At 43.3% G+C, this 140,609-nt stretch overlaps 2 protein-coding genes and 1 non-coding gene across 19 annotated transcripts; 1 reads left to right on the top strand and 2 right to left on the bottom strand.

The window, feature by feature from the left end:
* Positions 1-53,232: 53,232 nt before the first annotated feature.
* On the bottom strand, positions 53,233-96,112 carry LOC149974467 (myocardin-related transcription factor A-like). Of its 11 annotated transcripts, none has more exons than XM_090212681.1 (18): positions 95,984-96,112; positions 94,128-94,194; positions 87,980-88,267; positions 67,074-67,139; positions 65,204-65,259; positions 64,968-65,043; positions 64,586-64,753; positions 62,802-62,959; positions 62,539-62,667; positions 62,126-62,376; positions 61,802-61,970; positions 59,894-61,174; positions 59,413-59,625; positions 56,185-56,301; positions 55,910-56,065; positions 55,652-55,741; positions 55,365-55,425; positions 53,233-54,682 (listed from the first exon to the last, which is right to left on the bottom strand). In XM_090212681.1, the coding sequence occupies exons 3-18, from the start codon at positions 88,203-88,205 to the stop codon at positions 54,165-54,167; spliced, it is 3,735 nt and encodes a 1,244-aa protein (XP_090068807.1). In that variant the 5' UTR covers positions 88,206-88,267; positions 94,128-94,194; positions 95,984-96,112; the 3' UTR covers positions 53,233-54,164. The 11 variants fall into 11 exon arrangements, with proteins under 11 accessions (XP_090068807.1, XP_090068811.1, XP_090068812.1 ...); XM_090212685.1 differs by having other exon boundaries at positions 88,082-88,267; XM_090212686.1 differs by lacking the exon at positions 95,984-96,112 and adding an exon at positions 95,483-95,871 and having other exon boundaries at positions 88,082-88,267.
* Positions 96,113-101,900: 5,788 nt separating this feature from the next.
* trnal-uag (transfer RNA leucine (anticodon UAG)) lies at positions 101,901-101,982 on the bottom strand. The gene has a single exon. It is a non-coding gene; the product is annotated as a tRNA-Leu (tRNA).
* Positions 101,983-112,800: 10,818 nt separating this feature from the next.
* On the top strand, positions 112,801-135,131 carry LOC149974465 (eukaryotic elongation factor 2 kinase-like). Of its 7 annotated transcripts, none has more exons than XM_090212675.1 (19): positions 112,809-113,263; positions 116,042-116,320; positions 117,005-117,070; positions 118,627-118,727; positions 121,393-121,453; positions 123,090-123,127; positions 124,136-124,307; positions 124,434-124,583; positions 126,351-126,483; positions 126,608-126,735; positions 127,984-128,215; positions 128,531-128,598; positions 128,708-128,785; positions 129,053-129,112; positions 129,825-129,959; positions 130,051-130,239; positions 132,130-132,254; positions 132,438-132,616; positions 132,768-135,131. In XM_090212675.1, exons 2-19 carry the CDS (start codon positions 116,072-116,074, stop codon positions 132,881-132,883), a joined length of 2,280 nt encoding a protein of 759 aa, XP_090068801.1. In that variant the 5' UTR covers positions 112,809-113,263; positions 116,042-116,071; the 3' UTR covers positions 132,884-135,131. The 7 variants fall into 7 exon arrangements, with proteins under 7 accessions (XP_090068802.1, XP_090068804.1, XP_090068805.1 ...); XM_090212674.1 differs by lacking the exon at positions 129,053-129,112 and adding an exon at positions 129,313-129,387 and having other exon boundaries at positions 112,813-113,263; XM_090212680.1 differs by lacking the exon at positions 112,809-113,263 and adding an exon at positions 129,313-129,387.
* Positions 135,132-140,609: the final 5,478 nt, after the last annotated feature.

Raw genomic sequence — 140,609 nt, 5'->3', positions numbered from 1 at the left:
ATACAAACACATAGAAAAAGAACATGAATGCCCACCCAAATCACACCCTGACCAACCCAAAATTAGAGACATAAAAAGCTCTCTACGGTCAAGGCGTGACAAATATAAAGAGTGGTACTCATTTATATTTTGTGTTGGATTTGCCCCAAATACAATATTTTGTATTCAGGACATAAAGTACATTTCTTCGCCACATTTTTTTGGTGTTTTACTTTAATGCCTTTTTGCAAACAGGATGCATGTTTTGGAATATTTTTATTTTGTACAGACTTCTGTCTTTTCACTCTGTCAATTAGGTTAGTATTGTGGAGTAACTACAATGTTGTTGATCCATCCCCAGCCTTCACCTATCAAAGCCATTCAACTCTGTAACTAAATCCCTTGGCGTTTACTTTCCTCTTCGGAAACTGAGTTAGGAAGGATGCCTGTATCTTTGCAGTGACTGGGTGTATTGATACACTGTCCAAAGTGTAATTGATAACTTCATCATGCTCAAAGGGATATTAATAACTGCCTGCTTTTTATTTGTTTTACCCATCTACTAATAGGTGCCATTCTTTGCTAGGCATTGGAAAACCTCCCTGGTCTTTGTGGTTGAATCTGGGTTGGAGATGCACTGCTCGACTGAGGGACGTTACAGATCATTTTATGTGGGGTACAGAGATGAGATAAAATAATGTTAAACACTATTATAGCACAGAGTGAGTCCATGCCATGCATTATGTGACTTGTTAAGCACATTTTTTCTCCTGAACTTATTTCGGCTTGCCAATACAAAGGGGTGGAATACTTATTGACTCAAAAAAATTTAGAAAACATAATTCCTCTTTGACATTATGTGGGGTATTGTGTGTAGGCCAGTGAAACAACATCTCAATTGAATCCATTTTAAATTAAGGCTGCAACACAACAAAATGTGTAAAAAGTCAAGGAGTGGGAATACTTTCTGAAGGCATTGTAGGCGACAAATATGCATAGCCGCGTGAAGTAGGGATCCTGAGGGTGCTGCAGAACCCCCTGATAAATCACACACAAAACAAGTAAAAAAGTTTAAAAGTAATATATATATATATATATATATACACACACACACAGTGGAGAACAAGTATTTGATACACTGCTGATTTTGCAGGTTTTCATACTTACAAAGCATGTAGCGGTCTGTAATTTTTATCATAGGTACACTTCAACTGTGAGAGACGGAATCTAAAACAAAAATCTAGAAAATCACATTGTATGATTTTTAAGTAATTAATTTGCAAACTCAGTGCCTCTTTGCTTAACATCATGTGAAAATCAAAAGAAATCAGCCAAGACCTCAGAAAAAAAGATTGTAGACCTCTACAAGTCTGGTTCATCCTTGGGAGCAATTTCCAAACGCCTGAAGGTACCACGTTCATCTGTACAAACAATAGTATGCAAGTATAAACACCATGGGACCACGCAGCCATCATACTGGTCAGGAAGGAGACACGTTCTGTCTCCATACTTTGGTGCGAAAAGTGCGAAACGATCCCAGAACAACAGCAAAGGACCTTGTGAAGATGCTGGAGGAAACAGGTACAAAAGTATCTATAGCCACAGTAAAACGAGTTCTATATCGAAATAACCTGAAAGGCCGCTCAGCATGGAAGAAGCCACTGCTCCAAAACCGCCATAAATAGCCAGACTACGGTTTGCAACTGCACATGGGGACAAATATCGTACTTTTTGGAGAAATGTCCTCTGGCCTGATGAAACAAAAATAGAACTGTTTGACCATAATGACCATCGTTATGTTTGGACGAAAAAGCAGATGAATACCATCCCAACCATGAAGCACGGGGATATATATATATATATGTATATCAGTTCTATATTTACCAAATCAGTGCCCTAGGCCATTGTTACTCCTGTATGACTGGATAAAAAGACCACCCACCTGTCCACTGAACAATTTCCTCAGCATGTCCATCATCTTCCAGCAGCCATGCAAGCAGAGGATGGCTGACAGACAGGTTTGGAGAGTGAGAGAGAGCAAGGATGGAGGGATAGACAGAAACAACAAAGTAGTGATCTTGGGAAGAAAGGATAAAGCAAACATCTGGAGGGTGAAATCCTTAGAAAAGAGCAGAGAGACAAAGTGTGTGTGTGTATGAGTGAGTGCATGATTGTGTTCGCTTGCGTGTGTGTGATTAAATCCAGAGGTCGAACTCTGAAATCAGTGTTGCCATGTTCGTGTTTATTCTACTAATTGGGCTACTTCGCAAACGATGTAACGGGTGAAAATGCATTGATCGGGGGTGTCGGGTTTTTTGAGCTACTTCTAAATTGCACCGCGGCCGCAATGGCATTTATCTTAAATATATATATTTCACTGTGACCTGGTGCTGCTGACTATCAGGCAGTGAGTGAGCAGGCTGTTGTTGGGATTGAATGAGGGGGGGGGGGGGGGGCCGGAGGGGTGTGCGCGCGTTGAGAGCACTGGTTGATAGAGTGCTGCACCAAGGGCAGTTGAGTCACGGTGACAGAGCAGCACATACGCACATCGTGACAACTTTTTACCAGTTGTTGGTAGGCTGTTTAGATTGTTCATTATGGAGACACCCTTTCCCATAAAACATATTAACGCGCTTGAACTGGAATAACGTCAACAAAGCATTGGAAAAATAATTTAGGCGCATTAGAGCTCTTTAGTAAAATTCGCGCAGAGGTGATTTAAAGTAAACTGCATTCTAATGTCTAATTATTTTCTTATGGATAACAGCATCGCGCTAAGCGGTTTGACTCGTGCTCAGTTCTAGGGTCTGGAGCACTGCGCGAGTGGACATTTGAAATTGAAGTTATGGAACTCCTTTAAGTGCTTGTGTCATGGGGAAAAGTCCACAATGAAGATGACATTAAATGTGGAGAATAATAGGCTACATTGGCATCTGTTGGCCATCAAGTAGGCCATCAAGTGTAGTGAACCATTTGATACAATCCATATATTGAAATTATAATACCACTGGAGACATTGCAAATCAATTTGTGCTGCTGGAGCTGGCAAACGAATTTAACAAAAAGCCTGTAACTGTTGTTGTAGACTTGTGTTATTATTAAAGTATTAAAGGCCATGTTTAGTTCATTAAATTGGAAGTTATCAATTGTGAACATGGTCATCTCTCTATCGCAAATTAATCATTCTCCAAAGTCAATGTCAGTTTCCTTGTGGACCTTTCCTTGAAATTAGATGTTGACATGTTGGCATATCAGGGCCTATAAGCTACCTGCATCTAGCTCGGCAAACCATGACAAAGTTGAATTGCAATTATAAACCCAGATTTTAGTCAGTATCCTATGCCTATTGAATTAACAAGTACATCTCGCAAATAGGCCATTTATAACGGTTTGTAGCCTCAACATCTGGCACATAATAACAGCACATTCGTTTTTGGAAGTTCTTGCACAGAGATTTCGAGATCCTCTGTCCAACTTTCATCACTCAAACTCTCCTGTCGGATTTATCTATAGTTATGCACTTGCGCAAACACAACTTATTTAAAATGATAAACTGGGTGGTTCAAGCCCATAATGCTGATTATGAGACCATATAGCACGGGAATACACTCCGCATTGTTGTGCCTAAGAACAGCCCTTCGCCGTGGTATATTGGCCATATACCCCATCCTTTGGGCCTTAATTCTTAAATACAAACGGGGTGGTTTGAGCCCTGAATGCTGATTTGTTGAAAGTCATGGTATATCAGACATGTACCACAGGAAGGACAAATTGTTTTTAATGTTCTAATTATGTTGGTAACGAGTTTATAATCGCAATAAGGCACCTCAGGGGTGTGTGGTATATGGACAATTCCCCACGGCTAAGGGCTGTTATTTGTGGTATATCAAATCAAATCAAATTTTATTGGTCACATATACTTGTTTAGCAGATGTTATTGCGGGTGAATTGAAATGCTTGTGTTTCCAGCTCTGACAGTGCCGTAATATCTAACACAGGCCTGGGCAACTCCAGTCCTCGGGGGGCCTGATTGGTGTCAGACTTTTGTCCCAGACCCAGCTAACACACCTGGCTCCAATAATCAACTAATCATGATCTTCAGTCAAAAATGCAATTAGTTTAAATCAGGTGTGTTTGCTGGGGATGGGGAAAAGGGTGACACCAATCAGGCTCCCGAGGACTGGAGTTGCCCAGACCTGATCTAACAAGTAATATCTAACAATTTCACAACATATACCCAATACACACAAATCTAAGTAAAGGAATGGAAGTAAGAATATAGAAATATATGGACGAGCAATGTCCGAGCGACATAGACTGATATACAGTAGAATAGAATACAGTATGTACAGTTGAAGTTGGAAGTTTACATACACCTTAGCCAAATACATTTCAACTCAGTTTTTCACAATTCCTGACATTTAATCCTAGTAAAAATTCCCTGTCTTAGGTCAGTTAGGATCACCACTTTATTTTAAGAATGTGAAATGTCAGAATAATCGTAGAGATAATTATTTATTTAACATTTTATGTCTTTCATCACATCCCCAGTGGGTCAGAAGTTTACATACACTCAATTAGAATTTGGTAACATTACCTTTAAATTGTTTAACGTGGGTCAAATGTTTCGGGTAGCCTTCCACAAGCTTCCCACAATAAGTTAGATTAATTTTGGCCCATTCCTCCTGACGGAGCTGGTGTAACTGAGTCAGGTTTGAAGGCCTCCTTGCTCGCACACACTTTTTCAGTTCTGCCCACAAATGTTCTATAGGATTGAGGTCAGGGCTTTGTGATGGCCACTCCAATACCTTCACTTTGTTGTCCTTAAGCCATTTTGCCACAACTTTGGAAGTATGCTTGGGGTCATTGTCCATTTGGAAGACCCATCTGCGACCAAGCTTTAACTTCCTGACTGATGTCTTGAGATGTTGCCTCAATATATCCACATAATTTTCCTACCTCATGATGTCATCTATTTTGTGAAGTGCACCAGTCCCTCCTGCAGCAAAGCACCCCCACAATATGATGCTGCCACCCCCATGCTTCACGGTTGGGAGGGTGTTCTTAGGCTTGCAAGCATCCCCCTTTTTCCTCCAAACATAACGATGGTCATTATGGTCAAACAGTTCTATTTTTGTTTTGTCAGACGAGAGGACATTTCTCCAAAAAGTACAATCTTTGTCCCCATGTGCAGTTGCAAACCATAGTCTGGCTTTTTTATGGTGGTTTTGGAGCAGTGGCTTCTTCCTTGCTGAGCGGCCTTTCAGGTTATGTTGATATAGGACTCATTCTACTGTGGCTATAGATACTTTTGTACCTGTTTCCTCCAGCATCTTCACAAGGTCCTTTGCTGTTGTTCTGGGATTGATTCGCACTTTTTGCACCAAAGTACGTTCGTCTCTAGGAGACAGAATGCGTCTCCTTCCTGAGCAGTATGAGGGCTGCGTGGTCCCATGGTGTTTATACTTACGTACTATTGTTTGTACAGATGAACATGATACTTTTAGGCATTTGGAAATTGCTCCCAAGGATGAACCAGACTTGTGGAGGTTAACAAATGTTTATGAGATCTTGGCTGATTTCTTTAGATTTTCACACGATGTCAAGCAAAGAGGCACTGAGTTTGAAGGTAGGCCTTGATTCAGGAACACCTCCAATTGACTCAAAATGATGTCAATTACCTATCAGAAGCTTCTAAAGCATGACATCCTTTCTGGAATTTTCCAAGCTGTTTAAATGCACAGTCATCTTAGTGTATGTACACTTCTGACCCACTGGAATTGTGATACAGTGAATTATAAGTGAAATCATCTGTCTGTAAACAATTGTTTGAAAAATGACTTGTGTCATACACAAAGTAGAGGTCCTAACCGTCTTGCCAAAACTATAGTTTGTTAACAAGACATTTATGGAGTGTATGTGAACTTGTGACTTCAACTGTTCATATGAGAAGAGTAATGCAAAATATGTAAACATTATTAAAGTGGCCAGTGATTTCAATATAGGCAGCAGCCTCTAATGTGCTAGTGATGGCTGTTTAACAGTCTGATGGCCTTGAGATAGAAGCTGTTTTTTAGTCTCTTGTTCCATGCTTTGATGCACCTGTACTGACCTCGCCTTCTTGATGATAATGTGGTGAACAGGCAGTGGCTCGGGTGGTGGTTGTCCTTGATTATCTTTTTGGCCTCTGACATCGGGTGGTGTAGATGTCCTGGAGGGCAGGTAGTTTGCCCCCAGTGATGTGTTGGGCAGACCGCACCACCCTCTGGAGAGCCCTGCGGTTGTGGGCGGTGCAGTTGCCGTACCAGGCGGTGATACAACCTGATAGGATGCACTCAATTGTGCATCTGTAAAAGTTTGTGCCAAGCCAAATTTCTTCCGCCTCCTGAGCGTGAAGAGGCACTGTTGCGCCTTCGTCACTACACTGTCTGTGTGGGTGGACCATTTCAGTTTGTCAGTGATGTGAACGCCAAGGACCTTACAGCTTCCCACCTTCTCCACAGTGGTACCGTCGATTTTGGATAGGGAGGTGCTCCCTCTGCTGTTTCCTGAAGTCCACGATCATCTCCTTGGTTTTGTTGACATTGAGTGAGAGGTTATATTCCCAGAGCCCTCACCTCCTCCCTGTAGGCTGTCTCGTCATTGTTGGTAATCAAGCCTAATACTGTTGTGTCGTCTGCAAACTTGATGATTGAGTTGAAGGTGTGCGTGGCCACGCAGTCATGGATGAACAGGGAGTACAGGAGGGGCTGAGCACGCACCCTTGTGGATCCCCAGTGTTGAGAATCATCGAGGTGGAGGTGTTGTTTTCTATCTTCACTACCTGGGGGCGGCCCGTCAGGAAGTCCAGGCCCCAGTTGCACAAGGCAGGGTTCAGACCCAGGCCTTTGAAGGTACTATGGTGTTGAATGCTGAGCTATAATCAATGAACAGCATTCTTACATAGGGATTCCTCTTGTCCAGATGGGATAGGGCAGTGTGCAGTGCGATGGCAATTGCATTGTCTGTGGATCGATTGGGGCGGTAAGCAAATTGAAGTGGGTCTAGGGTGACAGGTAAGGTAGAGGTGATACGATCCTTGACTAGTCTCTCAAAGTACTTCATGATGACAGAAGTGAGTGCTATGGGGCGAGAGTCATTTAGTTCAGTTACCTTTGCTTTCCTGGGTACAGGAACAATGGTGGCCAACTTGAAGCATGTGGAGACAGCAGACTGGAATAGGGAGATATTGAATATGTCTGTAAACACACTAGCCAGCTGGTCTGTGGATGCTCTGAGGATGCGGCTAGGGATGCTGTTTGGGCTGGCAGCCTTGTGAGGGTTAACACACTTAAATGTCTTACTCACGTCGGCCACGGAGAAGGAGAGCCCACAGTCCTTGGTAGTGGGCCGTGTTGGTGGCACTGTGTTATCCTCAAAGTGGGCAAAGAAGGTGTTTAGCTTGTCCGGAAGCAAGACATCGGTGTCTGTGACTGGTTTCCCTTTTGTAGTCCGTGATTGTCTGTAGACCCTGCCACATACGTCTCGTGTCTGAGCCGTTGAATTTCGACTCCACTTTGTCTCTGTACTGACGTTTTGCCTGTTTGATTGCCTTACGGAGTGAATAACTACACTGTTTGTATTCTGCCATATTCCCAGTCACCTTGCCATGGTTAAATGCGGTGTTTCACGCTTTTCAGTTTTGCGCGAATACTGCCATTTATCCACGGTTTCTGGGTAGGTTTTAATAGGTTTTAATAGTCACAGTGGGGTCCAAGAAATGGTCTGGAGAGTTTAATAGGAGTGATTTATCTTTTATCTTGCGACAATCTTAAACTCGCAATAATTATTATTTTGATGGAAAACAGAATTTTGCTTCTTAGCCTACCTTGTTAAGAATGACGTCGATATTCATTCTTAATTTTCTCAATAAAGTTATGGAAAAAGGGTTTTTGGATAAATGTGGCAACTCTTCTCTTGCTGTAAAACATTTTCTGGGATAGTTTTCAGCCCTTGTGGGCGGGTTTTCAGAGGTCATTGAGCTAAACATTTTCGCTAGACCTGGCAAACCTGTCTGAAATCCTCCTTGTGTTTGGTTTGTTTCCAATTCTAACCTGTGCTGAGACCACAGCGATACCCTCCGCCTGTCAGTCAAAACCACAGCAGCTGGAATCCAACGACAAGAGCCTGGACACCAGCTGATGCACTGGTGTTCCTCTCCGCATATCTGCACACACACTGACGCCAGCTCAGATTAGAACAATTTCTCCCCCTGTGGATTATAGAAAACCTAAATGGTTTGAAATTATGAAACAGGTACAAAAACAAGGGTTTTTGCTCACCCTCAACTGTTGCTCTACTCTTCTTTACTCTCCTTTACTTTCCCTTTCACCATCCTCCCTTTCCTCTCCTTTCTCAACACTTTCACTTCCACCAAAGCAGTTCAGTGACTGTGTGTGTATGTTTACCTCTTCCTTTGTATGGTCTTTCTTGGTCAGAGAGAGAGATAAAGAGAGAGAGAGAGAGAGAGAGAGAGAGAGAGAGAGAGAGAGAGAGGGGAGGGAATAGGGGACAACAGGGGTTGTATAGTAAGTACAACATGAGAGTGGGGGAGAAAAAGCAGGAGAAAATAGGACTGGAGACTTGAAAGTGAAAGAGAGAGAGATACTGGGCCAATGGGGAAAGCGAGAGAGAGAGGCAGCGGAATGACAGGGTTATGGAAGCAAGGGATTATGAACAAGGGAGACCAGAGGAATGAAGTTGTGGGAAAGACAGATAGGTGACAAGGGGGATGGAGTCACAGACAGGTTTGGAGGGAGAGAGAGAGAGAGAGGTAGACGGCAGGGTAAGGATGGACGGATAGACAGATAGATTACAGCAGGGGTTCCCAAACTTTTTTACTCTGGGCCCAATTTCCAGCATTGGAGAATGTCCCTCCCCACACCACGTCTATTTATATGGGCACAAGCACTGTTCATGACAAACTGTTCACACCCCTCTTGTTGGTGGAGAGAATTTTGCAGGTTTAAATCTTATTTCCTGCAATTCTACTCATTTGTGACCCATTTTTAAAAACTATGCATATGTCGCCCGTAGGACTGTGGTGATCATGATATTTTTTGTCAGCCCGTGATTGTCAAGCAAATAACGTCCGGTCTCATGGTAATTGACCGTTAATTAACATAAACACATTTAGCATCTTCTGGCTTCTACGCATAGCCTAATGCCTCACTGATGCAGACCTTTGGAACATCTACATTTGAAAAAGGATAATAAATCCATGTAATATAGCCTACACCATCACAATAAGTCCATGATTTATTTTAGACCGGTCTAAAGAAACATGATATGAAGAAAATGTAGTGTATTTCAGAAGAACAGATACTCTGAATTGTCCTCATGTTAGACCCTGATCTGGCTATGCCATATGGCTGTGGGATACACTAGTTAATTTAGCAGACAAGATTTGCTTAGAATTCCTTGGCATTATTTTATAGTATGAAGAATACAATTGAACATAGCTGAATAAAATAGAAAGGATATTTTCTGTGTTATGCGGTTAACAATGAAACAGGTACTCCTATTTTCTTAATTTAGAGTTATTTATGTAACTTTAGTTGTAGTACACATTTTAGGCTATATGTTGTGATTTTTAATACATTCTAAGGCTGCATGATGTGACTCTAATGATTTTTTTTCAAAGTTGCACGATAGAAATTAGCTCTGCTTTGTTTTTTGCGCAGGCTGTTCACACTTCATCAGTCACTCATTCACAATTTGACTAGCATTTCATAATGCCTCAAATTTCCCAGCTGCATCCCCTTTGTCTGGCCATAATGTCCCCTGAAAAAAGCCATGTATTTTGCGTGGAAAGCTCCTTCTGGCCTCCTACAACCACTTCCTGTCCCATATTTCTCTGGATTTTGTCACTGGGCTTCGTCAGATGGCAACACCACCATCTCCAAGGCCGCCCATTTCATCCCTCTTCCTAAGTTACTTTCAGCCAAGGAGACGGCCCAGCTTATGCAAGCACGTCTTCCATATCCATAGTCAGGTTTGTAGGCCTCCTTGCTCGCACACGCCTTTTCAGTTAGGATTGAGGCCAGGGCTTTGTGATGGCCACTCCAATACCTTGACTTTGTTGTCCTTAAGCCATTTTGCCACAACTTTGGAAGTATGCTTGTGGTCATAGTCCATTTGGAAGACCCATTTGCGACCAAGCTTTAACTTCCTGACTGATGTCTTGAGATGTTGCTTCAATATATCCACATAATTTTCTTCCCTCATGATGCCATGTATTTTGTGAAGTGCACCAGTCCCTCCTGCAGCAAAGCACCCCCACAACATGATGCTGCCAACCCCATGTTTCACGGTTGGGATGTTGTTCTTTGTCTTGCAAGGCTCCCCCTTTTTCCTCCAAACATAACAATGGTCATTATGGCCAAACAGTTGTATTTTTGTTTTGTCTGACCAGAGGACATTTCTCCAAAAAGTGTCTGTCTGTTAACAATTTTCTGTCTGTAAACAATTGTTGGAAAAATTACTTGTGTCATGCACTGACTTGCCAAAACTATAGATTGTTAACAAGACATTTGTGGAGTGGTTGAAAAACAACCAACCTAAGTAACTTCCAACTCAACTGTATATATTTATTACCATGGCTTCCCCCCACCGACCCCTCGCACCCTCTACAGTTTGGGAACCACTGGATGACAGGAATAGGATTGAAGAAACATCAAAGTGACAGGAGGAAGCAAGAAAGAAGCAAACATCTGGAGGGTGAAACACTTAGAGAAGAGCAGAGAGACAAGGTGTGTGAGTGTGTGTCAGAGAGAGACAGAGATAATGAGCGCGTCTGTATGTGTGTGCGTACGTATGTGTGTGTGTATGAGTGTGTGTCTGTGTGTGAAAGGAGGGGAGGGGGCTCTTGTAGTTGTTGTGAATTCTGAATAGTCCCATAGAATTAATGTTATGCTTGAACTAGATTCAGTAACAGAAATGCCAATGGGTTTCCACGCACAAGCTGAATGCGCTCTCATCAGAATACATGGCAAGGCTGTAAAGTGATGCTCCTGAATATTCTATCCTGTTTCTTATTCATAGCCTAATGTCAATCTTTGAATATTCATTTTTTTCTTCTTAAGCATTTTGAAACAAAGATTGCATCCATTTTTTCCCTTTGTGTCTACCTCTGTCTGTCTTCTGTCTATCCTTTTATTTGTTCTATTTCCCCTTATATCCCTCGTTCCTTTCTGTCATGATCCTTCTTCAGAACCCCCTCGTCCGTCTTCTCATTCATGCTTAAAAGAGAACCTAGATACAAATAGTAGGAAAACGTGTCATCAGTTGCTAGGTCTCCTACAAAGTTGGCGTAGTGTGAAATATTGTGTGTTCAGTAGGGTTGGAGAGGTATAATATAATCCACAAACCCAGATTAGGTTTAATATGAGAAAGGGAGTGAGGTCACCGTTTGATGAAAGAAGACAGGGCTATCGGAATGAGGTGGAAGAGGTGGAGAAGAACACAGCAATTCTCTCTATTATAATAGACATTCTGATGAGAGTTGGGGTGATACTGTCATATCATTATGAATAGGATCTATATGAATCAATATTTGATTAAACATAAATTACACCATAATATTCAAACAGTACTTTTCAGATCTCCTAAATTACAGTACCTCCACCACTAGATTGTACTAATCACATTGCAACTTACAACTTTTGCAAAGAGCTTAACCGTTCCTCTCTAGTACAGTATAGTAATACTCTGGGCAGGCTGGGGCAGGGTGGTTCAGTGTGGTGGGCTGTGATCATAGGATCACTCTTAATGCGTAGATTCAGGCTCTGCTTTGCACTGATGCTGCAGGGGGTTCTGGGAGACAATACATTACCCCTCTGATATGGAGGTAAAGCCCAGTTTTCAAGTGCTACTTTTGGTCCCTTGTACTGCTGGCAGTAAACTGGTCCAGAGGTTCATTGACAGTGGAGGACAGATAAGAGCAAACTCAGTAGTTTCCAGTCATGGGATTGTGTGTATGTGGCTGTAAGAAGCATAGATCGACTTTATTACAGTCATTTCTTGATTAATTTCTAGAATAACCACACAGACTTTCCTCAGAGGCGGCATCATAGTTCCTTATTTCAACAAGCAGCCATAGGCCATTCTCAGACGTATGTGACTAGATGGCCATAGACATCACTGCTGCTGGCATGTCCTTAATGCTGTGAGTGTGTTTATTTTCCTGTAAACCTGAAGGGATGGTAATTTCATGTACAGTCGTGGCCAAAAGTGTTGAGAATGACACAAATATTAAGTTTCACAAAGTTTGCTGCTTCAGTGTCTTTAGATATTTTTGTCAGATGTTACTATAGAATACTGAAGTATAATTACAAGAATTTCAAGTGTCAAAGGCTTTTATTGACAATTACATGAAGTTGATGCAAAGAGTCAATATTTGCAGTTTTGACCCTTCTTTTTCAAGACCCCTGCAATTCGCTCTGGCATGCTGTCAATTAACTTCTGGGCCACATCCTGACTGATGGCAGCACATTCTTGCATAATCAATGCTTGGAGTTTGTCAGAATTTGTGGGTTTTTGTTTGTCCACCTGCCTCTTGAGGATTGACCACAAGTTCTCAATAGGATTAAGGTCTGGGGAGTTTCCTGGTCATGGACCCAAAATATCTATGTTTTGTTCCCCAAGCCACTTAGTTTTCACTTTTGCCTTATGGCAAGGTGCTCCATCATGCTGGAAAAGGAATTGTTTGTCACCAAACTGTTCCTGGATGGTTGGAAGAAGTTGCTCTCGGAGGATGTGTTCATGGCTGTGTTTTTAGGCATAATTATGAGTGAGCCCACTCCCTTGGCTGAGAAGCAACCCCACACATGAATGGCCTCAGGATGCTTTACTGTTGGCATGACAGGACTGATGGTAGCGCTCACCTTGTCTTCTCCGGACAATCTTTTTTCCGGATGCCCCAAACAATCGGAAAGGGGATTCATCAGAGACGATGACTTTACCCCAGTCCTCAGCAGTCCAATCCCTGCTCTTTTGCAGAATATCAGTCTGTCCCTGATGTTTTTCCTGGAGAGAAGTGGCTTCTTTGCTGCCCTTCTTGACACCAGGCCATCCTCCAAAAGTTTTCGCCTCACTGTGCGTGCAGATGCACTCACACCTGCCAGCTGCCATTCCTGAGCAAGCTCTGTACTGGTGGTGCCTCGATCCCGCAGCTGACTCAACTTTAGGAGATGGTCCTGGCGCTTGCTGGACTTTCTCGGGCGCCCTGAAACCTTCTTCACAACAATTGAACCACTCTCCTCGAAGTTCTTGATGATCCAATAAATGGTTGATTCAGGTTCAATCTTACTGGCAGCAATATCCTTGCCTGTGAAGCCCTTTTTGTGCAAAGCAATGATGACGGCACGTGTTTCCTTGCAGGTAACCATGGCTGACAGAGAAAAAACAATGATTCCAAGCACCACCCTCCTTTTGAAGCTTCCAGTCTGTTATTCGAACTCAATCAGCATGACAGAGTGATCTCCAGCCTTGTCCTCGTCAACACTCACACCTGTGTTAACGAGAGAATCCCTGACATGATGTCCGCTGGTCCTTTTGTGGCAGGGCTGAAATGCAGTGGACATATTTTGGGGGGATTCAGTTCATTTGCATGGCAAAGAGGGACTTTGCAATTAATTGCAATTAATCTGATCACTCTTCATAACATTCTGGAGTATATGCAAATTGCCATCATACAAACTGAGGCAGTAGACTGTGAAAATTCATATTTGTGTCTCAAAACTTTTGGCCATGACTGTATATGTAATAATATAGGTATGGTTCCCAGAACGTACACAGCTAAAAGGTTATCTTGAGAGTTGGTCAATAAGGTGCCATGCCGTCTCGTAGTGATCACACACCACTGTTTGAAGCTTCAGGTCACAGGGTTATGAGGTCAAGTTCTTTGGGATCTACTCTCTCCCAGGAGAATCATGAGATCAAACCAAATCTAAGTGATCACATTGATCTCATCTAAGAGGGTGTGATGTCAACACAAATTTAGACCAAATACGAGATAATGGACCAATTAGGAGAGATTCCTGAAATGTGAAGGTCCAAGAATGAGAAATGGTTTCACTTCATTGCACTTAGATCTAAATGACTCACCAGCACTCACATTACATCCCTCCAAAAATGTGTCATTCATTTCAGTTCACAAATAAAAATTGTTCCAAGCCAGATGTAGGATCTTCATTTGAGCCAGTTTTCTAAAGCAGAAAAATTATCCTCCAACAACAGGAAATGTGAATTATTATGTGGGTTATAATTAGGCTTGGGTGGTATACTGTATACCGGGTATTTGGGAAAAGCCAGGGGATGGTTTTTCAATAGTGTCAAAACTATTTATTTTGCATTTTTCAATAAATTGAATATTGGTAGCTACTTTTTAAGTTAGTACCCACAGTCAAATGAGATATTTCTGTATTTAATTTTCTATAAATTTGCAAAAATGTCTAAACATGTTTTCACTTTCCCTTATGGAGTATTGTGTATGGATGGGTGAAAGAGAATGTCTAGTTTAATCCATTTTGAATTCAGGCTGTAACACAACAAAATGTGGAATACCTCAATACTTTCTGAAGGCACAGTAAACTAGTGTACTTTGAGTCTTTAAACCTGTGAGGATAATCTCTGACAGTGACAGACAAACACTACTGACACATCTGTTTGACTAACTGTAGTAAATAATGCAGCTGTTTTGACTGAGACATCAACAGAGATTTCACAGCACAGTTCTAGTATACACAGAATTACGCAGAATTGATAGCAGATATATTACTCTGTTCTGTCTAACTTTCTTCTTCTCTGAATGTTTCTTCTAAAGAGCTCTCAAGGTAGAATTTCACTGTACTGGTTTACACAAGCTTTGAAACTTGAACTGTTTATTTAATTTAACACTTGAATCCTTCTCTCTCATTCTCCCTCTCCGCCATCTCTGTCCTCTGGCCTTGCTTTCCCGAACAGGAAACAAGTGCTAATGCACACATTGCAGTATTGATACAGGCAGTCATTCGTAATGTTTAAACCGGTGAAGCTTCTCTTCATCTCTATAGCCCTGTGTGTTAATGTGTGTTAATGTCAACCTATATAGTACAGTCAGGATGTCCCAATATACTGATGGTGATGACCCAGCCTGTCACTCTGTCATCGATTATTGTTACCATAGAGATCCTATAGTTCAGTGAATCTCTATGGTTGTCACAGAGTAGTTGAGTGCCGTAGCGTCATAGGTGTATGGACTCAGAGGTCATATTCAGCACATGTATGGAGGGGAGGGAGAAGTAAGAGGAACGAGGGGAGGTAAGGACACAGAGAGGAAGAGAAAAAGGATGAGAGAGAGAGAGTCAAAGAGACAAAGAGAAGAACAGGGAGAAAGAAGGAGAGTGAGCAATCCTGATGGTGCGCAGTAAAGAGGTAGAGTGGAATGATTATGTGAAGGATTATTACCCAGCTCTGCCCAATGTGATTAAAAGACAAAAGTAGGATGATACACCGAATGAACACACCACCAAAACTCCTGCCCGCCATTAATTCACTGTGAATAGTAATCTTAAAGAGATTAAATAACGTCGCTAATATAATTATTTAATCTCTTTTTCTAATGCAAATAAAGATCATGTGATAGAGGGAGGCAGATTTGTTTTAAAGGTGGAGGGTAGTACACAGTACATTAGGCCTAAAGGTGTTGTTGTTAATGTGGATATTACTTTGTCTTTTAAGTCTTTTTAATGAGGGTCATTCCAATTCATGACATGGTAATTGGTTTGTGTTGGGGGAAACAATTAAAGCCTTTCAGAGCCTCATTCGAGGATCAGAAGATACAATTCTAAAAGTGAAACGGAGATGAAACACTGACTTCCAAATGACACTCTATTTCATATAGTGCACTTCTGACCCCAGCCCGTACGTAAGGAACAGGGATAAATATCATCCCAGCTCCTGTATGGACCAGATCTTGGTTTGATTCTTGCAGTGTGTTTCAGTCCATTTTGTTGAGCTTGATGTCTCTTCTCTCTCACACAATGGGTTTACTCACTTCCTGGAGGATAATCCTGCTTCTCAGGACAGAACAACACACACCTGCTGACTGGCGGCAGAGAGAGAGAAAGAGAGAGAGAGAGAGGGAGGAGAGAGAGACAATGAGAGAGCGAGAAAGAGAGAGAAAATGGAAGAGAGAGATGCACACACACACACAGAACCTGGCAGGTGGACGCACGGAGGGAGAGAGAGATTAGGGGAGACGAACATGCAATATGGAGGAACAAAATTGTGATGCGATACAGCGAGAGAGGAGGAGAGGAACAAGACGAGATACAAACGGAGGAAAGGAGGACTCATTTAAAAAAACAGTGTGACTGAAATATGTACAGACTAGTGGGAATAAAAGAAAGAGGGAGAGAAAACAGAATGCAAATATAGGAATAAAAACTACAAAGAAAGAAGAGAATGAGTCTGACAAAATAAGGAGCTGATTATCAAAGCAGTCAGTTTCTCCCCTGAAGAAAGACCCAAGATAGGCCTTCAGTGTGGCTAACCCATACCACTAGGACTTACCACTAGGACTTACCACTAGGACTTACCACTAGGACTTACCACTAGGACTTACCACTAGGATTTACCACTAGGACTTACCACTAGGACTTACCACTAGGACTTACCACTAGGATTTACCACTAGGACTTACCACTAAGACTTACCACTAGGACTTACCACTAAGACTTACCACTAGGACTTACCACTAGGACTTACCACTAGGACTTACCACTAGGATTTACCACTAGGATTTACCACTAGGATTTACCTCTAGGACTTACCAATAGGACTTACCACTAGGATTTACCACTAGGACTTACCACTAGGCAGAACAGGCAATTAGATCAGGCCTTACATAATCAAAGGGCTTCATGAGCTGGGCATAAAAAAAATATTGTAAAAAAAATATTCCGCTTGAGCCTCTTCAGTCTACACACAATAACCCATAATGACCAAGCAAAAAAGGTTTTTAGAAATTTTTGCAAATGTATTAAAAATACAAAACTGAAATAACACATTTACATAAGTATTCAGACCCTTTACTCAGTACTTTGCTGAAGCACCTTTTGGCTGCGATTACAGCCTAGAATCTTCTTGGGTATGACGCTACAAGCTTGAAACACCTGTATTTGTGGAGTTTCTCCCATTCTTCTTTACATATCCTCTCAAACTCTGTCAGGTTGGATGGGGAGCGTCGCTGCACAGCTATTTTCAGATCTCTAAAGATATGTTAGATCGGGTTCGGGCTCTGACTGGGCCACTCAAGAACATTCAGAGACTTGTCCCGGAGCCACTCCTGTGTTGTCCTGGCTGTGTGTTTAGGGTCATGGTCCTATTGGAAGGTGAACCTTTGCCCCAGTCAGAGGTCCTGAGCGCTCTGGAGTAGGTTTTCATCAAGGATCTCTCTATACTTTGCTCCGTTCATCTTTCCTTCGATCCTGACTAGTCTCCCAGTCCCTGCTGCTGAAAAACATCCCCACAGCATGATGCTGCCACCACCATGCTTCAGCGTAGGGATGGTACCAGGTTTCCTCCAGACATGAAGCTTGGCATTCAGATCAAAGAGCTCAATCTTGGTTTCATCTAACCAGAGAATCTTGTTTCTCATGGTCTGAGGGTCCTTTGGGTGCCTTTTGGCAAACTTCAAGCGGGCTGTCATGTGCCTTTTACTGAGGAGTGGCTTCGAGTCAATTTCGAGTCTCAAAGCAAAGGGTCTGAAAAATAAACTAGCGTTCAAAAGTTTGGGGTCACTTAGAAATGTCCTTGTTTTTGAAAGAAAATTATTTTTTTGTACATTAAAATAACATCAAATTGATCAGAAACGCTGTGTACTACTACCTTCACAGAACAGCGCAAACTGGCTCTAACCAGTTTGAAAGAGTGGGAGGCCCCGGTGCACAACTGAGTAAGAGGACAAGTACATTAGTGTCTAGTTTGAGAAACAGACGCCTCACAAGTCCTCAACTGGCAACTTCATTAAATAGTACCCGCAAAACACCAGTCTCAACGTCGACAGTGAAGAGGCGATTCCGAGATGCTGGCCTTCTAGGCAGAGTTCCCCTGTACAGTGTCTGTTTTTCTTTTGCCCCTCTTAATCTTCTCTTTTTATTGGACAGTCTGAGATATGGCCTTTTCTTTGCAACTCAGCCTTTTTGGGGTCAAGTTTAAGGAGCTCCTTTAGCACCTCTTACTCAGTGACTGCCTGCAGGGAGAAACTTTGTAGTGGGGCAAGGGAAAAAGTGATAAGCATCGAGGATAGTCACATTAGACGGGGTGGAGATGCGGAAATGTTGAACGGGCAAGGAGGCATGGCTGAGTCTAATAGGAATCCTGACTTAATGAAGTTGTGATTGAAGAGCTCAGCCATGAGCTTCTTGTCAGTAACAACCACATCATCAACATTAAGGGACATGGGCAGCTGTGAAGAGGAGGGTTTATTCTCCAGTTCTTTAACCGTTTTCCAGAACTTCTTGGGGTTAGACTCACAGAGAGAGAACTGCTCCTTAATTAACCTCTGGGATATGTGGGACGGTAGCGTCCCACCTCGCCAACAGCCAGTGAAATTGCAGGGAGCCCAAATTCAAAACAACAAATCCCATAATTAAAATTCCTCAAACATACAAGTATTTTACACCATTTTAAAGGTAAACTTGTCGTAAATCCAGCCACAGTGTCGGATTTCAAAAAGGCTTTACGAAGAAAGTACACCAAACGATTATGTTAGGTCTGCACCTAGTCACAGAAAAACGCAGACATTTTTCCAGGCAAAGAGAGGAGTCACATAAAGCAGAAATAGAGATAAGATTAATCACTAACCTTTGATGATCTTCATCAGATGACACTCATAGGACTTCATGTTACACAATACATGTATGTTTTTTCGATAAAGTAGAAATTTATATCCAAAAATCTGAGTTTACATTGGCGCGTTATGTTCAGTAGTTCCAAAACCTCCGGTGGTTTTGCAGAGAGCCACATCAATTTACAGAAATACTCATAAGATACAAGATACAAGTGTTATGCATGGAATTATAGGTCCACTTCTCCTTAATGCAACCGCTGTGTCAGATTTCAAAAACACTTTACGGAAAAAGCAAACCATGCAATAATCTGAGTATGGCGCTCAGACATAAAAACTAGCCATGTAGATACCCGCCATGTTGTGGAGTCAACAGAAGTCAGAAATAACATTATAAATATTCACTTACCTTTGATGATATTCATCAGAATGCACTCCCAGGAGTCCCAGTTCCAAAATAAATGTTTGTTTTGTTCGATAATGTCCATAATTTATGTCCAAATACTTCATTTTTGTTTGCGCGTTTAGTACACAAATCCAAACTCACGAGGCACGGGCAAGTCCAGGGGAAGGTTCAGACGAAAAGTCATAGAAACATAGAATCAATCTTTAGGATGGTTTTTTCATAAATCTTCAATAATGTTTCAACCGGAGAATTCCTTTGTCTGTAGAAATGCAATGGAACGCAGCTAACTCTCACGGGAGCGTGCGAGACTGAGCTCATGGCACTCTGCCAGACACCTGACTCAATCAGCTCTCATTACCCCCTCCTTCACAGTAGAAGCCTCAAACAGGGTTCTACAGACTGTTGACATCTAGTGGAAGCATTAGGAAGTGCAATATGTCCCCATAGACACTGTATGTTCGATAGGCATTGACTTGAAAAACTACAAACCTCAGATTTCCCACTTCCTGGTTGGATTTTTTCTCAGGCTTTTACCTGCCATATGAGTTCTGTTATACCCACAGACATCATTCAAACAGTTTTAGAAACTTCAGAGAAAACACTCTGAAGTTTCTAAAACTGTTTGAATCATGTCTGTGAGTATAACGGAACTTATGTAGCAGGACTAACCGTTCAGAATTTTTTGTTTTTGAGGTCTCAGTCTGTTCAGTCTTTGGAATTTGGTTGAGGTTATTCATTTGTTCAATGAAGAAGTAGGGCTATCCTGGAAAATGGTAACGCTGTTGAGAGTTGGCCAAGACTTGAAAAGTAGCATTAGTTTTCTCTCGTCCTCTATTGAAAACAGATAGACCCGTCTTCAATTTGATCGATTATTAACGTTTAAAAATACCTAAAGTTGTATTACAGAAGTAGTTTGAAATATTTTGGCAAAGTTTATAGGCAACTTTTGAAATATTTTGAAGTGACGTTGCACATTTTGGAAGCTGTTTTTTTCTGGATCAAACGCGCCAAATAAATGGACATTTTGGATATATATGGACGTAATTAATCGAATAAAAGGACCAATTGTGATGTTTATGGGACATATTGAAGTGCCAACAAAAGAAGCTCGTCAAAGGTAAGGCATGTTTTTATATTTTATTTCTGCGTTTTGTGTAGCGCCTGCAGGGTTGAAATATGCTACCCTCTTTGTTTACTGTTGTGCTATCATCCGATAATAGCTTCTTGTGCTTTCGCCGAAAAGCCTTTTAAAAATCTGACATGTTGGCTGGATTCACAACGAGTGTAGCTTTAATTGAGTATCTTACATGTGTGATTTAATGAAAGTTAGATTTTTGTATAAATTTATTTGAATTTGCCGTGCTGCATTTTCCCTGGTTTTTGGCCAAGTGGGACGCAAGCGTCCCCTATACCATAAGAAGTTAATGGGCACACAAATGACATTTTCTGAAGTATCTATTGTCCGAATGTTGGTTGCACCCATGTAAATTCTCCTGATAAGAAAGATTCTGAAAAACCCAATGTAAACCGGGTACGCAGAATAATGGAAATGTTTGACATTTTCTTAAATAAGTAGTCTGAAGTACAGGGAAAGAAAATACTTAATGGTGTTGAATGACCTTTGTCCTGACTTTATGGTGAGGCCTGATCAACCTTACTAGAAAGGATAGAGGCATTGGGTGAGATTTCAAAATCAAATCAATATAATATGAAGAAGTGTATAGCTGTTATTGTTTTTCTTCTTGTTTTTGTTTTGATGCAAATCTCACCAGATTGGGTCTGCTCAATGGTCGGGATTTCTCCCTAAGGGTTAACTCTCTAACTCCCTGACCCTATAACTCTGCGATGAGGTCGATAGTATGATAAGGGAGTATAAGCCAATATGCAAAATGGTTTCAACATTGTGTTGTTATGCTCTGCGACATTTGTCTTAGAAATGTTAGGGTTAAGACAATTTGGGAATGTAATAATTTGTCATATGGTGAATAGTTTGTCTGGATTTCCAGAATCAGAAATGTCTTAAACTGTTGTTTTGGCCTGTCCTCTCTTGAAGTTATGGCGATAGTGGCAACAGATGGTATTTAGATGCACGGAAGAAACAATTCGACCGAGAAAAGTGTGAGCTTCAGCCCCTCTAACCGGCTGAAGTAATGGCGACAAAGGCGTTCACTACAACTTTGTCTTTCACCACTTCTACTGAGACCTGAGTCCAAGACAGCAACCTGTGAACGAGAGACAGGAGTGTGGCATGGGTCCTGAGACTGTGCATGTGGAGTGAGCATGGAGAGGGATCACGTTCAGACTCCTCTCATGCTGCTGGTGCACTGGTGGGAAAATAGACAAGACAGAATGGATCATACAGAATGGTGGTGGAGGCTCAGTTGAGAGATTTGTTGCTTTATTGAAATCGGGACATTATCAAGGGCCATCCATGCCATCCACTCAGGCATGAGTTACATATGTGCCATTGTGAGGATGAACTGTAACGCTATCTGAAGAAGAAAATGCAGAGACGGCAGAAGTAGAGTGCCGGGGTGGAGGTGGGTGGTCAACTGTGCCCGCAAATTGATTTAGGGTTGCCCTAAACTGTTTATTTGGGGTATCAGGTTGATTTTGGAAGTCTGCACACTGGGAAGTTTATTGTAATTTAGATTGAAATGCATTGAGATAGCGATCTATCATTAATATGCCACTCGCAACAGTGTAAGACAGGGATAAACGAAGGCTATGAAGAGAACAGTTAATACTGGTAATAGAAGTATTATTATTATTATACATTCAAACAGTGTTGGTGTGTGCTAAGTTGAGGGTCTTGAATTTGAGTGATCGACTCAATGTTATGCACTAAGGACTGTTATTCTAAATGTGGGTTGTTTAAGTTATCAATAGTTCTAATGATGATTTGTAAAGAGGAGAGAGCGAGCACAAAGAGAGGGGATGGTGCACTGCTTCAATCTATTGAGTCTAGGGAGGATTTCCTCCCAGGAAACCTTATCTTTTCGTGTGCTCCGGGAGGGAAGTTATTAAAGAACCCACTAGATGGTAGCTTGGGCTAACCATGATGGGGACATTGACATTGCATAACTTCACACATTATTAATACTTGTTATATTCTGTGTTTCTTTTTGCTTTTCAAGTCTTGTGCTAGCACCCTCTTAGGAACCCGAAGGAGGAAATGGAGAATGGAAAAAGCTCCAGCTGAAATGGAGGAAGTCAAAAGTTCCAGCTAAAATGTAATTATCAGTTGTATGAGTGTGCATAGTGTGTTTATAGATCAGCATCGGAGGTGTAAATATACAAATCAACTGTGAATGTTAATCATGTTTTATTTTTTGTTCATGTATAAGTAATTTCCAAGTTGATGTTTATTTGGAACTAAATGAGGGATTGTTCCGATGGCATTGAGGAGTACACCACATCAGTCACTGGCTTTATCAATAAGTGCATCGAGGACGTCGTCCCCACAGTGACTGTACGTACATACCCTAATCAGAAGCCATGAATTACAGGAAACATTCGCACTGAGCTAAAGGGCAGAACTGCCGCTTTCAAGATGCGGGACTCTAACCCGGAAGCTTACAAGAAATCCTGCTACACCTTCCGACGAACCATGAAACAGGCAAAGCGTCAATACAGGACTAAGATTGAATCATACTACACCGGCTCCGACGCTCGTCTTATGTGTCAGGGCTTGCAAACTATTACAGACTACAAAGGGAAGCACAGCTGCGAGCTGCCCAGTGACACGAGCCTACCAGACGAGCTAAATCACTTCTATGCTCGCTTCGAGGCAAGCAACACTGAGGCATGCATGAGAGCATCAGCTGTTCCGGACGACTGTGTGATCACGCTCTCTGTAGCCGACGTGAGTAAGACCTTTAAACAAGTCAACATACACAAGGCTGCGGGGCCAGACGGATTACCAGGACATGTGCTCCGGGCATGTGCTGACCAACTGGCAGGTGTCTTCACTGATATTTTCAACATGTCCCTGATTGAGTCTGTAATACCAACATGTTTCAAGCAGAACACAAAGTCAACCTGCCTAAATGACTACAGGCCCGTAGCACTCACGTCCATAGCCATGAAGTGCTTTGAAAGGCTGGTAATGGCTCACATCAACACCATTATCCCAGAAACCCTAGACACACTCCAATTTGCATATCACCCAAACAGATCCACAGATGATTCAATCTCTAATGCACTCCACACTGCCCTTTCCCACCTGGACAAAAGGAACACTTATGTGAGAACACTATTCATTGACTACAGCTCAGCGTTCAACACCATAGTACCCTCAAAGCTCATCACTAAGCTAAGGATCCTGGGACTAAACACCTCCCTCTGCAACTGGATCCTGGACTTCCTGATGGGCCGCCCCCAGGTGGTGAGGGTAGGTAGCAACACATCTGCCACGCTGATCCTCAACACTGGAGCCCCCAAGGGGTGAGTTCTCACTCCCCTCCTGTACTCCCTGTTCACCCACGACTGCATGGCCAGGCACGACTCCAACACCGTCATTAAGTTTGCAGATGACACAACAGTCCTAGGCCTGATCACCGACAACGACGAGACAGCCTATAGGGAGGAGGTCAGAGACCTGGCCGGGTGGTGCCAGAATAACAACCTATCCCTCAACGTAACCAAGACTAAGGAGATTATTGTGGACTACAGGAAAAGGAGGACCGACTACGCCCACATTCTCATCGACACGGCAGTAATCGAGCAGGTTGAGAGCTTCAAGTTCCTTGGTGTCCACATCACCAACAAACTATCATGGTCCAAATACACCAAGACAGTCGTGAAGAGGGCATGACAAAGCCTATTCCCCCTCAAGAAACTAAAAAGATTTGTCCTGAGATCCTCAAAAGGTTCTACAGCTGCAACATCGAGAGCATCCTGGCAGGTTGCATCACTGCCTGGTACGGCAATTGCTCGGCCTCCGACCGCAAGGCACTACAGAGGGTTATGTGTACGGCCCAGTACATCACTGGGGCTAAGCTGCCTGCCATCCAGTACCTCAACACCAGCTGGTGTCAGAGGAAGGCCCTAAAAATTGTCAAAGACCCCAGCCACCCCAGTCATAGACTGTTCTCTCTACTACCGCATGGCAAGTGGTACCGGAGTGCCAAGTCTAGGACAAAAAGGCTTCTCAACAGTTTTTACCCCCAAGCCATAAGACTCTAAAGACTATTTGCATTGTGTGCCTCCCCCATCCCTCTTTTACACTGCTGCTACTCTCTGTTTATCATATATGCACATTCACTTTAACTATACATTCATGTAGATATGTACATACTAACTCAATTGGCCCAACCAACCAGTGCTCCCAGTGGCTCACCGGGCTATCTGCATTGTGTCCCGCCACCATCCGCCAACCCCTCTTTACGTTACTGCTACTCTCTGTTCATCATATATTCATAGTCACTTTAACCATACCTACATGTACATACTACCTCAATCAGCCTGACTAACCGGTGTCTGTATGTAGCCTCACTACATTTATAGCCTCGCTACTGTATATAGCCTCGCTACTGTTTTTTACTGTTGTTTTTATTTCTTTACATACCTATTGTTCACCTAATACCTTTTTGCACTATTGGTTAGAGCCTATAAGTAAGCATTTCACTGTAAGGTCTACAGCTGTTGTATTCAGCGCACATGACAAATAAACTTTGATTTGATATATAATTTTCAACAGTATGGAGTTACTGTTCGAAGGGGGGGGGGGACTGTTGGGTTCTAACATGTTGGGTTCTAACATGTTGGGTTCTAACATTAAATAACTTGAAATATCCTTATTCATGTTAACATATTAGAACTGGGTGTATGGAAATACTGAGTGAGAAAGTGGAAAGCAGAACGTTTACATTCTGTCAGAACATGTTATTGTTACATCTCATGTATCCTATGGAGAGGAGAAGGGCAACAGTCTGGTTTCAGTCACTGATAAAGTTTGGATAGCCGTGAGTTGGGGAGGAGTGAGGAATGCGGGCCGAGGTCAGGTCAGGAACAGTTGCCACGTGAGTTCCTGCCTCACTACAGAGATGTATTGGCTGTCCAGATGTGCAAGGAGGACCATCCGCCTAGAAAGAGGGTATAAATATATGTTTTTGTGTAAACATGCCTTTGTCTTATGCAGCTGTTTGACCCAGTGGGTGAATAACCTTGGTCTGAGCTTTTTCGTAGTTGTCCGTTTGAGTTTTTAGAACACTGTTTAATTAGCTTCTTGATATGCCACACCTGTCATGTGGAAGGATTATCTTGGCAAAGGAGAAATGCTCACTAACAGGGATGTCAACTAATTTGTGCACAAAATTTGAGAAAAATAAGCTTTTTGTGCGTATGGAACATTTCTGGGTTCTTTTCTTTCAGCTCATGAAACATGGGACCAACACTTAACATTTATATTTTTATTCAGTATGCATGGTCTATATATAGTAAGATTGAAGGGTGCTGTTTCTCTCAATCAAATGTTTTCTCCGGTGAGATAGTTTCAGCCTCTTGCGAATTGAAGGAAAGTTAGCAGGTGCACAGTGCACTGTTTGGATGCTGGAATTATTTTGGATGAACGTGCGGAGGTAACCTAATTTTAGAAGTGATTTGTTTGACAGTCAGATGAAAACATCATGACTGGTTGTGTTCATGGCACATTAAAATGTAATAATTAGGGCGGTGGCTGTCATGAAATTTTGTCAGCTGGTGATTGTCAAGCAAATAACTGCCTGGCTCACAGTAATTGACCATAACTTAACATAAACACATTTAGCGACTCCTGGCTTCCAAACATAGCTTACAAGCCACTGATGCAGACCTTTTGAACATCTACAATGTATAAAGTCTAATAAATCCATGTAATATAGCCCACACTATCACAATAAATCCATTATTTATTTTAGACAGTTCTAAATATGAAGAAAAATATGAAGAAAATGTAGCCTAGAAGAAGAACAGAATAGAATACTCTGAATTGTCCTTATGTTAGGCCCTGATCTGGTTATGCCATATGGCTGTGGGATACACTAGTTCATTAAGCAGACAAGGTTTCAAATCAAATCAAATTTATTTGTCACATACACATGGTTAGCAGATGTTAATGCAAGTGTAGCGAAATGCTTGTGCTTCTAGTTCCGACAATGCAGTAATAACCAACAAGTAATCTAACCTTGTTAGAACAATTTCACAACAGCTACCTTATACACACAAGTGTAAAGGAATGAATACGAATATGTACATTAAAGTTACTAAATGAGTGATGGCTGAACGGCATAGGCAAGATGCAGTAGATGGTATCGAGTACAGTATATACATATGAGATGAGTAATGTAGGGTATGAAAACATTATATGAAGTGGCATTGTTTAAAGTGGCTAGTGATACATTACATCAAGATGGCAAGATGCAGTAGATTTGCTTATAATTCTGTGGCATTATTTTATATTATTTTATAGTATGAAGAATACAATTGAACATAGCTGAATAAAAGAGAAAATATGTTTTCCCCAATGGATTTGAGGGAGTGTTGAGCGGTTAACAAAGAAACAGGTATTCCTGTTTGCTTAATTTAGAGTTATTAATGTAGTGTGATACAAATGTTGGGCCATATGTTTTCATGTTTAATGATGATTTGAAAAAAGTTTCATGAAAGGCATGAGCACTGCTTAGTTTTTTGGGCAGTACTGTCACGCCCTGGTCTTAGTATTTTGTGTTTTCTTTATTAATTTGGTCAGGCCAGGGTGTGACATGGGTTTTGTATGTGGTGTGTTTTGTCTTGGGGTTTTAGTTAGGTTTGTATTATAGTAGGGGTTTCTAGCATAGTCTATGGCTGTCTGGAGTGGTTCTCAATCAGAGGCAGGTGTTTATCGTTGTCTCTGATTGGGAACCATATTTAGGCAGCCATATTCTTTGAATGTTTCGTGGGTGATTGTTCCTGTCTCTGTGTTTGCACCAGATAGGACTGTTTTAGGTTTTCTCACGTTTATTGTTTTCTTAGATTATTCATGTATAGTGTCTTTATAAATTAAAACATGAATAACCACCACGCTGCATTTTGGTCCGCCTCTACTTCACCTAAAGAGAACCGTTACAAGTACACACTTCATCAGTCTCTCATTCACAATTTTACAAGCACTTGATAATGCCTCAAATTTCCCAGCTGCATCCCTTTCTGAAGCCGTAATCCATGCCTTTTGCAGCCAGTGGCCATTGTGCCCTTGGGCTGAATATAATAATTATAATTCCCTTCTCCCAGCTGCATGCTGATGCACCTCTCACACATGGCTTTCTGTCATGTGAGCGGGTCTTTCTCACAGGCTACAAGTGAAGACAGACACATTGGGGATGCAACTGTGCACCTCCTTATCCAATTCCGAGGCGCATATTGACGATATTGGAATAACTGTCCACATTTATTTTTCATCAGTCAACAAGATGAGTAGGCTTAACAAACAGCAAAAGCACTAGCCCCATAGTACAAAAGTTGACATATTCTGTGCGAGAAATAAATATTCCAAACATAGTCTGGGACAGTTGTGGGATGCGATAGATCCTAAATTAGCACAACCACTAGCATCAAAACAGTTTTTAGCAATGAGCCTGAAGCAACTGATAAACATTTAGCTTAAAATATTGATAAAGGATAAGGCTATTTCTTCACATTATGAGCGCAGCAATGCACACCAGGCAGTAGGCTATATGCACAAATGTTCCATTAACAGGAAAACGCCATTCTCAAAAGTGACCACAAATGCGATTATGCATGTAATGCTTTTATTATAAAGGTTCATTTTTACAGTGACAATGATCTTCCCCAATCTCTCGTGCTGCATATGTATGCCATTTAGGCTCAACGCTGTTGTAAACCAGATGAATTAATGTGCTTCATTTTAAGATGTTATATGGCCACTTTAGTTGTGATACAAACCATATCAAAACATATAGGCCTTTGGGCTAGCTTACATAAGGTTTGCAACTATGATTTGGAAAAAGTGGCAAAAAAAAGCATGTGCACCAGCTGGGCATCATTCACAAGTGATAATATATCATTCACAAGTGATAGGCTAATATTGTCACCCATCACACTATTCTTGTCTTTAATCTTGTCTTCACATATACTAAATAATATATGTGTGAAATTTGTTTTGATTTAGAATGGAATATTATCATGCACCTGTCACGAAAAAGGGGCAGCGGAAAAAAACACATATCAATACACGTAAATAACGAATGGAAGACGCTTTTACGATGGTTTATTTTCATGCCAGCCAGGTAGGCTTTACTCCTGTTGTGAAGAGAAGCACTGTGCTTAATATTAGGAAAGTTGATAAATAAAAATAGTAGGTCTAGTCTATAGAAAGCTGATGGGATCCTCCTCTTTTTAATAGAGGCCATCATTCTGTTTTCTCACACAATTGCATAGCCGATAGAAATGTTGCTCAACATGAGCTCATGAGCTCTGATGAAGTGTTTGATTACATTTTCGATTACATTTCCATTGCCGTCAGGGTTATTAGAGGGACAATAGAGTGCTGAGTACCAGGAAGTTAGCAGGTTTGGTAGGATACTAATGACCATCAGCAGCATCAGAGCTTGGAGAAGCCTAATTACCGAGACTCAACGGTCACGTGGAATTTGACTGCTATCATGACTCGTGACCGCCAGTGTGGAGGTAATATGGTCACCGTAACAGCCCTAGCAATAATACATTTTTACAGTTGAATTACATGTATACACACACACACATACACACACGTTACACTGCATGTCTGGTTACTCTGTGGACCTCTTGTCAGACCTGACCTTTTGTAAATGAAAGATGCAAATAACCAGCTCATATTCTTCCATTTAACTGGACAGAATGATTTATAGAAGTGAATAAGCTTCACCAGGCTCCATTGAGAATACCTGTCACTCTCCTTAGCTGGGTTTGATTAGCAATTTATACAGCTGCCTTCCCCAATGCCTGAATCAACGGAACAGATACAAATCAACCATGACACTGTTGTTTTTTTTTTTTACTATTCAAATTTGGAAGAGATCCTGATGATAGATATGATGATTCTCCCTCCTCAATATCCCTTCCACCTATCTCTCTCTCTCCCTCTTTCTCTCTCTCTCTCTCCCTCTCCCCCCTCTATCCTGTTTGTTAGGTGTGAAAACTGATGGCGGTTGGCTGGCCTCCAGCTAGGTAATGTTGTTTTAGGGATTGATCTGTAGCCTGGAGATTACATGGTGGTATAAAGGGACTGTGACCTACACTGTAGAACCTACAGCAGCCACAGTCACCATGGGATGGTTCAGACCAACAGGAGAGGGAAATGCATGCTGGGTCAAGGAATGATGCCTGACCTGAGCTAGGCTGGGCAGGACCCAACATAAACAAACATCAGATACATGTTGGAGCTGTTAATGCTGACCTTTATGTGATGATTATGATGTTACGATATCAGGACAGAGTCACAGACAGACTTACTAAATCACATGTTGAATAGTTGCATAGGACAAGTCAAATCACATTGTTAAATGCTTTGTAAACAACAGGTGTAGACTAACAGTGAAATGCGTACTTATGGGTCTCCTTTTCCGACAATACAAAGTTAAAGATACAAAATGAAAAGTAGAAATGGTGACACGAGAAATAAATACACAGTGAATAACACAAGTAAAAAATATGTATATACAGCTAGTACCAGTGTCGAGGTGCAGGGTTACGAGGTAATTGAGGTAGCTACAGTGCCTTATGAAAGTATTCACACCCCTTGACCTTTTCCACATTTTGTTGTGTTACAGCCTATGATCTACACATATGTCCCCCCATGTCAAAGTGGTCGTTTTTTTTAAATCAACACCTTTGTTATGTCAAGCCTCTATATGTACATGAGTTAAAATGTGCTTAACGAGTCACATAATATGTTGCATGGACTCACTCTGTTTGCAATAATAGTGATTAACATGATTTTTGACTACCCCATCTCTGTACCACACACATACAATGATCTGTAAGCAGTGGCGTGTATTCATGCACGCCAAGCCAGGCTTCTCCAAAAAATTGTTCTCATCATTTTCCTTCATTTCGCATGAGGCTGAATGTATCTTACAGGAGAAAGCATCCGAGATAGTGAAACAGTGCCCCTCTGTCTCTCTACGTGTAGTCCATCTATCTGATGCTGTCTGTATGACATTGTTGCCGCCTGTAACATTGAAGTTAAGGGAAGCCAGCAAGCATCTGACATCCCTTGACAAAAAAAGTGTAAACATTTTGCCAATCAGCGTTGAGCTAAACTGAGCGAGCTCAACTGTAAATGGTCCTGGCACATCCAAAATAAGTGTCCAGCTTGGATTTGGAATCACTCCTATCAAATCCCATTGAGAGAATACATCATTGACAGAACAAATTGAATTGTTGCATCTTGTTGCGTTGTTTTCCTCCAGTGGCTAGCTAGCCAGCTAAAATGATCTCTTTCCCAAATTAAACATAGATGGAGATGGTTTTACTTCATTCTCCGTACTGGCCATAACGATTATAACGCCGATTTGGATCCAAACATTAACTCATACATTGTTGTGCCCCTGGCCAGAGAGGATGGAAGTTCAATATGTAGCTAGATGTAAAGGCTAATGTTAACTAGCTAACGTTGCCCATGAATAGAAGTTAGGCTAGCGAAGAAGCATTTTAGCCAGGTAGTCTAGGACAACAAAAAATGTAAGCATGTACTGCATTACAGAGTGATTGACCGTTTCGTCAACATAAAAGAGAGGAGGATGGCATTGGCATTTCTCTTCAAGTAGGCTAACATATTTTTCTACTTGCACGAACGCGCACGCACGCACACACACACACAGAAATCAGAACCATGGAGAGCCATATCATATTTAGCTTATGTTGATTGGACTAAAATGTTTTTGGTATCTTTTAGTTGTCACTATATTAGACTAAGCAGAGGGGATTTTATGATGTTAAACATTTGAAGTTGAAATGGTGCTGGAATAGTAGAGGCCGTTTCTGTTTTCTTTGCGACTTGAGGTAACTCTGTAACTCTCAGTTATTTAGTGGTCCAAAAATGAGGGCTTGTAAACATTGAAATATTTAATGGCTATGATTTGGCTCCTGAGTGGCGCAGCGGTCTAAAGCGCTGCATCTCAGTGCTTGAGACGACACTCTGGTTAGATTCCAGGCTGTATCACAACCGGCTGTGATTGGGAGTCCCATAGGACGGCGCACAATTGACCCAGCGTCGTCTGGGTTTGGCCGGTGTAGGCCATAATTGTAAATAAGAATTTGTTCTTAACTGACTTGCCTAATTAAATATAGGTTAAATTTAAAAACAAATAAAAAATTAAAGGAGAAAACTGAGGATGGATCAACAACATTGTAGTTACTCCACAATACTAAAGTAAATGACAGAGTGAAATGAAGGCCTTGTACAGAATAAAAATATTCCAAAACATGCATCCTGTTTGCAATAAGGCACTAAAGTAAAACTGTAAAAAATGTAGTGAAGAAATGTACTTTGTGTCCTGAATACAAAGCATTATGTTTGGGGAAAATCCAACACAACACATCACTGAGTACCACTCTTCATATTTTCAAGCATGGTGGTGGCTGCATCATGTTATGGGTATGCTTGTCATCGGCAAGAATTAGGGAGTTATTTATGATAAAATTAAACATAATAGAGAAGCACAGGCAAAATCCTAAATGAAAAGCCTTATACCTTATTTACATGAGTATTCAGACCCTTTGCTATGAGACTCTAAATTGATCTCAGGTGCATCCTGTTTCCATTGATCATCCTTGAAATGTTTCTACAACTTGATTGGAGTATACCTGTGGTAAATTCAACTGATTGGACATGATTTGCAAAGGCACACACCTGTCTACATAACAGTCCCACAGTTGACAGTGCATGTCAGAGCAAAAACCAAGCCATGAGGTCGAAGGAATACCCATAGAGCTCCGAGACACAGATCTGGGGAAGGGTACCAAAACATTTCTGCAGTGTTGAAGGTCCCCAAGAACAAGGTGGCCTCAATCATTCTTAAATGGAAGAAGTTTGGAACCACCAAGACTCTTCCTAAAGCTGGCCGCCCGGCCAATCTGAGCAATCGGGGGAGAAGGGCTTTGGTCAGGGATGTGACCAAGAACCCGATAGTCACTCGGACAGAGCTCTAGAGTTCTTCTGTGTAGATGGGAGAACCTTCCAGAAGGACAACAATCTCTACAGCACTCCAACAATCAGTGGCATTATTTTATAGTATGAATACTACAAGTGAACATAGCTGAATAAAATAGAAAATATAATGGATTTGAGGGAGCACGCACATGCAGCTATTTTGTGTTGAGCAATTAACAAAGAAACAGGTACGCTTATATATTTAATTTAGAGTTATTAATGTAACTTTAGTTGTGATACAAATGTTGGGCTATATGTATTGATCTTTAATAATCTCAGCAATAAAAGAAACGTCCTCTTACTGTCAACTGCGTTTATTTTCAGCAAACTTAAAATGTGTAAATATTTGTATGAACATAACAAGATTCAACAACTGAGACATAAACTGAACAAGTTCCACAGACATGTGACTAACAGAATTTGGAATAATGTGTCCCTGAACAAAGGGGGGGGGGGGGGGGGGGGTCAAAATCAAAAGTAACATTCAGTATTTGGTGTGGCCACCATCTGCATTTAGATCTGCAGTGGATCTCCTTCTCATGGACTGCACCAGATTTGCCAGTTCTTGCTGTGAGATGTTACCCCACTCTTCCACCAAGGCACCTGCTAGTTCCCTGACCTTTCTGGGGGGAATGGCCCTAGCCCTCACCCTCCGATCCAACAGGTCCCAGAAGTGCTCAATGGGATTGAGATCCGGGCTCTTCGCTGGCCATGGCAGAACAATGACATTCTTGTCTTGCAGGAAATCACGCACAGAATGAGCAGTATGGCTGGTGGCATTGTCATGCTGGAGGGTCATGTCAGGATGAGCCTGCAGGAAGGGTACGACATGAGGGAGGAGGATGTCTTTCCTGTAACGCACAGCGTGGAGATTGCCTGCAATGACAACAAGCTCAGTCCGATGATGCTGTGACACACCGCCCCAGACCATGATGGACCCTCCACCTCCAAATAGATCACGCTCCAGAGTACAGGCCTCGGTGTAACGCTCATTCCTTTGACGATAAAAGCGAATCCGACCATCACCCCTGGTGAGACAAAACCGCGACTCGTCAGTGAAGAGCACTTTTTGCCAGTCCTGTCTGGTCCAGCAACAGTGGGTTTGTGCCCATAGGCAACGTTGTTGCCACTGATGTCTGATGAGGACCTGCCTTACAACAGGCCTACAAGCCCTCAGTCCAGCCTCTCAGCCTATTGCGGACAGTCTGAGCACTGCTGGAGGGATTGTGCGTTCCTGGTGTAACTCGGGCAGTTGTTGTTGCCATCCTGTACCTGTCCTGCAGGTGTGATGTTCGGCTGTACCGATCCTGTGCAGGTGTTGTTACATGTGGTCTGCCACTGCGAGGACAATCAGCTGTCCGTCCTGTCTCCCTGTAGCATTGTTTTAGGCGTCTCACAGTACGGACATTGCAATTTATTGCCTGTTTATAAGCGCCGAAATCGACCCTGCCACAGCGAGCATGCTTTTGCGGCACAGTCAATAGCGCGCCGGACCTCGGGCTCGCAGGTTGAGGGTTCGAGACCTGCTCCCTGCTGTTTCATTACACATGTTCATTAATTGTTCATGGTTCATTGAACAAGCATGGGAGACAGAGTTCAGCAGAGTTCAAGTTAAGGTCAAGCAAATCATAGAGAAAGCAGACTGTATTGCAATGGGTGGATGGGTGGATGAATGTTCATGGGCAAGGAATAATGAACTACATAATCTCCACCCCTCAACCAGTATTCTACAAGAGCACCGACACAAGGGACAACAGACACACCGGTCTCCACATTGCAGATAAGCTGAAGGCAGTCATCAATGGCCTTGGACCACAGAAGGTATTTGCACTGGTGACAGACAATGCTGCGAACATGAAGGCTGCTTGGTCTAAAGTGGAGGAGTCCAACCCTCACATCACACCCATTGGTTGTGCTGCTCATGCATTGAATCTGCTCCTCAAGGACATCATGGCACTGAAAATGGATACACTCTACAAGAGAGCCAAGGAAACGGTTAGGTAGCTGAAGAGTCGTCAAGTAATAGCAGCAATCTACCTCACCAAGCAGTGAGAAGAATAAGAGCACCACATTGAAGCTACCCAGCAACACCTGTTGGGGTGGTGTTGTCATCATCTTTGACAGTTTCCTGAAGGGGAAGGAGTCTCCAAGAAATGGCCATATCACAGTCTGCCGATATGGATAGCCCCACCGAGAGGATCCTCCTGGATGACGTATTTTGGGAAAAAGTGGTAAGCAGCCTGAAACTCCTGAAACCTATAGCAGTAGCCATTGCACTGATTGAGGGAGACAATGCCACCCTGTCTGATGTTCAGACTGCTTGCAGATGTAAGAGAAGAAATCCGTACTGCCGTGCCCACTTCACTGTTGCTCCAAGCAGAGGAAACTGCATTTCTGAAATACATCAAAAAGCGTGAAGACTTCTGCCTGAAGCCCATACATGCCACAGCGTACATGTTGGACACCAAGTATGATGGCAAGAGCATGGTGCAGAGATCAACAAGGCCTATGGTGTCATCACTACCGTGTCTCGCCACCTTGGCCTGTATGAGGGCAAGGTTGTTGGCAGTCTGGTGAAGTACACATCCAGCAAGGGCTTTGGAATGGAGATGCAATATGGCAGTCGTGCAAACATATCTCATCAGCCACCTGGTGGAAGGGACTTTGTGGATCTGAGGCTCTTTCCCCTGTTGCCTCCATCATCCTCCAAAACCCAACATCAGCCAACTCAGAGCGCAACTGGTCCTTGTTTGGGAACAGACACACCAAAGCACGCAACAGGCTGACCAATACAAGGATTGAACAATTTGTGGCCATCCGGGCAAATTTTAGGCTTTTTGAGCATGACAACGAGCCATCCTCAACAAGGTTGGAAAGTGACAGTGAAGATGAGGCCTCATAGTCTGATGTTCGAGAGGTGGACATTGAGGAGATCCAGGGAGAAGACATGGAAGCCTGAGAGGAAGACAACCAAAGCTTTGGTTTCTAGACTATCATTTTACAGATGTATGTTGAAAACATTTTTGGGAGATGCGATGGATCATTGGGAATCATTCAATATTCCCTTTATTTTCTTGTTCAGTGAAATCATCCCATGTGTCAACTCATTTAATTAAATTTAAATTCGTAACTAAAAATCTTATTTTTTTCTATTGAGAAAATTGAAGCATTTGTTATTATGTCTACTTATGGTAAGTTAAAAGGTTTATTTTTCTGTCTCCATATGATATGGTAAATATATCCAATGCAAAAAAAACATCTACATTTAAATGGTATTAATATTAATTTGCATATATTTCCGTTAATTCCCATATATTCCTGTTAATTCCCACGGAAAGTTTCCACCTCTAAATATTCCCTATTCCCCAAAATGTGCACCCATCACACTATTCTTGATTTAATCTTGTCTTTACATATACTAAATAATATATGTGTGAAATTTGTTTTGATTTAGAATGGAATATTATCATGCACCTGTAACGAAAAAGGTGCAGCGGAAAAAAATAAATGTGCTTAATATTAGGAAAGTTGATAAATAAAAATAGTAGGTCTAGTCTATAGAAAGCTGATGGGATCCTCCTCTTTTTAATAGAGGCCATCACTCTGTTTTCTCACACAATTGCATAGCCGATAGAAATGTTGCTCAACATGAGCTCATGAGCTCTGATGAAGTGTCTGATTTGATTTTCGATGACATTTACAATGTCAGAGTGATTAGAGGAACAATAGAGTGCTGAGTACCAGGCAGTTAGCACGTATGGTAGGCTACTAATGACCATCAACAGCATCAGAGCTTGGAGAAGCCTAATTACCGTGACTCAACGGTCGCGTGAAATTTGACTGCAATCATGACTCGTGACCGCCAGTGTGGAGGTAATATGGTCACCATAACAGCCCTAGTAATAATACATTTTTACAGTTGAATTACATGTACACACACATACACACACACATACACACACATTACATTGCATGTCTGGTTACTCTGTGGACCTCTTGTCAGACCTGACCTTTTGTAAATGAAAGAAGATGCAAATAACCAGCTCATATTCCTCCATTTAACTGGACAGAATGATTTATAGAAGTGAATAAGCTTCACCAGGCTCCATTGAGAATACCTGTCACTCTCCTTAGCCGGGTTTGATTAGCAATTTATACAGCTGCCTTCCCCAATGCCTGAATCAACGGAACAGATACAAATCAACCATGACACTGTTGGGTTTTTTTTTTACTATTCAAATTTGGAAGAGATCCTGATGATAGATATTATGACTCTCCCTCCTCAATATCCCTTCTACCTCTCTCTCTCGCTCTCTCGCTCTCTCTCACGCTCTCTCCCTCTCCCCCCCCCCCCCTCTATCCTGTCCGTTAGGTGTGAAAACCGATTTAGGGATTGTTTTAGGGATTGATCTGTAGCCTGGAGATGATATGGTGGTATAAAGGGACTGTGACCTACACTGTAGAACCTACAGCAGCCACAGTCACCATGGGATGGTTCAGACCAACAGGAGAGGGAAATGCATGCTGGGTCAAGGAATGATGCCTGACCTGAGCTAGGCTGGGCAGGACCCAACATAAACAAACATCAGATAAATGTTGGAGCTGAACAAATCAAATCACATTGTTAAATGCTTTGTAAACAACAGGTGTAGACTAACAGTGAAATGCGTACTTATGGGTCTCCTTTTCCAACAATGCAAAGTTAAAGATACAAAATTTAAATTAAAAGTATAAATGATGACACAATGAATAAATACACAGTGAATAATAAATAACAATAACGAGTAAAAAATATATACAGCTAGTACCAGTATCGAGGTGCAGGGTTACGAGGTAATTGAGGTAGCTACAGTGCCAACATTTTGTTGTGTTACAGCCTGAATATAAAATTGATGAAATTTAGGTTTTTTGTCACAATACCCCATAATGGCAAAGTGGGGGACGACAAATTACTTCAAAATAAGTATTCAACACCTTTGTTGTGTCAAGCCTAAATAAGTTCAGGAGTAATGAGTTGCATGGACTCACTCTGTGTGCAGTAATCGCGATTATGACATGATTTTTGAGTACACCATCTCTGTACCAATCACATACAATTATCTGTAAGCAGTGTTGTGTATTCATGGATAACAAGTCCGGATTCCCCAAAAATGTTTTTATAATTTTCCTTCAATTCACAAGTCTGACTGTATCTAACAGGGGAAAGGGAAAGGGGGGTACCTAGTCAGTGTCTTCCGCATTTCACCCACCTCTGAATCAGAGAGGTGCGGGGGGCTGCCATAATCGACATCCACGTCTTCGGCACCAACATATTTTTACCTTGTCAGCTTGAGGATTCGATCCAGCAACCTTTCGGTTACTGGCCCAAAGCTCTAATCCGAGATAGTGAAACAGCGCCCCTCTGTCTCTCTACGTGATGGCCATCTATCTGATTCTGTCTGGTCCAAACGAGTATGACATTGTTGCCGCTCGTTGCATTGAAGTTAAGGGAAGCCAGAGAGCATCTGGCATCCCTTGACAAAAAAGTATAAAAAATGTGCCAATCAGCATTGAGCTAAACTGACCGAGCTCAACTGTGAATGGACCTGGCGCACCAAAGAAAAGTGTCAAGGGAAGCCAGCTTCGATTTGACGTCACTCCTATCAAATCCCATTGAGAGAATACATAATTGACAGAAATGTTTGATTTAATTCATCTTGTTGTGTTGTTTTCCTCCAGTGGCTAGCTAGCCAGCTAAAATGATCTCTTTCCCAAATTAGCCATGGATGGAGATGGTTTTACTTAATTCTCCGTACCGGCCATTGATTATAGCGGTGATTCTGATCCACCGATTAATTCATACATTGTTGTGCCCCTCGCCTGAGAGGATGGAAGTTCAATATGTAGCTAGATGTAAAGGCTAATGTTAACTAGCTAACGTTGCCCATGAATAGAAGTTAGGCTAGCGAGCAAGCTTTTTTGCCAGGTAGCCTGGGACAACAAAAAATGTAAGCGTGTACTGCATGACAGAGGGATAGACTGTTTTGTCAACATGAAAGGGAGGAGGATGGCATTGGCATTTCTCTACAAGGCTAACATATTTTTCTACTTGCACGCACGCACACACACACACACACACACAGAAATCAGAACCACGGAGAGCCATATCATATTTAGCGTACGTTGATTGGACTAAAATGTTTTCGGTATCTTTTAGTTGTCACTATATTAGACTAAGCAGAGGGGATTTTATGATGTTAAACATTTGAAGTTGAAATGGTGCTGGAATAGTAGAGGCAGCTCCTGTTTTCTTTGCGACTTGTGGTAACTCTCTGTAACTCTCAGCTGTTTAGTGGTCATGTCTGTTACTGTACTTCACTGGACAGAGGTTGCTGTCCGGTTTGGTGATAAAACAAAGGTGTGGTTGAATTTATTCTGCCACCGTGTCTTCTTATTGTCTCTGCCTTTAATCCTATATATCACAGTCGCAAGGCAAATTAATTAACATGTTAAAAAGTGTTGATGATTAACTTACAGGAGAACGAGACCAAATCATGGACGCTGGACAGAGTGGATTTCAGTTGTAGCAAAATGGCAGTTTATTGAGTCAAAAGATATCTTGTCCTGCAGTTTTAACGTGCACGGACCTGATTCATATAGCTCAAATGGAGTTAGCTGAAAAAGGGACCTAAACAAAGGTTACAACAGTTTTTATACATAGAATAATGTAGGTGGAGTCTTGTCGTGGTGGTCTTCTGACTGGTCCCGAAGAGTTGGAGGCGGACCTGCTCTAGCCAGAGCAGGAGCCCCATTGGTGCGCAGCAGTCTTCTGCTCTGGGCACCCGACCAGTAGAGGGGGGGATGAAGTGTGTGTGTTTATGCAAGAAGGTATTTGTGTGTCAGGGGATCGTGTCTGTGTGTGTCCTGGGGTTGTAAGATAAGAGAACTGAGAGGGGCAGTTTATGGCTGGGGGTAGGGTACTTCCTGTTTGGACAGGGGTGCGTGCAATGACTTGAGTCAGGCGGCTTAATATATGTGCTTGATATATGAGCTATATATATGAATATGTGTATATATGACAAATGCCAACAATGAAATTATCACAACACAAAGGTTGTAATGTGGCTTTTTGGGGGGGGGGCTTCTCCAGTGATTTTACCAACGCACAGCTACTGTGCGTTGGTAACTACTGTGCGTTGGTAAAACTGTCTCAGTCGAGAAGTGAATTTCAAGCACAGATTCAACAACAAAGACTAGGGAGGTTTTCCAGTGCCTAGCAAAAAAGGGTACCTATTGGTAGATATCTCTTTAAGCATGTTGTAGTTAGCGATTACGCTTTGGATGGTGTATCAATACACACAGTCACTACAAAGATACATGCGTCCTTCCTAACTCAGTTTCCAGAGAGGAAGGAAATCGCTCCGGGATTTCACCATGAGGCCAATAGTTACTTTAAAACAGTTGCAATGGCTGTGATAAGAGGAAACTGAGGACGGAGCAACAACATTGCATTTAGTCCACAATACTAACCTAAATGACAGAGTGAAGTGAAGGAAACCTAGAGTAAAACTGCAAAAATGTGGCAAAGAAATGTACTTTGATTAAGGTGCGGGTGCTTCCTTAATCAACATCCACATTTTCGGCTCCCAGGGAACAGTGGGTTAACTGCCTTGCTCAGGGGCAGAACTACCGATTTTTACCTTGTCAGCACGGTATTCGATCCAGCAACCTTGATGAGGGAGGACGATTTATTTTGTCATGAGCATCTTTACTTCTATTACAGCATATTGGATGACTCTCATTCATATTCCATTCACCCAGTTCAATGTAACATCGATAGGTTTAGGCTATTACATTATACTCAAATTTTCCCTATAACCATTATGTGGTTGCTACAACCTAGCCTATGAATTAAAGTTTACAACGTAGGTTCAGACAGTGACATTCAATACCGCTTGCCTGCATCTAGCTGATATAGGGTGTAATCATTAGTCCAATAGTTGCAAACGAGAGTTTCATTGGCCAAATTCAGGTATGTTTATCCCCGTTTTGTTCCATTTGCTTCCGTTTAAGGACGTTTTTCAACAGAATCGGCTGAATGAAAATACCCCTGATCACGCGTAAACAGAGTTCACTCTCATAACGGCCACGTTGTATTCCTTCCTTCGCTTGTGGACTTCAATGCACAGCACATTAGCTGTATGTGACCTTGCCAAGCCAAACCGCTACATACAGCCCACATTATTGTCACCATATTAGCTAAATTAACGTCATAGTCAGCATAACTAATAGAACTAATGCGTTGGTAAACCAACCACAATCATGCAGTAACGTTAGTGTACAGTCAGTAAGCAGTTACCCCAGTGGCAATAAATTAGTAATACCAAAAGCTTACCTTGTTCCAGTGTTGTGTTGGATAGTCATAGCCAGCTTGCTAACATAGCATCCCTCTGTTTGAGCAGGGTGTTTAAATGGGCTAAACTAGATAGATGCATTTGATAGGTAAGTACTGTAAGTGAAAAATAATCTCTATTTCTCTCTGGCTTCTCCTTCATTTTGTAAGAAATTAATTTGTTCAAAACTGTTCAACTATTGTCTTTCTCTCTCTTTGAGTCAACTACTCAACACATTGTATACACTGCAGTGCTAGCTAGCAGTAGCTTGTGCTTTCAGTATTCAATTAATTCTCTGATCCTTTGATTTGGTGGACAACATGTCAGTTCACGCAGTAAGAGCTCTGATAAGCTGGAGGAAGTCCTCCGGAAGTTGTCATAATTACTGTATAAGTCTATGGAAAGAGGTGAGAACCATGAGCCTCCTTGGTTTTGTATTGAAGTCAATGTACCCAGAGGAGGACAGAAGCTAGCTGTCCTCCGACTACAACATGGTGCTACAACATTGTGCTGTTGAGGCTACTGTAGACCTTTGTAAAATAGTGTTTTAATCAGTTATTTGGTGACATGTGGTTATATTTAGTATAGTTTTATCTAAAAAGTATAACTTTTTAAATGTTTTACGAAATTCACTAAGGAGGATGGTCCTCCCCTTACTCCTTTGACGAGCCTCCACTGTCATACCCAATGAAACTCAAGGCTGTAATCGCTGCCGAAGGTGCTTCAACAAAGTAGTGAGTAAAGGGTCTGAATACTTATATATGTGATATTTCCCCCCCACAAAAATTACACATTTGCTAAAATTTCTAAAACCTGTTTTTGCTTTGTCATTATGGGGCATTGTGTGTAGATTGATGAGGGAAAAAAAACAATTTAATCGTTTTTAGAATAAGGCTGTACCATGACAAAATGGGGATAAAGTCAAGGAGTCTGAATACTTTCCGAATGCACTCCGTGTCCTCGTTCAGCCATGACTCTGAGGATACTACAGTTTTTCAGGTCCCGTTGATAGGATAGTCTTGAACTGAGCTCTTCCAGTTTGTTCTCCAGTGATGACACGTTCGCCAATAGAACAGAGGGCAATGGCGGTCTATTTGCTCGTGTCACGTCTGCTCCCGCTCTTCCCTTCCCCTGGCGCTTGAGGGTGCCAGATTACCCTGCATCAAGCACTCCTGCCATCCGTCACGCACACCTGCCTTCCCCCCATCACTCGCATCAGCGTTATTGGACTCACCTGGACTCACTTATCACATGTTATTTTCCTCCCCTATATTTGTCTGTTCCCTTGCTCTGTTCCCTGCTGCTGCACTGATTGTTTTTTGTCTTAGTTTCTGTTTGCTGACGCTGTACTTGTCTCGTCTATGTCAGTTGTTTATTAAATGTTTACTCCCCGTACCTGCTTCGTCCCTCCAGCATCATTCCGCGTGACAGCTCGCCGACGTAGTCTTGTGAGGCTGCTGGCTCGCATGCCTATTTTTCACAGTGGCTTCCTCTTTCAAATCCCAGGGATTAGGGCCTGGTCCGGAGTAAGCAGAATCATGTGCTGGCAACTCGTTGAAGTAGACATTTTTGTCCAAATTCGGGATTAGTGATCGCTGTTCTGATGTTCAGAGGCTGTTTTCTGTCATAGGAAATGATGGAGGAGACATTATACACAAAAAAAGTTAAGATAAGCTTAAAAAAAATAGCAGAATTGGTCAGGAGCCCAGAAGACGTCTGCTATCCACTGCAGTGGAGTTTTATGGGTTCAAATAGCACTTTGAATAATGCGAATTATTTTTATTTTTATTTGCATTACTTATCTGAATTGAGAAAGACTTTAAAATGGAAAATAATAATAAAATAAACATTGCAAGGCATAAAATCTATTTTAAAGTTCAATATGTCCGTGTCCAGGACTTCTTTAAACCAACCAATCATATCTCTTCCTGGCTCCGGTACCAACACATCATACAGTATAACTGTGTGTATCACCTCTCTGCACCAAGGGACATCGAGCCATGTGAAACCAGACTGTTGGGGGAATGGTGAGGTGGACAGTGAGGCTCATTTTCCCTGAATTTAAAACTATGTTTTTGTCTGTTTCTAAATGAAGAGTGTATTTTCACGATATATTTCTTATTTTTTTCTTTCCGCTGCTCTTTGGCTTACTCTCCTTAACGTCTTTTCTACTTTCCTTTCCCCCTCCTCCCTTTTCTCTTTCACACCAGTGTTTGGAATGAAGTGTGACATTATTTTGTTGTTTGCGTCTAACTTTGTAACGATGAGAACTTATTGGTAGTCTTTTTGACATTTGCCTAATGTGTGTGTGTGTCTGTCGCAGTCTCTCTGGTTCAAACGACTTCACACTACCACAGTTTGTGTGTGTGTGTGTGTGTGTGTGTGTGTGTGTGTGTGTGTGTGTGTGTGTGTGTGTGTGTGTGTGTGTGTGTGTGTGTGTGTGTGTGTAGCCTACTTATGTGTCTGTTTACTTGTCAGGTTCTTCCATCCTCTTCTCAGTTTCCTCACCGCTACTTAACCCATCTCTAAATAACCGGAATAAGCCTAAATCAAATCTTCCGTCCCTCTTCCTCCCCATTACATCCCTTCCCCCAAAATGAAATCCCTCCTTCCCCATCTAAAAATAATAAAGCCAGGCTTTTGTCTCAGTTGGTTTGATGTCCTAAGAATAATCAGAATAACAAGCATGAGATAGATAACTCAGCATGCAATACCACTTCAAATGTGGGCTGGGAGTAGATAGGAAATGGGAGTCATACTGCAATGAGAACACACAGAAAATCAGTGGTTACAACTCCACTGGCGAACACACACGCTCACTCTCACTCTCACTCTCTCTCTCTCTCTCTCTCTCTCTCTCTCTCTCTCTCTCGCTCTCTCTCTCTGTCTCTCTCTCTCTCCTCATTCCTCTTTTCTGCATCTGTTGCTTTAATACGCTTAGGTATAAAATTACACATCTACCACAACATGACATGCATAAGGTACCATTTCTATGAACTTCTCGAACTGTACCTCTAACTCACAAAATCAGTGTAGAAGATTTATACAGTTAAGTCATTGATGTCAAGCTTAACACTAATATGCACGCATACACACGCACGCACCGCACCACACACGCATATACACACACACACACACACACACACACACACACACACACACACACACACACACACACACACACACACACACACACACACACACACACACACACACACACACACACACACACACACACACACACACACACACACACACACACACACACACGCCTGCTGTGACAATCACAAGTAGAGATTTGGAGTGCCTCCCAGCAACATCAACTCTTGTGAACAGGAAGTTGAACGAGAACTAGTGAACAAGATAAAAATGGGGTAGAGAGAAGAAGGATGGGGAGTGGAGGGGGGGGGGGGGGGTGATAACACAGCAAATGGGTAAAAAAAGTGAATGGGAGGCAGAACAACAAGTTAGATGTTGAAAGGAGGAGATAATTCAGATACAGTATGAAGTCATTGACCACTAATGATTTGTGTGGGGTATTGACTCCTGCCTAAGCTGTACTGTTTAAGAGCTGTGGCATCATCAGAGAGGCTTTGTGTATTCAGGAGGTTTTACTCTAGAGGTAGAGAGAGGCTTTGTGTATTCAGGAGGTTTTACTCTAGAGGTAGAGAGAGGCTTTGTTTATTCAGGAGGTTTTACTCTAGAGGTAGAGAGAGGCTTTGTGTATTCAGGAGGTTTTACTCTAGAGGTAGAGAGAGGCTTTGTTTATTCAGGAGGTTTTACTCTAGAGATAGAGAGAGGCTTTGTGTATTCAGGAGGTTTTACTCTAGAGGTAGAGAGAGGCTTTGTTTATTCAGGAGGTTTTACTCTAGAGGTAGAGAGAGGCTTTGTGTATTCAGGAGGTTTTACTCTAGAGATAGAGAGAGGCTTTGTGTATTCAGGAGGTTTTACTCTAGAGGTAGACAGAAGCAAGAGCAGGGCACTGAGAGTGGTGATTGTGTTTGGTAGGAGGCATTGTAGAAGACTGGATGTCATAGTGAATTAGGAAGCTCTGTCTCTAGCTCTCTATGTCTTTAAAACACACAAACAAATATGTTTAGTGTGTGTGTGTGTGTGTGCGCGTGTAAAGGTCAGTTGGTCTCTGGCCGTGTGCAGGCTTAATGTGATATGTTTGGGTTGCTGTTTATCTTAGTTTGTGGCAAAAGTCACAGAGCAAATTATCAACACTGTGACTCTGCTGTTCTGTACAGTGTACACTATAGTTTCGTTTATAAAGGGTTGAAAGTTGTTTAAGAATGGTTAAATATTAGTTTAGGGCACTACTTTTGACCAAAGATACATTGTCTCCTGAATCTGCAATGGTAATCAGAAGTAGTAGACTGACAGCTGGACTGGTTGTTATTACTAGGGAGCATCTCTTTCTGTCAGTCCTGAAGCAATCCTGTTTCCACAGATATAATCACTGTAAAGAGTAGATTCCCACTGTCCTCTACTCAGACTTCTCTAGGACCCCTTCTTCCTTTTCTTCATTTTCGCTCATCTTCTATTTCCTTCTCTTTCTCCTGTCAATGATCTTCCATCTCTGAGGAACGCTGTTTGAATGTCATTAGCTGCTATTTTATGGTAATGCCCAATATCCATATCCCAAACCTCTCTCTCTAAAATGCTTACACGGTTACCATCTCTTTGTCTCTCTCAGGCTTTTGACGAGTGATGGTTAATGCGCAGTCTATAAAACACACATGCAGGCACAGAGACCTACACACACATACACACACCAGTCTATAAAACACGCATGCAGGCACGGAGACCTACACACACATACACACACCAGTCTATAAAACACACATGCAGGCACGGAGACCTACACACACATACACACACCGGGGTGACCGAGAGGCAAGGGATGGTAGTCTGTGTCAGCAGGATGCCCTGTCAGCACACACACACACACGCATGCACACACTCCTCTCTCCTCCCTCCCAGTTTAACATTGCGCTGGAGTACGTGTGCCAGAATGAGCACTGAGCATTAGAACCCTTTTGAGAGGAGTAGGAGGAGAAGAGGAGTAGGAGGGGAAGAGGAGAAGGGGAAGTGGAGTAGGAAGGGAAGAGGAGAAGGAGGGGAAGATGAGTAGGAGGGGAAGAGGAGTAGGAGGAGAAGAGGAGTAGGACGGGAAGAGAAGGAGGGGAAAAGGAAGTGGAGTAGGAAGGGGAGGGAAGAGGAGTAGGAGGGGAAAGGAGAAGGAGGGGAAGAGGAGTAGGAAGTGAAGAGTAGGAGGGGAAGAGGAGTAGGAGGAGAAGAAGAGTAGGAGAGGAAGAGGAGTAGGAGGTGGAGAGTAGGATGGGGAGGGGAGGAGCATTAGAACCCTTTTGACTCTCTCTCTCTCTCTCTCTCTCTCTCTCTCTATCTCTCTCTCTCTCTCTCTCTCTCTCTCTCTCTCTCTCTCTCTCACACACACACACACACACACACACACACACACACACACACGGGGAAAGTTAGTTTAATACCAGACAGCCACAGTGAGAGAGAAGGCATACTCCGCTGAGATGGGGATGAAGGGGCAGAGTGAGAGAGAGACAGACAGAAATAGAGAAGAGGAGAGGTTGAACCCCTGCAGGAACAGTAAGGACAGATGAAACCAGCAGGAGGACCTGGAGAGGAACACATCTATACTCATCTAAAGAGGACAGGAAGAGGAGCAGGAGGAGAAGAGGACTAGGACGGGAAGAGGAGGAGGTGAAGAAGAGTAGGAGGGAAAGAGGAGTAGGAGGGGAAAAGGAGGAAGATGAGAAGGAGGGGAAGAGTAGTAGGTAGGGAAGGGGTGGGAGGGGAAGAGGAGTAGGAAGGGAAGTGAAGTAGGAGGGAAAGAGTAGAATGAAGGGAAGAGGAGTAGAAGGGGAAGAAGAGTAGGAGGGGAAGAGGAGTAGGAGGGGAAGAAGAGTAGGAGAGGAAGAGGAGTAGAAGGTGGAGAGTAGGATGGGAAGAGGAGGAGGAGGGGAGGAGGAGGAGGAGGTGAAGAGGAGTAGGAGGAGAAGAGGAGTAGGAGGGGAAGACTAGGAGGGAAAGAGGAGTAGGAGGAGAAGAGGAGTAGGAGGGCAAGATGAGTAGGAGGGGAAGAGCAGTAGGAGAGGAAGACTAGGAGGGGAATAGGAGTAGGAGGGGAAGAGGAGTAGGAGGAGAAGAGAAGAGGAGTAGGAGGAGAAGAGGAGTAGAGGGGAAAGGAGAAGGGGAAGTGGAGAATGAAGGGAAGAGGAGGAGTAGGATGAGGAGTAGGAGGGGAAGACTAGGAGGGGAATAGGAGTAGGAGGGGAAGAGGAGTAGGAGGAGGAGAGGAGTAGGAGGAGAAGAGGAGTAGGAGGGGAAGAGGAGAAGGGGAAGTGGAGTAGGAAGGGAAGAAGAGAAGGAGGGGAAGAGGAGTAGGAAGGGAAGAGTAGGAGGAGTAGGAAGGGAAGAGGAGAAGGAGGGGAAGAGGAGTAGGAAGGGACGAGTAGGAGGAGTAGGAGGGGAAGAGGAGAAGGGAAAGTGGAGTAGGAAGGGAAGAGGATAAGGAGGGGAAGATGAGTAGGAGGGGAAGAGGAGAAGGGGAAGAGGAGTAGGAGGAGAAGAGGAGTAGGACGGGAAGAGAAGGAGGGGAAAAGGAAGTGGAGTAGGAAGGGAAGAGGAGTAGGAGGGGAAAGGAGAAGGAGGGGAAGAGGAGTAGGGGGGGAAGACTAGGAGGGGAATGGGAGTAGGAGGAGAAGAGGAGTAGGAGGGGAAGACTAGGAGAGGAAGAGGAGTAGGAGGGGAAGAGGAGTAGGAGGTGGAGAGTAGGGTGGGGAGGGGAGGAGGAGGAGGAGGTGAAGAGGAGTAGGAGGGGAAGACGAGTAGGGAAAGGAGTAGGATGAGACGAGAAGTAGGAGGAGAAGAGGAATAGGAGGGGAAGAGGAGTAGGAGCAGAAGAGTAGGAAGGGAAGAGGAGTAGGAGGGGAAGATGAATAGGAGGAGAAGAGGAGTAGGAGGGGAAGAGGAGTAGGAGGGGAAGACTAGGAGGGGAATATGAGTAAGAGGAGTAGGAGGGGAAGACTAGGAGGGGAAGAGGAGTAGCAGGATAAGTGGAGTAGGAGGGGAAGACTAGGAGGAGAAGAGGAATAGGAGGGGAAGAGGAGTAGGAGGGGAAGACTAGGAGGGGAATGGGAGTAGGAGGAGAAGAGGAGTAGGAGGGGAAGACTAGGAGAGGAAGAGGAGTAGGAGAGGAAGAGGAGTAGGAGGGGAAGAGGAGTAGCAGGATAAGTGGAGTAGGAGGGGAAGAGGAGTAGGAGGAGAAGAGGAGGAGGAGGGGAAGAGGAGAAGGGGAAGTAGAGTAGGAAGGGAAGAGGAGTAGGAGGAGAAGAGGAATAGCCCTGTAAGTAAATCACCTTAAGTGTGCATTGGGAGTGGAGAGAGGAGCAAAGAAACATCCCCAAATATGACCAAGAACATCATCTTAAGCTTCTCCCATCCAATCACCAACTCCCTCAGCCCCACCAGACCTTAACATGCTTTGATAATGAGGACAATAACGAACGATCGCAGCTTTGAGAAAAACGTCAAAAAGTCAAAGCAAAGAAGAGACTCAGGGTTCGTGTTGTCTGTGCTGAAGTGGTGGTGATGGAGTTAGTAGTTGTTAGTGGAGGATGGGAATTACTGTAACTATAGAGGAAAATACATTCACATTTTCAGGTGTTGGAGATCAATGAATATGACCAGCAAAATGTAAAGACTTTACCACCATGTGTGGTTTTTTGGCAACAGTTCAACCCTACATATTGTTTAACCACAGATGATTTCTCTCCTGGTTCAAGCCCATGGACATCGTTGTGATCCTGTAGGATCCCAATCAATTAATAGTTAGTAATTCCCATAATTGATTCACAAAATCTTCCCAATTACATCTCCACCTTGTCCCATTGTGTTAGGGTTGGAGCCCAGGAGCGTTATGCCAATGACACAAGAGTCAATTAACTGATATTAAAATCATGACACCTTCCTTCTTAACCCAAATCTCACCATGGCCTTTCTAAATGAAGGTTCCAAATGATGCATTGATTCTAGATTAATTACCATGAGAGTGAATTACAATAATGAGAATTCACCGTAACGGTGATGCAATAATTTTGGGTTGTGGGTAGGGATGTGTTTTGAATTGTGATTATGTAATTCGGTAATGAACGGATACTGCTTTTTAACCCTAGCCTCGGCTTCCAGACGTTCTCGTTTGTTCTGAACCCTAACGCTAACTTCATGTCCACACCCCGGTTTAACCCTAACCCTAGTCATAACCCTAACTTTAACCCTAACCCTAGTCATAACCCTAACCCTAGTCATAACCCTAACCCTAGTCATAACCCTAACTTTAACCCTAACCCTAGTCATAACCCTAACCCTAGTCATAACCCTAACTTTAACCCTAACCCTAGTCATAACCCTAACCCTAGTCATAACCCTAACTTTAACCCTAACCCTAGTCATAACCCTAACTTTAACCCTAACCCTAGTCATAACCCTAACCCTAGTCATAACCCTAACTTTAACCCTAACCCTAGTCATAACCCTAACCCTAGTCATAACCCTAACTTTAACCTTAACCCTAGTCATAACCCTAACTTTAACCCTAACCCTAGTCATAACCCTAACCCTAGTCATAACCCTAACTTTAACCCTAACCCTAGTCATAACCCTAACTTTAACCCTAACCCTAGTCATAACCCTAACCCTAGTCATAACCCTAACTTTAACCCTAACCTTAGTCATAACCCTAACTTTAACCCTAACCCTAGTCATAACCCTAACCCTAGTCATAACCCTAACTTTAACCCTAACCCTAGTCATAACCCTAACTTTAACCCTAACCCTAGTCATAACCCTAACCCTAGTCATAACCCTAACTTTAACCCTAACCCTAGTCATAACCCTAACTTTAACCTTAACCCTAGTCATAACCCTAACTTTAAACAGACAATTAACTGTGCAAGGGTGCCTATCTACCCTCTACATGTCTATACAGTATCGTAGACTATACCTAGCTGTCAGTCTACCTGCCGGTCAGTTTACTATCGTTCTCCCATATGCTCATGGATATTCATAGATGTACCATGGTGACGCTACAGTAGTGTAACTCTGCAGTCATTGTCAGCAGAATGCAACACACCACTCCCCTCTCATTCCATCACAGCAGCCCAGATTTACAATTTACCTCTGTGCGTATGTATGCGCAAGTGTCTCGTCACCCCCCTCACTCCCTCCCCACCCCCCTCACTCCCTCCCCACCCCCCTCACTCCCTCCTCACCCCCCTCACTCCCTCCCCACCCCCCTCACTCCCTCCCCACCCCCCTCACTCCCTCCCCACATTCTCTTCTCTCTCTCTCTCACACACAGAGAACTAAATGAAAATAATCTAAATCTGGCTTAAGTCAGAGCATTGCGTAACTCATACAGTTTAGCTGTCCAGAGGTCACATTGATAAAGACATACTTGCTTAACTGGTCATTTCTTGGCAGAGCCAACTCACTAAATTGACGACCGGGTTGGAGTACTTTTTGAACCTTTACAAACTCTGGTTTTAAGCTACACCATCCAAAACCTCAGTCAACACAGTGGAGGTGTTTGACTGATTAATCCTTTGAGGAAATGGATATCGTTTTTGTCATTACTAATCCATTCGATATGACATTAAAAGTACACCAATGCAGTATGTCCAAAATTCATAGCATTATTTTAACTGCTGTGAATATGCAACTATCATACTGAATAAGATCATGAGAAAAATTTCAAGATTGGGCAGCCCCTGTCTATCTCCCTCCCCTTATTGTCAATTTCCAGCACCTCCCAGAACTCAGGTGATTCAGACCAGACTCCCTGAGGCTTTATGAGCTAAAAAGCCCCAGGATCAAAACACAGCGAGTGTGAACTCAGAGGGAGGGGTGGTGTGTGTTTTCAGGACTCAAAGCTGTCCCCTGAAACAGGGTTTCCCTAAGAGAGCAGACAGCGTAAGTATGTGCAGAGGGAGAAATTGGGAGTATTAGTTGAAATTCAGCGATGTGGATAATACAGTATCTGCATGAAGTAATAGGGGGGTGGGGAAAATGTGTGTTTGTGTGTTGGGGAGGTCCAAAAATGTCCTATGCTTAGACGTTGCTGACGCCTGACAGGCCTTACATAGGCTGGATAGGCATTTTAAGTATCAGCTAACCCCGTTGGTCAGTCGATGACACACAACGCAACCATTGGTTGTTGTGTCACCTCGCCTTAGCTATGGAACCCACCCTTCATGTTTTAGCTACCGGACCAATTACATCCTGACCTGCTGATTCTGTTGGATAGGGAGCGTTGCTGCACAGCTATTTTAGGTTTCTCTAATGTTCAATCGGGTTCAAGTCCGGGCTCTGGCTGGGACACTCAAGGACATTCAGACTTGTCCCGAAGCCACTCTTGCGTTATCTTGGCTGTGTGCTTAGGGTCATTGTACTGTTGGAAGGTGAACCTTCGCCCCAGTCTGAGCAGGTATTCATCAAGGATCTCTCTGTACTTTGCTTAATCTTTCCCTTGATCCTGACTAGTCTCCCAGTCCCTGCTGCTGAAAAACATCCCCACAGCATGATGCTGCCGCCACCATGCTTCACCGTAGGGATGGTGTCAGGTTTCCTCCAGACTTGACGCTTGGCATTCCGGCCAAAGAGTTCAATCAAACCAAGGCCCTTCTCCACCAATGGCTCAGTTTGGCCTGGCGACCAGCTCTAGGTAGAGTCTTGGTAGTTCCAAACTTCTTCCATTTAAGAATGATGGAGGCCACGGTCACGATCTGTGCCTCGACACATAACTGTCTCGGAGCTCTATGGTTATTCCTTCGACCTCATGGCTTGGTTTTTGCTCTGACATGCACTGTCAACTGCGGGACCGTTATGTAGACAGGTGTGTGCCTTTCCAAATCATGTCCAATCAATTTACCTTACCACAGTTGGACCCCAATCAAGTTGTAGAAACAACTCAATTGAAATAAGGATGCAGCTGAGCTCAATTTCATGTCTCGTAGAAAAAGGTCTGAATACTTATGTAAATAAGGTATTTCTGTTTTTTTAAATTTGCTAACATTTCTAAAAACATGTTTGCTTTGTCATTATGGGGTATTGTATGTATATTGATGAGGGGAGGGAAATTCTTTAATCCGTTTTAGATAATAAGGCTGTAATGTAACAAAATGTGGAAAAAGGGAAGGGGTCTGAATACTTTCCGAATGCACTGTATAGGGCTATATATATCAAACTAGAACAGTATTATCTATTTTGGATGCAGAGAGAAAGGCTGCAAGAGTGCTTGTGCATGCACTGCTGTAAAGCAACGATATTAACATTACAGGCTGTTTTAAAACTCTGTAGCTGAAATTTAGAAAAAGTAAAATCTTTACAACTAAAAGATACCAGGTGCAAATGATATTATATTACTGTAGCATAGACTATGCTGCAGCAAATGCAGGCCTACCTGTCACAAGAAAACAAATGATTAGATTAGTCTACATTGTGAACTGCGCTCCATACTGAGATGGGCTGTCTGTCCCCACCCTGAGCATTGATTGATCATGCAGAGAAGACAGATTTAGGCATTGTATATAATTTAAGTTCCCATTTCACGTCTTGCTGTTCTTAGAAATAATTGACCGTTTTTTCTGTTTTTTTTTTTTTATCCAGGGAAAAGGGAATGGTTTTGGGTGGTAAATCCTCATACATCTCAGTAACCAGGTTCCCACCATTTAACCCTAAAGGCACCCTATTCCCTATATAGTGCATGACTTTTGACCTGGGCCTATTCGACTCGGGTCAAAAGTAGTGCACTGTATAGTGTTATGGAATATGTTAGACTGCAGACTACCACTTCCACTCAATTCCCCCAGGGGGCAGCAGCAACCGTGTCCAAGTGCTGAGCCTGACTGATAAGCACACAAGAGCTGCCAATTAATGTGATGTTCAGTCAGTGTCCCAGTTGATAAGCCGTGAGGCTGCTGGGTTAGTTTAGGCCGGTTTGTAGTTTTCCTTTTTTTAATCAGTTTGTTTCTGTCACCATCTGAACATAATAATCAACTTGGGCTTGCCGACCCAATGTAATCAAGACAATGCTGGACCTAAGATAAGGTTGCCATCTCTCTGGGCACATGTGCATCCAAAGCAGTCCTCAAATGCTGATTTCTCACATAAATGTACACATTAATTTAGGTTAAAGACCAGTTAACTTGGCCTAAAAACAAAAAGTGCAGTTGATCTGTGATGGGTAACTCTCAAGCAGTATTTTGTCAATGATAATGTCGCCCTCCAGTGGCTATGTCCAGTGCCACAAAAACTGTACCAAGGTATATATAGACAGTCACCAAATCAGTGTGCATTTACAAATGGTTATGGTATAATAAAAACAACACACATATTTTCAAGTTTATTGCATTTTTTATATATATTTTTTTCATATAAAATGACATGGTCCAAGTTGTTTGGAAACCAAGCCATGACCACTTTATTCCCCACCTGCTATTCTATGCAACTGGGAAGAAAAACATGGACAATCAATAATACACCCCCCACATACAGAAATGCATAGTGGTCTAGCAAACACCTCCAGTAACTGCCTCCTCCAATGAGGTTCATTTCACCAATTGGGGTGCGTTCAATTCAATACAACGTTTGCTACGTTGCGTGGCGGACACGCTTCCCCAAAATGGCGTGTACCGTTCAACAGCCTTTGCCGTACATTTGCTTCTGTTCGGATAGTGCAGCGAGGTGTGGTTGATCAATATTGGTGTGACCATTTGAAAATCGTATTAACTCGTGCAGCACACACCATACACAACCTCCCTCTGGGCCACCATAATCAACCCGCTTTTCCACTGGTCGTTCAGTACAGTGCAGTTTCCGTTGAGCTAAACATTAAATACCATTGTAAAAGCTCCTCTGGTTTGCACCAATGAGGTTCGATTCATTATTTTCCACCAATGAGGTTTGTTCATTACAGCTTTCCACCAATCAGTGCAGGCACCACTGACACTTTGGGTCTGCCCTCCACGTGTATTACCCTTTGTCACCATAAGGGTGTGTCATAGACCAAGCTCCACTAATGCAGTACCACCTCTCACCCACTGCCTCTGATCTAAAGTCAGTTTTGCTCTTCAGCCTGTCCAACTAGAGTGAATGCAGGGCAAGGCCCCCGGTCTCAGTGAATGTGGCTGGGCCAGGTAACCTCCAGAGTGGTGGACCTGCTTATCAAGTAAGAGTGTTTGCGTGAGAGAGATAAGAGCCTGTACGCAGTATGCGTGAGCGTGTGTCTTTGTGTGTGAGTCTTTACCACTCCTCACTCCGTAGAAGCTACAAACAGGAGTCCCAGTGCAGAGTGAGGTCCGAGCTGTCCAGAAAGTCTACTGAGAACACACTAGGGAGCGTGTGGGGGCCCAGAGGGGCAAGACTCGTTCCCCCTCCACCTCCCATGGAGATGTCTAGCCAGTCCATGCTGTCCAGGGCTGGGTCCCCGAAGTCAAGCCCTGCTGGGTGGGGGGAGAAGCCCAGGTCACTGGTGTCCATGTCCATCGGTGAGGGGGGATGGTCCAGGATGCTGGAGGTGCTCAGCATTTGGCTGTGGAGGTCGTCAATTAAAGTCAGGCCACCGTCAGGCTCCACTCCCAGGATGGGCGTGCCGGTGGTGCTCTCCAGGAAATCCTCCAGACGACTACTTCCTGGGCAGGGCAATGGCTGCTGGGAGGGCAGGGCGGGTAGGGAGGGCTCCGGAGGGGGTGTGGGGGGCGACAGGTGGAGAGGGGACGAGGGAGGGGTGGGGGGGTTGGAGTGGAGGAGGGCCAGGGAAGGGTCTGCTCGGAATCCAGAGATTTCTGGGTGGGGAAGAGAAAGAAAAAGCATAAATATTAACAATTATCAAACAAATGGGTTGGCGCTCATGTGTTGGCAGTAACACCGTACCCAAACCGGCCACGCGCATCGGCCATCGTGCGCAAATTGATTTTGTCCCCCCACACCAAACGCGATCATGACAAGCAGGTTGAAATATATTTATTTGGGTACAGGTTGAAAATCATTAAACATTTATGGAAATTTAGCTAGCTAGCCTGCTGTTGCTAGCTAATTTGTCCTGGGATATAAACGTTGAGTTGTTATCTTACCTGAAATGCACAAGGTCCTCTACTCTGACAATTAATCCACACATAAAACGGTCAACCGAATTGTTTCAAGTCATCTCTCCTCCTTCCAGGCCTTTTCTTGTTTGGACTTTATATGGCGATTGGCATCTAACTTTCATAGTTACCATGACAACCAACCAAACTCAGTTAATCTTTCAATCACCCACGCGGGTATCTGCTTCTATAAACCAAATGAGGAGATGGGAGAAGCAGGACTTGCACCGCGTTCAGCGTTACAAAGAGAACCGACCTCTATTTTAGGGCTTGGCAACGCAGTCTCTCATTGGCACACGCGACGCGAGCGGTGTGGTCAGCATGTAAGACATTATGAAGATATTTGTGTGAGTGTTGTGTGTACACTGCTCTGTTCGATTACCTCCACTCTTCAAGAGGATGTCAAACAGGTCGTCCATCTGTTGACTGCTCAGGCCGTTCTCCTGGGGGCAGAGAAGACATTTAGTACAGTTTACAGTACTCATGGCTGTTTAACAAAACCGGCAATGATGTACAGTACTATAAAATCAACAACATACTGAGCAAATTTGAGATAAGACCAATGCTAACAGATGGACAGAGAAAATGAAAGATGGAAGAGAAAAATAATGAACAGGAAAGACATGGATAGACATGTGCAGAAGGACATGGCAGGAGTGAAGGACATACTTTGAGGCGTTGAGTGGAGGAGAAAGAGGTCTGTTTAGGAGAGGGAGGGGTGAACAATGTGTGCCGGTCAAAGGTCGGACACACTTCTCTCTGAAAGGGTGGAAGGAGAGAATAAAGAAAGGATGAGGGAAGGGGAAAGGAAATAGGCTACAAAGAAAGAATAAATGCAAGTAAAAAATATAGTTGCAGATGAATGAAAAGCCAAATATGGGATGACAGTGGACATGCCATGAATGATCATTGCAGAATTGGTCTTACCTTGAGGAAGGGGGAAGCTGTGCTTGGGCTTTCAGACGAGTTTGACACCTCGTCAAAGAAAGGATGGAGATTGGGCGGAGCGGAGACAGACTGACTTGGCTCTGTTACTCCATTGGTCATGCCATTGGTCTCCAGATGTAGAACCGCCTTCTGTTCCTGAAGGAGAGAAAAAAGACAGTGATGATTTTAAGAGTATTGCCAGACAGTGACAGCTAAAATTGTGTGTGTGTAAGAGCAGACTTTGTATATGCCTTGATTAGTTGTAATTCTCATACCTTTTTGATAGGCTGGTTGACAGGGCCTGGTTGTAACTGTTGTTTTGATTGAGTGTCAGAGCTGAGTATCTCAGCTGGGGATTGGCTGGGGAGTTTGCCTGGAGTTGACTGCAATCGCTAGAGGACAAAATAGGGAGATTGAATTCACCATTAAACATGGATGGATTTTGATTAAGCTGGCCCGGGTGAAAAAGGATTGCATTTGTTTTGGACCGGGCTGCATCCCTGGTGTGAGTCCCGCTCTGGCCGACGTTGAAATCGGCAGAAAAAAACAAAAGTGACGTAGGTTAAGCATGTGGAGTAATGAGTAGGGTTTCACATGCAAAAGTGATGGCTTTTGATAAAAACGCTTTATGTGCCTTCCCAATGAAAACTAACATATTTTATGGAAAAGGTAGGTTTTTGAACAATACATAAGGCTGCCTTGTTGACAATATGACTGGGAGAGTCAAAATCACTGAGTCAAAATGCAAGCAGAGATCTCCCGCTCACGACAAAAAAAGAAATGGGATACATGACTTGAAAAACATAAGCCTACGCAACATTAACCAATTAAAAACACTTCTGTAGTAATGAGGTTTGTGCAGTAGGCTATAGGCCCAATACATTATCACTGCACATTGGCAATGCTTGAATTGCCCTTCCAATGTTGTTCTTCTCAGACCACTTTGAAACCTCCCTGGACGTGGCTGCAAGACTAAACCTGATGGAAGATTGGTGCAGGAAGCTCATCCATGGCTATAGGAAGCACTTAATTGCAGTTATTTTGACCAAAGTCTAGGGTGTCAATTTTGTCAATGCCATTTCTGTTAATTTTCTGATTGAAATGACTATATTGAGTTCAGAATCAAAAACAAAAGGTTCTGTATTTGTTGAGTCTCTCTTTAGCCATGGTTTTCAAAGTTTTGAAATCTCACATGATCAACATTGCTGTGCGTACATAGCTTCGTTATACAGTTTATGTTGCGAGGAAACTGCAGACACTGATCCGAGCTATCTGATTGGCCAGCAGTAGGCCTATAGATGCACTTGATTTGCTCTCTGGGCCTGGTGGGTAGGCAGAGTTCTACCTTCAGACATGAAATGGTTCAAAATTGGAACACTTTGCCTTCCCGGTGCTAGGGCTGTTGAATCAAGTGCACCTGCTTTCAACAGTGTGAAACAAATAACAAAAAATAGGAACGCAAAGCTTTATCGTTGTTTTTTTTACAGAAATGTTTGGTGATCGACTACGAATGGCTTGGAGATTGACCAGTCAATCGAGTTGGTGACCACTGTACTAAGCTATATGGAATTGTTTTAAGCAGGTCATTTAGCTATTTGATTTACTGCTATTAGCCCATACAAAAGCATCGAATAACAGATTCACTACATGGAACAACAGATAGCCCCCAAAACAAATCTAAAAGGAAGTTTGTTCTGAAGTGTCAGTCCTATATCCGAGAGATACACTATACATACAAAAGTATGTGGACATCCCTTCAAATTAGTGGATTTGGATATTTCAGCCACAATTGGTTGCTGAAAGGTGTATAAAATCGATGCAGAAGTGCAATTGGCGGATGTGGTGGATTGAGACGCATCTGATGCAAAAAAACATGTCTCTAGCTTAAACTGACAGAGTTTATTGTGGATTTTTGTATTATGCTAACTCGATTTCCACGAGGCCACGGACATCCAACCGAAGTGGTTTACTGCACTGTGCTACCATATTTCACAATAATTTCTTCTTTGGGATAGGGGGGCAGTATTTATCACGTCCGGATGAAAAGCGTGCCCAGAGTAAACTGCCTGCTACTCAGGCCCAGAAGCTAGGATATGCATATTATTATTAGATTTGGACAGAAAACACTCTGAAGTTAACTGTTTGAATGATGTCTGTGAGTATAACATAACTCATATGGCAGGCGAAAACCTGAGAAAAATCCAACCAGGAAGTGGGAAATCTGAGGTTTGCAGTTTTTCAAGTGATTGCCTATCCAATATGGGGTAAATGGGGTCAGACTGCACTTCCTAAGGCTTCCACTAGATGTCAACAGTCTTTAGAAAGTTGTTTCAGGCTTCTATTGTGAAAGGGGAGCGAATAAGACCACTCACAGTAGATGGCTCAGCTGAAAGCTATGAGTTGTTTATCGCGCGCGGCCGTGAGCACAAGCTCCGTTCCCTTTCCTTTTTAATGACAAAGGAATTGTCCGGTTGGAATATTATTGAAGCTTTATGATAAAAACATCCTAAAGATTGATTATATACATCGTTTGACATGTTTCTACGAACTGTAATGGAACTTTTTTTACTTTTTGTCTGGACTTCGTGCCCGCGCCTTGTGCATTTGGATTGGTGAACTAAGCGCGCGAACAAAAAGGAGGTATTTGGACATAAATTTGGACTTTATCGAACAAAACAAACATTTATTGTGGAACTGGGATTCCTGGGAGTGCATCCCGATGAAGATCCTCAAAGGTAAGTGAATATTTATAACGCTATTTCTGACTTCTGTTGACTCCACAACTTGGCGGGTATCTGTATGGCTTATTTGGGGGGCTCAGCACTGTCCTCAGATAATCGCATGGTGTGCTTTCACCGTAAAGCTTTTTTGAAATCTGAAACAGCGGTGGCATTAAGGAGAAGTTTCTTTTGAAACCTATGTATAACACTTGTATCTTTCATCAACGTTTATGATGAGTATTTCTGTAAATTGATGTGGCTCTCTGCAAAATCACCGGATGTTTTGGAAGCAAAACATTACTGAACATAACGCGCCAATGTAAACTGAGATTTTTGGATATAAATATGAACTTTATCGAACAACACACACATGTAATTGTGTAAAATGAAGTCCTATGAGTGCCATCTGATGAAGATCAAAGGTTAGTGATTCATTCTCTATTTCTGCTTTTTGTGACTCCTCTCATTGGCTGGAAAATGGCTGTATGTTTTTTGTGACTAGGTGCTGTCCTCAGATAATCGCATGGTATGCTTTCACCGTGAAGTCTTTTTGAAATCGGATACTGTGGTTGGATTAACAAGAAGTTGGTGTATAACAATAAATGGTGAATAATAATTGTATGTTCGAGGAATTTTAACTATGAGATTTCTGTTGTTTGAATTTGGCGCCCTGCACTTTCACTGAATGTTGGTCAGGTGGGACAGTAGCGTTACACCTAGCCTAGAGAGGTTTTAACATAGAAACCTGTAACACTTATTAGCAGATTTCCAGCGTAACTGTACCTGTAGTGTGATGCGTTGTGATCCACTAGTTTTGCCCAATGAGGTCATGCCGTTCTGGCCCTCTGCATTGTGATTGGTCAGTGCTATCAGGTAGTGGTTGCCGTTGCCGTCGGTGACAAGGGTGGGTGTGGTGCCCGACTTGAGGAGGTCCAATGAGAAGGTCTGGGCGGGGACCTGGGTGCCATTCTGTTGGCCGATGAAGACTGGAGTGACCTGGAGAGAATAGGAGTAGAGAACAGACATATTCAAACCAACAGCCCAACAGAGATGGGGAAGAGACAGACCCAGGTCTTTGCCCGCTGAGGTCAACAATAGTCTTTGGGTTTCAGACAAATTTATTCCATTAAAAATGCATGTATGGTTTCAGACAAGGTTAATTCTGTTAAATATGTACCTGATGTGCGGTGACCGTCTGCAGTGTGTATACCTATACCGTAGATCTATAGACTGTACGATATAGATCTGTAATGACTGAATGTACCTGTTGTGTGGTGACGGTCTGACTCAGTTGTTTGTTCTGCTGCTGTCTCTGGGCCTGTCTCTGCTGCTTCCTCTGCTGGGCCTGCAGCTGTTTGTGCTGCAGCTGGAGCTGTTTCTGCTGGGTCTGCTGGATGATCAGCTGCTGCAGCTGCTGCTGTTGCTGGAGTAGCATCTGGGCTGATGTCTTCTGCTGCTGCATCTGCTGTGTCTGTTGTTGCTGTTTTTGTTGCTGGAGCTGTTGGGACTGCTGTTGTTGTGTCTGCTGTTGTTGTTGTGTCTGAAGTAGTTGTTGTGTCTGTTGTTGAACCTGTATCCGGTGGATCTGCTGCAGTTTGAGCAGAGTCTGCTGGGAGCACTGTGTCGGCTGAGGCTGTCCCTTAGGCTGAGCTTCGTCCAACCCCTCCATCTCTTCTTGCGTCTCTACCTCTTTCTTGACCCTCACCATCTCTCCATTGGTGAGAGTGGGATAGAGAATGGTTGAGGCTCTGATGGAGGTGGTTTTGGTTTGGGCCTCCTGGGCATAACCGTTTATCACCACACCCTGCATCTCTTTCAATCCTGTCTGTTTCCCGTGCTCCAGTTGCGAGCGCAGGGTCTCCACCAGCCTCTGTTTCTGCCTCAGCATGCGTGTCAGCTCCTCGATCTGCTTGTCCTTCTCCTGGAGCAACTGGTCCTTGTCCAAGGGTGAGGCCTCCATGGCTGCCCCAGGGGCTCCTGAGGGCTCCTGAGGTGGGGTGGCAGGCTGAGGCGCAGTGGGTGAAAGCTGAGACTGGGAGAGGCTGCAGGTGGGTAAGTGACCCTGGTTCTCCTCTTTGATGGAGGCTGGGGAAGGGTGCAGGCTGAGCTGGGTCAGGGGAGAGCTCACCATCTCCCCAAATAAGTCTCCATTACAGCTGGTCTCATCGGGGCTCATTACCGCCAGCGACCGTTCTGACGGGGTGGGAGACACAGGAGGGGAGGAGTTTGTACTCCCAAACCTCATAATACGGGCTGGAGCAGCACTCTGAGCCAATGAGAAAGCGGGTATCTTCCCGCCTGCCTCTCCTGATTGGTGGGTGAGGGTATTGGTCCCGGCATGGGGGGGGGCAGAGATGGTGAAGCCAGCAGGTTGGGTTGAGGCGTGCTGTGGGGTTGGTAGGCTGGGTTTAGGGGTTACAGTCGCAGTGACACCAGCTCCACCTCCATTCTGCTCCTGGTAGTTTCTCAGCCTATCGATAAGGTCCATCTTAGTGCCAGATACGGTCAGACTCCGCAGTTTCAGCTCCTGTTTCAGCTCAGCAACCTGGAGGGGAGAAGAAGAGTTATGATTCTGATCCTTACCCCATTGTTAAGTACACTATATATATACACAAAAGTATGTGCACACTCCATTCAAATTAGTGGACTCGGCTATTTCAGCAACACCCGTTAGTGACAGGTGTATGAAATCGAGCACACAGCCATACAATCTCCATAGACAAACATTGACAGTAGAATGGCCTTACTAAAGAGCTCAGTGACTTTCAACGTGGCACCGTCATAAGATGCCACCTTTCCAAAAAGTCAGTTCGTCAAATTTCTGTCCTGCTAGAGCTGCCCTGGTCAACTGTAAGTGCTGTTATTGTGAAGTGGAAACGTCTAGGAGAGACAACGGCTCAGCCGTGAAGTGGTAGGTCACACAAGCTCACAGAACAACACCGCTGAGTGCTGACTTCGTTTGCAACACTCACTACCAAGTTCCAAACTGCCTCTGGAAGCAACATCAGCACTAGAACTGCTCATCGGCAGCCACACGCAAGCCTAAGATCACAATGCGCAATGCCAAGCGTCCGTTTGAATGGTGTAAAGCTTGCCGCCATTGGACTCTGGAGCAGTGGAAATGCATTCTCTTGCGTGATGAATCACGCTTCACCATCTGGCATCTACTCACTTTGAAGTCATCCAGGTTGGCTGGTAGCGTCAAAGGTTTGGCCCCTCCCACAGGGGTTTGGCTCTGACGACTTGGCCCATGCTGATTGGAAGGGGCCGGGGTCGTCGGGGGAACACTGCGTGAAGGGGAGGGGCCGGGGTTTGTTGAAGTTGGCTGCTCTGCAGGTGGTCTGAGGAGAAACAAGAAACAGAGAAGTGAGTTCACAAGCACACAACCACGCACACAGGGTGGCACAGTCGCTTTAACACACAAAACCACATGCCATTAAACAGCATTGCCAATTCCAATCCCAACACACACACACACACACACACACACACTCACTTGGGTGGTGCTGGGAGGATGGTGTGGTAGTTGTAGTGCTGCTGCTGCTGTTGGTTGAGGATCTGCAGCTGGAGGAAGAGTTGCTGCTGGTGGAGGATCTTGGCGTAGGTGGAGTCCAACTGAGGGGGAGGCTCCCGGTCAGCCTTCTGGTCCGGAGGGATGTACTGGTGGTACTTCAGCTTCTTCACCTTGGGCTTCACGTCTTTTGATTTCTTAGGCCTCTGGGAGAGGCGCTCCAAGCTGGGCTTGGACTGGAACAGAGTTACAGGGAGATAGGGAAGGATCGATAGAGTGAGCGAGCGAGATCAAGGGAGGGAGGGTAAGAGTAAGTAAGTAAATATGATTGTATACAGAAAGTATTACATTCCAACCTTCATAGCAATATATTCAGACTAACAGGGGATGTCCCTCACCTTGGTTTGACCACTGACAGGGCGGGAAGCAACTGGCGTCACTGTCCCATTGGTCAGCTTCTGTCGTTGCAAGGAGTCATGGTCATTCAGCAACAGCGGAGGAGGGGGAGGAGGGACCTGGGTAAGGAACTAAGAAAACATCTGATTGGTCAGTTGAAGCGCCAATAATGGGACAACTCACGCGATTACTCGTCTATGTAATCTCCATTCTGTGGCTATAAGTACTGTACAAAAATAAAAAAGATTTTTAGAATGATCTGTACCTGTGAGGGGGACATGTCCCCGTTCTGAGTGAGCATGTCAGAGGGTGACAGCTGGGAGACAGCACCCAGTGGAGAGTCGTGATTGGCTAGAGTGTCCGGAGAAAACGCATCACTGCTGTCCTCGTCCAATGAGGACTCTCCTGCACCCTTTGGAGAATCTGTGTGTGGTAGAGAGCAGAGGTCGACCGATTAATCAGAATGGCCGATTTCAAGTTTTCATAACAATCGGAAATCGGTATTTTTGGGTGCAGAGTTGCCGATTTTTTTAAATATATTTTTTTATACCTTTATTTAACTAGGCAAGTCAGTTATGAACACATTCTTATTTTCAATGACGGCCTAGGAACGTTGGGTTAACTGCCTTATTCAGGGACAGATTTTCAACCTTACAGTTAACTAGTCCAACCCAATAACGACCTGCCTCTCTCTCGTTGCACTCCACAAGGAGACTGCTTGTTACGCGAATGCAGTAAGCCAAGGTAAATTGCTAGCTAGCATTAAACTTATCTTATAAAAAACAATCAATCAATCATAATCACTAGTTAACTACACATGGTTGATGATATTACTAGATATTATCTAGCGTGTCCTGCGTTGCATATAATCTGACTAAGAATACAAGTATCTAAGTATCTGACTGAGCGGTGGTAGGCAGAAGCAGGCGCGTAAACATTCATTCAAACAGCACTTTCGTGCGTTTTGCCAGCAGCTCTTCGTTGTGCGTCAAGCATTGCACTGTTTATGACTTCAAGCCTATCAACTCCCGAGATGAGGCTGGTGTTACCGAAGTGAAATGGCTGGCTAGTTAGCGGGGTGCGCGCTAATAGCGTTTCAAACGTCACTTGCTCTGAGCCTTCTAGTAGTTGTTCCCCTTGCTCTGCATGGGCAACACTGCTTCAATGGTGGCTGTTGTCGTTGTGTTGCTGGTTCGAGCCCAGGGAGGAGCGAGGAGAGGGACGGAAGCTATACTGTTACACTGGCAATACTAAAGTGCCTATAAGAACATCCAATAGTCAAAGGTTAATGAAATACAAATGGTATAGAGGGAAATAGTCCTATAATTCCTATAATAACTACAACCTAAAACTTTACCTGGGAATATTGAAGACTCATGTTAAAAGGAACCACCAGCTTTCACATGTTCTCATGTTCTGAGCAAGGAACTGAAACGTTAGCTTTCTTACATGGCACATATTGCACTTTTACTTTCTTTTCCAACACTTTGTTTTTGCATTATTTAAACCAAATTGAACATGTTTCATTATTTACTTGAGGCTAAATTGATTTGATTGATGTACTATATTAAGTTAAAATAAGTGTTCATTCAGTATTGTTGTAATTGTCATTATTACAAATAAATTAATTAATTAAAAATCATCCGATTAATCGGCATCAGCGGTTTTGATCCCCCAATAATCTGTATCGGCGTTGAAAAAGCATAATCGGTCGACCTCTAGTAGAGAGATTAATTAAACCTATATTTCACCGTTCTTCTCACCAAACAAATGATCTTCTACAAAAACTAGTTGGTAAGTTGTGAGGTTCAGTATCACTACAACAAACATCTGTATTTCAAACTGTGAGATTAGTAATTGGCAATACACCAAGAGGAGATTGCCAAACCAGAATGACTAATGATGGTCTCACAGTCTCCACCATGAGGATTTTGCAATAACAATGTCCTGACACCAGTTCAGTACTGTGACATTGTGATATTGCAATGATAACATTTTGAGGAACATTTGAACTGTGTGTGTATTGCAGTAGACAGTGCGTGTCCATACCCAGTAGTGAGTGTTGCAGAGGGCAGTCCAGGTCTACAGGCAGGATGTTCTTGTGGATAAGCTCTATAGGACCAGGTCTGTGGGAGATCTTATCATTGAGGTCATCAGCCAGCCTGGCCCTCTTCAGCTGCAGCTGCTTGGCCTGCAGAGACGGCTCTGCTGACGTCTCTGTGTGAAGAGAAAAACACATTGTTTCACAAGGATGTACAGACACCACTCAATTAGGTACACAAAGTCCACAAACAAGTGCATAACTAAACATACTTATGTATATAGAGCAGCACAAACAGACGTGGTATAGTTGGCTCAATGTAACCACGTCGAGAAGTAGCGTGTGACGGTGTAGTTCTGTGGTGATCAGAGAGGGGGCGCTGTGACTCACCCTCCAGTATGTGCATCCTGACCAGCTCTGAGCGCTCAGGACGACTCCTGATCTTCCTCTTCAGATAGTCCTCAGTCTGGAAGGGAGGAGAGGGGGGTGGGAGAAGAGAGAGAGAGAGAGAGAGAGAGAGAGAGAGAGAGAGAGAGAGATGAGTGTTGTCTCAGAGAGAGGACGCAGTTCAACAAAGAGTGCACATATTGAACTACAGAAAGAAAGACCGACGTGGAGAGACTCACCCTGGCTCTCTCCAGACTCCTCCGCTGCTCGTGGAAGGCTGCCGGACTCTTCAGTGCTGTGGACAGTGAGGGAAAGAGGGAGAAACGACGAAGGAAGAGAGAATGAACGAAGGAGTACAGACTATGCTGTGAGCTCTTCACCACCACTGGAGATTGACAGTGTGAGAACACACTCAAAGCAGAACTCTATAGGAAAAGGTCAAAGGAGTTATAACCACCAAACAGTAAGAGAAAATAGAAGTGTGTTTTTGTATTGACTGGTGCCTGACTCGTTTCAGCAGAACAGTGAAGGAGGAACAGCCTGCTATAGTATGAGAGAGGTGTACGTCTGAGAACAATCAATAAAGATCTGAATAACAGACCAGACAGGATCTTTAAGGAGGGGCGGACAGATGAGAGAGAGGAGTGATGGAACGACTTTCTGAGAGGGGGACTTTCTACATTCATCACTCTTCAACTGTATTGGTCCTCAGCATGTCCCTGTCTGTCTGTGTGTGTGTGTGTGTGTGTCACTAAGCATCTCACCCCAGCAGCCCCGATCAAAACACAAATGTGGACATACATGTAAGCACACAAACATACACACCAAAACAAGTACAAGACACACACAGTGGAAAGTTGAAGAGGATGATGGAGGGACACTGAAGATTTCATCATCACATCACCTGTGTGTGTGTGTGTGTGTGTGTGTGTGTGTGTGTGTGTGTGTGTGTGTGTGTGTGTGTGTCCGTCCATTGTGGGACGTAATGCTGGCTTACAGGAAGGGGTCAAGCCAGAGGTTAGGAGGTCAACCGGGGGGATGGGGTCACAGACTAGCAGGCCTAAATATTGGCCTAACCACTCATATCAAGTCAACATTTGTCTCCAAATACATGCAAATGGATCATGGAGGATCCTGTCTACTCTGTAATTCACTCTTATTTATATATCCAACTCTACCTTGACTGTAAATCCATGACATGAGCACTACCGTCAACAGACAACGGTTTTACCGTCAAGGCCCTGTATTCTGCTATAGCCTTGGGCCTTAGTCATAACAAGTGACTTATAAAGGTTGGGTTGTAATGCCTCCCCCACAGGAAGACAACCTGATCCTCAGTAATCTGGACTAATCTGGAATAAAGTCCTGTATGTATGTCTGTCTGTGCAGGGTAACTGTGTAGATACACAGTAGATACACAGTTCCCCTGGCCTGTTGTTGTTGTGTAATAAGAGTGGGATCACAGAGGAGAGGCCCATCTTAGGGCCAGGTTAGCCACTTTGCACTTTGTGACCCATCGTAACTAGCCTAGCACAACCATCCGGAGCACTCGCAAGCTTACATTCTGTTGAAGTGAAGCGAAACAAGAGTGACGCGGTCAGGATGGTCTTGGATCAGGCTAGGTCATAACAGAAGCAAATCCTGAATTGAAAATCGAACAGACCCCAACCGGGGTGCAGACTGAGTGCACTTGTCAAGGAGAGTCAGTGACAACGCTGTCACTGACAGTGACAATTGTGGCCTTGCTAGGGTCCTTCTGAAGGGTGCAGGTTAGGGAGTTAGTCAGCTTCTCTCTCCAGTAAGAACCGAGAGATAGCCCATGCACTTCCTCCTTCCTACAGCTGAACACTGAGTCTCTTCAGCTACTAAACAGAGCACAGAACAGGAAGTGGACACAGAAGGGGAAGCTGGCTGGCCCACTTGATAACACAACAACGCAAAACACAAGACAACACAATGCAAATGACAACGCTAACACAACACAACAGGCCTGTCTGTCCAATGGAACCGGAACAGAAACTGTGCTGGTCAAGCATGCAGAGTGATATTCTATTATATTTGCTGCTCTAGACAATAGAGATAAGGATAAAGAGTTTGGGCACTACTTACGTGGCATGATCCCTTGGCTGACCAGTTCCTCCCGGGTGCGTCTCTGCTGTAGTTTGAGCTGGAGGACTGCATGAGGACAGTGAGAGAGAGGTAGAGGAGAGTCAGCAACTGCCAGCATGGAAACAACAACAACCTCTTCAAAACAAGAGTTTCAGGTCTAGACTGCCATCCTACACTGAAGAATCCATCTGCAGGGCAGAGAGGGTATCCTTATGTCAACAAACACACGAGCAGACGGATAGAGCAGGACTCAATGGACAGAACCCTCACTCTTTTTTACTTCCTCCCTCGCTCTTTTTTTTGTTTTTTTTGTTGCTGTTGCAAAGGAGGGCGGAGTACAGTGACATTATTACACACTTCCTGTTTCTAAACTCAAAGTGCGCTTATAAAAACACAGAATAATGTGTGTTTGAGAGACTCCTTGTTGCATGTACGCCTGACACATCGTTATTTCAAAACAGGAAACATCTCTTACATAACGACTCAGAGATACAATCACACAGTCAGTCTTGTCTGTCAGCAGACTGTTTTCTCACTGTTTAACCACTTAGCATGACCTATTGATTAATTCCTCACAGTAGCCTGTATTATCAAGCCAGCTATGGTATACTTCCTTTAATTGTTGAAAGATTTGCAGTACAAACTATTATGTACTACAAATCTTGCAACAATTAAAGGAAGTAAGTAGACCCTTATCAGTCTTCCAATCAGAACAACTGACCACCTAAATGACTGTGTTCATGAGTCACACTGGTGGCAGGTAGCTTAACAGTTAGAGCTTTGAGCCAGTAACCTAAAGGTCAGAATCCCCAAGCCGACAAAGTGAAAAATCTGTCAACGTGCCCTTGAGCAAGCCACTTAACCCTTTTCTCCAGGGTCGCCGTTGATAATGGCTGACCCTGGCCATGACCCCACTCTCTGAGGGTGTCTCTGTGGAGTTGGGATTAGCAAAAAGCACATTTCCAATTCATATAGGCCAAATATAAGCACCCACCTATTTATTATTATAATAGATACACATCTCTCTATCCTGCTACTGTGTCAGTAACTTGTTGTGACCTTTTTGTTAACCAGGCTTTCTGGGAAACTCACCCCTGGTTTAATTATTGTATGCACTCAGGAGAGTCCCAAGCCACTGCTGCATTTCTAGGAGTGGACTATTTCTTGGTCATCAGTTCCCGTCTCTATGTAGTAGGCTAGTCTCTGTGGAGCGGCCACATGCAGAGCGTATATATATATATATATATATATATATGTGTGTGTGTGTGTGTGTGTGTGTGTGTGTGTGTGTCCTTCTCTCTCGCCGGGTCCTTTAAGGGCAGGAGAACCTGTTAGGGAGGGCTGATACCATGACATCATCAGAAGTGCCAGGCAGTCTGAGTCTAGTCAGCTGTTCTTTTTATTTTATTTCACCTTTATTTAACCAGGTAGGCCAGTTGAGGACAAGTTCTCATTTGCAACTGCGACCTGGCCAAGATAAAGCAAAGCAGTGCGACAAAAACAACAGAGTTACACATATCGTCAATAACACAATATAAAAAATCTATATACAGTGTGTGCAAATGTAGAAGAGTAGGGAGGTAAGGCAATAAATAGGCCATAGAGGCGAAATAATTACAATTTAGCATTAACACTGGAGTGCTAGACGTGCAGATGATGATGTGCAAAAGAGCAAGAGGATAAATAACAATATGGGGATGAAGTAGTTGGGTATGCTATTTACAGATAGGCTGCGTAAAGGTACAATGATCAGTAAGCTGCTCTGACAGCTGATGGTTAAAGTTAGAGAGGGAAATATAGGACTCCAGCTTCAGTGATTTTTGCAATTCGTTCCAGTCACTGGCAGTAGAGAACTGGAAGGAAAGGCGGCCAAAGGAAGTGTTGGCTTTGGGGATGACCGGTGAAATATACCTGCTGGAGCGTGTGCGTGTTGCTATGGTGACCAGTGAGCTGAGATAAGGCGGTGCTTTACCTAGCAAAGACTTAGATGACCTGGAGCCAGTGGGTTTGGCGACGAATATGTAGCGAGGGCCAGCCGACGAGAGCATACAGGTCGCAGTGGTGGGTAGTATATGGGGCTTTATTGACAAAATAGATGGCACTGTGTTAGATTACATCCAGTTTGCTAAGTAGAGTGTTGGAGTCTATTTTGTAAATTACATTTCCGAAGTCAAGGATCGGTAGGATAGTCAGTTTTACGAGGGTATGTTTGGCAGCATGAGTGAAAGAGGCTTTGTTTGCGAAATAGGAAGCAGATTCTAGATTTAATTTTAGATTGGAGATGCTTAATGCGAGTCTGGGAAGGAGAGTTTACAGTCTAGCCAGACACCTAGGTATTTGTAGTTGTCCACATATTCTAAATCAGAACCGTCCAGAGTAGTGATGCCAGTCGCGGGCAGCAATCGGTTGAAGAGCATGCACTTAGTTTTACTAGCATTTAAAAGCAGTTGGAGGCCACGGAAGGAGTGTTGTATGGCATTGAAGCTCGTTTGGAGGTTTGTTAACACAGTGGCCAAAGAAGGGCCAGATGTATGCAGAATGGTGTCGCCTGCGTAGAGGTGGATCAGAGAACCACCAGCAGGATGATATCTAAGTGGGTGCCCATGGTTACGAATTTAGGGTTGTACCTGGTAGGTTTCTTGATAATTTGTGTGAGATTGAGGGCATCTAGCTTAGATTGTAGGATGGCCGGGGTGTTAAGCATGTCCCAGTTTAGGTCACCTAACAGTACGAACTCTGAAGATAGATGGGGGGCAATCAATTCACATATGGTGTCCAGGGCACAGCTGGGGGCTGAATGGGGTCTGTAACAAGTGGCAACGATGAGAGATTTGTTTCTGGAAAGGTGAATTTTTAAAAGTAGAAGCTCGAATTGTTTGGGCACAGACCTGTTCTGAGTCTGGTCTTCAATCTCACAGCATATCAGGGATTCTGAGTCCCTGCTGTAAGCAACGGACTTCATTTCTCTCTCTGCTCTTGCTGACACACACACAAACGCACTCGAGACTCACGTGTATGTAACATAAACACACTGTTACACACATACACTTGACTCACGTGACTATGCAGGCACACAAGCACACATACACAGACAATAACACAAACATGTGGAACGTGCCAGCCCAGGGCATGCCACACCACTTGGCACCCACGGGAAGTAAAGAGAAGGATCTATTCTGGGAGAGAGTCCCCATCACTTCCTCACATCTCTCCCCCTTTACCCTCTCTCCTAACCTTGCTTCTTTCTTTCTTTCACAGGCTCCCTGAGGCAGGTCATTCTCAATTATTTCTCTCTTCCTCTTTCCCTGGGGAACTTCACATTTAGTATCTCACTATAACCTTACCTCATTCTCTCTCTCTCTCATCATTGCCTTGCCACCCACTCCAAGCCTCCCCCTGCACTATTTCTATCCACAGAACAAGAGATCAGAAACACTATCTGACTGATACCTCACACATCTGATACTCACTGACAGTATTGGTGTTAAGATGACACTGTAAAACGACCCTTGTTTATGGTAAATGTACCTATAAAGCCCATGTGCCTATTAAGTCCACTTCCGTCTGGATTCAAACACAAAATAAATAAATGTAATGTTGCAACCAGTGAATCTGGTTGTTATATTCATAACAGTTTTTATTCTAAGCCAATCAAATGTTTTTATTATTCAGTTGACATTTGTGTAAGTTCAAAGCTGCAGAAAAACATTGGTGTTGAGGCGACCCTCAGATAAACACATTTTCAATATTTTTAGTACCTTCTCAGATAAGTGATCATGCTTTATGTAAAATGATGAGACTAATGTGCTGATATTTAACACCATAGTACCCTCCAAACTCGTCATTAAGCCCTGGGTCTCGACCCCGCCCTGTGCAACTGGGTCCTGGATTTGACGGGACGCCCCCAGGTGGTGAGGGTAGGAAACAACATCTCCACCCCGCTGATCCTCAACACTGAGGCCCCACAAGGGTGCATTCTCCGCCCTCTCCTGTACTCCCTGTTCACCCATGACTGCGTGGCCATTCACGCCTCCAACTCAATCATCAAGTTTGCAGACGACACTACAGTGTGTTAGGCTTGATTACCAACAACGACGAGACGGCCTATAGGGAGGAGGTGAGGGCCCTCGAAGTGTGGTGTCAGGAAAATAACTTCACACTCAACGTCAACAAAACAAAGGAGATGATCGTGGACTTCAGGAAACAGCAGAGGGAGCACCTCCCTATCCACATTGATGGGACAGTCTTGGAGCAGGTGGAGAGATTTAAGTTCCGGCATACACATCACGGACAAGCTGAAATGGTCCACCCACACAGACAGCGTGGTGAAGGCGCAACAGCGCCTCTTCAACCTCAGGAAGCTGAAGAAATTTGGCTTGTCACCAAAAACACACAAACTTTTACAGATGCACAATCGATAGCATCCTGTTGGGCTGTATCACCGCCTGGTACGGTAACTGCTCCGCCCACAACCGTAAGGCTCTCCAGAGGGTAGTGAGGTCTGCACAACGCATCAGTGGGGGCAAACTGCCTGCCCTCCAGGACACCTACACCACCCGATGTCACAGGAAGGCCAAAAAGATCATCAAGGACAACAACCACCCGAGCCACTGCCTGTTCACCCTGCTATCATCCAGAAGGCAAGGTCAGTACAGGTGCATCAAAGCTGGGACCGAGAGACTGAAAAACAGCTTCTATCTCAAGAGAGAGAGAGAGGCTGCTGCCAACATACGGACTCATCTCTAGCCACTTTAGTAATACAAAAAATTGATGTAATAAATGTATCACTAGTAATTTTAAACAATGCCACTTTATATAATGTTAACATACCCTACATTACTCATCTCATATGGATATACACTGTACACTATACCATCTACTGCATCTTGCCTATGCCGTTCGGCCATCGCTCATCCATATATTTATATGTACATATTCTTATTCATTCCTTTACACTTGTGTGTATAAGGTAGTTGTGAAATTGTTAGATTACTTGTTAGATATTACTGCATGGTCGGAACTAGAAGCACAAGCATTTCACTCGCATTAACATCTGCTAACCATGTGTATGTGATCAATAACATTTGCTTTATCTCAGGTGGGCTTATAGGGTGAAGAAGCACAAAAAGCACTCCCTCTATATAGAATGGAATTGGAAATAAATAAAGTGGTCAATATGATCAATACTAACTTTGTATAATATTGGAGTCTATAGTGAATATTTATACCCCAAAACCATTGGTTTCCAAATATTGTATGAGTAGATATTGCTAGTTGGTCCATTTCAACATAAATCACTGTTGTTCCAATTCAGCCCAGTGTGCTTTGAAACACATGGGATAGTGAGTTGATATCCCCAATAGTCAATGAACATGAGGAACTAATTAACAAATTAAGAAGAATAGCAGTACAGCAAATGTGAATCAGCTTTCAGATAATTGGTTCAAAGTTGTGTTATGTTATTTGTGCAAGGCTTCATATCAACAGAATGGCTGCAGTCGTTTTGTTCTTACCCAGCAACAACACACCTGATTCAACTAATCATGTCGTGATTGAAGTGTGATTCGTTGAAATAAAAAGTGTGTACTGGTTGACAAGAACAAAAGCCTAACTTTCACAATGAATAGTAATTATCAGTTTATGTTAATAACTTTGGGGGATATTAATATAATTCTACATAAGAAATGTCAGTTTGTACGTTTTGAAATTCATTCAAATGTATTATTTAATGTATTACTATTTGGAACACCCATGGGCTTAAAAAGGTACATTTGGAACCGATTATTCCCAGTCCGGAAACATTTGATCAAATATTGTTATGCCTTATTAATAAATGCTGTAAATAAAGTCATACAACTTCACAAGATTAAGCTTTCATTTTATCTCCACTCTTCTTACAAAAATTTGGGCAGTATATGTTAGAAAAGTCTAAACTTAGATTTTGGTGACAAACTGGCATAGATAACAGTACCCTTCAGTTCAGACCTACACCGATCCAAATACTAGCCCACATCTTTCCATGTCTTCATGACCACTGAAAGTAACAGACACAGTTACAACTTCCACCATGTAACCTTCACCAACAAGATCCCTCTGGATCTGCAGCGGTCATATAGGAAGTAGGGCTATTTATTAGAATATTGGGACAAAGCCCAACTCTGGAGAGCGAGAGAAAAACAGAGTGCAGAGAGAAGATAGAACGCAGAGAGAGAAAAGAAGCGGGAGGTGGGCCAACTGCTGGCCAACTTGGGCTAATCCCAGTGTGCTCATGTGTCATTAGGTCTAATAAATATGTCTGCTGAATGCCACTGTCCCCAAAGGGCCCCAGACCTGGCACAGTACCGCCCACACCTGCTGTGCACACACACACACGTCAACCTACAAGTCTCCCTTATAAACTCGCAGGCGCAAACAGCAGCCTAACACTTGGCATAGCCTTTGGAACACGTCTATTTGCAAAGCACGCGGTAATGATCCAGTGAGCTCATCATTTGGACGTTAGCTTAACCATTACATAATACAACCAGGGAGTTTCAGACAAACAGACATGAGGAATGACCAATGAACAGCTTATTACAGTTCATCAAATGCATCAATAAGAACGGAGCAGGAAGAGGACGTATCAAAAGCTTGACAGAAGTCCTGTCACCATACAGAATCAAACCCAAAGTTGGCTAGACCATAAACTAGTAAATTATAAAATCGAGGGCTAGGCTCCATCTAAAACACAAATCAGATCAGTTTTTCCCCTCTCCACTGGGTGTCTTCTAACCCCACCCACCTTCTTTGAGGCTGTGATAGGCATGTCTCTCATAATCCATCAAGTCCTGCTTGTCCAGCTCTTCCCCCATTGGAGGAGAGTCCAAGGGGGCGAGATCAAAGGACAGGAAGTGGTTGGTGTCCAGCATGATCATTTAGACTTGCTGTTAATTATCTTTGTAAAAAAATATATTTTCATATAGCGGTGTCGTCGTTCAAGTCTTGAATAGATGCTGATATAGCGGTGGCCAAACTACGGAGTGGGAGGCAGTCGATGGGTCTCTAAAAAGAGGTCTCGCCTGCAATAGACGACATCCAAGAACGTATTGGTTTTCCTCTCACTAAGGTCGAGGCAGGGAGAAGATGTTAGTCTTATTCATTGCGTGTCCAGATGACTTCTGACTGTGCTTGTCAAAGGTTGATTAAGAAAAAGTAGCTTGAAATTCCTTTCAAAAGAGGGGATGTGATTTGACTCAAGAAAACTTGCCGTCTTCTGTCTTCCTGGTCAGAAAATCTATTTTCTTCTCTTTCTCTCTGTCCTTCCCTCGTTTTCTCTTGTCGTGACAGTCAGATAGGAACGATAGAGCTGCTCTACTAAGGTGTCCAATGAGATGGTGGAAATCCACAGGGTAAAGCCAAAGAAGAAAAAGAGAGAGGGAGGAGAGAAAAGGGAGGGCAGCAGCAGGGACGAGAGCCCAGAGAGAGTGAGAGACTGCTCTGGTTGGAGCTCCACACACACACACACACACACACACACACACACACACACACACACACACACACACACACACACACACACACACACACACACACACACACACACACACGGTGGGGTTGGTGATAGAGTTCTCCTGCTCAGCTGTTGCCATTCATTCATGTATCTGCCACATACCTTCCCACTCCACAGCTCAACCTACAGACCCAGCCTCCCCCACAGAGAAAAGGGATTTGTTGATAAACAACAAAAAACATTTAACTCCACACATGTTATACTGATGACATTCTTGAGACACATTTAAAGAAAACATTGGTAATTGTGTCAACGGTTTTGATAAGTCATCATTCATGGTTAAATGCAGGAAACGTTATCAGTGACGGCAATAACAATGACCTCGAAGTACAACCGGTTTTAGATTTCTCTCAGTACTGTACTTGTTATTCTTTAAAGGAACATATTGATACACTGAGTATCTATGGCCCTTCAGGAGATTTGCAACCTTTATCTAGTAGAACAACTGCAATGGAATACATCATGCAACTCTAGTGAGCAGCGGCAGGCAACTCCTCCAGTGAGCAGCGGCAGGCAACTCCTCTAGTGAGCAGCGGCAGGCAACTCCTCCAGTGAGCAGCGGCAGGCAACTCCTCCAGTGAGCAGCGGCAGGCAACTCCTCTAGTGAGCAGCGGCAGGCAACTCCTCTAGTGAGCTGCGGGCAGGCAACTCCTCTAGTGAGCTGCGGGCAGGCAACTCCTCTAGTGAGCTGCGGGCAGGCAACTCCTCTAGTGAGCAGCGGCAGGCAACTCCTCTAGTGAGCTGCGGGCAGGCAACTCCTCTAGTGAGCTGCGGGCAGGCAACTCCTCTAGTGAGCAGCGGCAGGCAACTCCTCTAGTGAGCAGCGGCAGGCAACTCCTCTAGTGAGCAGCGGCAGGCAACTCCTCTAGTGAGCTGCGGGCAGGCAACTCCTCTAGTGAGCTGCGGGCAGGCAACTCCTCTAGTGAGCAGCGGGCAGGCAACTCCTCTAGTGAGCTGCGGGCAGGCAACTCCTCTAGTGAGCTGCGGGCAGGCAACTCTAGTGAGCAGCGGCAGGCAACTCTAGTGAGCAGCGGCAGGCAACTCCTCTAGTGAGCTGCGGGCAGGCAACTCCTCTAGTGAGCTGCGGCAGGCAACTCCTCTAGTGAGCTGCGGGCAGGCAACTCCTCTAGTGAGCTGCGGGCAGGCAACTCCTCTAGTGAGCTGCGGGCAGGCAACTCCTCTAGTGAGCTGCGGGCAGGCAACTCCTCTAGTGAGCTGCGGGCAGGCAACTCCTCTAGTGAGCTGCGGGCAGGCAACCCCTTTAGTGAGCTGCGGCAGGCAACTCTTACATCACATGCTGTAACACAGTGACAGAGATTATCACAGAATCTACCTTTCAATCTTGACAATGCAGGTTACAGTCAAAGCTACTGCATTTGGGGCGACACGTTCTGTTCACAACCTGAACGCATGCAAAGCTTTTCTGTCCTGTCTGTGGCTGCTCCAGAATGTTGCCGAGATCCCCCCAACACTCCAACCCCCCCCCCTTCTCCCCCGCTCTCTGTGTTTTAAATAGTAGGGACAGCTGGCCATAGGGGGCTATATTCAGCTCAGTATCACCTGTGTGGCTGCTGGGTAGAGTTACTTACAGACACCCACACACTAACACACAATCATTTCAACTTCCACGGCCGGTGGGTTTATCCAGCGTGTACCCATAGGTTCGCCCCTCGCTGACTAACAGTTCTCATTCAAATACATGGACAGACTTGGATTCATTTTTAGGCTGCTGACGTCTTTGTGTGTAGGTCTTATGATCAGGCCCCGGTGGACAGACTGTCCATAGAGAACAGAGCACCACCTTGACCAAACACACTTCACAGGAAGCAGTGTGAAAAACGGGACCAAAGTCCACCTAGCTTTAGCCTACAACTTCACAGTATGGAAGAGAGAAAAAAAAGTCATTATAAATGTTATATATATATATATATATTTAACCAGGCAAGTCATTTAAGAACAAATTCGTATTTACAACGATGGCCTACCTTCAAGAGATAGGACTGACAGACTCCTCCAAAGACACTGAGTAATACATGATCTGTCCTGACTATCGTTATCACCATTATCACTGTACTGTTATTATCACAGCTATCTCCTCAGAGACGAAAGGTAGTGTTGTAGTAAAGGTTTATGGTTTTAGGAGCAGCCTGCCAAATGTGTGGGTGGTGACAGCAGGGCTGTTGCCCAAGGTTTTATGGTACCTGGGTTTGAGGGTTAGGTTAGATTTTTAGGGTTAGATTGTCTGAGGCGTTCACAGTCATTCTGCCATCAACTTCCATTCAGTTCATTAGAAGCCAACTGAGATATAGTCTTAAGAGTCGCAGTTTGAAGCCTCACACTAGGGCCGATTGAAGAGATTCCATAAGGCCTAGTGTTTCCCACCTTCTCCTACCATAATATTAGGCAGGGCGGGGCCCCCGCTAAGCATGTTTTAGCCATTAAGAACGCGATCTTATCCAGCGCATTCAACTAAGGCAGGCAAAAAATATAAAAATAAAACACATAACACCATCATCGCAAGTGAAACCCTTTTCCGTGTTGTTACAGCAGGATACAGTATTCTTATGGAGTTCTAATTCAATGCTCAGAGACATCCAGGGTAAGGCGGTCTACCCAGGCACTGACTCCTCCACACGAAGGTCACCTTGCTGGGTCGCCCTGCCCCAGTCCTGGAGAGAAGGCTGTAACGCCTGGGTAGACACACAGCCAGACTGATAACCTCCCACAACCCAGCCTCCTTTCCCTCCTTACACTTCTCTGCGTGTGTGTGTGTGTGTGTGTCAGCTCTAGTATGGGTGGGATTGCTAGAACCATGTCAGGCGGTACGGGCAAGTTAGCTGAAAACAAACTATAGGTCTCTCTGTTCACTCCCTCAGTCAGTCAGTCTCTTTATCCTTCACTAAACGGACTGGATCTCAAAAACCCTGTGGCTGAAGCACTGGAGACGATACCTACCAGGTGTATAGTAAAAATCCAGTCCCATGTGAGCAACAACAACACACATCTTAAATTAGGGTAGTAAACCAACCACAGATCGGCCAAAGCACAGAGGCACACCCAGTCCCATTGATTTCAGTCCTAACAGATGAGGGGGATTGTATGTGGTTAGGCAGGCCTGACAGACTCAAACAAAGACCCTGTGGGTTCATTCCCTGTTAGGGGGGTAAGGTGGTATTATATCTGAGGAAGTCTGTTCACCTGAGTGGTAACAGAAACAGTGGGCTATTTCACAAGGTAGGCAAAGTATGTAAATAGAAGGGTTTGATTGTGTGATAGTAAGCAGACATTAAAAAAGTGTCAACACTGTTTACTCCTCAACACAACACGCCTCACTATTCAGCAGAGTGGGTAAGAGAGGAAAGGACACAAGACAGCAGGGTAGACAGACAGAGACAAACACTGAGGGGGAGACAAAGAAAGTCAGCAAGAAAAAAAGAGGGAGAAGGACATTTTATTGAACTAGGCAAGTCAGTTAAGAACAAATTCTTATTTACAATGACGGCCTACCCCGGCCAAACCCTAACGACGCTGGGCTAATTGTGCGCCGCCCTATGGCACTCCCAATCCCGGCAGGATGTGATACAGCCTGGAATCGAACCAGGGTCTGTAGTGACGCCTCTAGCACTGAGATGCAGGGCCTTAGACCGCTGCGCCACTCGGGAGCCCCCTAAACAGCTACAGGAGGTAAGGTTACAAAGGTTACCAATTCAGGGCTGCTGTTAGCATTTGTTAATATGGTGCAGCAGAGCACGAGGGAGGGAGGGACGGAGGGGAGGCAAGAGAGAAAGAAAGGGAGAGTAGAGTGAGAGGGAGGGAGGGAGTTCCTTTTCCAGGCACTACATTTCTGGATGAACATCTGAGATGACTTTACTCTGCAGCCCATAACTCCCTAGTTCACTTCACAGAAAACAGATTCCATATCCTTCCCCTCAAGGAAACAGTCCACCCCCTAAAGCACCAGCAGGCGTGCAGTGTGGAACATGGAACTTGTTACATGTGGCGTAGAAGAGACAAGAATAGTTTGATTCATTCAGAAAGAAAAGGAGGATTCGTGTGAAAAGAAAACTGCTGTGTCAAACAGAGAACAGCAAAGTGAGATTCATTTGGTGGTGGTTACTTCAACATTTTGGATCAAATTACTCGACCGCAAGAGTTATTTGTGTCTCTTTTAAGTCATGTCTTCCTCAAAATATGCCCACCCCCTCTGTGGTTAAACAGATGGATTCTTCCTCACCTCCTTTCCTTGTAGCAGAGGCCCCTCTGTGTTGGTCCAGCAACAATGGGAAGACTTTACACACTGTGATTGATGTCAGTGGAGGCTGCTGAGGGGAGGATGGCTCATAATAAAGGCTGAAACAGAGCGAACGGAATGGCAAGACACAAGCCCGTTCTCCCCAACATATAAAGCTAAATTGACCTTAACCTATCAGTGCGATGGGGAAACAATCTAACTGATATACAGGAGACCTAACCTCATTCCTCCAATGTGTTCAGTGCACCAGACAAGGCAAAGTACCAACCTTACAGGCTCACCAACAATAGATCCCACTAAGTGTATATCAAGCTAACACAACACATAAGAGCCTACAATAATAAACCAGTAAGTTAAACTTGTGGCAACGGCCAAGTTATCATAAAGGTCTGTATCCAGTTACATCATCAGAACCAACCTGAAGTGCAAACAGGCGTGTCAGTCAGTTTTTAATGGTGAGAGATTGTGCACATTGATCATGTGAAAGCAGTGACAGACTAACAGATAAGATACAACTACTTTTTAGTAGAATGAAAGTCTACAGAGGACAGGCCCTAGCCTGGTACGGTTTACACCTCTCGGTTATCAGCACAATTAATTTCCTTCAGGATGACTCATAATAACAAACCAATGTCCACAATGACCTCTTAGTCAGAGATTAATAAACTAGAACGTTTAGGACAGTGTTTACTATGAATCACTAGGTAAAGTCTATTCTATACAGACAGACACATCATTTGTGTAAAGATAATAGGAGTGTGAGAAATCAAATAGTTTCCAAGTGAAAATAGACACTGCATTGTATGTGTGATATGTTTATAAATGGTGTGAATATTTATCAATGTGTATGCTGAAAGTTGATCTACAGTACCAGTCAATGTGGGAAGTCCTTCAAGACTGTTGTAAAATCATTCCAGGTGAAGTTGGTTGAGAGAATGTCAACAGTTTGCAAAGCTGTCATCAAGGCAAAAGGTGGCTACTTTGAAGAATCTCAAGTATAAAATATTTTGATTTGTTTAACACTTTTTTTGGTTACTACATGATTCCTTCCATATGTGTTATTTCATAGTTTTGATGTCTTCACTATTATTCTACAATGTAGAAAATAGTATAAATAAAGAAAACGCCTGGAATGAGTACTGTATGTATGTGTACATTGTAATGTGTGTTTGTGCATCTTTCCACTGTATTCATAGCTGCTGTTGCAAAGAGCAACAGGCTGCGGAGATTGTTCAGTTGTGCTCAGAGTTTTTATTACTGAATGACTATTGGATAACAAATAGAAGCTGTAATTACGTAACTGCACTGTGTGATGGTGATGGCACTGTGATATGTGCCATCAGTCAGTGCATGTGAGGTCCTGTCTATTTCTCAACAGTAACAAGCCTTGTGTTGGCTGGGTGTGTGCGTGCGTGTGAGTATTTTGTAAGTATGTACAGTGTATTCGGAAAGTATTCAGGCCCCTTCCCTTTTTCCACTTTGTTACGTTACAGCCTTGTTCTAAAATGGATGAAATATTTTTGTCCCCTTATCAATCTACACACAATACCCCATAATGACAAAGCAAAAATGTGTAGTTTGTTTGACATGTTATTTTTTTTAAAAGAAAAAAACAGAAATACCTTATTTTCATAAGTATTCAGACCCTTTGCTATGAGACTCGATATTGAGCTGAGCTGCATCCTGTTTCCATTGATCATCTTTGAGATGTTTCTACAACTTGATTGGAGTCCACCTGTGTTAAATTAATGATTGGACATGATTTGGAAAGGCACACACCTGTCTATATAAGGTCCCACAGTTGACAGCGCAAAAACCAAGCTTTGAGGTTGAACAAATTGTCCATAGAGCTCCGAGACAGGATTGTGTCGAGGCACAGATCTGGGGAAGGGTACCAAAAGATGTCTGCAGCATTGAAGGTCCAAGAACACATTGGCCTCCATTCTTAAATGGTAGAAGTTTGGAACCACTAAGACTCTTCCTAGAGCTGGCCGTCCGGCCAAACTGAGCAATCGGGGGAAAAGGGCCTTGGTTAGGGAGGTGACTAAGAACCAGATGGTCACTCTGACAGAGCTCTAGAGGTCCTCTGTGGATATGGGCGAATCTTCCGGAAGGACAACCATCTCTGCAGCACTCCACCAATCAGGCCTTTATGGTTGAGTGGCCAGACAGAAGCAACTCCTCAGAAAAAGGCACATGACAGCCTGCTTGGAATTTACCAAAAGGCACCTAAAGGAATCTCAGAACATGAGAAACAAGATTCTCTGGTCTGATGAAACCAAGATTGAACTCATTGGCCTGAATGGCAAGCGTCCCATCTGGAGGAAACCTGGCACCATCCCTACGACGAAGCATGATGATGGTAGGATCATGCTGTGAGGATTTTTCAGCGGCAGGATGAAGTCCTGAGCACTCTGGAGCAGGTTTTCAGACTTTGGTGAAGGTTCACACAGCCAAGACAACGCATTAGTGGCTTCGGAACAAGTCTCTGAATGTCCTTGAGTGACCCAGCCAGAGCACGGACTTGAACCTGATCGAACATCTCTGGAGAGACTTGAAAATAGATGTGAAGCGACACTCACCATCCAACCTGACAGAGCTTCAGAGGATCTGCAGAGAAGAATGGGAGAAACACCCCAAATACAGTTGTGCCAAGATTGTAGCGTCATACCCAAGAAGACTAAGGGCTGTAATCGCTGCCAAAGGAGCTTCAACAAAGTACTGAGTAAAGGGGCTGAATACATTTTTTCTCCTTTTTTCCTCCCCTAAAAACCTGTTTTAGCTTCGTCATTATGGGGTATTGTGTGTAGATTGATGAGGGGAAAAAACGATTTAATCAATTTTAGAATAAGGCTGTAACGTAACGAAATGTGGAAAAAGGGAAGGGGTCTGAATACTTCCCGAATGCACTGTATATGTGTTTTGACTGCATTGTATTTATGTAAATGAGCCAATAACAGAGAGCCAAAAATACAATCGCTACAAGGACGGAGAGATCAAGACAAACAGAGGGAAAGGGGAGAGGGAAGAGGGAAAAGAGGGGGGCAAATAGAAGTGTGTGCTGCTGCTGTAACTGAGTGAATGTCACAGACAGCTGTGTGTCTCGCCCACATTAGCTAAGCAGGGACAGGGAGGCCCCTTTAGCCCCTTTTTCCTCTCCTCCTTCCTCAACCTTTTCCTGCTCTCCTGTCCCCGTTTTGTTCTTCTCTCCTCCTTTCCCCTCTCCCTCTGCTCAGGGCCAGTGAGAGCGTGCTGGAGCCTCTACAGTATGCTGGGCTGGCTGGCTGCTGGCACTCTTCCCTCCCTGTTACATAAACTCAACCACACAGCTCCTCTACAGCCTACCACTGCTGCTAGAAAGCGCCACAGCTTACAGGCCGCCTCCGCTCACACTGTACCCACACTAAAGGCAGCAGGAGAGGGGGACAGAATATGGGAGTGGGACATCTAGGGTACTTTCCAAGTTTCCATACAATGTGTGGTTTTGTGTACATTTACGTAATTATTTATGTAGCCGGAATGCTACTAATGAAAACGTAACTTTTTCCTATGTAAAGAAATATTCTAAATCGGCAGGCAGGCCAAGGATCTATACTCTTCAAATAAATGTTGTACCTCTAACCATGAAAAATCACTAGGTTTGTACTGCATGGGGAGAAGAGGTGTTGATTTGACAGAATGTATTCCGAATGAACACATGACTATTTCCCCCATTGGCTCCAGGCTCTCTGTCATTGCTCTAGTAGTCTAGTTTAGACGAATCAGAGCCACACCGTTAGCCATGCATTAACATACCCCACCGTGCTTTGTTGCCAGGTGTGGGGGTTGGTGGTGGTCTGGGAAGTAGCAGAGGTGAACAGTCTCAAGTCTCTCCTATTCCTTACTGACAGACAGATAGACATGACTGATGACCAGCCCTGCCAACACTGGAGCCAGCCTGTTTAACATGACAAGCACTCAGCTGGGCTGGGCTCCACAACACAACACCCAGGACAATCACAGCGAGTCAATCAACCTCTCTGGGGGTTGCAGGTCTAGCGCTGTGCTTTGCTCCAAACAGCTGATCTGAGAGCAACTCTTCCAATCCCCCCAAAAAGCTGAGAAAACAGGACAGTGTCCCAAATCTCTCTTGATGGAATGGGAGTCATAACAGCCAAGCCAGCTGCTTTCAATGAGGCGCTGTCGTCTCAGAGAGAACAGTCAAAGTCATCACCCCCACCAACCTTCCACCCTCCAGCCCAGCTCACCCCACCCCAGCCTTCCCATATCTGCCACTGAGTCAAGAATTAAAATAATACAAAAAAGAGCCACTACTTTTACAGCGTGATCTTTCAACGGAGGGAGACAGTTGTTAGGTAACTTGCAGGCACACATGACAGAGTTTCATTAATTTATTCACAGCCCTTTCATTCCCACAGAAACAGAAATAAATGTAATGAATATACATCATAAAAATCGTATAATAGCTTCAGAATATGTTTTAAAACCATGCTAATGCTGGCGGGCTGGGAATGACAGTATGATTAGTTATTTTTCTTTGTTCAATTGGCCTTGAGATTAAAGAGCGGCTGTGAAACTTGAACACAGAGCAATAAGTACTTCACAAGGCGGAGAGCCTGGCCATTGAACAATAACACTCTTTTAGAGTTACACTGCCGCTATGACATTACACACACACACGTACACTTGACCTACTGGTACAGATATACTGACAGCTGAGCGACAACACCCACAGCTGAAATAAACAAATACTCTGCAAAAAGACACTTTACCTGAGTGTATGGCCATATCCCTATTCACTGGAAGGATAAAGTACAACCTTCCTCCAAGTTTAGCGATCCATACTCATAAGAGAACAGCAGGAGAGGCTACTGGCAGAGTTGCGTTTCCAAGACCCAAAAAGTTTTCCACGGCAGTCCCGGCACCCCTCCCTGTAGAATAAATTCTCCACGAGAACTACAAACAACACGGCGTGTTTGTGAGTGTGTGTGTAGCCCACTTCTTCTAACACTGGCTACAGCCAATCCCTGCCTGCTCAATCCCTGCCTGTTGTACCTGTCTGCGAGTGTGTGCACGCCCTGACAGAAAGGGTGTGTGTTTGAGGCAGTCAGTTTTTCTTCTTCTTCCTCATTGCTCCTTGGATTCCATCCAAGTCCAGGCCCAAGTTCCTAACCTCTCTGGGGCGACACCTACTTTTTCCCCGCTAGGTGTCATTTTTTTTCTCTTTAGAAAGGCAGGCAAGCTGCAGGCAGAATGTCACTGCTGTTGTTGCTCGGGCAGAATAAGTAAAAATCCAGGAGAAAACATGGGGGAAACACTGGTGCCTGCCGATCTGCATTCCAGATCACCTTTTGGCCTCAAATATTATCACTACTGCCCTCCATTCTCTCGCTCTTCCTGTTTTCCTCTGTCTGCATCGTTCCTTCCTTCTCTATATCCTACAGAATTATGCAATTCCGTCTTTCGGATGACTTCCCCCTTTTCCTCCCCCACTCTCTTCCTCCAATATTTCTACATCCCCCTCTATTGAAAACCACCCTACACCTCCAAGTTGTAAATGACCTCAAAAGGCATTATTGCACCATGTTCTCATACTCTCTCCACAAAGTTCTAGTGGATTAGAAAACGTCGCTATCGCCCTTCTCACTCAGGGCCACGTTATCATAAAGAAAAGGGCTAATGTTAATCAACATTTGCCCTTTTTTTTCTATCTTTCCTCCTTTCTCTGACAAATAGGCATGCCTACACACACACACACACACACACGTTGAACGCTGACCCCCGACTCAACCCTGACATGAAAGCCTGTAAATATTCACTTGAAAAACCTTCAGCAGCCCTCCTCTCTAAAACAAGGTACTGTGGAATGAGAGATTGCATAACTCTACCCTGGAAGAAGACAGATAGAGAGAGAGAGAGTACCAACCTATTTCCCATTTAGTGCACTGCTTGGGCTACTTATCGGTCCTAGTCAAAAAAAGAGAGCACTGTGAATATAGTGCCATTTGGGACACAACCCATAGCTACCATGCAGAGGCCATTAAGATGGTTGTAGACTAGATAGATGTAATGGACTGATAGCCTTGCTAACATTCCTGTGTCTCGTTTACACCATGTTGTGTCAGATAAGAGACTGGGAAGGTCCTGCTACAACATGTCTGCTACTGGCAGCCAGCCTGTATGAAGCGTTAGTAGCCATGGTAGGCAGTGTTTAAAACGAGGAGTGGTGCCCTTGGGCTGGGGGAGTGGGGGTTAAACACTAAAACCCCTTTGCAAGGAGGGTCTATTCATCCTGGCCTTGACTGAGACTCCCATCTGGCTCTTAAGCAAATCTTGTTAAGCAAACTCGCTGCACCTTCAGTTTCACTCTCCGTACATTAAGCTGATCATGTCTCATTGAGATACAATCTAGGCATATTTTAGAAGAAGGACCTGTTCAAGATAACAGCAGTTCCACATAAATACATCAACTCCATTATCATGAACAGTATTACTGTCTCAGCATCAGCAATGATCCTTCACTCCCCCCTCCTCTATGACATTCTACATCTCCTTCACCCTCATCTGACCCCCTAATCGCCATCTCTCTGAACCCTCTCCTGTGGAGACATAAACTGGCCACTGTATATGGCTGGGAGAGCTGTACAGACCTCATACCGAACTCCTGCTTTTCATGCTAGTGATGCACCGATATGACATTTTTGGCCGAAACCGATATCTGATATTTTCCTTGCCAAAAAAAGACGATACCGATATTTACAATTTGAGCGGCCTTTTAATCATTCTAGTACAGTTAAATAGTTAACACACACACAAACGGACGCAGCGGTCTAAGGCACTGCATCTCAGTGCAAGAGGCGTAACAACAGTCCCTGGTTCGAATCCAGGCTGTATCACATCCAGCCGTGATTGGGAGTCCCATAGGGCGGCGTACAATTGGCCCAGGGTCGTCCAGGCCGTCATTGTAAATAAGAATTTGTTCTTAACTGACTTGCCTAGTTAAAGAAAAGGTTACCCACACCACAATGACCAAAAAGTTATTTTGTTGGCATTTACGCATGTCCCCATTACCAGTAAAACATAATCAAAACCTATTTATTTTACTAACTTGCTGTGCTGTTTCGTTGTTCATTTGTTCAGTCGTTTCATTCTCAACCAGGATTTCTATGGAATGCCATTTGTGTCTATGCGTGTCAAAAAAAACCACTATTTGACGTGTTAAATAAGCTTGTTGACCAATCAGGACCTGCATATGACTGCACGTCACATAATAATTTAACGCGTTCATAACTTTTTTACATAGTTATTACACATTGATTACACTATCACTCGTATTTTCTATGTCACAATGATTCATCAATAAGTATGCTATGATGCTGGTAAAGTTGTCTCGCGCACCTACAGTGCTGGTCATAAAAAAAAGCTAGCTAGCTCATGGATGCAAACAATGTTCTTCCCCAAAAACGCAGCAAAACAACAATCCGTTTCAGTAGCTATAGTTAGCTAGCTAACTATACAGCTAGGTGTCATTAAAATACCCCTAATTTATAAGACAGTTCTTATTTGATTAATGGTGGTCGGACCCATCTGTGTGAAGCTAGCCACAATAAAGATTAGCCACAATAGTAGAATGCATCACTGTCAATGACATACTTTTATTTTGAAGGCAAATCGCAAATTCGACTATTATGCTAATCCTTATTGTGGCTAGCTTCACAACACATAACCCGGTCCGGTCAAGCCTCACTAGCCAGATGAAGCTAGCTGGCTGCTTATAACGTTAGCTTTGGGCAACAGGATTAAGTAGCTGGCTAGCTATTTATTTTCATGAAGTTCAATTTCATTAGGTGAACAACAAGTGGCTACCTAGCTAATACTTACTCACAAAGACTCCTAAATCATTGCTAAGAATAATGAAAATGACTGCAGTTTCTACTGGTCATTGTTTTCAGGCTGGTTGTATTGGCGCTAGCTAGGTACCAAGCTAAAGCTAGCTACCCCAGAAGTTGCGGTCGAAGAAATAATGCTTTATTACCAACGCGGTATTGTAAACACATCGTGTCCGGGGTTTGCTTGTTTGCAGACTTTTTCTACAGCTTTGACAGTGCAACTGTATATTTTTTGACACGTAAAGACCCAAACGGCATTCCATAGCATGTATGTCATGATGCTAATAGCAGTGAAGCTATCACTGTGTAACTCTGGTAGGGCAACATTTTAAAAATAGCGCACTTGGTAGTATGCACCAGTGCTCGACCAGTCGGTGAAAGCCAACATCACCCAAGACAGAGAACGGTTGATTGTCAAGGGCAATGAATTTCATTATCTTGGCTTTAATGGATTTCGCCTTTTGAGTTGTCTCGCTGAAATTTTCTTACCCTTTCAAATGACTGCTCGAGTCACACAGCAGACATTGTGTGGGCTAGGTTAAGAATGCTGTGTTGCACGTGTAGCGCAAAATTTTACGTGGCATCATTACATCATGTACCTACTTTATATAGGTATGCACGGCAGCTTTGACATCGGTTTTGCACATCGCCGTTAAACTAGACATCGGCCGATACTGATGTTGGCATTTTTATCTAATATCGTCCGATTCCGATATGTTCACCGATATATCGTGCATCCCTAATTTCAGCATTTAAAAATATATATATATAGATTTGCAAACATTTCTAAAAAACAGTTTTTGCTTTGTCATTATAGATTGATGAGGAAGAAAAAAAATACTTAATCCATTTTAGAATAGGGGTATAACGTAACAACGTGGAAAAAGTCAAGGGGTCTGAATACTTTCCAAATGCTCTGTCGGTGAACTATTCTACCCTGGGGTTGTCTGATATTGTTTTAATAACAACATTACATGGCAAAAACAGTAGCACTGGAAAGTTATCACATCCGGAGTGATAAAGTATAGGCTTTGAATTACTTTGCTAGCAGCTACAGTAGGCTACACACTGTTGAGTTGAGCGACACGGTGGTGTGCATTATAGGCCGTTTAATTCCTCTCATCTGAAAATCGGAGTATTAGCCACAATCATGCATGTTAGTTCAGTGCACACAGCGTAACAGAAAGTACAATATTCAAGATGTCATTTATTTTACCTTGATACGGTATGGTATGTCTGATAGTTGATGAAAGAGGAGGATCATACGGGGGATCCTCGTACGGGGGATCCATACGGGGGATCCTCGACACCAACTCACCGTTCTTCCTCTCTCGCACAGGCATGTCGTTGGAGATGGGCTGCAGAGTCAACTCCTGAAGCTCATTGGTCACTGCTTCGCTCTGTGGGCTGGAGGCTGAGCCGGGTGCCACGGCAACCACCATGATGCCAGGACTTAGCTCCGCCCCACCCTGTGGCCCCAGCGTCGCCAGGGTGACAGAGATACCTGTGAGGTATACAATTATTTTAAAAAAAGAAAAGAAAAACAATGTCAGTCTTTGTTTTCTTTGGTTTGCAAATTGTCGCATGCAGAAATGATGGTTTCAACAGGGGTGGGGTACTCCGGTCCAAGAGAAATGGTGCATAGGCTTTTAATCCACCCCTGCAATAACACACTTGATTCTAGGCTTGGGCAGTATACCGGGGTATTTGGAAATTGCCACGGAATGGTTTTTCAATACAGTCAATACCATTGAAATGTTTTAAATACATTTTTATATTTGTAGCTACTTTTACAGTAAACACCTGCAGTCAACTTGCGCAATAAGTTAGTAAGTAAAGAAGAACGCGTTCTTCATTTTACCTGTCACAACTTTCATTATGAAGCTTAACGATAGTTCCCAGTCACATTGTGTTTGTTTACAAGCACACAACTACGAGACCGTAGCCTTGTGAGTCACTCACTGTTGTGCAGCACCCGCCAGGTGATCTACTTACAGTATAGAATTCACAACTAAATATTTGCCAGCTAGGTATCTTATAACTATTAAGTTAAATTTGCATTTGTTTAGCTAATTTAGTAGCTAGTTAGCTATCTAGCAAAGTGGTTAGCTTTTCCAAAATCAAGCTTTGCTTGGTAAAAGCAGTGAAACCCCGCCTGGATCAAGAGCCTTGCTGTCTAATATCTGTTTTGTGCCAAACGGAGTAGCATTTTTGAGTAACTTGGATGACTTTATGAACTAGGATATCCTTCTTGCATATAGTTTAGGTCAGAGATTGTATAAAATGTTCGCAATACACTCATTAGCATTTAGTTAGCATTCTCTATGGGATTTGACATGTACTTGTTAACATTGCTAACTTTTGGATTACAAAGGCTGGGTGGGGTTTTGTGATCAGTGCCGGTATCTCAAATATCCCGGTATGGCACAAGGTCGGTATGAAGGTATGACAATCTGGATGCCGCCCAAGCCTACTGGATTAAGCTTATCAGCTAATAATGGATTTCAATATAAACCACTTAGTTTAAAATCAGGTGTTTATTACAGCGGGGCTAGAACAAAACTCAGAGGCTGTCCAGGACAAATGTTGCACAAACTCCTTTATCGTGACCCGGTCTATAGAAACTTGCAACCAGAACCGTGACTCAATATCTGAAGTCGTCCTTCAACTGACAGCTGACATAAACTAGACACTCGATTCCCCTGAGGCCTGTTCTTTGCTAACCACTGACGCAGACACAGTGGCAGAGTGTTAGGGTAGATAGATGTAGCCTACTCTCCCTCTCGGTTGCTCAGGGCTGGGAGGTAGAACATGGAACAGGCTGGAACACGCTAATGGAACACTGAGCATCTCTTGTGAAACTTTGGAATTCAGACGCAGACAGAACACAATTTAGGAATGCATATCTGCAGGCTAAGGATTATAGTGTCAACTATCTGGAGGAATAGGCATTTTGTGTTTTCCTTCACCGGAATCTTCAGTAATTTTGGTAATTAACAGAAAATCTATGGCAATGCATAATAACTTTAGTCATTTATACCTGAATATTTTTTTTATATTATTACACAGTGTTAATTTTTTTGTGTCCATGAGTTTCTAGTATATGGAACATATGGTTGAAGAGAAAAATAGCCTAATTAACTCTGCAACCCTATCTAACTATTGACATTTTTCACAACTGCCACCAGTTTTATGGCAAAACACTGACAACAAATAAATACTGACGTAGTAAAATGAAAAAGTGGTAAAAGTCTGAAGTTATATTGCAGAAACCCTTATATTAAACCACCAACAGTATTCACTAAATTGACGGTCTGTTTTATTTTCTATTTTGTTTGTGCAATTTAGCATGGTAAAGGCCCAAGGGCCACATCCGCTCAAGCAATACCATGCCAATTGGCCACATGGTTGTGCTAAAACAAGCGATTGAACATGCTAACTTTGTAAGGTCATCCCCTGCACCCCGTGTGACCCAAAGTCACCCCTGCACCCCGTGGGACCCAAAGTCATGAACCCCGGCCATGCTGCTTGCAGCTTTAATTCTGTTTGTTTTCTCTACCCATGGAGTGCAGCAGGAAATGCCATTACAACAGAGCAGGCCAACAATAAGGCTGTGTTGTCTAAGGATCTCTCCCAATCTCATTCTTGCCCTCACACCATTCATTTCACTATCAATCTCTCCATTTCTGTGTTCAGCTCAGGCTATTGCTGATATGTTTTTGGTCTGTCTCACTACCTAGCCTACATCTCAACCTACTATCTGTCTGTCTCCCATACCTAGCCGTCTCCCTCTATCCATCTCTCTCCATGACTGTCTAGGTGTGGCAGCATACAGTACTCTCTGGTTCTCAGCTAAGTGTTGATGTGGCCGTAAGGAGCGATTCCCTGGCACTGGCTCTAGAAAAACCATAATACTCATGCGGGCAGAGAGGATTTCTGTGGTGGTTCTGAGTGTTCCAGCAGCCAGAGGATGTCCAGTCTCCTCTCGGACGACACACCCCAACTGAAAAACCTGGACCGAAAAACATAGTCTGATCAATCTCAACAGGGTTTCTACAGAGAAACACTCAGTTTCATCCTCCAGATCCGTCACACCACAAGCCATTTCCACCGAATTTACCACAACAAAATGTAATCGACCTTTATTATGATTTATTACAGCACATTAAGTCTGATCTAATCATCCAATCTCCTGTTGCATAACTGTAGACCCCTACCCTCATCTTATCACGACATCAGCGGCAGCCTCACCCTGTCGTTTCCCCACCGATCTAATTGAGGCTATCATGAAGGAGACCTCTGACAGGCAGAAACAGCTTCAAAAAGTCAGTGAAACAGGTCAACTTAGGAGAGAATTAAGTTATGTGGGAGAACAAGACAGGTCATTGAAAGATTCATTGTAGGCCACACTTTAGTGCAGCTGGTGATGTCACAATACAGTAGAGGATGTGAGTCATAATTCAGTAGTATAACCCAACTAGGCTAACATGGTGTGTGTCACAAAGCTATTCATCACAATGTAAATTAAAATATATATATATATATTTGACTGGTACTGTATATGGAAAAATGAGTTTAAACCAATCAAATAACAGATGACTTTCGGTCAACCAAGATTTTATTTTGTCGGGGACAGCCCTAGAATAAATGATGGTTAATAAGTGACAAGCAGTGAATGGGCAATCACTACCATCGTGGGACTTTTAAAAATGCTGTATTGTTACAGCATTCAACCCACATAATGCATAGTGCATTTAAATGTAAAATAAAAATATGGAAAACCGTTACTATTTTTTAAATAATCGAAACGACATCCAAAAGCACTAAACGGTCAGCACTAGTGGTCAGAAACGAGATAGCGGTGCTCCTATTTGACCCATATTCATCACTGAAAAAGAGAAACTGTGGAATGCTATTATTTCAAAGCTTACAAACATGGTTGTGAAAGTATTCTATGATTTATTCATTTATTTTTAAAAATGCACAAATGTTATAGCTTAGAACCTATTTGACATAATCTGAGGTGTTTGTTTTTTTACTAATGCTCTCAGCTGTAAGGACTTTTTGTTTGGCGACTTTGGGTCTTGAGCATCATAACGCTGTATAGGCCACCAAAGCACTGCCCCACTTCATTTACTGATTTCTCTGAACTATTGTCCATTGCCCTTGAGAACTATACTGAACAAAAACATAAAACGCAACATACACCAATAAAGACTTTACTCAGTTACAATTCAAAGACGGAAATCAATAGAATAATTCAATAAATTCATTGGGCCATAATCTTCGGATTTCACAAGACGGTAGAAAGGCCCAGCCAATCAGAATGAGTTTTTCCCCCACAAAAGGGGGGAATCTCCTATTAGACAGAAATACTCCTTAGAACCCCCCCAGACGTACTGTCAAATTCTCTAAAATGACATTGGAGGCAGCATATGCAGAGAAATGAACATTCAGTTACGTTGGACATTCCTGCCAATTGCATGTTCGCTTAAAACTTGAGACATCTGTGGCATTGTGTGACAAAACTGCACATTTTAGTGGCCTTTAATTGTCCCCAGCACAAGGTGCACCTGTGTTAATCATGCTGTTTAATCAGCTTCTTGATATGCCACACCTGTCAGGTGGATGGATTGTGGATGGATGGATGACCCGCCAAACCATACTCCTTAACACCCACCCGCACCAATGATAATAAATAAAAAAATTACAACTAAAAACAAGAATAATACCTAGGTGTTAGTTTGAATTCTGAACTTGATTAATCACACATTAGGAATGTGACCAACATAGCTTTTTACTACCTGAGGAATATTGTCACGGTGCGGCCGTTTTTCTCTCAGGCAGATACAGAGACACATCCATGCATTTATTACAAGCAGGCTTGACTACTGTAATGGTTTCCTGTCTGGTCCATCTAGGAAAGCCATTGGTCAACTGCAAAACATACAGAATGCAGCAGCACAGGTACTGACTAAGGCCAGATGGAGAGCACCAGTTTTAAGGTCTTTGCACTGGCTGCCTGTGAGTTTAAGAATTAGTTTTAAGATTATTCTATTGGTTTTTAAATCAATCCACAATTGTGCACCTCAATACATGTCAGACATGGTTTAAAGTTATGTACCCAGTAGGTCCCTCAGATCTTCTGGCACTGGCCTTTAACTCTCCCAAAGCCTGGGAAAAAGAGGCATGGAGAGGCAGCCGATAGTTATAATTCCACCAGCCTCTGGAATAGCCTGCCAGAGAACCCGAGGGGGGCCAAAACTGTGGACATATTTAAAATAAATCTTAAAAACACACCTTTTTAGCTTTGCTTTTCCTTTGGGTGCTTTTTAGTCAGTCAGTTTTTGTTTATTTATCCTCTGTTTGTTCTGTAGTAAATATTTCTGTTTTTAATTTTGTTTTTTTCCCTGTGAAGCACATTGTGTTGCATTCCATGTCTGAAATGTGCTGTATAAATAAAGCTTGATTTGTGCCCATCATCGGTTGAGACGTCGCATACTCTTGAATACAGGGTAGGCGTCACTTCAATCATAGAAATAGAACTTATAAAATGGACCTATCCCTTCAGAACACTGCAATTAAGCTGCTAAACCAATTAAATGTACTTTTAATTAACTTCCAACTTCCAAAAAGATGGCCGCTTGTCCCCCCACTGTCAAATGTCAACTTGAATGGGAATGTATGTTGTAACGGCAGGGTTGTGGGTTTGATCTCCACAAGGGACCAGTACAAGAAAACAAGAAAATGTATGCACTGGATAAGAGCGTCTGCTAAATGACTCAAATGTAAATATGATCTATATATTTCTATGATTTCAATACTTTTCCTACGGAGGATAAATTGTTTCATTTATAACAATGAATATGGAGTTGTCATAATAACAACGCATTATTAGAACAGTCACATTTTGGAGGTGAAGGCAATGTCACGATGTAGTTGATGACAATCCTTGAGCAGCCAAGTTATTCCTTCCCAGCACCTCTCCTGTATGAGGGTGTTGAAACATGTAGTGCATTGTGCTGACATAATAGCATGGGGAGGGACAGTGAGTTCACTGGCATTCCTCCCACTGCACGTCTACACTAGTCTGTGCAGATGTGCTCTGAACACGTTCACAAAGAAACACAGCAGGAAACCTCCCACCTGGCTGTAATGTGGGTTTTGCATCTTAGAAGTGAAAAACAGCTACACTTGATTGTCAGCTTGTCACAGAGGACAAATGCACAGTGATGACGTATGACATGATAAATCTATGAGTTACAGTCATCAATGGAAGGTAAATGGAGATCTAGCTAAGCTATATTGTGACAACAAGAGATGAGTGATGGACTGGATGTTGTAACGAGAAATGTGAACTTAACCGTTCCGCTAAATCCTTGAAAACAAATGGGATGGTTTTTCCATTTCAGCACACAGCTGGGAAAAGTGCTGAAAGAAAAGAAGGGAAAGAGATTTTCATTAGTCCAAGCACATTGCTACAAATAGGCCTAGCAACTATCCATCAATCATTGTATGCAAACTCACCACGGCATGATGCAGATCATTCATGACATGAATACAAACTAGCTAACTATTTAGGTAGCTATGCATGTAGCTGTATGGTGCAACATGATGAAGAGATACTCTCGTTTGGCCCAATAGCTGTTAACATGTCGATATCAAGGGCAATGTGTATGATTAGATAGCGTAATAGCCAACTGTGGATTTGGCTAACCACAGATGTCACGACAGCTGTCATTGGCTCATATGGCTGATAGCTAACAGCTTGTTACACAATACCCTTTGACAACAATACAATATCTACCCAGCAAACATGACCCCATGTGAGTATTTGGTAGACACGGGCTAACCCACAACAAGCCCAACATGGGCTAACCTACAACAAGCCCAACACGGGCTAACCCACAACAAGCCCAACCCACAACAAGCCCAACATGGCTTTCCCACACCAGTCCAACACAGGTTAACCCACACCAAGCCCAGCTTCTTCATAAATGTAGAGGTGGGGGCTCATTAGAATTGTTAGTGGTGTGGTTTGCAAATATGTTAAAGTGAAGAGAAAAAAATATTGCAGACACCATTCAAACCAATGAGTGTTTGGAACTTAAGACAATTATCTAGGAATCATTTATTTTTCAGATAGAACCTTATAGCTCTATATTTATTTTTGTGCAATCTTCCTAGTGAATTTTTAAAAGAAAAAAAGACCTTGTACATTGTCAATGACGAAGACGAAGACCGTAAAAAAAAGAAGTTCAATAAGTGCATGAGATATGACAACTAAGTTTCTCTGATAATGATATATATATATATATATATATATGATGACAACATTGTTGTCTTTCTGATACAATGTAACAGGCAGCCGATCAAAGAGGGTGGGCTCGTTTCAGGAAAAGTGAGGGCTGCCCTTGGGGCCAATGTGGAGCCTATGAGCAAAGGCGCATCGGCTCAATGTGGGCAGCCTTCATGGGGTTAACCCGCATTGGGACCACATCCTGCCAACGTGGGCACATTTTCAAGGCAAAGTGAGGGCTACCCTCACCCAATGTCTTTGGGGCAAATGTGGAGCCGATGAGCGAAGGCACATCGGCCCAATGTGGAAAGCCTAAATGTGGCCAATATTTTTGCCCGCATTGGGCCCATATTGTCATTGTGCCAATGTGGACATATTGGCTCGGTATCTAGGCTAGTTAACTACGCAGTGGGCGCTCACCTGAAAATTGTCCAACGCAGAACTATTGAATAACGAAATCCAATACCTCCACAACAGCAAAATAAAAGTGGTTTAAGCGAATCTATCAACAGTAAAACTAGACAAGTCCACCTCCCGGCTCCAGACAGCTAATGTTAGCTACAAGAAATAGCTAGCTTAGCATCTGATGCTAGCAGCTACCTGTCAGTCTAGTCACGCGGTGGTAATATCGAGGTATCTTGCTCTTTGTCGTGATGTTAAAGATTTAATTAATGCGTTCTCTCATTAGCTACTCATCACTGTCGCTATTATTGTTTTTAACGAGGTTAAAAGCCTTTGGCTTTAGTGGTGCACCACTTCCGACTCACAACGGAAACTTTGACCGGAAAACCCTCCTCTCAGCTAAAAAGGCAAATCGTTACTTCCATATAGCAACAACTTGATGACCAATATCAAATATATACTCACATCTAACCACACGATAGCAACAACTTGATGACCAGTTATCAAATATATACTCACATCTAACCACACGACTGAATGAGATGTCAACTGCTTTGGGAATAATGTAGCTATGGCATAGATGTTTTTCCAGTCTTGCCTTGCATTGAAGAGAAGTTGAATCATGGCAATAAACTCTTTCTGTGTTGTGGGCTTGTGGAGTGAAATGCATGGTCTGTGGCGCCACCTACTGGTTATTTCTGATTCCTTTCCAATACTCAGGCCTGCCAGTCATCTGAGTAGATTAGATGATGGGTGAGTTTTAGCAAGCATATGGAGTTGCATAACAATACCTTATGAAGATCTGACTTTTGCGAAAGTGCTCATCATTATGATCAGATTATTTTACAAGTCTTATATGATCTTTCACTGTTCAAAGCTCTGGCCGAACAATAATACAAGTATGTGAAACAGTCTAATAAACATTCTGCAGTGAAGTGCATGAGACGCACACACTGCATAATACATTAATGTGAAACTGTGATCTGATTCCACTGACATGGCCCTGTTTGAATTATTTTTTAACCAACCGTGCTATTTTGTTTGTTTTCTCGCATTGTTTGTAACTTATTTTGTACATAATGTTGCTGCTACCATATCTTATAACCGAAAATAGCTTCTGGACATCAGAACAGCGATTACTCACCTTGAATTGGACAAATAATGTTTCATTAATGGAGTCGGACGGGAGGGATTTACTCCAGACACCCGAACAAGCCCTCATCTCCGTCATTCACAGGAGAAACAGACTGAGATTTCACGGAAGGAGATTGGGGTGCCTTGGGAGGATCAGGCGACGAGTGGCTAATCTGCCTTTGCCATCCATACTGTTAGGCAATGTACAATCACTGGAAAATAAATGGGACGAACTAAAAGCACAAACTATATGCTACCAACAGGACATTAAAAACTGTAATATCTTATGTTTCGCAGAGTAGTAGCTGAACAGCGACGTTAATAACATACAGCTGGCAGGTTATACACTGTATCGGCAGGATAGAACAGCAGCCTCTGATAAGACAAGGGGTGGCGGTCTATGTATATTTGTAAACAACAGCTGGCGCACGATATCTAAAGAAGTCTCAAGGTTTTTCCTCGCCTGAGGTAGTGTGGTCTACAGCTTATCATGAGATACTCTATCTACCTAGAGAGTTTTCATCTGTATTTTTCGTAGCTGTCTACATACCACCACAGACCGATTAAGACCACAGACCATTAAGACCGCACTCAATGAGCTGTACACCGACATAAGCAAACAGGAAAACGCTCATCCAGAAGTGGCGCTCCTAAAGGCCGGGGACTTTAATGCAGGGAAACCTCATTTCTATCAGCATGTTAAATGTGCAACCAGAGGGGGGAAACTATTCTAGACCACCTTTACTCCCCACACACAGACTCGTACAAACCTCTCCTTCACTCTCCATTTGGCAAATCTGACCATAATACTATCCTCCTGATTTCTGCTTATAAGCAAAAACTTGGTCAATAAAATTGGTCAGATGAAGGAGATGCTAAACTAAAGGACTGTTTTGCTAGCACAGACTGGAATATGTTCCGGGATTCTTCCGATGGCATTGAGGAGTACACCACATCAGTCGCTGGCTTTATCAATAAGTGCATTGATGATGTCATCCCCACAGTGACTGTACGTACATAACCCAACCAGAAGCCCTGTATTACAGGCAACATCCGCACTGAGCTAAAGGGTAGAGCTGCCGCTTTCAAGGAGTGGGACTCTAACCCGGAAGCTTATAAGAAATCCTGCTATGCCCTCCAACAAACCATCAAACAGGCAAAGCTTCAATACAGGACTAAGATCGAATCGTACTACACTGGCTCCGATGCTCGTCGGATGTGACAGGGCTTGCAAACTATTACAGACTACAAAGGGAAGCACAGCTGAGAGCTGCCCAGTGACACGAGACTACCAGACGAGCTAAATAACTTCTATGCTCGCTTTGAGGCAAATAACACTGAAACATGTATGAGAGCGTCAGCTGTTCCGGACGACTGTGTGATCACGCTCTCCGCAGCCGATGTGAGTAAGACCTTTAAACAGGTCAACATTCACAAGGCCAGACGGATTACCAGGACGTGTACTGCGAGCATGCACTCGCAGTACACGTCCATGTCAGTACATGTCTTCACTGACCTTTTCAACCTCTCCCTGTCTGAGTCTGTAATACCAACATGTTTCAAGCAGACCACCATAGTCCCTGTGCCCAGGACAACAACCTCTCCCTCAACGTGATCAAGACAAAGGAGATGATTGTGGACTACAGGAGAAGGACTGAGCAAGTTGAAAGCTTCAAATTCCTTGGCGTCCACATCACCAACAAACTATCATGGTCCAAGCACACCAAGACAGTAGAAGAGGGCACGACAAAACCTATTCCCCCTAAGCAGACTGAAAAGCTTTGGCATGGGTCCTCAAATCGTCAAAAGGTTCTATAGCTGCACCATCGAGAGCATCCTGATGGGTTGCATCACTGCCTGGTATGGCAACTGCTCGGCCTTCGACCACAAGGCACTACAGAGGGTAGTGCGCACGGCCCAGTACATCACCGGGGCCAAGCTTCCTGCCATCCAGCCCCTCTATACCAGTGTCAGAAGAAGGCCCTAAAAATAGTCAAAGACTCCAGCCACCCTAGTCATAGACTGTTCCCTTGGTACCGCACGGCATGTGGTACCGGAGCACCAAGTCTTGGTCCAAGAGGCTTCTAAACAGCTTCTACCCCCAAGTCATAAGACTCCTGAACATCTAATCAAATGGCTACCCAGATGATATGCATTGACCGCCCCACACACTGCTGCTACTCTCTGTTATTGTCCATGCATAATCACTTTAATAACCAGTGCCCCTGCACATTGACTCTGTACCGGTACCCCCTGTATATAGCCTCACTATTGTTATGTTACTGCTGCTCTTTTATTATTTGTTACTTTTGTTTCTGACTTCTTTTTGTATTTTCTTAACTGCATTGTTGGTTAAGGGCTTGTAAGCAAGCATTTCACTGTAAGGTCTGTTGTATTCGGCGCATGTGACAAATAACATTTGATTTGATTGACCGGTTGGAGACCACTGCTCAAGAGCAACAAGTTAAATAATTTAGAGGCAATGCTACCAAATACTAATTAAGTATATGTAAACTTATGACCCACTGGCAATGTGATGAAAGAAATTAAAACTGAAATAAATAATTCTCTCTCTTATTATTCTGACTTTTCACATCCTTAAACTAGTGGTGATCCTAACTGACCTAAGACAGGGAATTTTTTTACGAGGATTAAATGTCAGGAATTGTGAAAACTGTGTTTAAATGTAGTTGACTAAGGTGTATGTAAACTTCTGACTTCAACTGTAGATGTGACCTAGCCATGGCAAGCTGCAGGTTGGCCACCCATGATCATGGATCTCTTATTTAGAGGGATTCACTGGAAGCCATTTGCGGCAAATTTAAATACCACAAAATAATGTTCCAGATACAGACTTATTTCTTAGCAGTAAGCATTCTAACTAATAAATTACGGAATTGTCAACAATGCCCTTGAGTGGACTCCTCTTTGTAATGACTATGCAACACCACAAGATGGCAGTAAAGTAAAGGTCTTTGTCATGGCTATTGTAGTTTCACCACTAGTCACCAGTCTATGCAACAGACATGTTTTAGAGTTCACCTGAATTACCAAGCTTTTCTAACTCGTAATTAGGGCTGTCAGAGTTCAAATCAAATTGTTTTTGTCACATGGGCCGAATACAACAGGTGGTAGACCTTACCATGAAGTGCTTACTTTACAAGCCCTTAACCAACAATGCAGTTCAAGAAAGAGTTAAGAAAATATTTACTAAATAAACTAAAGTAAAAAGAAGTAACGAGACTGTATACAATAACGAGGCTATATACAGGGGGTACCGGTACCGAGTCATCTCTGTATACCCGTCGCAAGACCCACCGGTTGATGCCTATTTATAAAACCCGCTTCGGCCTCATTCCTGCAAGTTCTGCCAGTCACATTCTCCCCAGAGCACACACATCCCTGGGTCGCTCGTCTTTTCAGTTCGCTGCAGCTAGTGACTGGAACGAGCTGCAACAAACACTCAAACTGGACAGTTTTTTTTATCTCAATCTCTTCATTCAAAGACTCAATCATGGACACTCAGTGACAGTTGTGGCTGCTTTCCGTGATGTATTGTTGTCTCTACCTTCTTGCTGCTGTCTGCTCCCAATAAATGTTTGTACCATGTTTTGTGCTGCTACCATGTTGTGTTGCTACCATGTTGTTGTCATGTTGTGTTGTTACCATGCTGTGTTGTCTTAGGTCTCTCTTTATGTAGTGTTGTCTCTCTTGTTGTGATGTGTTTTGTCCTATATAAAAAATATATTTTTTAATCCCAGCAGGAGGCCTTTTGGTAGGCCGTCATTGTAAATAATAATTTGTTCTTAACTGACTTGCCTAGTCAAATAAAGGTTACATTTAAAAAAATGTGCAGGTGTACAGGTTATTTGAGGTAATTTGTACATGTTGGTAGGGGTAAAGTGACTGCTTAGATAATAAACAGAGAGTAGCAGCAGTGTAAAAACAAATGGGGGGGGGGGGGGGACAGGCTATGACTTGGGTGACTGGAGTCTTTGACAATTTTTTGGGTCTTCCTCCGACCCCGCCTAGTATATAGGTCCTGGATGGCAGGAAGCTTGATCCCAGTGATGTACTGGACCGTACGCACTACCACCTGTAGCGCCTTATGGTCGGATGCTGAGCAGTTGCCATACTAGGTGGTGATGCAACCAAACTGTTTGAGGATCTGGGGACCCATGCCGAATCTTTTCAGTCTCCTGCAAATGTGTTGTCGTACCCTCTTTACAAGTGTCTTGATGTGTTTGGACCATGATAGTTAGTTGGTGATGTGGACACCAAGGAACTTGAAACTCTCAACCTGCTCCACTACAGCCCCATCGATGGTAATGGGGTCTGTTCGGCCCTCCTTTTCATATAGTCCACGATCAGCTCCTTTGTCTTGCTCACATTGAGGGAAAGGTTGTTTTTCCTGGCACCACACTGCCTGGTCTCTGACCTCCTCCTATAGGCTGTCTCGTCGTTGTCGGTGACCAGGACTACCACTGTTGTGTCGTCAGGAAACTTAATGATGATGTTGGAGTCGTGTTCGGCCATGCAGTCGTTGGTGAACAGGGGGCCACAGTATTGAGGATTAGCGTGGCATATGGGTTGTTGCCTACCCTTACCACCTTGGTGCGCCCCATCAGGAAGTCCAGGATTCAGTTGCAGTGTTTAGTCCCAGGGTCCTTAGCTTAGTGATGAGCTTTGAGGAAACTATGGTGTTGAACACTGAGCTGTAGTCAATTTTAGTGCACTCATTTGTTTTAATCGTATTGTCTGAAAGCGTTCAAAATACACTGAAAGCATTCAAAATACATAAGCCTTGAAAACAACAATGCGATGTCAAAACAAGTTGATATTTGGATGTGTGTGCTTTATCAATTTAGACTTCAATATTCTTGTAATGCTTTTTGTATAAAAAAAATCTTAATTTACAGTTCAATTTGAGAAAATGAATTGTGATTAATCACAGCAAATCCTGCAACTAACTCTTAATTTTTTGTATATTGTTTGACAGCCCTACTCTAATACATTGTTCTGTGTAGTGTAGAGATAATTAAGACCTGACGTTTAATCAAAACGTTTTGGCAGCGGTGGGATTCGAACCCACGCCATCGAAATGACTGGAGCCTAAATCCAGCGCCTTAGACCACTCGGCCACGCTTAAATAACAGTCCAATTTGAGAAAATGAATTGTGATTAATCACAGCAAATCCTGCAACTAACTTAATTTTTTGTATATTGTTTGACAGCCCTACTCTAATACATTGTTCTGTGTAGTGTAGAGATAATTAAGACCTGACGTTTAATCAAAATGTTTTGGCAGCGGTGGGATTCGAACCCACGCCATCGAAATGACTGGAGCCTAAATCCAGCGCCTTAGACCACTCGGCCACGCTACCTTCCGAAGACTTACAGCGTACAGAAACGGATTTGAATATTACAATATTTCATAGGGGTTTCCAAAAGCAATAATATGTTAGTTTTGACCTTACCTTGCCAACACAACAGACGGAGACGTCCATAACACCAGTGGTGGTAGGTTTACTTCGCTGGAAGATTGTTAACTTGTTGCCGCCAGGGACCCACCCTTTCATGGGGCTAACTACTGTAGCTAGACTTGGGCTAGAAAATTTAGCTGCAGAATCATGCATTGCAGTCTTTTGAAATGTAGATAACCTTAGAGAAGAGAACTTCAGGTAAATATTGCGATAACAACCCCTTTCATTTGTGGCTACTTACTTGAGATCCACTTTTAACACTAACAGTTGTTTTTAATTTTGACTTTCACCACGTGGCTCACTAATGCTGCGTTCATAACCAAGATGGAAGGTGGTAATTTACCTGGATAACAGAATTTACGGAAGTTAAAACAGAATCACCTTTATTCGCCAGATACATGTGCATGTAAAGAAATTTGACTGTGAAATGGTGCTGCCACGATAAAAAAGAACATGCACACAATAAACAGAATATAGAGACAGGATATATAGACGCAGAATTTACACAAACCACATACAGTATGTACACAATGAACACCAAGCAAAAAACTAGACTACACTATAAGATACAATATGAATTGTGCATGTATAGATAGATGTACTAATAAAGACATTTACAGGATGATGTGCAAATTGTTCACCTAATACCTTTTTTGCATTATTGGTTAGGGGCTTGTAAGTAAGCATTTCACTGTTGTAGGTCTACTACACCTGTTGTATTCAGCACACGTGACAAATAAACTTTGATTTGATTTGAAATTGCAATAATCTGTGTGTGTGTGTAGGTGACCTTGTGTGTAAGAGATGGGTGCCTTTTTAGAAGTGTAACTTGGTCCCAAAAAACGCTTGATTTCGCCTAATTTTAACATTCTGTCAAAAAGAGCACGTTCCACTTCATAAAAAACATGTTTACCTGTCTCAAGAGATTAAATAAAATTTAAAAGACTACTATAGTAAGTGCCTGTTACGTGCCAAATAAAGTCACAGGGTTGAACGTAACAGGGTTGACAATTTCATCTTAAATCAGCCATGAATCCGCTGGTGACGTGGGAATGGAAGCTTGTTATGTGCAACAGGGAGGGGCAATTGAATGCAAGCTTCACAAAAAATAAATACATGTTATATCATTTCTAGCCTGTCTATGGATAAGATGGTCGACTTGTTATGCTTGACCCCCTCAGTTTCCCTCCACAAAACACCAGAAAATGGCCAAATAGAGTAGAACCAGCTGACCTGATATAAAGAATGATAGTAAAAAGCTTTGGAGTACCTTAAATACAATTTTGGGCAAAAAGGCAAACTCAGCTCCATCATTCATTGAATCAGATGGCTTATTCATCACAAAACCAACTGATATTGACAACTACTTTAATGATTTTTTCATCGGCAAGATTAGCAAATTTAGGCATGACATGCCAGCAACAAATGCTGACATTACCCATCCAAGACTTGCCTAGTTAAATAAAAGTTAAATTAAAATTTAAAAAGTATAACTGACCAAATTATGAAAGACAAGCATTGTAATTTTGGATTCCGAAAAGTGTGTGTGGAAGTGAACAAATTATTGATCCAATACATGTTAGCTGTTGTCTACCAACAATGACAAGCCACCTGGGTCTGGCAACTTGGATGGAAAAATACTGAGGATAATAGTGGACAATATTGCCACTCCTATTTGCCATATCTTCAATCTAAGCCTACAAGAAAGTGTGTGCCCTCAGGCCTGGAGGGAAGAAAAAGTAATTCCCCTACTCAATAATGGTAAAGCCCCTTTTACTGGCTCAAATAGCCGACTAATCAGCCTGTTACCAACTTAGTAAACTTTTGAAAAAAAATGTGTGTGACCAGATACAATGCTATTTTCAGTAAACAAATTGACATCAGACTTTCAGCACTCTTATAGGAATGGACAATAAACATGCACGGCACTTACACAAATGACGGATGATTGGCTGAGAGAAATTTATGATAAAAAGATTGTGGGAGCTGTTTTGTTAGACTTCAGTGCAGCTTTTGACATTATTGATCATAGTCTACTGCTGGAAAAACGTATGTGTTGTGGCTTTACACACTCTGCTATATTGTGGATAAAGAGTTACCTCTCTAACAGAACACAGAGGGTGCATATCCAACATAATCCAGATAGAATCAGGAATTCCCCAGGGCAGCTGTCTAGACCCCTTACTTTATTCAGTCTTTACTAATTAATGGCATGCCACTGGCTTTCAGTAAAGCCATTGTGTCTATGTACAGTATGCGGATGACTCAACACATTACAGATCAGCTACTACAGCGAGTTAAATTACTGCAACACTTAAAGAGTAGCAGTTAGTTTCAGAATGGGTGGCAAGAAACAAGTTAGTCCTAAATATTTAAAAAACTAAAAGCATTGTATTTGGGACTAATCATTCACAAAACCCTAAACTAAATCTTAAAATGAATGATGTGGAAATCGAGCAAGTTGAGGTGACTAAACTGCTTGGAGTAACTCTGGATTGTAAACTGTCATGGTCAAAACATGTTGATGCAACAGTAACAAAGATGGGGAGAAGTCTGTCCATAATAAAGCGCAGCTCTGCCTTCTTAACAGCACTATCAACAAGTCAGGTCCGACAGGCCCTAGTTTTGTCACACCTGGACTACTGTTCAGTCATGTGGTCAGGTGCCACAAAGAGGGTTTAGGAAAATTGGCTCAGAACAGGTCAGCTCGGCTGGCCCTTAAATGTATACTGAGCGCTAACATTAATAATATGCATGTAAATCTCTCATGGCTCAAAGTAGACGAGAGATTGACTTCATCACTACTTGTTTTTGTAAGAAGTACTGTATTGCTTTACAATTCTGGCAAAAACTTGGACAAATTTTGGGATTAAGTGAGTTAAAATCTTCCTATAAGTCACAGAGGGTACATAGGGGGATGTCAAAATGCTGAATCTTGGCACTTTAGCAAGTATAATTCATATTTAATTCTCCATGTGTTCTATATTAAAGGACACTTTGTTTCATAAAAGAGGCTTTAAATTCAATATTGGTAGGCAATTTCTACTTCAAATATCAAAGGGGCAAAAGGCACTCTTCATGGAATGACCCTCGTGCAGTTGAATCGTGCAGTGTCTATTGTGTGTTTATGTAAGCGCGCGCGTGTGTGTGTGTGTGTGTGTGTGTGTAAGAGAGATGGATGTGTGGAGAGTCAGTGCAAATAGTCTCTAAGGTGCAGGTCTGAGCTGATAGACAGCTAGGGTTAGGTGTTCAACAGTCTGATGTCTGATCGCCTTGTGGTAGAAGCTGTCTCGGGGGCTGTTGGTCCGAGACCCGATACTCCAATACCGTTTGCCAGATGGTAACAGAGTGGTGATAAATATACTTGTGTATTGTGTACAGTACTTACGGTTTCTACTGGCTCGCTGCCAGCTGCACAAGAAGGGGTGTGGCCAAATTCTATTTGATGTGACTATTGGCCAGAAATACTTTGTGGTTGTCAATGACGGTAAGTAATACGTGCAGGGAGTGCATGTTGCCATGGTGGACGGGTGGACCACAGGCGTGTTTAGCAGGACACAAAGTTTTAAAACATTAGTGAAATTTCACATATTAAGGAAATTACTTTGATAACAGAATTTTCGGCAGTTAAATCAGAATCACCTTTATTCACTAAATACATATGCATGAAAATACATTTTACTCAGTAAAATAGTCCCCCATCCCATCAGAAATGTCCCATCCACATAGTAGGGTTTTAGATCTGCAGATAGACCAAAGCCCAGTCTATTTTAAAATGACTATAGTATTTAAAAACAGATGTTATCGTTTTAGTAATCAACCTAGCTAGCTAGTAAAATGTACTTTTTTTGTCTTTCAGATGGGCGGACTGGAAGCCCAGTGACAACAGTCTGGGTCTGCTGCTGCTATTTTCCGTTGGGAAAGAGAAATGGCCCTATTTTTACCAGAAAAGGAAGCTCATCCACCATGGCAGAAGAGGAAGATCCAGACTGTTGATTGGGAAACAAGAACAAACTTTGAGGCATGTTGAGGGACCACTTGCCACGTTGTCCGAGGTGGGTTTGTGTTATGATAAACAATGCATTTTCTGTCCAGATAAAGATGATGATACAGCATTGAAAAATACCTACCAGTGCATTCCTCAGACCATCCGGTGCATGGATATCCTGTGCCAGTGTGATGACATCCTGTACCAGTATGATCTGAGCGCAAGCGTCCAGTTGTAGAGACTACAGCAGATCGAGCCTGAGGACAGACAGGTCAGTAACTCATCAAATGTGATACAACAATTCATGTGTATATTTATCTGCAGAGTATGTTTGTGTATGGTTCCAATGATTTAACATTGGGTGTTGAGGGACCACTTGTCACATTGTCCAAGGTGTGCGTATGTTATGATAATCAGTGTGTTTTCTGTCCAAATAAAGATGATGATACAGCATTGAAAAAGACCTACTACTGACCAAATGTGTCTTTGTTTTCCAGTCCAACAGGAGTGCATCCCTCAGACCATCCAGTACATGGACATCTTAGGCCAGTGTGAATCGAGCATCCAGTTATACCAGGCGGTGTCGGAGGAAGGCCCAAAAATTGTCAAAGACTCCAGTCACCCAAGTCATAGACTGTTCCCTTTGCTAACGCACAGCAAGCGGTACCAGAGTGCCAAGTCGAGGTCCAAAAGGCTCTTACCCCCAAGCCATAATACTGCTGAACAATTCATCAAATGGCCACCCGGCATATGTGACAAACATAATTTGATTCGATTTTTGATTTGGAGACTACAGCACATCGAGCCTGTGGACGGACAGGTCAGTAACTCATCAAATATGATACAATATTGTGTAAAACACTGAATTTGTAGATGCATCAAAATCTTGACTTTATGTTCCCTTGTTTTAGACATGAGGCGTGACATACGGAACATCAGGCTCACCCCACGAGAAGCCGTGCATGATCAACGACACCCTCAGCAGGGAGATCTGCTGGCGGTGATGTACTGTACTCTCTCACTCTGGTGATAAGACATAATTTAAACATCTCAGATATAAATTCCCACTGTACCCATGATAAAATACAATGTGAATTCAGACCAGCCTTTGTGATTGAATCTACATGAACTAAATGACTTTTGGCTGCTTTGAGCAAAACTTGAATGTAATATAACTTGAATGTAATAGCCTATTGTTTGTATGATCTTTATTCCTTGTTCACTTGTTTTTCAACAATGTAATGTACAGACAGGGATGACTGGGGCCTTCAGCAAGTAAGACACAGGGGTAAGATATAATTTGAACCTCACAGATTTAAATTCCCACTGTGCCCATGATAAAGTTAACTACATTACTTTAGTTGGCTACTTTGAGCAAAACTTGTATGCAGTGGTGATTTTAGGATGTAAATCTTGGTGGGGCAAGTTCACACTGGCCTAAGATGTCCATGCACTGGACAGTCTAAAGGATGCACTCCTGTTGGACTGGAAAACAAAGACACATTTGGTCAGTTGTAGGTCTTTTTTTTATATGCATGCCAGCCAGCAAAGCCATTACACAACACAACACAAAACAATCCATCAATTGGACTATAAAGGTGACAAACAGTGCCCACAAACTGTGATGGCCTACATAAAGCTGTCCCAACAGCAGTCCCAACACCTTACAACCACTACACATGGCTGTCAGCGGAGCCTTGTCTGGCAGCAGAACAGTTAACTCAGCCTCATTTACTGCCTTTAAAAAAAACATAGCTGATATGGCTGACTTGCTTAAAAATGTTTTGGTTTCTACTGACAATTGAGATGTACAAACTATGGCATAGGGGGACGACGAGCGGATAAGAGGCAATCCGCAATCCGCTCGAGCACCATATGTGGTCGCAGAGGTCACACTGCTGGTCGGTGCCGGGTTGGTTCCTCTGGGAATCAAGGCAGCAGGCAGGGCACTCTGGCGTCACCCCAGGCGAGTAGGCACCATTCTCATCCAGAGCCCTCTGTTGCACATATGTTTGTCTCTGTCACTTTTCCTGAATTTTCCCCGCGTTCCCAGTAGAAGGCGCTAGTAGATTCAGGCGCGGCTGGGATTTTCATTAATAAAAGTTTAGCTCATAGTTTAGGGATCCCCATCGTTCCTGTGGATATGCCTTTCCCTGTTCATGCCTTAGATAGTCGACCATTAGGGTCAGGGTTTATCAGGGAGGCCACTTCTCCTTTGTGTATGGTAACGCAGGGGGGGTCACAAGGAAAATATTAGTATTTTCCTTATTGATTCTCCTGCGTATTCTGTGGTGCTACGCCTAACCTGGTTAGCTTGTCATAACCCCACTGTTTCTTGGCCACAGAGGGCTCTCGCGGGGTGTTCGCGAGAGTGCTCAGGTAGGTGTTTAGAGTTTCCATCGGTGCTACTACGGTGGAAAGTCCTGACCAGGTCTCCACCGTGCGCATTCCCCCAGAATATGCCGATTTGGCTCTCACCTTCTGTAAAAAGAAGGCGACTCAATTACCACCCCATCGACGGGGAGATTGTGCGATAGATCTCCTGGTAGACGCTGCATTTCCCAGGAGTCACGTGTATCCCCTGTCGCAAGCGGAGAAGGTGGCTATGGAGACATACAGTATGTCTCCGAATCCCTGCGTCAGGGGTACATTCAGCCCTCCATTTCACCCGTCTCCTCGAGTTTCTTTTTTGTGAAGAAGAAGGATGGCGGTTTGCGCCCGTGCATTGATTATCGAGGTCTCAATCAAATCACGGTGAGATAGTTTCCCGCTAGACCTTATCACTACAGCGATTGAGTCAATGCACGGGGCGCACTTCTTCACTAAACTGGATCTCAGGAGTGCGTACAATCTGATGCGTTTTCGGAAGGGAGATGAGTGGAAGACGGCATTTAGCACCACTTCAGGTCATTATGAGTACCTCGTCATGCCATATGGGTTGATGAATGCTCCATCAGTCTTCCAATCATTTGTAGACAAGATTTTCAGAGACCTGCACTGGCAGGGTGTAGTGGTGTATATCGATGATATCCTGATATACTCCGCTACACGTGCCCAGCATGTGTCCCTGGTGCGCAAAGTGCAGAAATGCTTGTTCTTCCAACAATCTGTCTCCTTCCTATGGCATCGGATTTCCACGTCAGGAGTGGAGATGGAGAGCTACCGCATTGCAGCCGTGAGTAATTGGCCGACTCCCACCATGGTAAAGGAGGTGCAGCGATTCTTAGGGTTTGCCAACTACTACCGGAGGTTAATCCTGGGTTTTGGTCAGGTTGCTGCTCCCATTACCTCACTGCTAAAGGGGGGCCCGGTGAGCTTGCAGTGGTCGGCTGAAGCGAATAGGGCTTTTAGGCACCTGAATGCTCTTTACCTACAAAACTAAGATGTGGGGGACCGGGAGCTGTTAGCTGTCGTAAAAGCCTTGAAGGCGTGGAGACATTGGCTTGAGGGGGCTAAACACCCTTTTCTCATCTGGACTGACCATCGCAATCTGGAGAACATCCGGGAAGCGAGGAGACTGAATCCTTGTCAGGCAAGGTGGGCCATGTTTTTCACTCATTTTGTGTTTACCCTCTCTTACAGACCAGGCTCCCAGAACGTTATGACACAGAGGAGCGGTCCATGGATCCCACTCCCATACTCCCAGCTTCTTGTTTGGTGGTGCCGGTAGTGTGGGAGCTGGACGCGGACATTGAGCGGGCATCACGTGCAGAGCCCTCTCCCCCTCAGTGTCCAGCTGGGCGTCTGTACGTTCCGTCTGCTGTCCGCGACCGACTGATCTATTGGGCCCACACGTCACCCTCCTCTGGTCATCCTGGGATAGGTCGGACAGTGCGCTGTCTTAATGGGAGGTACTGGTGGCCCACTTTAGTTAAGGATGTGAGGATTTACGTTTCCTCCTGCTCAGTGTGCGCCCAGTGCAAGGCTCCTAGACACCTGCACAGAGGTAAGTTACAACCCTTACCCGTTCCACAACGGCCGTGGTCGCACCAGTTGGTGCATTGTTTAACTGATCTTCCACCTTCACAGGGTAACACCACGATCCTGGTCGTTGTGGATCGTTTTTCTAAGTCCTGTCGTCTCCTCCCTTTGCCCGGTCTCCCTACGGCCTTACAAACTGCGGAGGTCCTGTTTACACACGTTTTCCGGCACTATGGGGTGCCTGAGGATATAGTGTCTTATCGGGGTCCTCAGTTCACATCAAGGGTCTGGAAGGCGTTCATAGAACGTCTGGGGTTCTCGGTCAGCCTTACCTCAGGTTTTCACCCCGAGAGTAATGGGCAGGTGGAGAGAGTTAAACAGGATGCCCAGAACTCGCTATGCCACTCCTCCACTAACCTTTATCCCTTTCAATGTGCATTAGGGTATCAGCCGGTTCTGGCTCCTTGGCATCAGAGTCAGACCGAGGCTCCTGCGGTGGACAATTGGTTCCGGCGCGCGGAGGAAACCTGGGAGGCCGCCCACGTCAACCTTCAGCGCACCATACTGCGCCAGAAAGTTGGCTCAGACAGTCACCGCAGTGAGGCCCCGGTGTTCGCACCTGGGGACAGGGTCTGGCTCTCGACCCAAAACCTGCCCCTCCGCCTGCCCTGCCGGAAGCTGGGTCCGCGGTTTGTGGGGCCGTTTAAAGTCCTGAGGAGAGTGAACGAGGTATGTTATAGGTTACATATACCCACTAATTACCGTATTAACCCCTCGTTCCATGTGTCTCTCCTCAGGCTTTTGGTGGCTGGCCCGCTCCAAGAGGCTGAAGTGCGGGATGTTACTCCGCCCCCTCTGGACATCGAGGGGTCCCGACGTACTCCGTTCGATCCATCTTGGATTCGAGACGTCGGGCGAGGGGCCTTCAGTACCTCGTGGACTGGGAGGGGTACGGAGAGATGCTGAGGAGAGATGCTGGGTTCCGGTTGAGGACGTATTAGATCCTTCCATGCTGCAAGAATTCCACCGTCTCCATCCGGATCGCCCTGCAGCTCACCCTCCGGGTTGTCCCCGAGGCCGGTGTCGACGCGCAGCTGGAGCCGCGCTTCAGGGGGGGTACTGTCACGACTTCTGCCGAAGTCGAAGCCTTGCCTTGTTCGGGCGGTGCTCGGCGGTCGACGTCACCGGTCTTCTAGCCATCATTGATCCATTTTTCATTTTCCATTGGTTTTGTCTTGTCTTCCCACACACCTGGTTTCAATCCCATTCATTACATGTTGTGTATTTAACCCTCTGTTTCTGTTTCCCCTCAAGTCTTTGTCAGAGATTGTTCGTTATTCAGTGTTGTGTTGTTTTTGTATTGGTGCGCGACGGGTCTTCGTACCCACTTTGTTTATTGTTACATTTAGTGTTTGGAGTATGTTTCATTTATTGTTATTTAATAACTCCATTACACTCAGTTTGATTCTCCTGCGCCTGACTTCCCTGCCACCTAAACACACGACTCTGACATAAAAGCTCTTACAATATTCGACGATGACATTTCTCTAAAACAGGCTATAGGTTACATGTGCACCACCAAATCAGAACAGTAGGCTAAATGATGAAGCAAAAAGGGACCAAATTAATAGGGTGAGGCACATGGGCTACTAACAGCTTACTACACAACATACACTTAGTATTAATGTCTTAGCTACAGTATACATATCTCCCTGGCACATTACCTCATTTATGCAGCAGCATACAATTTTTTGATTCACCTTGTTGTTCTCACTTGAACAGGAAGGTGGCACGGCGGTCCTTCGTGGGCAAATTTTGTCATCAAACTTTGTCATTCTCTGGATTTATGGTGCTTTCAATACAACTGGAAACTCGTGAAGTTAGTGATCTTCGGGTTGGAGCTCTGGAAAGAGGCCTGAGTTCACGACTTGGAATTCTGAGCTTGTTGTCATTGCAGGCAATCTCAACGCTGTGCGTTACAGGGAATGCCAAGAGTGTGCAAAGCTGTCATCAAGGCAAAGGGTGGCTACTGAAGAATCTCAAATATAAAATAGATATTGATTGTTTAACGCTTTTTTGGTTACTACATGATTCCATATGTGTTATTTCATAGTTTTGATGTCTTCACTATTATTCTACAATGTAAAATAAAGAAAAACCCTTGAATGAGTAGGTGTATACAATCTTTTGACTGGAACTATATATATATATATATATATATATATATATATATATATATATATATATATATATATATATATAGCTAAACAGGTGGGGCTCAAAATGATGGGTCGCCCCTGCTTGTAATATAACTTATTGGGTCGCCCCTGCTTGTATGTAATATAACCTATTCTGGGAGCCTAGTGTGTGTGTGTGTGTGTGTACGAAATATTTTAAGTGGTTGTAAAAATTCACGATGTCAAAAATGAATGGCGGAAAAACGATTGTAACGATTTCCGTGTTTTACTGCTAGGTTTTATGGATATTATGACACATTTCCCCCAAAAAAAGTTGTGGATTTTTGTCAACCCTCCCGATTCAGGATATATCATTAACATAGTCATTGCACGCTTTGTGTAAGACCTATTGAAGATTGATATGTATTTATTACTATGGTGTGGATCGTTCTCCATTGTTCAGAATATACTGTACCATCTTCAGTCATATGCTTGGGTCAATAGCTTTTGACGAGAGAAAACCAAATATCCACCGAATATCAAATATAAAACACATTTTATCTTAGTAAATAACCTTGTTTATTTGTGTACAGTACTTGCAGTTTATATTGGCTCACTGCCAGCTGCACAAGAAGGGGTGTAGCCAGAAATACTTTGTGGCTGTCCTAGACTGCAAAGATACGTGCAGGGAGTACACGTCGCAGTGGCGGACGGGTGGACCAAGGGCGCCTTCAACAAAAAAAAACGTTTTGGAATGTGCAGATAGAGATGTCATGAATAGATGCAACATGATTCCTTGGTCTTGTTCTTCTATATATTTATATCTGAAACGTTCGACAACTGAACGTGGCCCAGGGAACAGACAAAACAGAGAAGCGCGACTCGCCCTGGATCCTCAGGCCAGAATCCACCACAGTCCAGCAGTGGTCCTCTGATTTGGCATGCACCTGGAGTAACAGCTGTCAAGCTAGCAACTACCTGAAAACTGCAAATACCGCCAGACAGACAAACCGCAGGAGACGAAGAGGAAGTTGGTGGAGGATTGTCAGGGCATGCATATTTTCATCAAGTAGCCTCTGTCCACGGTTCAGATTAGGTAAGCAATAGCAGTACTGTCTGTCTTTGCACACACGTGTTACGTAACTGCACTGCAGCAAATGTTTTTATAAACCCGGGTCTTTACAATAATATTGTTAACAGGTGAATTGGCGACAAGGGTCTAGTATCAGCGTACAGCAGACTGGGGGTGTGTCGTGTGGGGATTTGTGTCGTGACGATCGCCTGCACACCAATACGTGCCACGCGAGAGTTGGGTTGGCTACACTAGCAAGCTAACGTTACTTCTCACGCCATAACGTTATCAGAACTACGGGAAAGCAGTGTTCGACATGCGGGGGCGAATGACACTGTACCGATGTTGTGAAAAACTGACTTTCCGTGCAGGCTGCTATGCTACTTAAAAAAAACTTGGAGGAAAATATTTGGCCACGGTAACTACTGCCGGCGTTGTGCAGAAAATCTCCACCTGCCAAAATCACCCCCCCCTTCGCGTGAACGCGCACACTAAATTCTTCCATGCTTCGACTTGCTTGCTATTTGAGATTTCTGTTCTTCCCTCCCTTGTCAGTTTAGCCTACATTTCACTGATCTTAGTAGCAGAAAGCATTTTTATTTTATTTGTGTCCATTCAAGGCAGCTGCCAATGATCACGTTTGGCGGCATTTCATTATTTTTTCTGGCGGTTTGATCGCAGGGTAGGCACTAGTAAAGTGCAGTTTTCGGTTTGTTTCTAGTGTATTAGTCTATAAATACATGTCTTTGCCAAAATTGTAATCTCTCCCACGTCTTATTCGACTAGTAGTTGTTCTTAACTGTTTATTGCTTGCCTACATTTTACTCCCTCTGTTTAATATAACACACATACATTCATTTCGGTTGCCTATCTTAACGTTTGTTCCATAGAAAGTATTTGACTCTAGTGACCAAATTAAGGAAATTAGAAGGTAGGTGGGTGGGTCGGCAGGCAAGAAAATGGCTTTACCGAACCCCCCACCCCAATTTTGTAACTAGAGTCAAACACTTTCTGTGGCACACATCAGAGTAAAATACTTTCTGTAGAATAAACTTCACTTAGGCAACCTAAATTAGTAATGAATGTATGTGTGTTATATTAAACAGAGGGAGTAAAATGTAGGTACGCGACATTTCAGAACACCTACTAGTCGAATAAGACATGGGAGAGATTATGAATTTTGGCAGATCTATTTATAAACTAATACACTTGAAACAAATAACTAAACCGAAAACTGCAAACATTGCTTGTGCCTTGCCCTGCGATCAAACCTCCATTTAAAAAAAAAAAACGCAGCCTAACGTGATCATTGACAGCTGCCTTGAAGGACACAATCGTTTTTTTTAAGGCTTTCTGCTATTAAGATCGGTGAAATGTAGGCTAAACTGACGGAGTGAAGAGCAGAAATCTCAACTAGTAAGCAAGTCCCAGCAATGAAGGGGGGATAATTCTGGCAGGGGGGGGGGCACAACACTGGCACAACACTGGCACGGTGATACAGCTGGGAAACACCTCAATTCGACAGGCACCTTGATACAAGGGTTAGATTCAGGCAGGCAGTAAATACATTTTAACCTTTCAGGTTGGAATGTACAGCTGCCGGGCCGAGCATCTGCCCCTTTGCCCTCCTATAAATAAGTGCCCTCGCAGCTCATAGATTTTTAATTTTTTTTATGAATAACTTTTGAGTTAAATGTTTTGTTTATTTTCAATGTTTTAATTTTATATGTATTGAATTGCAAATCAAATTAGCAAATTTCGTAAACTCTTGAACAGCCATATACCACAGGTATGACAAAACATTTATTTGTACTGCTCTAACTAGTTGGTAACCAGTTTATAATAGCAATAAGGCACCTCAGGGGTTTGTGGTATATGGCCAATTTTCCACAGCTAAGGGCTGTACCCCCTCAGGCCTTATTGCTACAATGGCCATTTGCCTACATTTCAGATGTATCTTTCATGTTTATCTCTCACTTATGGACAGAGAAGAGGGCAAATCTACTTTTTTTTTTAAAGAGGCAGTTGTCAGCAGCCGAACAAACAGCATAACTAGCTAGCAGATGGACCTCATCATTCACTATCAGCTGATAGCCTCTCTTTTCCTGAAGTCAATTGTCTCCAGTAGTCAAGTTAAAAGGCCTAGCTGGCACTTGCTTGCTAAGAATGTCAGGAGTGAGTGTGTTGCAGAAAATAAGTAGGCCTGTAAATGTTGACATTTTGGCTACAGAGGTGGTTGGTGTGTATTTAGAGTTATGTATTATGGTGGTGCCGTTTTTTTTTCTGAAGCGGCTCGGGATATTTTTGGGAAAACATACCTCAATCTAAAGATGGAAGATGTTGCTGTACCCCTAGTTATACCATTATCCAAAATAATTTAAATGTGGGCGTGGCATGTAGTGAAATGCTAATGAACGTTTCGTGTGGAGTTGTACCTTGTAGGAACTGCAGTCCGTATATAGACATGGAATTTACGGGTGTGATTGAGTGAACCCTGACCGAGCATTCCTACAGTCCTGCTGCATTTAAAAAAAATGGTAATGCCTGTAGTAATAATTATATCTTAGTTATAAAATAGTTGTAATATAGTTATTTTCAAAATTGTTCCTGTATGCAAAGTAATACTATCATCCACATGGGACAATTTCATTGTTGCATTTGTGATTGATTGAACACAGTTAAACACACTTAGCTAGATTGTTATTGACTCAAAAGCAGCCATCTGTCGGTTTGTCTCTGTGTGTACATTAATATTCACATCTTTGTGTGCGTGTACTTTTTTCTTGTGTTAACCCATCCCAGTACTCATCACACAGACCCCTACCAGTCAACATGGAGGATGAACTGATATTCAGTATGGATGAGGTGGGCAGTGCCCAACGTAACCCACTGCAACAGAGGACCCCTGATCAACGGGCCCCATCTCTAAGCAACGCTTACGATAGCGACGAGGACGACTACTACATCTGTCCAATCACAGACGACCCTGTCAGCCAGGCCGAAGACATCTGTGGCTATTTAAAGAATCTCGTCCACAGCAAGCAGCTGTCTAACTCCCCCAAAAACTCCTTCTCCTACAAGGTGAGCAGCAGTAGTGTAGGTGCAATATTCACACGGTTCAGTACATTCTGAAAGTGCCATGGTGTGCTGGGCAAAAGCTGACAGGACAAGAGCTGACTTGTTGCTTTGTACTGTTGCTCTATTGTCAGTATGCAAAATGGTGCCCCTGCTCTCACTGCTAGAGATGTGGTCAGAACAATTCTGCCTTAGAGTGAGGGCTTTCTCCTTATATCTTTCTCTGCATGTCTGTGTATGTGTGCATCTGCTGTGGCTGAGAGCAGCAGCTCAGCTGCCTCTTGTCTGTGTGCTATTTCTCTCTCTCAGAATAGTAAGTACCCAAAGAGCGTATCTCCCTTCACATAATGATGTGATATGTAAACATCCCTCTCACAGTGCGACCCTTGGCCTTCTGATCCAGTAGGCCAGCCTGTAGAGTGGGCTTGATGTGAAGGAATTAATAGCCCTTCCTCATCAGCGTTATAGTTATACATACAGAGTTGGGAAGACTGTTAGAGATGTAGAATTTATGGGTCGCAAGGTTGGAACCAAGTTCCAAAACACATTCTACTGTCAATAAGGCCAAGAATTTCGTTTTCATGGAATGTTCAACAACATAGTCAACTAAACTCAATAAGTTTTTTTCTCTGCTGCTCATGTATGGTTAAGTTGCTGATATAAAACAGTTAATTTCTCTACTCCACATAGAATGAAACGGAGAAAGAAACTCCACAACAGTCTGTCGGGTTTGGGGCGTTTTCTGACAATGCACGGGTACGTTAATCATCATGTTTCATCTACCCCTCCTTTTGCATCAGTGACTGCCTCCTTCCTCCTCACCTTCCTAACATTAATTTACTCTTTTTAAATCATTTATTCCTTCCTCCTTTATTTTTCCATTGTACCTGTATGATCGTTTCCCTACCCAAGAAATGTGTTTTTTCCTTTAGTTATTAAACAAAAATCTAGATCCTTAATTCACCTAACTGTCATGTTTGATCTCCCCTAACCCATGCAGCAGTCCTCATGAATCTTATGAAGAGTTAGGCTAATGTAAATGTAATAAGCAGCAAGTAAGCACATTATGATAATGGTTGAAACAAACAGTATTGTTTCTCTTATTCTAAATGTAATTTTCAGCTCCAGTGCAGTAGAAAAGCAGCAACCAGGCATGCTGTTTATACAGTACCATAGTTTACCACTACTATATCTTATGTCTGGTGGTCCGGTTTTGTGAGGAGATGGTGCCTCTCATCACAAGGGTACAACTGCACCAGAGACGCAGTATATACCATCAACTGGGACGTGTGAAGGGACACGCAAACTTCAAGTGACCAGGGGCTGACGTGCAATATCTGGTGTATGTTTCTCACCAACCAGCAGTGGCCTTCAGCCTGTTAAAAACATGACCTTCATACATCAATGTAAATAGTTCAGGCTAAATATACACCAGCCTAAAATGCCACATGTTTGTGAGTAGGAGGGTGCTACTGTAGGGGAGGTTCAGGTTACTAACAGGTTTACGTTAATAGCTAATGCCACTTGGACCACTGTTAGTTCTGAGAGAGTGGAGTGCAACAGTCCAGAGTTTTTGGTTGGGAAAACCCCTGGCCCCAAGTGCTGGCTGTGGTTATTAGCTGGTTATTGTACAATGTAGGGCTCATGGGTGACTGCCAGATAGGACAGCTAGTGTGACACTTCTTAATCTTCCAGTAGGTCGTATGTGGTCAGAAAATACTTTTGGCCCTGTGTCATATAATCCTGTCCTGATTGAAGCAACCTTCCCATGATCCTCTGTTGATGTGTGTGTGTCTGTTTGCCATATCTCTCGCTGTATTTTGTTTTCCTCTATCATTTCAAAAGGGTGATTTGCATGTTCCTCAACACTTCCACAGAACCGGAAAGATTAGCAATTCACCTATCAGGACACTTAAAGATGGAATCCGCAGTAGGGCAGTAGCTCTACTGTCTGCCCCACCACCAGCGTGGTTGTATTTGTTTTGTTGATGTACCGGATGTGAGAAGCGTTACGCAATGTGGTAAATAAAAATGGCGGCACATATTCTGCGTGTGAAATGATGTGGGAGGGGGAAAAAAACTGTTTGTTGTTTGCAGTAACTTCTTTGTTTTTGTAATATTGCAAACTGCCGTGGCAGTTTCACCATTAAGGAGTCCAGCTTTAATCCTGCCATCTGGGTTTGTGTGTAGACAATGTATCTGTCTGTCATGTATATATCCCCAGTGTCTGACGCTTCCCATAACATAAGCTGTATTACACAGTGAGTGTGATAGTTACCTAAAATATATGTCATGTTTCCCCATTGTCCCAGGCGGTGTGGAAAAGAGCCATAGAGAAGGCCAAGGCCATGCCTGACCCATGGGCTGAGTTTCACCTGGAAGAAGTCAAGACAGAGCCATGCATACGATACAGGTACATATTCCTGTGTTTGTGTGTCAGTGGGCTTGATCCCTACCCTGTACTAGAGTTTAGAGGTTGACCGATTAATTAGGGCCGATTTCAAGTTTTCATAACAATCGGTAATCTGCATTTTAGGACACCGATCATAGCCAATTATATTGCACTCCACGAGGAGACTGTGTGGTAGCAAGGAGCCAAGTTAAGGTGCTAGCTAGCATTAAACTTATCTTATAAAAAAACTATCAATCTTAACATAATCACTAGTTAACTAGACATGGTTGATGATATTACTAGTTTATCTCGCTTGTCCTGCGTTGCATATAATCGATGCGGTGCCTGTTAATTTATCATTGAATCACAGCCTACTTCGCCAAACGGTGGTGATTTAACAAGCGCATTTGCGGAAAAAAAGCACTGTCGTTGCACCAATGTGTACCTAACCATAAACATCAATGCCTTTCTTAAAATCAATACACAAGTATATATTTTTAAAGCTGCATATTTAGTTAATATTGCCTGCTAACATAAATATATTTAAACTAGGAAAATTGTGTCACTTCTCTTGTGTTCTGTGCAAGCAGAGTCAGGGTATATGCAGCAGTTTGGGCCGCCTGGCTCGTTGCAAACTGTGTGAAGACCATTTCTTCCTAAAAAAAGATCGTAATTAATTTGCCAGAATTGTACATAGTTATGACATAACATTGAAGGTTGTGCAATGTAACAGTAATATTTAGACTTAGGGTTGCCACCCGTTAGATAAAATACGGAACGGTTCCGTATTCACTGAAAGCATAAAAGTTTTGTTTTTCGAAATGATAGTTACCCGGATTTGACCATATTAATGACCTAAGGCTCGTATTTATGTGTGTTTATTATGTTATAATTAAGTCTATGATTTGATAGAGCAGTCTGACTGAGTGGTGGTAGGCAGCAGCAGGCTCGTAAACATTCATCAAACAGCACTTTCCTGCGTTTGCCAGCAGCTCTTCGCTGTGCTTCAAGCATTGCGCTGTTTATGACTTCAAACCTATCAACTCCCGAGATTAGACTGGGAATACTAAAGTGCCTATAAGAACATCCAATAGTCAAAGGTATATGAAATACCAATGGTATAGAGAGAAATAGTCCATTAATAACTACAACCTACAACTTCTTACCTGGGAATATTGAAGACTCATGTTAAAAGGAACCAACAGCTTTCACATGTTCTGAGCAAGGAACTTTTAGCTTTTTTACATGGCACATATTGCACTTTTACTTTCTTCTCCAACACTTTGTTTTTGCATTATTTAAACCAAATTGAACATGTTTCATTATTTATTTGAGACTAAATTGATTTTATTGATGTAGTATATTAAGTTAAAATAAGTGTTCATTCAGTATTATTGTAATTGTCATTTTTACAAATGTGTAAATATATATTTATAAATCGTCCGATTAATCGGTATCGGCTTTTTTTGGTCCTCCAATTATCGGTATCGGCTTTTTTTGGTCCTCCAATTATCGGTATCGGCGTTGCAAAATCATAGTCGGTCGACCTCTACTAGAGTTGTTGACAAATACACACCATCCCCCACCCGTGCCCTTTCTGAAGGTACAGTACATGATATCACTCCATTTCCAATGGCCCTTCCAAGTTTTCTTGGCCAGTGCACAAAGTTCCCTCGTGGCAGATATCAGGGCTGCCTGCCCACACCAAAACGCTTCGTTTGAAACCAAACGGTGCATTCCGGGGTCAGTCTTTCCAGTAACGCTGCACATCTAAGAATAATGCTATATCGTTGTTCCTGAGACATTGAACATTTCTCCAGGCATTGAGATTACATAGAACTCGCCCAAATTCTCCAGGCAGTGCAGCCAGGAGAACAACTAGAGGGATGCCCCCCCCCCCCCCCCCCTTTAGATAATAGGGGTTAGACTTCTGCATTCTCTAACGTGTTTGTTTGTATTACTAATCACCTCTTTCTTACTGTATGACAAAGCCCTGCCTAGACAGAGCCAGGTTAGGGGAGAGGTGTGTCTGGGTTGATTTTTAACCCGGTTGTAACCTTACTCTTCCTAAGCCTCTCTGGTCTCTTAGCTATTGGCTTTGTGCCATCTTCCTGTTCCATGCCTCCAATATGACAAACATGGTACACAGAGTTCTGGGCCGAGAAATACGCATGGAAGGGCAGGACAGACTGTGTAAATATTAGCCTTAGCCTCTGGGTCTGCTGTGTGTCTTCTTATCTGTGTATGGCTGACCCAGTCTCAGACAAACCAAGCTTTCAATATCAGTGTGTGTGTTTGAAATGTTCCCCTAATTTATTGTGACATGTAACATCAATATCATATTGGTGATAATGGCATTCCAACAGAACAGAGTACAAACAGGCATATTTGTTGAGTTTGTTGTTGGTAAACACACACTCAATTGGTTGACAAGAATTACAGGCTATTACCACAGATCTGAGGATAAGCAGCTCAGGTCCTGGTCAGAACAAATCCATGTACTGTTTGTTTCTATTTTCTGTCCTAATCCTGACTCCTTCAGTGTACATAGATCATTGTGGTCGAGGTTACACTTTCTAGTCATCACCATGTTGGTTACACAAGTCCAGAGTTCTGGCCCATATAGAATGGAATAATAATGTTTGATTAATGTTTGGTGAATGTTATTTGCTTTATCTTTCCTCAGGTACAATGCTATCACGGCGGCATGGTCTCAAGACACAGTGCACATCAAGGTTTCTGGCCAGGTATGCCTCCGCTCCTAAATCATCAGTAATCTATAATTGTATTATTGATCAGAACATATGTATGTGGAATATACAGTGAAGAAAAATAGAAATGCAACATGTAAAGTTTTGGTTTCATGAGCTGAAATAAAAGATCCCAGAAATGTTCCATACACACACGTTTTATTTCTCTCAAATGTTGTGCACCAATTTGTTTACATCCTTTTTAGTGAGCATTTCTCCTTTGCCAAGATAATCCTTCCACTTGACAGGTGTGGCATATCAAGATACTGATTAAACAGCATCATCATTACATAGGTGTACCTTGTGCAGGGGACAATAAAATGTGCAGTTTTGTCACACAACACAATGCCACAGATGTCTCAAGTTGAGGGAGTGTGCAATTGGCATGCTGACTGCTGGAATGTCCACCAGAGCTGTTGCCAGAGAATTGATTGTTCATTTTTCTACCATAAGCCGTCTCCAACGTTGTTTTAGAGAATTTGACAGTACGTCCAACCGCCCTCACAACCGCAGACCACGTGTAACCACGCCAGCCCAGGACCTCCACATCCAGGTTTTTCACCTGCAGGATCGTATGCGACCAGCCACCCAGGACAGCTGATGAAACTGGGTTTGCACAACCGAAGAATTTCTCCACAAACTGTCAGAAACCGTCTCAGAGAAACTCCTCTGCATGCTCGTTGTCCTCACCAGGGTCTTGACCTGTCTGCAGTTTGGCATTGTAACCGACTTCATTGGGCAAATGCCCACCTTCGATGGCCACTGGCACGCTGGAGAAGTGTGCTCTTCACGCCTGAATCCCGGTTTCAACTGTACAGGGCAGATGGCAGACAGTATGGCGTTGTGTGGGCGAGTGGTTTGCTGATGTCAATGTTGTGAACAGAGTGCCCCATGGTGGCGGTGTGGTTATGGTATGGTTTAGCATAAGCTATGGACAACAAACACAATTGCGTTTTATCAATGGCGATTTGAATGCTCCGAGATGCCGTGATGAGATCCTGAGGCCCATTGTCGTGCCATTCGTCTGCCACCATCACCTCATGTTCAGCATGATAATGCACGGCCCCATGTCACAAGGATCTGTACACAATTCCATGAAGCTGAAAATGTCCCAGTTCTTTCATGGCCTGTATACTCACTAGACATGTCACCCATTGAGCATGTTTGGGATGCTCTGGATCAACGTGTATGACAGCGTTTTCAAGTTCCGGCCAATATACAGCAACTTCACACAGCCATTGAAGAGGAGTCGGACAACATTCCACAGGCCACAATCAACAACCTGATCAACTCTATGCGAATGAGATGTCGCACTACATGAGGCAAAAGGGTGGTCACACCAGATACTGACTGGTTTTCTGTTCCATGCTCATAGTTTTTTTTTTTTAAGGTATCTGTGTCCAACTGATTTAAATCTGTATTTCCAGTCATGTGAAACCAATAGATTAGGGCCTAATACATTTATTTGAATGGACTGATTTCCTTATGAACTGTAACTCTTAGAAATGGTTGCGTTTTTTAATATTTTTGTTCAGTGTAGTGACACTGTTTACTTGAATGTGAACGTTTACAAAAGCTTGGTGAATTGATTGACTTTCTCGTATGATTGATTTGTAATTTTTGTTTCTCACAGCCTTTTGGACGCGGGGCCATGAGGGAATGCTTCAGAACGTAAGTTTCACTCATTATCTAACCTGTACCCCCGCACATTGACTCGGTACTGGTACCCCCCTGTATATAGCCTCGTTATTATTTTTATTATATTTTTTACTTTATTTAGTAAATATATTTTTTACTTTATTTAGTAAATATATTTTCTTAATTCTATTTCTTGAGCTGCATTGTTGGTTAAGGGCTTGTAAGTAAGCATTTCAAGTTAAGGTCTACTATACCTTTTGTATTCGGCAAAGGTGACAAATACAATTTGATTTGGATTTTATTTGATTATCGTTCAGAATAATTAGTCATGTTTGCCATACAGTCTGAAAAGACGGCACAAGATGCACAGGTCCCCAATTCACGTTCCACAAGTATCGCTCTCAGACCCATTTAATCCAGTTTAGAGCAATACATAGATATCCAGATGGAACCAAACATTCCATAACTACAACATTCTAATTCACATTTTTTTATGGAATGTGATCACCATTAAACTTGTCATGGCACCCAGTAGAGTTCTCTATCTCAAACTGAGTTTGCTGAACTCTGGTCGAGCCTGACTTTTGCAGCTAAAGGCAGTGGGAATATTATTAATATTATGACCTTATTACGATTTGACCTCTTTCTGTGGGAACAGTGTAGGGGAGGCAATGAGGCATCCGTCATGTCTAGATCAGACCACTGGCAGTCCAATCCTTCCACAGAAGAACATCCCTCTCACAAACACACAGAGGAAATAAGCCCTTGCCCTCTAACAAGCCCAAACACTGTTTCTAACCACAAAAAAACATGTTTATGGTTATCATCAAAAATACACAATGCCCAAGAGATACACAATTTCAAAACCTTGAGAATATTGTAGGATTTAGTTGGGTAATACCATCTTAGTTTGTTGTCAGTCTGATACACAACTAACATTCTTCAGGGTTTACTTTTTTAAAACGTTCCTTTCATTTTAGTACAGTGCCGTTCTTGTCTTTCGTTGCCTCTTTTTCCATATTTCATTTCCTTCTTCTACAGGAAGAAGCTGTCTAACTTCTCCCATAGTAGTAACTGGAAGTGTGCGTGTAACTATGTGACGAAGCGCTACATGGAGCCTGTGGACAGGGATGTGTACTTTGAGGATGTCAGGCTGCAGATGGAGGCCAAACTCTGGGGAGAAGAGTACAACCGCCACAGGCCACCCAAACAGGTATGGATGGAACATTTTAATTAACCAATGAGTCATCCTGTTGATTGATAGATTGATTGATAGGATTGTGGATTTTCCACATTTTAAGTTAAACTAACCACTCCTCCCTCTCTCTCCCCCCCCCAGGTGGACATCATGCAGATGTGTGTGATTGAGATGATGGAGCGTCCAGGTAAACCTCTGTACCACCTGGAACACTACATAGAGGGGAAGTACATCAAATACAACTCCAACTCAGGCTTCGTCAAGGATGACAACATCAGGCTCACTCCACAGGTACAGTGGGTGTTACTACTGTAGATTTATTGTCCAACTCTATGTATAACTGCTGAGCTGCAGAAACCGAAGATGCATCTTCATCTTTCTGTTATCAATTGCTAGATTTTTCAATATAATAGATGCGGTAAAGAGGTCAATAGAACTTGATTATGTTTTAAGTTTTTAATTATCCGTGCCAATTTTTAGGTGCCAGCACGCATCTTTCTCATTCTAGTCAGTCAAGTGAGGCACTACATGGTCTAAATAACTCAACGGGCTAGTTTGCCTGTTTGTAAAGGGAGGAGGGGGGGGGGGGGCTGTACATTAATCCTGCTGCTCTGATTGGATAGAGTGATGCTGTATTTTGTCTGTTTCGGTCTGATCATTCAGACTGCTGCTGCCTCCTACTATGATATTTGACCTTTTATTGAACTAGGCAAGTCGATTAAGAACAAATTCTTATTTTCAATGGCGGCCTACCCGGGCCAAACCCGGACGACACTGGGCCAATTGTGCGCCGCCCTATGGGACTCCCAGTCACGGCCGGTTGTGATACAGCCCAGGATCGAAGCAGGGTCTGTAGTGACGCCTCTAGCACTGAGATGCAGGGCCTCAGACCGCTGTGCCACTCGGGAGCCCATAATTCAAATGGTAAAGACGTTGAGGACAGACACGGGTCAGACATGCACACTGAGTTCAATCTGCAGCTTGTTTGGTCTATAAACGTGCATGGAGATGGGTATTTTCTACTTAGGCATATTAAAACATTTAGTTTTTTTCGATCACGAGTATCATTCGATCCGACTATCAACTGTCAATTTATGGATACGAGTATGGCCATGTCAGCACACCCCTAGCTTGTATGGATGTCAACCCCAATACATGTTTATCATCGTCACCAATCAACTGCATTGTTGTTAAAAAAGACTAAACGACCAACGCCAATTTCTGTATGTTAGCTATGCTACCAGCTTATACGAACGGTAGTTAGCATTTAGCAGTTACTTCTTCTAAACCTGAAAAGGAACAGCTTCTAATGTTATGCAGCGAAAACAGCGTCCTTCTTTCCCCTCATGGTCTGTGTTCCATTGACCTCTTTACCATATCTATGCCTTTTCCCCTCTTTGTTCTGTGAACCTGCAACCTTTCCAAATATCTGTAAGCCGCCGTCTTTTTGTCGTCTGCCTGTAACCCTAGTATTTATCTTTCTGCCTGTAACCCTAGTATTTATCTTTCTGCCTGTAACCCTAGTATTTATCTTTCTGCCTGTAACCCTAGTATTTATCTTTCTGCCTGTAACCCTAGTAGTTTTCTTTCTGCCTGTAACCCTAGTATTTATCTTTCTGCCTGTAACCCTAGTATTTATCTTTCTGCCTGTAACCCTAGTATTTATATTTCTGCCTGCAACCCTAGTATTTATCTTTCTGCCTGTAACCCTAGTATTTATCTTTCTGCCTGTAACCCTAGTAGTTTTCTTTCTGCCTGTAACCCTAGTATTTATCTTTCTGCCTGTAACCCTAGTATTTATCTTTCTGCCTGTAACCCTAGTATTTATCTTTCTGCCTGTAACCCTAGTATTTATCTTTCTGCCTGTAACCCTAGTAGCTTTCTTTCTGCCTGTAACCCTAGTATTTATCTTTCTGCCTGCAACCCTAGTATTTATCTTTCTGCCTGTAACCCTAGTATTTATCTTTCTGCCTGTAACCCTAGTAGTTTTCTTTCTGCCTGTAACCCTAGTATTTATCTTTCTGCCTGTAACCCTAGTATTTTTCTTTCTGCCTGCAGGCATTCAGTCACTTCTCGTTTGAACGTTCGGCCCACCAGCTGATCGTGGTGGACATCCAGGGGGTGGGGGACCTCTACACGGACCCTCAGATCCACACAGAGAGGGGGACAGACTTCGGAGACGGAAACCTGGGTACGGCTTTCTCTCACACAGTCAGTGTTAGCAACACAATGAGGAAGACTGACATTTTGAATTGTGACCCATCTTAGCGAAAGACTTTCAAATAGATTACAACATACGTGTGTGTGTGTTACAGGTGTGCGGGGCATGGCACTGTTCTTCCACTCCCACCTGTGTAATAAGATATGTAAGAGTATGGGGCTCACACCCTTTGACCTCTCCACTGCAGAGAAAAGCCAGCTAGACTGCACCAACACACTGCTGGTGAGACCATAGAAATACGGTGCATTCGGAAAGTATTCAGGCCCCTTCCCTTTTTCAACATTTTGTTATGTTACAGGATTATTCTAAAATGTATGAAATAAATAGTTTTCCTCATTGACACACAATACCCTTAACCTTATTAATAACCTTATTTACATAAGTATACAGACCCATGGCTATGAGACTCGAAATTGAGATGAGGTGCATCCTGTTTCCATTGATCATCCTTGAGATGTTTCCACAACTTGATTGGAGTGCAACTGTGCGAAAGGCACACACCTGTCTATATAAGGTTCCACAGTTGACAGTCCATGTCAGAGCAAAAACCAAGCCATGAGGCCAAAGGAATTGTCCGTAGAGCTCAGAGACAGGATTGTGTCGAGGCACAGGTCTGGGGAAGGGTACCAAAACATTTATGCACATTGAACTTCCAGAAGGACAACCATCTCTGCAGCACTCCACCAATCAGGCCTTTATGGTAGAGTGGCCAGATGAAAGCCACTCCTCAGTAAAAGGCACATGTCAGCCCTCTTGGAGTTTGCCAAAAGGCACCTAAAGGACTCTGACCATGAGAAACAAGATTCTCTGGTCTGATGAAACCAAGATTGAACTCTTTGGCCTGAATGCCAAGCATCATGTCTGGAGGAAACCTGGCACCATCCCTACGGTGAAGCATGGTGGTGGCAGCATCATGCTGTGTGGATATTTTTCAGCTGCAGGGACTGGGAGACTAGTCAGGATTAAGGGAAAGATGAACGTCAAAAAGGTCTCTGAATGTCCTTGAGTGACCCAGCCAGAGCTCGGACTTGAACCCAATCGAACATCTCTGGAGAGACCTGAAAATAGCTTCAATTTTCTATTTTTAATAAATTTGCTAACATTTCTAAAAAACTGTTTTTGCTTTGTCATTGAGTAAATGTATTCAAAAACAATTTAATACCTTTTTGGAACCAACCTGTAACATAACGAAATGTGGAAAAACTCAAGGGGTCTGAATACTTTCCAAATGCACTGTATAATCATCTTGAAGTAGAATCAAAGGGCATGTGGCTGACACACAGCATCACATATCTCCTAGGTATAGCCACAGTCGTCATATTACCACAGAAATTATATCAGTACATTAGACAGAATACTACCTCACCACAGGCTAAGACCTCTGTCACTGTTTGCAGCTTTTATGCAGCTATTTAGAATGGTAATTTTAGTTATCTTTTAACAATATTTTCAACCCTCTACTCCAATCAGAAGTCGGCCCAGACGGTACTGAGGGGTAGTGAGGAACAGTGTGGTTTCACTCGTTTTCGTACTATATCAGGGGGCCGTGTGGCCCCACTTCTCTCCCACCTGTCGGAGACCTCGTCTGGGGATGACTCTATGAGTGACATAAGTGACTCCATCCCCTGCTCGCCCCTCGCCTTCCCCGGCTCTCCACTAGGACAGCACTTCTCTATGGGCTCCATGGGCAGGTCTCCTCTGGGTAAGAACAGTTTTTAGAGGTTATAGTTCACCCAAATTACAAATGTATCAAATATTTTGAAGATCTAGAATGTAATCTGTGGGCCTGTAAAATCAATGACCCACCATATGGGTTTGTTTTCTTATTTTCAGCTCAGCATTAACATTATGTTCCAAATAGCATGTCTAAATCTCCATAAAAAGTTTTATTTGGTACCCTAGGCTAGAGTGCTCTGTTTGAGATATACATAGTTGAACTACTTCAACTTGATTTAAAAAAATAAATAATTATCAGCCATTAAACATTTTAATCTAACGTCTGGTTTCTCACCCTCAGGTTGGTCTTTCATAAATGAGATGGATGAACGAGAGAAACACAACCGCAGCCACAGCCCAGAACACAAAGTCAGTCAAGGCTTTGTTGAAATGACTCTGGTGATTCTGATCACAAGAATGACATTAGTTATGGTTGGTTGGCATGTACTGAGGGCTGTGTTTTTTCTTCTTCCTGTAGGACTCAGAGAATGGAGGAGACAGTGGTTGTCCAAGTGAGAGGAGGAGTGAAGGGGACCCAACCGACCATGCAGATGGGGTATATCTTCTCCACACCAACACTTAGTCTTAGTGAACCTGTCCATCATAAATGCTTTATGGAAACTGTCAACTGCTGTAACTGTCAACTGCTGTTATTGTTCATGTTTGCTCACCATGACATGGATTCTTTCTTGACTCACCAGCATTTAAAGCTGTTCAACTATTACCCTTTGTATAGCTATGTTAGTGTGAACCTGGCCCTCTCTTTAGCTCTGTTTATGGCCTCTTAGCAGTAGGTTTTATACTGTATGATGTCACCATGTAGGCCCGCCCCCACCGCTACAACAGATACTACTCTGAGTCGGACGAGGACAGTGTGAGACGGGTAAACAAAAATAACGATGTCTAATCTTCCATCACCACCATAATCAACAAAGCCACCATCGCCATAATCAAATAATCCTGTCCTCATCCCTCTGTGTCACCCACTATCCCCTTGCTCACTAGTGTAGTGTTCCTGCTATCTAATCTTTGCCTTCATCCATGAGCTAACTGAGTTCTTGCTGCTGTCTGTCTCCTTACTAGAGAAAGGTTCTCAGCAGATCTTCCCCTAACCCAAACTTAAACTCTCCTGCCATAAACACCCCCAACAGCCAACCGGTGATTCCCTGCCCTCTGCATGAAGGCCTCTAACACAGGCCTCTCCCTCTAGTGTGGAGCAGCTGTTGATTTGAAACTTGCTTGTTTTCTAATGACACATGCTTAGTATTGGCAAAAGTTTGAGTGCACCCAAAAAACTGAATGCAAACTTGTTGAAACACAACAGAGAAATCACCAGCAGCCCTGTGTTTTAGTCTAATTCCTTGTTTGGCCTATCCATGTCAACATGTCTACCTGCCCCAATACTTATCAAATCACCTAACCAATCAATCAGTCTAACTGCATGTTCACCAGAATCATGTTCTGCCTCTTAGTGCATGCCTGGAATGTGAAATATGATTTGTATTAGTGCTTGAGTTGTTGTTACTTTGAACAAGCAATACTATAGATTCAGTGCTTCATTGTCAATTTCCTAAACTCTGTGTGTCTGTGTCCAGCTGACAGATGATAAATGGAGTGTCTACCACTCGTCTCGTTCTCACGTCCACCGGCCATCCTGTGTTGCTGTGGAGATGGAAAGACTTGACTCGCTGATCCTGGAGAAGAAGATTGGCAAGTCCATCCTGGGGAAGGTGAGTGGCGCGCACGCACGCGCACACATACCCGCTCACCCACCCACACACTAAAAACACACACTACATCTCCTCTGGACTCTTCCCCCAGGTGCACCTGGCGATGGTGCATTACCACGAGGCTGGTCGGTTCTGTGACAAGGAGGAGCAGTGGGACCAGGACTCAGCCATGTACCACCTGGAGAGAGCCGCCATGTGTGGGGAACTAGAGGCTATCGTTGCCCTGGGACAGTGTTACCTACAGCTGCCACACCATATACTGTCAGAGATGGAGCTAGAGGTATTTAATCAAATCAAATTGTATTAGTCACATGCGCCGAATACAACAGGTGTAGTAGACCTTGCAGTGAAATGCTTACCTATGAACCCCTAACCAACAATCCAGTTTTTTAAAATTCAGATAAGAATAACAGATGAAAGTAACAAGTAATTAAAGAGCAGCAGTGAAATAACAATAACGAGATATACAGGGGGGTACTGATATAATGTGCAGGGGCACCGGTTATTTCAGGTAGTATGTACATGTAGGTAGAGTTATTAAAGTGATTATGCATAGAGAACAACAGAGAGTAGCAGTGTTGGGGCGGGGGCACTGAAAATAGTCTGGGTAGCCAATTAACTAGATGTTCAGGAGTCTAATGGCTTGGGGGTAGAAGCTGTTTAGAAGCCTCTTGGACATAAACTTGGTGCTCTGGTACTGCTTGCCGTGCGGTAGCAGAGGGAACAGTCTATGACTAGGGTGGCTGGAGTCTTTGACTATTTTTATGGCCTTCTGTTGACACCACCTGGTAGAGAGGTGCTGGATAGCAGGAAGCCTGGCCCCGGTGATGTACTGGGCTGTTCGCACTACCCTCTGTAGTGCCTTGCCGTCGGAGGCCGAGCAGTTGCCATACCAGACAGTGATGCAACCAGTTAGGATGCTCTCGATGGTGCTGCAGTAGAAACTCTGAGGACCCATGCCAAATCTTTTCAGTCTCCTGAGGGGGAATAGGTTTTGTGGTTCTCTCTTCACAACTGTTTTGGTGTTTTTGGACCATTCTAGTTTGTTGGTGACGTGGACACCAAGGAACTTGAAGCTCTCAACCTGCTGCACTGTAGCCCCGTCGATGAGAATGGGGGCGTGCTCGGTCCTCTTTTTCCTGTAGTCCACAATCATCTCCTTTGTCTTGATTACTTTGAGGGAGAGGTTGTTGTCCTGGCAACACACGGCCAGGTCTCTGACTTCCTCCCTATAGGCTGTCTCGTTGTTGTCGTTGATCAGGCCTACCACTGTTGTGTCATCGGCAAATTTAATGATGGTGTTGTAGTCGTGCCGCGCCATGCAGTCATGAGTGAACAGGGAGTACAGGAGGGGACTGAGCACGCACCCCTGAGTGGCCCCTGTGTTGAGGATCAGCGAAGCGGATGTGTTGTTACCTACCCTTACCACCTGGGGGCAGCCCATTAGGAAGTCCAGGATCCAGTTGCAGAGGGAGGTGTTTAGTCCCAGGTCCTTAGCTTATTGATGAGCTTTGAGGGCAGTATGGTATTGAACGCTGAACTGTAGTTAATGAGTAGCATTCTCACGTAGGTGTTCCTTTTGTCCAGGTGGGAAAGGGCAGTGTGGAGTGCAATGGAGATTGCATCATCTGTGGATCTTTTGGGGCGGTATGCAAATTGGAGTGGGTCTCTGAACTCTGAAGCTCTGCCAGTGTGACCAAGGCCTTTCTTCCCCGATTGCTCAGTTTGGCCGAGCGGCCAGCTCTAGGAAGAGTCTTGGTGGTTCCAAACTTATTCCATTTAACAATGATGTAGGCCACTGTGTTCTTGGACCTTCAATGCTGCAGAAATGTGCCTCGACACAATCCTGTCTCAGAGCACTAGGGACAATCCTTTACGAGCTCATGGCTTGGTTTTTGCTCTGACATGCACTGTCAACTGTGGGACCTTATATAGACATGTGTGTGCCTTTCCAAATCATATACAATCAATTGAAATTACCACAGGTGGGCTCAAATCAAGTTGTAAATGACTTTGTCATTATGGGGTATTGTGTGTGTAGATTGAGGATTTGTATTTTTTTTTTTTATCAATTTTTGAACAAGGCAGTAACATAACAATGTGTATTAGAGAGGTGTCTTTTGAATCTCTCTCTGTTATCACATGCTACATGTTGCTGTCTTGTCATCAGGACAACTCAGGGAGCCGTATGAAGGGCTTTAAGTTCCTTCTGCAGGCTGCTGAGGCAGGACACAGATCCTGCATGATCCTGGTGGCCAGGGCCTTCGACACCGGCATCAACCTCTCACCAGACAGGTCAGCGACTGGTGGAACATATATCAGTATCAACTTGTGATGGGCTGTGTCTAAAATGGCACCATATTTATTGATTAGCCTACATGGTGATATCTACCTAGAGATCTGAGAAAGATTAGAATTGATCAGGACTGTGAAATGGATATTATAAATACTATTATAAGCCTTCTCTGGGGTTCTCAGGTCCCAGGACTGGAAGGAGGCGATGAGATGGTACAACTGTGCCCTGAACATGACAGACTATGATGAGGGGGGCGAGTTTGACGGCATGCAGGACGAGCCTTGCTACCAGCTGCTGGCCAGAGAGGCTGAGATGTACCAGGAGGGGGGCCACAGCCTGGACCCAGACCCACAGAGAGCAGGTAAGATAGAGCAGAGAGAACCACACCTGAGCTTAGAACCTAGAACTATTAGCCAACGGTCCTAACTCGAGCCTTCCGTGTGATAACCTTTGTTGTACTTACAGTAACGAACCAAAGACTCACTTTCTCTCTCTCTCTCTCTCCTGTGCAGGTGATCTGTTCACAGAGGCAGCAGACGCAGCCATGGAGGCCATGAAGGGCCGACTGGCCAACCAGTACTATATGAAAGCAGAGGAGGCCTGGGGCATGATGGAGGAAGAGGAGTAGGAGACGGGCTGGCACTCTGCAAGGCCAAAGGAATCGGCTAAAGCAGAAACAAGCTGGCACCCAGGATAATGTTGTGATGGATTTTCCTCCCTAATGGTTTAAAGTTTACAGACACATTTACTGTGTGATTTCCAAAATGCTGTGTGATTGTTTGATCTGTATATGACCTTTTATGCAGCCGTCCTCTAGCCTAGCTATCTTTCTTGGTGCTTCAGAGGGAATTATGTCTGGTTCTTGCCTTGTACATTTTTCCTCTTTTCTATTCCTGTCCCCCATTGCCCTTTGGACTAATGAATATGGTTGCATTTCAGAGGCAATTTACCTAACTAAAAATAAGCCATTTCAAACTAGAAAAGTACACTTCCTAAAAAAGAATGTGCTTGCTAGCTTAAAGGGATATTTTAGGATTTTTTCAATGAGGCCCTTCATCTACTTCCCCAGAGTCAGATGCACTTGTGGATATGATTTTTATGTCTTTGTGTCCAGTAAGAAGGAAGTTGGAGGTAGTTTTGTGTGCCAATGCTACCTAGCATTAGCACAATGACAAAGTATATGGGTATCTGCTAGCATGCTAGTAGATACCCATAGACTTAGAGTAATTGTGTTAAAGTTAGCCGTGTTAATATTTGTAGCTGAAATTGTTACAGATAATTAGCATTGTAAGTGTCTACCATTGTGTTCTTACGGTTGGCATTGAATTCATGATAGTCTATACAAATGAATTGAAGTTGGGATAGCCTAAATATTTTGAAGTTGGTATTGTAGTTTATTCCATGGGTCTCATTCAAACCCATGTTAATATATGGTAATGTGAAATGGTTATAGTATAAAAAATCTGAATGCAATCACGCTAAGTTGATTTCAAAGTCTGGTTGGAGTTGATAGCTAATCATCCCTTTCTTACGGCGTGCTTCAGTTCGGCTGGCCCTTAGCCAAACTCGGCTAGCCAAACTGAACTAGTGTGCTCACATACACCCTTAAAACACATTCGCTCGAAAAACAGAACGAAAAGTGCCAATAGTACTGTTTGTCCATTTTGAGATGAAGTAGGAAGTTTACACTTCTTCAGAATAGTCAGAATTAATCTAAGATAACTCAAGAAATGTCATTAATTTTGATGTTTTTGCCTAGGAGATCTTAGACCCGCAATTTTACATCTAACTAGGATGTTTGGTGCAGTATTATTTTATGAAAACAAGTCATCTCTCGTTGAATGACAGACTTTATGGAAGAATCCCTACTGTTGACCTACAGTAGACTTCGTTCGGCTCCAAACTTTGGCTTGCCTCCAAAAATAAATGTGTGCCAGAACAGCCGGGAAAAAAACTAATCGAAGTCCGAAACGTCACAAAATGTCGTCATAATATATGCACAAATTCTACCAAACTGTTTCGGCTGGAAAGTGTGCAGACGCCTTTTAAAAATACGGTGACAATTTCAGAAATGAAACTGTTACTGCAAGTTCAGGTGAACACAAAACAACTCAAATATATCAAAATGTCTATACATTTCAGCTATTTCAAAAACATTGCTCTGCTATTAGTATTTTTACTGTATAAATGTTGGGCTCAACGAGAAAATTCTGCTTACACTGCCCTGCTTAGAGGGGGGCAACGGTCGGCCGAGTGTCGTGTGCGACCTCCGGAGGTAGCGTTCGAGACGTGAGAAATGTGCAAGTTTACATTACGATTATGTCTCTCGAGAATCCCTCAATTCTCCTTAATACTCGTCAATGAGAATAGACCCTTAAACGGTTCAAGAGGAGATGCGTTTTGACTTTTGACTAAAAGGGCCATTAACTAAAAGGTAATGGTCCTTTTATTGCCATTAAATGCATTGGAGATCATGTAAAAAAAAAATGTAGTTCAAAAAGTATAAATGCTCTAAAATGAATACATTCTCAAGCAATCTAAGTTTGGGCTGGTTGGTTGTATGTTTTTAAAGTTTTGAGTTCATAACTTAAATCGTTTAAGCTCTAGAGCGGGCGGAAGATATCCAATAATAAGAATGCATATTACATTTTAAGAAATCTAGAGTGGTCGTGCCTTCAGCAAGCACATTAATTAATGTTTGATTCATGAAATTAACATTTATTGAACAAATGTTGTTTACTTTGTGTTGGTTTTGCCTAACACTTTTATAATAGAGGGCACTTGTTGCATTGTTTGCATACTTATATGAATGCATGGAAGTAGCTATATGTAAATGTCTTGACTCTGGAATAAATATGATTTTATTGCATTGTAAATGTTTTTTATTTATTTATATATATATATATATATATATACAGTGCCTTGAGAAAGTATTCGGCCCCCTTGAAGTTTGCGACCTTTTGCCACATTTCAGGCTTCAAACATAAAGATATAAAACTGTATTTTTTTGTGAAGAATCAACAGCAAGTGGGACACAATCATGAAGTGGAACGACATTTATTGGATATTTCAAACTTTTTTAACAAATCAAAAACTGAAAAATTGGGCGTGCAAAATTATTCAGCCCCCTTAAGTTAATACTTTGTAGCGCCACCTTTTGCTGCGATTACAGCTGTAAGTCGCTTGGGGTATGTCTCTATCAGTTTTGCACATCGAGAGACTGACATTTTTTCCCATTCCTCCTTGCAAAACAGCTCGAGCTCAGTGAGGTTGGATGGAGAGCATTTGTGAACAGCAGTTTTCAGTTCTTTCCACAGATTCTCGATTGGATTCAGGTCTGGACTTTGACTTGGCCATTCTAACACCTGGATATGTTTATTTTTGAACCATTCCATTGTAGATTTTGCTTTATGTTTTGGATCATTGTCTTGTTGGAAGACAAATCTCCGTCCCAGTCTCAGGTCTTTTGCAGACTCCATCAGGTTTTCTTCCAGAATGGTCCTGTATTTGGCTCCATCCATCTTCCCATCAATTTTAACCATCTTCCCTGTCGCCGCTAAAGAAAAGCAGGCCCAAACCATGATGCTGCCACCACCATGTTTGACAGTGGGGATGGTGTGTTCAGCTGTGTTGCTTTTACGCCAAACATAACGTTTTGCATTGTTGCCAAAAAGTTCAATTTTGGTTTCATCTGACCAAAGCACCTTCTTCCACATGTTTGGTGTGTCTCCCAGGTGGCTTGTGGCAAACTTTAAACGACCCTTTTTATGGATATCTTTAAGAAATGGCTTTCTTCTTGCCACTCTTCCATAAAGGCCAGATTTGTGCAATATACGACTGATTGTTGTCCTATGGACAGAGTCTCCCACCTCAGCTGTAGATCTCTGCAGTTCATCCAGAGTGATCATGGGCCTCTTGGCTGCATCTCTGATCAGTCTTCTCCTTGTATGAGCTGAAAGTTTAGAGGGACGGCCAGGTCTTGGTAGATTTGCAGTGGTCTGATACTCCTTCCATTTCAATATTATCTCTTGCACAGTGCTCCTTGGGATGTTTAAAGCTTGGGAAATCTTTTTGTATCCAAATCCGGCTTTAAACTTCTTCACAACAGTATCTCGGACCTGCCTGGTGTGTTCCTTGTTCTTCATGATGCTCTCTGCGCTTTCAACGGACCTCTGAGACTATCACAGTGCAGGTGCATTTATACGGAGACTTGATTACACACAGGTGGATTGTATTTATCATCATTAGTCATTTAGGTCAACATTGGATCATTCAGAGATCCTCACTGAACTTCTGGAGAGAGTTTGCTGCACTGAAAGTAAAGGGGCTGAATAATTTTGCACGCCCAATTTTTCAGTTTTTGATTTGTTAAAAAAGTTTGAAATATCCAATAAATGTCGTTCCACTTCATGATTGTGTCCCACCTGTTGATTCTTGACAAAAAAATACAGTTTTATATCTTTATGTTTGAAGCCTGAAATGTGGCAAAAGGTCGCAAAGTTCAAGGGGGCCGAATACTTTCGCAAGGCACTGTATATATATATATATTATTTTTTTAAACTGGCAAATCGGCGCCCAGAAATATCGATTTCCGATTATTAAAACTTGAAATTATTAAAACTAATTAAATCAGCAATTCCGATTGATTGGTTGACCTCTACTACCAACTGCTAATTGAGTGTATGTAAACTTTTACCCATTGGGAATGTGATGAAAGAAATAAAAGCTAAAATAAATAACTCTACTATTATTCTGACATTTCACATTCTTAAAATAAAGTGGTGATCCTAACTGACCTAAGGGTAATTTTTACTAGGATTAAATGTCAGGAATTGTTCAAAACTGAGTTTAAATGTATTTGGCTAAGGTGTATGTAAACTTCCAACTTCAACTGTATCTGATAAAAAAAAAAAAATCTTAACCTAAACACTAGCTAACCACACATGGTTGATGATATTACTAGTTTAACTAGCTTGTCATGCGTTGCAAATAATCAACTTTAATTTATCGAATCACAGCCTACTTCGCCAAATGGGTGAAGTAGGCTTTTCTTGCGTTCAGTGTAAACAGAGTCAGGGTGTATGCAGCAGTTTGGCTCGCCTGGCATGTTGCGAACTGTGTGAAGACTATTTCTTCCAAACAAAGACCTTAATTAATTTGCCACAATTTTACATAATTATGACATGACATTGAAGGTTGTGCAATGTAACAGCAATATTTAGACTTCGGGATGCCACCCGTTCGATAAAATATGGAACGGTTCCGTATTTCACTGAAATAATAAAATGTTTTGTTTTCGAAATGATAGTTTCCGGATATGACCATATTAATGACCTAAGGCTCGTATTCCTGTGTGTTTATTATATTATAATTAAGTCTATGATTTGATAGAGCAGTCTGACTGAGCGGTGGTAGGCAGCAGCAGCTTCGTAAGAATTTATTCAAACATTCATTCAAATCAAATGTTATTTGTCACATACACATGGTTAGCAGATGTTAATGCGAGTGTGGCGAAATGCTTGTGCTTCTAGTTCTGACAATGCAGTAATAACCAACAAGTAATCTAGCTAACAATTCCAAAACGACTACCTTATAGACACAAGTGTAAGGGGATAAAGAATATGTACATAAAGATATATGAATGAGTGATGGTACAGAGCAGCATAGGCAAGATACAGTAGATGGTATTGAGTGCAGTATATACATATGAGATGAGTATGTAAACAAAGTGGCATAGTTAAAGTGGCTAGTGATACATGTATTACATAAAGATGCAGTAGATGATATAGAGTACAGTATATACGTATACATATGAGATGAATAATGTAGGGTATGTAAACATTATATTAGGTAGCATTGTTTAAAGTGGCTAGTGATATATTTTACATAATTTCCCATCAATTCCCATTATTAAAGTGGCTGGAGTTGAGTCAGTGTGTTGGCAGCAGCCACTCAATGTTAGTGGTGGCTGTTTAACAGTCTGATGGCCTTGAGATAGAAGCTGTTTTTCAGTCTCTCGGTCCCAGCTTTGATGCACCTGTACTGACCTCGCCTTCTGGATGATAGCGGGGTGAACAGGCAGTGGCTCGGGTGGTTGTTGTCCTTGATGATCTTTATGGCCTTCCTGTGACATCGGGTGGTGTAGGTGTCCTGGAGGGCAGGTAGTTTGCCCCCGGTGATGCGTTGTGCAGACCTCACTACCCTCTGGAGAGCCTTACGGTTGTGGGCGGAGCAGTTGCCGTACCAGGCGATGAAACAGCCCGACAGGATGCTCTCGATTGTGCATCTGTAGAAGTTTGTGAGTGCTTTTGGTGACAAGCTGAATTTCTTCAGCCTCCTGAGGTTGAAGAGGCGCTGCTGCGCCTTCTTCACGATGCTGTCTGTGTGGGTGGACCAATTCAGTTTGTCTGTGATGTGTACGCCGAGGAACTTAAAACTTACTACCCTCTCCACTACTGTTCCATCGATGTGGATAGGGGGGTGTTCCCTCTGCTGTTTCCTGAAATCCACAATCATCTCCTTAGTTTTGTTGACGTTGAGTGTGAGGTTATTTTCCTGACACCACACTCCGAGGGCCCTCACCTCCTCCCTGTAGGCCGTCTCGTCGTTGTTGGTAATCAAGCCTACCACTGTTGTGTCGTCCGCAAACTTGATGATTGAGTTAGAGGCGTGGGTGGCCACGCAGTAGTGGATGAACAGGGAGTACAGGAGAGGGCTCAGAACACACCCTTGTGGGGCCCCAGTGTTGAGGATCAGCAGGGTGGAGATGTTGTTGCCTACCCTCACCACCTGGGGGCGGCCCGTCAGGAAGTCCAGTACCCAGTTGCACAGGGCGGGGTCGAGACCCAGGGTCTCGAGCTTGATGACGAGCTTGGAGGGCACTATGGTGTTAAATGCCGAGCTGTAGTCGATTAACAGCATTCTCACATAGGTATTCCTCTTGTCCAGATGGGTTAGGGCAGTGTGCAGTGTGGTTGAGACTGCATCGTCTGTGGACCTATTTGGGCGGTAAGCAAATTGGAGTGGGTCTAGGGTGTCAGGTAGGGTGGAGGTGATATGGTCCTTGACTAGTCTCTCAAAGCACTTCATGATGACGGAAGTGAGTGCTACGGGGCGGTAGTCGTTTAGCTCAGTTACCTTAGCTCTCTTGGGAACAGGAACAATGGTGGCCCTCTTGAAGCATGTGGGAACAACAGACTGGGATAGGGATTGATTGAATATGTCCGTAAACACACCAGCCAGCTGGTCTGTGCATGCTCTGAGGGTGCGGCTGGGGATGCCGTCTGGGCCTGCAGCCTTGCGAGGGTTGACACGTTTAAATGTTTTCCTCACGTCGGCTGCAGTGAAGGAGAGTCCGCATGTTTTAGTTGCGGGCCGTGTCAGTGGCACTGTATTGTCCTCAAAGCGGGCAAAAAAGTTATTTAGTCTGCCTGGGAGCAAGACATCCTGGTCCGTGACGGGGCTGGTTTTCTTTTTGTAATCCGTGATTGACTGTAGACCCTGCCACATACCTCTTGTGTCTGAGCCGTTGAATTGAGATTCTACTTTGTCTCTATACTGACGCTTAGCTTGTTTGATTGCCTTGCAGAGGGAATAGTTACACTGTTTGTATTCGGTCATGTTTCCGGTCACCTTGCCCTGATTAAAAGCAGTGGTTCGGGCTTTCAGTTTCATGCGAATGCTGCCATCAATCCACGGTTACTGGTTTGGGAATGTTTTAATCGTTGCTATGGGAATGACATCATCAACGCACGTTCTAATGAACTCGCTCACCGAATCAGCATATTCGTCAATGTTGTTGTCTGACGCAATACGAAACATATCCTAGTCCACGTGATGGAAGCAGTCTTGGAGTGTGGAATCAGATTGGTCGGACCAGCGTTGAACAGACCTCAGCGCGGGAGCTTCTTGTTTTAGTTTCTGTCTGTAGGCAGGGATCAACAAAATGGAGTCGTGGTCAGCTTTTCCAAAAGGAGAGCGGGGCAGGGCCTTATATGCGTCGCGGAAGTTAGAATAGCAATGATCCAAGGTTTTTCCAGCCCTGGTTGCGCAATCGATATGCTGATAAAATGTAGGGAGTCTTGTTTTCAGATTAGCCTTGTTAAAATCCCCAGCTACAATGAATGCAGCCTCAGGATATATGGATTCCAGTTTGCAAATAGTCAAATAAAGTTTGTTCAGAGCCATCGATGTGTCTGCTTGGCAGGGAATATATACGGCTGTGATTATAATCAAAGAGAATTCCCTTGGTAGATAATGCGGTCGACATTTGATTGTGAGGAATTCTAAATCAGGTGAACAGAAGGACTTGAGTTCCTGTATGTTGTTGTAGCCACACCACGTCACGTTAACCA

Source organism: Oncorhynchus mykiss, chromosome 20 (assembly GCF_057628025.1).
Source record: "Oncorhynchus mykiss isolate SJ-2025 chromosome 20, ASM5762802v1, whole genome shotgun sequence".
Lineage (NCBI taxonomy): Eukaryota > Metazoa > Chordata > Actinopteri > Salmoniformes > Salmonidae > Oncorhynchus > Oncorhynchus mykiss.
This window is presented reverse-complemented; position numbering and strand designations above follow the sequence as displayed.

What these genes read in the sequence shown, in the direction of transcription:
- LOC149974467 (XM_090212681.1), bottom strand. Translation starts at nt 88,205, where the DNA reads ATGGTGGTTGCCGTGGCACCCGGCTCAGCCTCCAGCCCACAGAGCGAA. An exon ending in CCAACCTGGATGACTTCAAA is followed by an intron (nt 61,175 to 61,801) that starts GTGAGTAGATGC and finishes TCTCCCCTCCAG; the next exon opens with GTTGCTGAGCTGAAACAGGA. An exon ending in CACAACGCATCACACTACAG is followed by an intron (nt 56,302 to 59,412) that starts GTACAGTTACGC and finishes TTTGTCCTCTAG; the next exon opens with CGATTGCAGTCAACTCCAGG.
- LOC149974465 (XM_090212680.1), top strand. Translation starts at nt 116,072, where the DNA reads ATGGAGGATGAACTGATATTCAGTATGGATGAGGTGGGCAGTGCCCAA. An exon ending in CGTTTTCTGACAATGCACGG is followed by an intron (nt 117,071 to 118,626) that starts GTACGTTAATCA and finishes CCATTGTCCCAG; the next exon opens with GCGGTGTGGAAAAGAGCCAT. An exon ending in ATGAGGGAATGCTTCAGAAC is followed by an intron (nt 123,128 to 124,135) that starts GTAAGTTTCACT and finishes CTTCTTCTACAG; the next exon opens with GAAGAAGCTGTCTAACTTCT.